This window comes from Magallana gigas, chromosome 4, assembly GCF_963853765.1.
Source record: "Magallana gigas chromosome 4, xbMagGiga1.1, whole genome shotgun sequence".
NCBI classification, from domain to species: domain Eukaryota; kingdom Metazoa; phylum Mollusca; class Bivalvia; order Ostreida; family Ostreidae; genus Magallana; species Magallana gigas.
Genome location: NC_088856.1, coordinates 10,782,569 through 10,926,747, shown reverse-complemented (window position 1 = coordinate 10,926,747; position 144,179 = coordinate 10,782,569). Strand labels below are relative to the sequence as shown.

At 33.7% G+C, this 144,179-nt stretch overlaps 3 protein-coding genes and 3 long non-coding RNA genes across 19 annotated transcripts; 3 read left to right on the top strand and 3 right to left on the bottom strand.

Annotated features, from left to right (window-relative positions):
* The first annotated feature begins 7,788 nt into the window (after positions 1-7,788).
* LOC109620981 (uncharacterized) lies at positions 7,789-14,297 on the top strand. Its single transcript, XM_034451643.2, has 3 exons — positions 7,789-7,882; positions 11,940-12,449; positions 13,642-14,297. The coding sequence occupies exons 2-3, from the start codon at positions 12,215-12,217 to the stop codon at positions 14,106-14,108; spliced, it is 702 nt and encodes a 233-aa protein (XP_034307534.2). The 5' UTR covers positions 7,789-7,882; positions 11,940-12,214; the 3' UTR covers positions 14,109-14,297.
* A 15,301-nt stretch (positions 14,298-29,598) lies between these two features.
* LOC105334092 (MAP7 domain-containing protein 2) lies at positions 29,599-31,158 on the top strand. The gene is made up of 3 exons (XM_011437414.4): positions 29,599-30,201; positions 30,417-30,589; positions 30,859-31,158. The coding sequence occupies exons 1-3, from the start codon at positions 29,978-29,980 to the stop codon at positions 31,101-31,103; spliced, it is 642 nt and encodes a 213-aa protein (XP_011435716.3). The 5' UTR covers positions 29,599-29,977; the 3' UTR covers positions 31,104-31,158.
* Positions 31,159-33,171: 2,013 nt separating this feature from the next.
* Positions 33,172-34,150, bottom strand: LOC109618416 (uncharacterized). The gene is made up of 2 exons (XR_002199314.3): positions 33,700-34,150; positions 33,172-33,470 (listed from the first exon to the last, which is right to left on the bottom strand). It is a non-coding gene; the product is annotated as an uncharacterized lncRNA (long non-coding RNA).
* A 43,521-nt stretch (positions 34,151-77,671) lies between these two features.
* On the bottom strand, positions 77,672-133,127 carry LOC105348068 (filamin-A). Of its 14 annotated transcripts, XM_066081259.1 has the most exons (42): positions 132,899-133,127; positions 128,789-129,279; positions 116,480-116,731; positions 114,278-114,375; positions 111,882-112,148; positions 111,458-111,535; positions 110,575-110,737; positions 110,230-110,262; positions 109,650-109,685; positions 108,313-108,519; positions 107,917-108,054; positions 107,436-107,699; positions 106,977-107,170; positions 106,384-106,641; positions 106,022-106,048; positions 105,098-105,443; positions 102,691-104,727; positions 101,496-101,669; positions 100,932-101,255; positions 100,452-100,746; positions 100,067-100,220; positions 98,722-98,911; positions 98,294-98,541; positions 93,922-93,951; positions 88,939-88,980; positions 88,533-88,662; positions 88,116-88,256; positions 87,026-87,154; positions 86,297-86,470; positions 85,728-85,889; positions 85,120-85,323; positions 84,656-84,808; positions 83,968-84,096; positions 82,737-82,790; positions 82,153-82,317; positions 81,888-81,989; positions 81,376-81,644; positions 81,145-81,265; positions 80,885-81,055; positions 80,369-80,584; positions 79,827-80,024; positions 77,672-79,220 (listed from the first exon to the last, which is right to left on the bottom strand). In XM_066081259.1, exons 2-42 carry the CDS (start codon positions 129,126-129,128, stop codon positions 79,033-79,035), a joined length of 8,901 nt encoding a protein of 2,966 aa, XP_065937331.1. In that variant the 5' UTR covers positions 129,129-129,279; positions 132,899-133,127; the 3' UTR covers positions 77,672-79,032. The 14 variants fall into 14 exon arrangements, with proteins under 14 accessions (XP_065937331.1, XP_065937336.1, XP_065937333.1 ...); XM_066081264.1 differs by lacking the exon at positions 88,939-88,980 and having other exon boundaries at positions 132,899-133,126; XM_066081261.1 differs by lacking the exon at positions 93,922-93,951 and having other exon boundaries at positions 132,899-133,126.
* LOC117682970 (uncharacterized) lies at positions 89,776-92,298 on the bottom strand. Its single transcript, XR_010712782.1, has 2 exons — positions 90,105-92,298; positions 89,776-89,829 (listed from the first exon to the last, which is right to left on the bottom strand). It is a non-coding gene; the product is annotated as an uncharacterized lncRNA (long non-coding RNA).
* Positions 133,128-140,136: 7,009 nt separating the features above from the next.
* Positions 140,137-142,595, top strand: LOC136274449 (uncharacterized). The gene is made up of 3 exons (XR_010712781.1): positions 140,137-140,264; positions 141,778-141,874; positions 142,481-142,595. It is a non-coding gene; the product is annotated as an uncharacterized lncRNA (long non-coding RNA).
* Positions 142,596-144,179: the final 1,584 nt, after the last annotated feature.

Genomic DNA, 144,179 nt, shown 5'->3' with positions numbered 1-144,179 from the left:
AGATTAGAGACTGTAAATAATACACACAGGTACATTTTACAATAATTGAATATTTACCATTAGTTTGGCAAAGAGAATTTAGAGAGTGACAGGGAAACACTTTCTGTAAGATTAAATGGTAAATGAGTAGCCCATAGTTCACCGAGTTCCACCTGTCCGCTACATACACCATTTTCGTTATTCTCATTATACGCATCTGTTTTAAAATATTGTGTTGTTTGGGGCAATTTTCAAATTTTGAAGCATATAATTTATTCATATATACAAACCTTAAAAAGGATGTAAATTCACGACGCGGCCATGTCACATATCTATCATGCTATAAACATCAATATCTTGTTAAGGATTACGTTTACTCAGGGTTTGAGATTTCAAAAAATATTTTTAAAAAGTTCAATATCTGTAGTCCAAAGTTGTTTTGAAAAACACAAAATAACAACGTTATTAACAAATATCGATATTGATATCCATGATTTGTTTATTTGAGGGAGATATGCTCCGACAACGGTAGATTAATATTAAAACAGAGGAAATTCGAACTAATTTTTTCATTTTCTCTTAAAAACTTTCTGTTGCAAGTAATTGCAAAAGTTAAGTTTATATATTTTTTTTCATATCATTTTACATATTTTATGGTTGTATTTTCTCGTCTATAAATTTATATCACTGGCTGGCACGTGATTGGAAAAATCTATTAAATACATAAAATCGATTCAAATTAAAATATCTCGAAATTTTGATCATTGACCTTATATAATGTTAATGTCAACAAAATACAGAAAACAAAAACAGTTTAAGGCAATCAATGGTTTGGAGCTCTTATTAGTCAGTTTTTTGTAAAACTCGGTCACAAATGGTTACAATTTTGGAAATTGATAGAGGAAATTCGGACTAAATGAGACTTAAAATATGATCTTAAAACGATTCAGTCAAATATGAAATAAGTAAAGCTACTCGTATTTTATCATTTCCTAACCTTCAAATTGTTTTATTATTTTTAATAATTACAAAATAAAGAAAACCTTGAAAATGGTGGACAATTTTGAAAAAAAAATTAAAAATATTCAGAGGTCACTAGCAGAAAAAGTATGTCATTGACCTAGTTATTTGAAAGTGAAAAAAGCACCACAATAGTGGGGCTCCAATGTAGAATAATTAGTTTTTCGTTCCTACTAGTGGATTTTTTTTTCGCCCCTGAGTAAACGTAATCCTTAAGTTTTTAACGAAATTTATTTAAAAAATTCATTCGAATAAAATTTTTGATAAGGAAAATTTTGATGTGTCATTTTCTACAATACAGGGTCAGTGAGAAGCGCGTTGGATAGTGTGACATTACTTTTGGATCAACCCTTGTACTATCATATTTTGTATAATTTTGTAATATCTAACTTCTGCATACAACTGTTTATTTTGCTTTGCTATACATGCATGTTATTTGAAAAATCTGATTGACTAATAAAAATGAGAATACATTAAATTTAGGTTTCTAAAAGACTGCTTTTGTATTGTAAAATATACAAACGATTCGGACAAAATGCTTTTTCTGTTACTCCATAGCTATTCGAAAAATCCAATTTCTTTTTTGCAAAGGGTGATGACATGTCCTACATTTTTTGCAATTTAATTCAGACTGGTAGATCAAATATTCACTGTATTTATTCTGTCAATAATCATGTTTACAGCAAACTGAATTTGATGACTAAAGATTTTAGAGTAAAAGTTATCCTTAACTGATTATAATTGTTGATACAAAAACAAGTTTATTCATATCTTTAATGTTTTCCGTTTTGTAGAAATGTATGAATGTAAATTTTAAACGATTATTATAATCGCACAATGAGTTTGGTTAAGAAGACTGGTTGGCTAATACTAGATCTGCGACCAAATTGTAATTAACTTATTACATGTATACCTTCTCATTTGGAGGAATTGATATCATAGCGCAGTAAAAGAATATTTTAAACCCTTTAAATTATCGAATTAATCCAACACGATATAGTTTTTATTCGTCTTTGATATTTGTCCATACAAAAAGCATTTGCGATAACCAGCGCCATCTAACATAGTATTTATAGACGCTTTTCTAATGGATGTGAGTGGAATAGATCTAATATCAAATACGAGACAGAAACTAACCCCAGAGGCTTGACCCAAGAGAACAGACACTACACAAAATCACATAATCTATCATAAATTCATCATTAATGTGAAAAACTATTTTGTTCTTTCATAATAGAAAACACTAAAGAGGGTTAACCCACTGACACAGTTTGCATTATATTTTTCTGAGCATACTAACATTTTCTGTCATAATTTCTCTCAAAATGATGTCATCACTTATACATTTATCTTTCTAGCAGCATTAAATTATGTCACCGTGATCTGGAAAATTTCAACTTTGTAAAATATCATTTACTTGATGTATTTTAAGATATATTTTGATAATTTGTCTTGTTACACCAATAACAGACAATATTTTTAAACGAACATATATTTCATCAAATTCATTGTTTATAAAAGAGAACTTGTTACGGACGTTGTTTACTCAGGGTTTGAGTTCTCAAATTCGTATTTTTATAACATTTAATGTCATGAGTAAAATGTTCCAAACACAAAAAAGTATTTATGAAATAAATTAGTATTGACACAACATTCAATTTTTTTTACTATGTTATGGAATAAGGCTTAAAGCATGATATGCTTTCTGCAAAACAAAGAATATTCGAATTAAATTTTCTCAGATTTTGTTTTTCACTGAATTTTTTTGGTAGTGCTTTACTATTTAAAGTAAAGATTTTATTTGTTAGTAAATACAATTTTGCATATTTTCTGTTGCTTTAATCTCACTTTTTCATTAAGATAATGGCACATACTACAAAACATTGAAAAATGCTTAAAAACGATAAAAAACAACATATTTCAAAATGTTATAATTGACCTTACATGTGTATATAAATTCTATACCAGCAGAGTAAGGTCAATATACCAAGTTTAAGAAGGTTGGCACCTGAAATAAAAGTAATGTCAATTATCCGAAAACCACTTGGATATAAAGTTGGGGACCTTAACTGTTTATTTATTTTTTGTGACCCATGTCAAATGCCATTTTTTGGAAATATAGGGCCCCAAACAGATTGATACATTTCTGAAAATATTTGCTAAAATTTGACACGAAAATTGATAATTTGTAGAAGTCAAACAAATATTTATGGTTTGAACTATTTTTTAGTTATGATTTTAATACAGTATGCGGTTGAACACATGTAGTGACTATAAAAGTAAAATCAAAGTCAACGTTTAAAAATTCTTGCTTTACTTGTGGCTTCAAAAGCCAGTACATAATGAACACAACAACAGATGATACAACATTTTGGAGTAACCAAATTTTAACGCAAATCAAAAAATTATAGTAATATCATCTTTCCTAAACTGTGCATGCAAATAGACATATATTTAAAGTGACTTGGACACGATTTGAGATCAAACGTTTTATTTTTTTCTGTATAAAATGGTGTACTGGTGCAATGTGAATGATTGACCAAAATATTGAATGTAAAAGTCAAGGTACAAGCGAGATACAGATGTAAACAAAGCTTTATAGTTGTTTGCAAAATATGTAATGTAGAGATTTATCATTTCTTAGCAAAATGACATGTAAAAACAATATAGACTAACTCAATATCTTCCTAAAGACTAGTATCAACAAAAGAAAGATACATTTGATTGAAACTTACACCAATACAACATATATGTAAGAAATGACAAAATCGAGCTTTGTTTACAAAACAAAGAATTATGAACTCTTTATCTTGCTTATAACTTGATATTTGACTTTCAAATTTTGACATAGCATTTAAAACTTCCTTATTTATCAGTATAAACATTGAAAATGGAAAAATAAGATTTGAAAATTTTAAGTCAAATCGTGTTCAAGTCCCTTTAATGTCTCATTTAAAAGTAAAACAAGTAGGGGTCACGTCTAAAACGTTTTTAGATATAGCATGAAATTAGCCGATTTTATGCCAAAATTGGAGTTAATGTTTTTATAACTTCTATGAAATATAAGTTAAATATGCCAAAATATTTCGACAGAGATATCAAAATATTTTTTAAATATATTTTTTTTAGAACATCATAAATATATCGTAATACTCAAACTATCTAGAAGTTTGGTCTGCGCTTAAAATTACGAAGCTACAGTAACAGTACTCTAAAACTTGTGAGTAATGAAAATTGTTCATTTACTTCTTGAAAACCTTCTGCCACAAAATATAGTCCTTACTAAACTCTGTAAAAATGTAATTTTTTAAAGACAATTTTATTCAATAAAGTTTATTTGGCATTGTAAGATATAAATATACTACTAGAATTAATATGTGATGCAGAATTTTTAGACTAGAGGTGACCCAAAATGGCTACCCAAAACTAAAGAGCGAACCTCTTTAAGGCAATATAAGCTGTAATTTTCATTGTAAATGTAGCTGGAGGTTTTTTTTTCGAAAATTTTATTTTCGTAATTTCTGTCAGGCTTATTTTTTGTGGGACAAGGTTTTAAGAAGTCTTAATTGAAGCAAAATGAAAGGGGGTGTGCGGCCATCTTTAACAATTGAGAAGAAAAATGTAAACATTTCTTGAACTAGCTTGTTTCTGTCTAAAACTTACTAAAACTGCTGTCAAAAGCAATGAATATGACGTTCAACATGTTGTTTTGTATGCAATTTAAGCATACAAGGGCATAACAATGCATTTTTAAATCAATTTGAACTGCGCAGCTACATAATTTAATTCAAAATTTAAAAATATAAAAAAATATAAAAGGAGGTCATTAGTGTTTACTCTACAACCATATGTTGAGAAAAATGTCAAAGTTTGCTTATTTAAGTTGGTACTTTGTCTCAAAGGAGGGAACCCCATTCTTGAAACGAGTCTTAAAAACCATTAATATGCACGAGATATTTTTGTCTGTTTCTATGGAGGTACATTAGATATCTTTATCGAAAAATATATGTGTATTTTTTCTTTACGGCAATTAATATTTTGGACCCCTATCCTACTTCTAAAAGAATTTAATTTAATTAAAACTCATAGAACTAAAAAAAAATGGAACTGGTATGGAGTTGTCTGTCACATTCAGTCCAGATTGTTTTGAATTGGCATTTTTTATCGATGAAAAAAAACGCCAATGTGTCTCCATACATAGACACGGGAGTTCTAAGTATAGCCTGGAATTTTCTTGTTCTTAAAAATAAAATAAGTCTCTAGCTGTGCAGTCCAACAGCTGTTTTAAGTGATTAAGAAGGCATTGTCCTGTTCTTGTATTCATAATTTGCATACAAAACAACATGTAGAATGTCATATTCATTGCTTTTATATCTTTTGGCAACGGTTTTGATCAGTTTCGGGCAGAGACAAGCCAGATCAAGAAATGTTTACATTCTTATCCTTAAATGTACAAGATAAATTTTATTTATCATAAAAGTTTAAGTTACATGCAATCTTAGCACACTAGCAGGTTTTTGCAGAAAAATCAAATTGCAAAATATTGATAAATATACAGCTCATATTGCTTTCATAGTATAAATGTTGTAGTATTATCATCATTTTTTTTTTGTAAAATTGATTCAAAAATGGGTAGGAATTTAAACACTGATACTGGAAATTCGGACTAAAATATTCATAACGATTGTGAATGAAAACTTAATGTGCCTCCGCCATTCATAAACTATATTTCATTTTTTTTAAGTTAAGCAATTTTGTTTATTTACACAATTAAGAAAATCTCAATCTTAGTGTAAAATATGTAGAGAGTTTTCGTAAAGGAGTATGTGCCGTTTTATGCATTTTTTGCCTCCCCCCCCCCCCCCCCACATTAAAGTTTTATAAAGAGCTTTAAAAATAAGGTGGAAGATAGTTAACTAGAATCATATTAGACATAAGAGAGTGCAAAAGATCATTACCACAATGACGTCATAATGTAGAAATAACGTCATGAAGATTGCCTAATTTTGATAAATTGATGTTTGTAGCAAAATATTGGTGTTTTCCGATGGTTTTTCGACTTGGAAACATCGAGCGCAGGCTTGCTAAAGTACCATTTTTAGTATAATGTGTATAATTATCAGAGGAAAAACATATGTCAAAATCGTACTTGAGCAGACCTGCGCTCTATACTTCCGAATGCAAAATATATAGCAAAAATGAAAATATTTTAAATGGTTTTCAAATTTGCCATAAGGTCATTTAGTTGGCGTCATAGATAAATAGCGGATGAGCAATGATGACTTAAATCATGATTTTAGTGATAGGCGTCACTGTACAATAAACTATGAATATTTGATTTTTATTCGACACTATTAAAAAAATTGTTAAAATTTGGGGCAAATACCATACCGCACATAGTCTTTTTAAAAAAATATTCAATGGCCATTTACTCAAAAAGTAAGTAATTGACCTACTTTTTTGAAAGTGAAAAAAAAACTAAAACCATTAAAAGTATATATTACACAATAGATGTTTTTTTTATCATCGTCTGTGGAATTTTTTTTTTTTGAGTAAACGTTAGTCTTAAGTTGCATAGCGGAAAATAAAATATGAATGTTGTTTTTTAAATTAACGGTGATTATTTGAGTAAAACATCTATATTATTGAAGACAACATAAGTTCACTGATATGTCATTAAAAATAATATTATTTTATATTCTAAGCAAAAAAATATTAAAGTTTAAGGTTTCTAAAATCCAGTGGTACTGTATGTGCCCCCCAATACATTATTTATCCCCTTTAATTGGACACTGACGCAAAAGACTGCATGTTTTGATAACGACTCAACTATGAAAAATAGCAATTTTACCTCTATTCAATAGATAGATTTCAACAGAAAATAATAATGTTTCTGTATTTGACATTATATTCTGTTGCCATACTGTCATTAACTCTTTACAGTGCACATTAATAGTATAGTATTACGCATTAATAATACTAAGTAAGTTTCGCACTGTATTAATGTTAACATTGATTTGGTAGCAGGAGATATATTTATTAGTCAAATATATACAATAAACCTCTGTGTATATTTTCTATGTAAAACTTCAACAAATAATCATGCTACTTTTTCTTACCATGGTATGTGTTCATTGTAAATATTCATCAAAACTATTTTTTATCAATTGTTATCAGAGTTGCAATGTTAAATTCAAGGTCCGATAACTCGAATTTGTTTACCATTAACAAACTCTGCAACACATACAATAATAAAAAAAAATTTCAGGCAATAAAAAATACATATTTACATGTACTAAAAAAAACAACTATGATGGCTAATATATATTATTTACTTTTTTGCAAGAAACACAACAAACGTTGAATTTTCTAAAATTAAATAAAAAAACCAATCTATCCTGTTCTCACAATAAATTGTTAGGTCGTCTGACAATGTCAACAGATTTTACTTTTTGTAATTATAACGTTGATTCTTTAATGAACCGTCGTCAAACTCTACTTGAATAACCAATAATCAAAGTTAATTATCTTTAAAACAATGGCATTTTGGAATATAAATGTGTATACATGTACTAGTACCAAATCTAGTCGAGACGAATAGGAACGTTTTATTGACAGTCAAGTTTGTAGAGAAAGCCTGAAGCAATTAAAATAAAACATTTTATTTGCATTCCGCTGAATTTTTTTGTCTTTTTTTCCAGAAACCTAGTCCTATTTCTGAGTTTTGGGGTGTTATGTGGCTTAATCGTCTTTTCCGTTTATCCGTCGTGGAAAATTGTGGAGAAGATATTCAGGGAAAAATCATGTGATATTGAAACGAACTTATACTATTTAAGAAAAAATAAAAGTATATTGGTCAATAACTATACCCATTTGGTTGCTAGTAAGTATATATATATTAATCATTAATTTTGTGTATGGATTGTGTGATTTATAATTTTTTTCAATGTTTTGTCAATGTATGTAGAAATACGAAAGAATTGCCTTTATAAAAATAAATTAAACATATTTTTGTAGAAAAAAAAAAGAAATTCGCTTTCATGTAAACTTTGTTTAACATTTCAAAGCTAACATTTTATACAGGTAGCATATCAGATATACAAATCTGGAAACACATACTAGTTGATATGCAACTAATACTTGTATATGAAGAACCTTGAAATAATGCATATTGATATTTTTCTTTCTTGTAATATACTTTATAAAAATAATGGACTTGAATTTTTGTACTTTAATAATCTGTATATCGGTAGATAACTGGTTTTTATGATAAAAACATGGTATAAAACTTAATTTACCAAATAGAAACTTAATTTTGAGAGTGAATTTAATTAACTCTCTTATGCAGTTACACTTGCATACCGAAATCAAAACATTGGTTGGACCCAATCATAAATAACGGTAACTCATCAGGGCTAACAAGTACTTGAAAATAATCGATAAATTCAATGAAAAGTATTTTGGAATTGTTTGAAAAGAAAACATGTTTTATGAATACCTTTAAAATATTTAAATGATATCGGGTACGAACAATTTATAGTTTTTGGTAGTTGTATATGATTCAATAATCTGGTTCCCCGATATTGAAAACAATAAAAAAAAAACTGGTGTGCTGTGATTACGAAAGCGCTCTTTCAGTATACAGCGGTTAAATTTGGAATCAAAGGCATAATATCTATACTTATAAATTAAGACATTTTGCAAATAAAATACAAAATGCCTGCACCAGAGTACTTGCTTACACCTTTGGTATTTCAACACATGTGAGATGATGTCCGTAAGGTATAGTTGAATTCTAACTGATTAGTTGTTATTGTGAAATTAATCACAAACCTACTTTTAATTTCAATAAACAAGCCCGAAATAGCAAAAATAACAATGAGGTGGTGGACACGCTTTGGCGGATCCAGGTCAGGGATAGTATCAATCAAAATATATACTTGCAATGAAATAATATTGAATAATTACGTATAGAGTGAATATATTTACTGTGAGCCTATTTAGAGAATAATATAAAAGTTAAGATTTGACAAATGTTGAATAAATAAAATAAGTCAATTCATTTCTTTTGTGTGCGATTTTAGTATTGTCACTCATTCGCTTGCAAAAAGCGACTTCTGGTGAGAGAATGGGATAGAGCATTCCAGAATTGGGTAACTAAAAACGCGAATTGACTACAAATTAACAAAACGTAGGAGAAGTTAATCATGCATCGCGGGCAGATACCTTGGATCGGACCTCTATGATTACAAAAAGTTAATAATGAAATGGAACAATTAATGCGATTTTAAGTAGTTTTTTAAAGAACTATCCAGAACGGAGTGCCCAGAAAAGGGTTGACTGATTGAGATCTGGCGGAAAGTGTAGGGCAAGTTAGCCATTAGCTTTCACCGGCTACTTTGATTCTGACAACTTTGGATTAAAATATGCATGCAAATGAATAATAATGCATAACCTAGCTAGCATGTTTTAATTTTTATACATTTTCATACCACGACGGATTGGTTGTAAACCTTAAACATTTACGAATAGATAATTGTATTCTACGTCTATATACTGTCCATAGCAACTTCTAGGGAAGTTGCGAATGCTATACTGTATGGATAAATAATGTATGAATAAAACGGGGAACTTCAATGGGGGTGCCCTCACCCCTTCAAGATTGTTTTTCTTTTATCTTAAATTCTTATTTGCGATAGTAATAGAAATTATATTGAAAATTGACCTAAAGGACCAAATTTATAGAGAGAGATACACTAAATACCTGTTCACTGGTTTGAAATAAATACATGTAGAATTAAAAAAAAAGTGGGTTTTTTTTCAAGTCAGTCGCAAAAACGGATTACGGTCACGTACATGTACATGTGTATATTATCAATTTCAGTTAAAATTTCTCACCCCTACCCGCTACCCTAAATATCCAACAATGCAGTTTGTTTTTTATTTCAATTTTAAAGGATTTTAAAGGTAAAATTTGGACAAAATATATACAAAAAATGAAAAAAAAAAATGGTTCAACATATTATGCATTATATTATAACAATGTGTAAAGTGTTAATTCCTGCGCTTACGAGGGGTATCATCTAGTACAATCTAGATATTGAACAGATACTGGCATAGACTCTGCTTCATCCTTTATATACAAAAGCGGTGTTTTCGTTTGTTAAAGAAATTTCCAAGATGCCAAATAATTCAATCTATAAACTTCCAATGAATTAATAACGATCATAGGGAAATATTATGACAACTGATGTACAATGCATAGTAAAGTTCAAAGACGCTTATTCTATTTTTTAAATACGCAACGTGATTGAATTTCATCGCGGGCTTTCCATCTATAGCTTGGAATTCTAGTCGGAAAGACCCGTAAGTCAAGATTGCAATTCGTATTATCAGAGTTCTGGGTGTGAAAACCACACAACCCAGTGGAGGAGTACTCCCAGAGTACCGGGTGTGAAAACCATCCAACCCTGGGGAGGAGCACTGTCAGAGTTCCGGGTGTAAAAACCTTCAAACACAGTGGAGGAGCACTCTCCGAGTTCCCGGTGTGAGAACTATTTCACCCAGTGGAGGAGCAGTCTCAAAGTTCCGGGTGTGAAAACCGTCCAACCCAGGGGAGAGCACTCTCAGAGTGCCACGATCTTTGCCTATAAAAGCTAATGGAAAAAATCTTTTCATGAGAAAGACTTGAAGAAAATGCATGATTATGGAAAAAAATATAAATTTCACCTTTTTCAAATTCTGTTTAAATCAATTAACCTGTGCTCGCACATGTGAAATCTAGTGTACATGATACAAATTGTGATATTGCTAACTATAAATAGCTAATATTTAATTCAAATTTACATGGAAATCATAATTACATGACTTTTTTTTCTTGATGTATATGTAGGGCTTATATGTATGACTTGTACATTTACTTACATTAAAAAATATGTACACCTGTACATTACTTTATTTTGAAAGTTTTATTGCCAAAAACAGTAGAGAAGGATACAAAGGATAGAAGTACACACACCTCACAAAGTAACAGATTGTCTCTTAAAGTATAAGAGTATACATGTAATGCAGGCCCAAGTCGCATACACTGTATATTACACATATAACGCGTTTACAAATGTACCTTTACACTACTTGAAAAGGGAAGTTAAAGCCAGTGAAAATGAGATGAAACTCTTGAGAGAAAAGTAAGTGTGTATGGGTGGGTGGGGGTGTTATTTATCATTTACCTAATAAATCTAACTAGTATGTCATAATAATAAGTCACATATTCTTTGTCAGTGTCTTTCAATCTCTGAGAATCTACAGTTTTTTTAATAAAAATGTATTTCTCTACAGATATTCTGTTTTTCAATATATTTTCAAGTGCACTGAAATTCAGTTTTGGAACTTCTTTATATCTCCTTACAAATATGTATTGTTTTATTATTAGAATTAAAAGATTATGTACTTTTTACAAATTTCTCTTTTTGTATTTTCCAAATAAAATTGAGTTTTTGTCAAATGTTACTTGCACTTTACCTGTACATTACTTTGTCAGTAATGAATTTATTTACAAATACACCGTCCGAATCCTCAACTGACATCATTTGTTATACCCAAGTAAAACCTTTTATTTTTCTAGGTGACTATTGATTAACAAATTGAAATTAGTCATTTTGTTTAATTGGACGATCAAATCTTAGGTCGAATAACTATTTTAATTTCTTTAAAGCTATTATCGTATCCATCAAAATAATAATATTAACAGCTTTTCGTGTTGTTCAATGGCTGCTTGGAATACAACCCTTTTTAATCGTTAGAGTGATGGCGCGACGACACGATGACGATAGCATTATAAATGCCTCAGTTGGAAAGAAATTGAACGTAACTCTCTTTACCGCTCTTTATGCTTTTATAAGTGTTTATTTCTATAATAAGTATGTCGATGTCTTTTTCAGATGCTGTGCCCATTGGTGGATATGATTGGACATTCACAAAAACGGTTCCCTGTGTTTTTAACTCCAGTTTATTTAATTTTACAAAAAGAGAACGATATCAGACCTTAATTTCTTGTTCCAATTATACGATATCTGTTAAAAAGAGTTTGGTGAATGAAAAATCAGTCGACCAGATTTTCGCTTTTCCAGATGTTTGCCTCGGAAAGGTCATTTCTTCCTTCTGTTGGGACGGAAAACCTGTACCCAACGTGATTCACTACATCTGGTTTGGAAACATGACCTTTGAATTTATTCACTTTGTTAGTATCTACAGTGCACACAAACATCAGAAACCATGTTTGATTTTTCTGTATTATGAGCTTCTACCCTCGGGTACGTGGTGGAATCTTTTACGAAAGATAGTGGATAATATAGTGCTGGTGAAAATGAGGCCACCAATGATGATTTCTGGTAAAATGATTAAGTTTGTTCAACACAAATCAGACATCGTAAGACTAAAGATATTAAAAGGTACGAAACTGATATTGTGCTGTTTAAAGAAAGTAAAAAATTACTTTACCAAAGTAAAGAATCTTTCTTTACATCGAACAAAAATATATTCAAAGTGTTTTAGCTCTGAGCCGTTTGTTTTAAAGCTTTCATTCAATATTTTTGTTAAATTGCTTTTGTTATCTTCTTTTCCGTAATAGGGCTCAATTGTCGTGGCCATTTTTAGACTATAGTGATCGCTTTTTGAAGAATAGCTCAATATAAACATGTAGACAAATACCCAAATTTATGTAGTAAAATATTTGGATTTTAATAACTTTAATAAATAATAGTTTAAAGCTAAACAAATCTTTACGCAACGTTTTACGCAGATCTGATGGTTAATTTGTTGACCCAAAGTTTAAACTTTTAGTATGGTCATGATGTTAATCAAATGACCAATTTAATAAAAACAAAATCTTAATGAATTTGATTTATTTTAAAAAAAATACTAAATAAAAATGTGCCTTTCAAATCCTAAGGACATACTATATGCGCAGGAAATGAAAATTTTTACTAAAATGTTTTAGTGATCTGTGAACACATGGTTCATGTACTTTTGTTTAAAAGTCTATGAATAAACCATGATACATGTACAATTCAGAAATCATAATTGTAACTTTTAAGTCATATCTCTTTATTCCCTATTTTTGTAACATTTCACTTTGAAAATTAAATATGATACCAAAACAAAGCACTTTAATACTTTTCATTTTAAACAGTCGATATTTAAAAACTTTATTAAAATTATGTGCAATGATACACTGGTAATTAACCGTTTAGTTTACCCCTCTCTGTTACCATTAAAGGTTAATCATAGTTATCTTTATTTACAAAGAATTGTGAACACTAAATCGTATTTCTTACTTATAAATAATTAATTGAATTTCAAAGTATTTGGATTTTGTCCCGAACTAAATGCACTTAAAAAAAAATTTGTTTTAATGTGCGTAAATTTTTGCGTTTTTGCGTTTCCATAATTGTTCCATTCTGCTTTAACCTGATACTTCTTGATAGTTAACATAATATTATATCATTAACAAATTAAAGGAATTTCGTATAAATATGTGCAAAATTACCGAAAGAAAGTAAATTTTTAAAAAATGCAAAAGATGATTGTTTTTAGATTTTTTTAATGATACATGTAACTCTACAAACGTAATATTAATTTCAGAATACGGGGGCATATATGTAGACACGGACCAGTATTTTTTGAGATCTGAAGATGAATTCAGGAACACAAACTGTACAATGGGGATGGCACATGATAAGGCTATGGGCAGTGCTTTGATATTTGCAAAAAAGGATGCCTCATTTATCAACAAATGGATTGATAGTTACAGTTTCTACGACCCGACCCAATGGGGACTCAACTCGGTACTCATGGCAACAAAGCTATCCCAGATGTATCCTACTCTGCTTCGTGTGATATCTCATCACTGTGTGTTCTTTCCACATGGATTGGTTTTGTTTAATCAGAACTATAAATGGTCACACAGCTATGGACTTCATTTATTCAAAACAGGCCGCATTCAAGAGCTTAGACATTATAACTTTTACACTATACGAAAAATAAACAACACAATTGGAGCCATGTTTAGATATATCTTATTTGACAATAAGGAATTGTGTTTCAATTAGTAGAAATTGTCAATTAGGAATTTTTAATGATGAATATACCTCGTGTGGTTTTTATGTGAGTTGGATTTTGTAGACTGATTCCCTGCAAAACAGTGAGTTCGATGAACTGATACACACTTGTTCTTGACACTTATTTTTGTTAGCTAAAGGAAAAGTTCCGAAATATTCCGAATAAAATCATAAATATCACGGATATTCATAATCAAATAATTCATTATCAAATAATTCAGTTCTAGTTGCAACGCTTTTGATTGGCTTTTCAAATTGATCTACCTATTGTATAGCATATCTTGCCTATGTCACAAAAAGATGCGCTTGCACATTAGCTTAGTTTATGTTGTTAAAACTTGTTTGGTACATGTAAAATAAGATTACATTAATTTAAACCTTTTTTTCATTTATTGTCTGTATCAGTATGATAAAAAAGTTAAAGTATTTCATTGAGGGAGTCAGCAAGATTCTATTGCTTTATTTCCCGAGGCGAAAGATTCCAGTTCTTCTCGAGCAAGCCTATTTAGAATCTTGCTGTCTCCCTCAAATGTTATACTTTGATATATTCATTTACATTGTAAATTTATTAGTCCCATATTTCTTAATATGTTGTGTCCTTTGTTTTTTATAATTCAAAATTCTAATCACTTGACACTTTTTGGAGATAATATTACAGCCGATTTTTTTTTCCCGAGACGGAAATTAAAACATGAGGACACATTTTTGTTATAACGGAAATCACTGTATATTTTAACAAAATATGTTTAAATAGCAATGTCTTTTTATGTCACTAAATCTTAATGATGCATGTTTGAGTTGAAGTTTGAAAAATAAACGTATAGAAAAAATAATAATGTTGTTTTTCTAAATTTTGAAATACGTATAATTTATAAAGTTTGCTGGGTATAGGTCATTTGCCACTAGGAAGTTAATCAACGACGGTTTTCTTCCTTTCCTTATTAAATCCATTTTTTGTAAACAATGAAAAACTTTGTCTATCCTTTTGCAACCTCGATCATGCAATAATTCTCTTTTAGGATGGTTCTTTTTCCAAAACATCAGAGTCCCATTCGACCTGATCAAAACAGTTTGTGCCCCGACTACTCCTCCAGCAACCCTCAGCCTCTGAAATTTATATTTTCCACACGAACATCACATTATCCATACTTTAACTGCCATGCAAGGGGTGATGTGCATTAGAATTTACATACCTAATGTTATCAAATTTATCTTAATTTGATCTTGACCGTTCTTTGCGACGTGGTTGAAACATTAAGTAAAAACTAGGAAACAATTCAACAACAAAAATTCCTTTCGATGTTTTTTTTTTGGTTTTGGTCAAGAAAATGGCAATATAAGAATTTAGAAACTCGTTCTGCGTTCTAAGTATAATTATCAATTAATATTATTGTGAAATAAAGTGTAGAATTAGATAAGCGTAGCTCGCTCTAGTGAATACCCCCCCCCCCCCGAAAAAAAAATATCTTTCTCTTTTATCTGTTGGACTGTATTTTTGCAAGACGGCTTGAGTTACCTTCATTTATATCACTCTTACTGTTTGGGTACTAGTAAATGTCCGCCTATCCATTTGTCTTCATCTCACTCTTCTCTCTTTCTCATTATCTATCAAATATTTAGTGCAAAATAAAACGTCAACGACGATAAATATTTTAGAGCTTTTTCTAATTTTTTAAAACTGTTTAAAAAAATCAAGCCTGTATTATGACCAAATGAATAAGAAATTATTCTTTGAGTATTATGAAGTGATAATTTTGGTCGGGGCGTAATCAAATCCAATAAAGCCCTGTCTAACAGAAATTTTCGCTTCTTTGTAGTATATACTTTTAAAGACTTGTTTGTTCAAAAATTTGACATTGACAGGGAGTACTGTATTGGATGTCTAATTTCAAAGCTTAAACTTTTCTATATTAAACACTTTCGACTATTTGTTGTTTCAATGATGTAATTAAATAAAAAGTGAAAGAATCGAAGTTGCACAATATTTTATTCATTTCTTTGCTTGCACAATATTTCACAAGATTTAATTCATCTCTTTGCCACAAAAATGTAATCAAGCAAGCTATACTACACTACACTATACTATACAGGCAAACTATACTACAATGACATTCTTGAAATTGGTTAATGAGAAGCATACAAAAACATTTCTGTTAGGAAGTGGCAATTTCTTATTAGGGAGTTCATGGCTTAAACTTTTTTAAATATTATTGAATGTTGAATTTGATAATGAAATATTTACAATTGTCAATATATATGCACCTAATGATATTAACAAAAGGGTTGATTTTTTTAAAAGAGTGCATACATTTATTACGAAAAATTGTTTAAATGAAAACATAATTTAACTGTCGTATCAATGATAAACAGGATAGAAATAAAAATTATTTGATAAACTTGTTAAAACAGCTTGATATGGTAGATGTTTGGGATAGAGAGCATCCTGAACTGAAAGGTGACACATGGTGTAATGCCCAAGATATTCCTTTTAGTAGAATTGACTATATCTTTATGAGTAACAATTTTTGTTTTCAAGTAGGTAATATTATAGTGAGAAAATTACCGGGTACTCATTCCCACGGCACAAGAATGAGTGATCATATATATTTAAAAATGTATTTTAATATATCTGAAAATTCCAGAGGTCCGAGTTATTGGAAATTAAATATTTCATATCTAGAAAATAAGGAATACAAAGATTATATTGCAAAATTAGTTGATGAAGTAGATCAAGTGCAAAAGCCAATAAATAAATGGGAACTTTTTAAACGTAAAGTTAAGGAATTTTCCATCTTTTATGCAAAAAATAAACGGAAAAATATGAGACAAAAAATCCTCTTAATTGAAAGAGAAATAGAAACGATTGAAAAAAGCCAGTGTAACAATATTGATTATGGTAAACTAAAAGCACTTTATACCACTTTGAATGAGCTTTATGACTAAACAATTAAGGGGGCACAGATACAATCAAAAGCAAAATGGATAGAAAGTGGCGAAAAAAAACACGAAATATTTCCTAAATCTTGAAAAACAAAATCAAACATCTAATATAATCAAAGAACTAAAAACATCAAATGGAGATATGATAAATACCACAAATTCAATAATCGGAGAAATGATTAATTACTATACGAATCTGTTTAAAACCACATATATTCCAACCGACAAGATTTTAACTTATCTAGACAATATAGAGGAACCAATGTTGAACGAGAAAGACAAATCTATGTTAGATGAATTCCCTACTTTCGAAGAATGCAAAAACGCCGTACTTGATATGAAAGGAGAAAAATCTCCTGGCTTAAATGGTATACCCTGTGAATTCTACCAATGTTTTTGGAACATTATTGGACCTATTTTCTACGCCGCCCTTAAAAAAGTTTTTAAACAAAAAGAAATGTCTGAATCTCAAAGACTCTCTGTGATATCACTAATATACAAGAAAGGCGAAAAACAATTGTTAAAAAATTATAGACCAATTAGCTTAACAAATACAGATTATAAAATTATAGCTTGTGTTTTAGCTAAAAGATTACAAAAAATATTAACAAATACGATTAATAAAAATCAAACGGCTTATGTTAAATGCAGATACATAGGTGAAAATGCTCGACAAATATTAGATTTATTTAAATATTGTGATTCGGAGAACAAAAACGGCATATTATTATTTCTTGACTTTGAAAAGGCTTTTGACTCTGTAGAATGGAACTTTCTTTTTGAAACACTGAAAAAATTTAATATTGGCGATCAATTTCTTAAATGGGTAGAGATATTATATAAAAACCCTAAATTTAAAATGAAAAATAATGGATGGTTATCTAAAACATGTAGTATGACAAGAGGGATCAGACAGGGATGTCCAATATCTGATTTATTATACTTATTTGTAGCCGAAATTTTGTCCATAAAAATTAAAAACGATCCATATATATCGGGGATCAGCATAAATGATAAAGTAATCATTAATATACAACATGCGGATGATTTAACACTTGCTCTTAAAGACAAGAATTCTTTAGATTTGAGTTTGAAAATTATAAACGAGTTTTGCAATCATGCCGGATCAAACATCAGCATAAACAAGACCGAATGTATTCTTTTAGGGGGCTTAAAGATATGTATGATGAAATCAATGGCATTAAAGCAACAAATAAAGCTGTCAGGTGTTTAGGTATTTATACAGGACATGATAAAGAAGAATGTTATCATAAAAATTGGATGAAAATATATCACGACATGGAAAAGTTATTTGAATCATGGAAACGTAGAAAACTAACGGTGTTTGGTAAATCATGTATAATCAAAACAATAGCAACTTTAAAACTCGTTTATATTGCATCTATATTGTGTATACCAGATAAAGAATATATCTGTAAGGTCCAAAGACTCTTATTTAATTTCATATGGGACAAATCTAAAAGAATCAAACGAAATACCTTGATAGGCGATATAACAGATGGAGGTTTATCAATTATAGATATTGAAAGTAAGTTCAAGGCTCTAAAAGCAGCGTGGATACCGCGATTGTTATCTTCTAAAGGCACTCTATTTGAAATCCTTGAGAGTTTTATGGAAAAAAGCTAATTTAAATCTTCATTACGTTTTACAGTTTTCTGAAACTAATTTAAATACACTGGATATAATAAGCAAACGATATTTTAAAACAACCCATTTGGAATAATAACAACATCAAAATAAAAGGAGAAACATTATTTTTTTAAAACTGGGTTAACAGTTATAAACTTTACATAAAGGACTTAATATATAATAACGGGAATATAAAAACACTACAAGTGCTTTCCACTATTATTAAGAGAAAGTCTAACTGGCTTTGTGAATATAAAACTTTATTATCAGTTATAAAACCATTGTGTAAAAAATATGATTTTACAAATGTCAAATATTTGAACATTAAAAATGAAATGAAATTTGATTTTGCAACAGGGGTGTCATGCTTAAATAATAAAAAATGCCAATTTCTTTTATAAAAACTTAATACACAAGAAATTTGTGAAACCGCGTTATCAAACTAAACTTTTTCAAGAGTTTGCAATACCGGTAAATGATTCAAATCTATGGAAAAATATATACACAAGAAAAGTCAAAGATGTAAATGACAATAAAATAGCTGAATTTAATTACAAAATGCTCCATAATATTCTATGCAACAATGCATATTTAAGTAAATGGTTAAGGGACAAGGGGGATAACTGTAATATATGCAAAACAATTGAAAACACGAAACATTTATTATTTGAATGTAAAAATGTTGAACATATTTGGAGAAAATTAGGTTCCTTTTTATTAATCGATATAAAATGGAAACATATTATTCTAGGCTTTTATTTAGAACAAAACGACAAGATTGAATCTTTGAATTTATTAATTTCTTTCATTGCTTATAAAATATATAAATAAAAAATGTACTGTAGAATTGAATCTCTACAAGAAACTGAAATAAATGTGTGTAAAAGTGTCCAAAATGCTCTTATTCAATATTCTTCTACATGTGTGTGTTACGTTTTATGAAATGTGAAAAACAACGTCTTTTCTCAAAATTTGCTGATACATTGTGATATATACATGTACTTACATGTTTTTTATTTGTAATTCTATAAAGTAGCTACTTTGAGAGAACAGTCTCTTGTAGCATCGTCCACTGGGGAGTGTTAAGACTTTTTGTGTTGTAAGGACCCTGGTGGACCATAATTGTCAAATAGTATCAGAGTAATTCTATATTATACATATACTTATACAATGGAATTGTTTGTTAAAATACAATTTATCCAATATATGTATATTCATTGTTTGAAAACAAAATATACTCGACTTAATCGTCAAATCTAGATTCATGTTTTCCTAACTTATTCCTGTATTGTTTATGAATTATTGTTATCTGTATAAAAACTGAATAAATTAATATTGACACCCCTCGATAACTATTGTCAACCTCCGCTTCGCGTCGGTTGACAATGGTTTTCTCTGGGTGTCAATTTCAACTGTTACCCTCCCAAACAGGCACTAATTATATATTGTCCCGACAAACATTAAAATGTTTTTATATCTATTCTACATAAAAAAAAGATGCGATTCATGGATTCAATACATAAGTAAAAGAAAATATAACAGAACATTCTGTTTATGTAATTATCGTATACAAATTATCAGTTCGTACTCAAAGAGAATTAAATTCCATTAACAACATTGATTAAAATGAGTTGTCCTTGGTGTTTGAACGAAAGCTCGCGCTTATAACTTTTCTTTAATACACTGAATTAGAACAAGAATCAGCGGATTACATGCTTATTAACTTCGAAGAACAGGGTATCTTTTAATGAACTCGTTTTGTAAATGCTCGTTTTATTTATTAGTAACTGGGAATCAGACTAGAGTCTATGCCCACCTTGAATGAATGTGCATTTAAGCATTGGATCATTATTTTTGAAAAATATAGTCTAATTCTTGCAGTAGTGTGTATACAAAATGATTAAAGCGCGTTAGCCGCTGCAGCGTTAAAGCTATACACGCTATAATTTGCGTCAATTTTGAATAAAGGGGAAAATGTATGTGTTTGATTACTAATAAAAGTTACCTTTATGCTGTTAATTATAATGCTCAATTCGAACACGTAACAAATATATCAAATATTAAACAATAAAAATATTTATTTTCCTGTCAGGAAAGTAATGCTTCCTCGTGAATATCAATCTATCACGTGATATCGACAGCTAAATTTAGTCTATCATACCAAAACTGGTGAAGGGTCAACATCTTCATAACTTTCACAAAGGAAAGGATATTTTCAGTAAAGCATAAATTTGTCCGATATACGAGTACAAACAAAAGAAAAAAATGCAAGCCTGTGAGTAGATATGAATACCTCCTTTAAAAAAATGACGTAGACCTGTGTTTTTCCCCTATGTGCTATTTATAGATCCTATAAGTGTTAATGCAGAAGTAAGGGTATCGTGAATGACAAACGTATTTTACTCATTATACATGTATGTATTTCAAATTAACAACTGTAAAGCATATTAAAAATCAAGTTAGATATTTAATTAGGCAAACAATAACGACCACCTAGTTCTCCGCGGACATGCGCAATGAGGTCGGTTTCGCTCTTCCTTCATCAATATTCATGAAAGGTATATTTTCCTGGCAGGAAAATAAACAATTAAAAATCTATATCTATGTAACGAGATGGAATTCATCATTGTAATTTACAGATTAAGGATAACTTTTATAAGTAGACAAACACATGCGTTTTTACTGTCATTTAAAATTGACATAAATTATAGCGTGTATAGCTTTAAGATTTTTCAAACAGTAATGATTTAATGCTTATATTTACATTTTTTTACTTCTTGCCTTCATAATGGTCGGATTATCTCCCCAAAAAAGGTTTAGTTCTTTTAAACAATTATGATTTCCCTTCTCATAAGGATGGTTTGTGTCATTCATTTTGGTCCAGTTGTTCTTGAGAAAAAGTAAAAAAAAAATGTGAGAAGCTTACGGACAAACGGGCGGACAGACGGACAGCTGCTCAGATAAGCCGACGAACTTTTGGTTCAGGTGAGCTCAAAAGAAAAAAACCCAAATATTTTAATCAACTTTCCAAAAACTGATCTAAAAGGCTCACATAAATTTCAATGCACTTGTTCATTGTATAACAACTAAAAAAAATCCACACTAGTTTTCAATACATGCAATTCTGTTTTTGCTGAATCCAAGGATACAATCATGATTATCCTGTACTCACAACGATACAAAAAATATTTTCTATTGTTTCTGATTTTTTAAAAGGCGCTTTAATATGTACAAAAGTACAGATGTCATTTATATAACCTATCAGATCTACATTTTCACTAATTCTTGAATAACATTATCTTATTTAACCAGACGTTCTATTTGAAAGAGCTTCAAAGAAAGCAGTAGACAATGCGTTTGGTTAAATGGTATAGGTTCATAATAATATCCAAATAGAAACACAGACTACTTAAAACTTTTAAAATGTCATAATATGTTTACATTCGGTGTATATTTCCCCATATGTTTGCATCGGAAATCTGTGACGTTTAATTTTCAATAGCACACGACAAATCTAATCACGGCGTGTGAGCACAGGTAAACGTCATCATGCGTTTTGAATATAATATTTATTGAAAGATTGCATAAAACGTTCAAACTTATACTTTACCAATTTGATATGTACTTTCGAAAAATAATCGTTAAATCGTATCTTTTTATCTCAAAAAAAGAGTTTTCCCGGCAAAGTTTCTAACACTATATTTAATGCCGCGGAAGCGCACTAATTACATATAACATGTTTAATGACTGTTCCATCTATTAATCATATTCTTGACAAAAAGTGTATATATTGGTTTCAAAGCAGCGATACAAAAATAGTTCATATAACTTAACATTAATATAAATATGAATAAAAGCACTGAGTAATCTACAAACATAAAGTCAAAATGACCTGCGAGAAATACAATCTAAAAAGTTTGATAGTCATTAAAATATCAGCCACCTCACGAGTTTAATAAAAGGCGTAAACGTACAGTACGTTGTTTGTCAGTTGATGAACTATTGAACGCCTGGCCGATCTTCACAGTTGCTATTGAAGAGAAGTATCTATCAAACGTTTTAAAGTTTAAAGTCATGCCCTTTTATCTGTTCTAAATGAAGCCATAAACGTTTCGATAAACTCTTATTTCGTTTATTTACTTAAGACGGCTCGATGGTCGTGTCAAGTTTTAGACTGTATTGATATACATAAAAAATGTAGGAAAATATAGGAAATAACCAAAATAAAAGGGTAAATATATGGAATTTTTCTTACCTAGCTAAAAGGTTTCATAGCTTGACAAATCATCTCCTAAATTTTAGGAACATTGTAGATCTAATGGTTAATTTGTTGACAACCAAAGTTTAAGTACATTATTGAGATAAAAAAAGATGTACAATGAACAGGATTGATGTTTGACCTACTGTCATACATTCTGTCAAGTATACAACATATTTAATAAACGAGTAAATTTGTTAAGACAATTAATTAGCGAGAAAAAATGTTACACTTGTATGTATCTAGAAATATTGATTTTGTTTTTACCAGAAAACAACAACGTATGAAGAAATGTCTTTTGTAACCCCCAGAAATTAAAAATCGATTTGATTTGTTAAAACGGAACTTTGATAACTTTCATTTAATATGTATTGTCAATTATAGTCGATAGGTGTTGTAGTGTCTAGAATTATCTCAGAGAAAAAAGTTGCTTTGTTTTAATATAAATTTCACTATGACGCAAATATGATTCTATTTGGAATAAGCTACAACAGCAATTATTTTATGGCAATCGAGTGTGCTCATATTCTTTAATGACTCATTCCATTTACAAAACAGCGGGCGGCACAAATCAGATCTCACCTGATCTGTCCCCTTTTCCCGCTAATAAAAAAAATATCCATATGGCACCAATTACATTTACCTTAAACATCACGGGAGGTAAATAAGACTAGAGTTCATTAATCGATTCATTTCTGTATGATCGCATTTTACTCGTCAAAATTAGATCAGTGATCTCAATCAATGGCTTTTCTTCACTTTAGATATTGTAGCTAGAAACGAATACCTTTAGCGTAATTTTACGAATTGTTTCGTCATATGCAATATAAATCTATTAACTTGAAGAAAAATAACCCCTGGGTCTTTTTTCTTCAGAAAAATCCAATTATTCTTCAGCTAGGGGGGTCATTATTCTACATTACACCTGCATTAAATTCTATGTAATCGACCGATACTTGCTGAATGCAATCAAAAAAGGCAAAGGCGAAAGTGCGAAGATGCGAAAGCCAGAGTGCGAAGTTGGGAAGGAGGGATAGTAGTATCGCTCCCTCGCCTTCGCACTTTAGGCATCACATCTTCGCGCTTCGTCGTCGCATCTTCGCAATTTTGCTCCTTTGCCTTGCCTTTGCCTTTGCAACTTTGCATCTTCGCCCTAAGGTCGATTTATGTTTTCATTATTTACAATGCTTACGGAAAGCATTTCTACTGATCAAATGTAATTTGAGGGTCAGTTGTAAAGTTAAAAGCAAGATACAGGGCTCACAATTCTTTGTCATGTAAACAAGGCTCGTGCGCTGTTGTGGTTTAAATAGGTTCAGCATACCAGTACAAAATCTTATTCAAGTTGATTTGTCTATCTTCTTATTCATTTTAAGCATAAATAAACAGTTCCTTACGTTTAACACATTCATTAGGTCTAAAATTGGAATTTTTATTTCAACATTCAAAATGTAAACAAAAGCTTTGTTTACATAGCAAAGAATTGCAAGTTCTGTAACTTGCTTATAACTCAACGAATGACACTCAAATTGTGGTTGCCTATTAAAATGCCTTACTGAAGCATTGTGAACATTAAAATAAAAAAAAAATGACTAAAATCGTGACCATGTTCCTTTAAGATGACAACCATACCCCGATGCAATACGTCAATGTCTTGTTATAACGGAAGGATTTTTATTTTCTAATATATACCCCTTCTTTCACTTAAAGTTTATTTGAATATGAATTATAATTTCTGTTACTTTCTGTAAACTGCAGCAGTAAAAATTACAATATTGTAAAGACTATTTCACAAATAATAAAAAATTTACTGAAAAACTTTAATCTACAAGGGGGTCATTATTCTACAGGGGTCACTCTTCTTTATGTGGAGTGTACTCATTTTTATGAAAATGACACTTATTTTTCAGACAAAAGGGTCATTTTTCTACGTAGAATAATGACCGGGGGGTCATTTTTCTGCGTCGAATAATGACCGGGAGGTCATTATTCTACGTCGAAAAATGACCCCCGGTCATATTCTACGGGGGTCATTATTCTTCATTACAGCGGCGATGAGACGAGCGTCTGAATTAAGCATACTGCTGACAGAAACGAGCTCTATATTTGAACTTAAAAAGCTGTTTTTATTTTTATCTATGATAAAAATAAAATGGAAAACAATAAAAACCATCGTTTTAAAGAAAAAATCGTTAAACAAAACAAAATTAGGGAAGAAAAAAATTATCGGCACTCCGGGACGGAACCCGGGTCGCCTGGGCACACGTCCAACTCTCTAACGACTGAGCTACGCGGACTCTCGCTTCAGAACTTTTGAGCTCAAAATCTCGGAAATCCTTGGATCGATTTTAAAACGAATTTCAAATTCTGAAGTGTTTCAAGCGTTTTTATCGAATAAAAACATAAATAAAATTCAAGTTTAAAAATTGAAAAATTAAGGTTTTTCATTTCCTCCCGGTGACGACCGGAAGTGACGTCGGACGTTCGGATATGCAAAAGAGCACTGCGGCCGTTCACTCTCTACCATCTCTGAAAATGTAAAGTTTCTATCTGAAATACTTTTTGAGAGAAATTGTGAACAAGCAAAAACGTAAAATCTTTATTATCTCGGTACCGGAAGTGACGATCAAAAAAAAGGTAGATTAATTTTCTTACAAATTTTGTCATGAATAAGATCTAAAAGTTTCATGAAAATCGCCTATAGCATTTTTGAGAAAACGTGACAGAAAAAAAAATTTAATAATAATAATAATAGGGAAAAAGAAACAAAGCAATAAAAATAAGGTCTTCCGTTTTCAACAAAAAGCTAAATTTTTTAGAAAGTTTTTGCCAAACAGATCGGACATCAATGGTTTATTCCACATGAATAGAATATAGACTCTAATCCAAATGATACCAACTTACTTATGGGTATGTTTTAAATATTGTTATTGTAATTCCTGTTACTTTGAGTGACGTGACAGAATCTTTGTCCTAAATTTATTAAAAACTCACCCGAACTCATCAACAAAGGATGAGTTAAAATTCTGTCTCCAAAATGGGTAAAATATATGTAATATTTCATGTAGATCCACCACAGATTATTAAAAAAGGACATATAAAATCTTACCAAAATCAATAGCATCAAAACGTACGTTTTTTTAACGCTTTATACAACCATTCCTCATGACAAATTAACATGTAGGCTTTTTGATATCAGTTGTTTCTTTAATAAAAATGGAAATCATAAAAATGCTTACCTTGTAATTGGAAATCTACAAAATCATTTTGTTAAAAACCTGAAAAAAGACGTATTGTCAATTAACAATTGTCATTTCTATACATAAGTCGACTCGATATGTCCCAGTGGACTTGAAATAAAAGATACCACTGAGTCTACGTCATCTGTTTCATATTTGGATATTTTACTAGAAATGGACATTGATGGTAACCTAACAACAAAACTTTATGATAAACGCGATGACTTCAATTTTTATATAGTCAACTTTCCTTACTTTTGTAGCAATATACCTTCATCGCCTGCATGTGGTGTTTTGTCTCTCAGTTAATTCGATACACAAGGGCTTGTTCTTCGTATGAACAGTTTCTGAGGCGAGGCAAGCTACTGACAAACAAGTTGATAAAACAGGATATCAACAGTCTCGTTTGAAGTCATCTTTTCGTAAGTTGTATGGTCGATACAACGACTTTGTCAGCAAATACAATCTTCCACTGGGTCGCATGTTGACTGACGTTCTTCATATTAATTGTTAGACCATAATTAAGGTCTTCCGTTTCCAACGGAAGACCTTATTGTTTTTCTTCGGTTTCTTCTTCCCTATTATTATTATTTTTGGGGTTTTTTTTTTTTACAAATTTTGTGCACGCGAGTTATCGGAAATGGCTTGGCCGATTTTCATGAAACTTTTAGATCTGATAGATATTGATCTGAACCTTATTGGAAATCTTTTTATTTTTAATGACGTTATTTCCGTTTCAGAGATTTTGACGTTTTAGCGATTTTTAGAGGGTCAGCTTGTCCGTCGTACTCCTTCTAAATGACAAAAGATATCAAATTCAAATTTTCATGAAATGTAGACAAATAATTGTAGTTTTGTCTAAAGTGAAATATTTATGTCTGGCACAAAAGGCGCCGAAGCTCGCATGGACCCGAACAATGAGATGTAAAAAATGTAGTGATTTTTCTTGGTTTTCTTTATGTTTCTTTTTATCGAAAATATTTTGTTAAGACATGTAGAACAATTAAAATTTATTTTTTAAAGATCTTTCAATGGACATCAAGAAAAAGGGGCTAGTCTCTCAATTTAGGGGCCAAAACGTCTCTGAAGTCTTTCTTCCATAGCACTTTACTGAGAAATATTTTGTAATATATTTAAGAAGCAAAAATGTTCATCTTACACATATAAAAGTAAACATTATAAAAATGTTATGATGCGTTACGTAATTAGGGGTTTTAAGGGGCCAGAAGTCCAAAACTTTGATCAATTATATCTAAAAAAGGACAAATATTTTAAGAAGCAATATAAAATAAAAGATGCTTAGAATGATGTTTTAAACAATATTCAATTATAAAAGTTTCGTTATCTGGCCCCAATAAGGAGATAAGGGGTCAGCCCTTAAAATGTCCCATCCCAGTAGCTCAAAACGGTAACGAATTTCTAAAGGTTTGTTGAATAAAATATGTTTAATATCAAAAGACCTTTCATATGATGTAAAAGGGGCTGGCCCTTTATTTAAGGGGCCAGAGGGGCTCTTAAGTCTTTCTTCCATAGCACTTTACTTAGAAATATTTTGTAATATGTTTAAGAAGTAAAAATGTTTATCTTACACATATTGAACTATACATTATAAAAACTTTATCATGCGTTACGTAATTAGGGGTTTTAAGGGGCCAGAAGTCCAAAACTTCGATAAATTATATCTCAAAAAGGACAAATATTTTGAAAAGCAATATGGAATAATAAATGGTTAGAATGATGCTCAAGTCAATATTCAACCATCGAAATTTTGTCATTTGGCCCCAATAAGGAGTCAAAGGGGTCAGCCCCTAAGACAGTCTTTACAAAAGACCGGTAACACATTTTTAAACACTTGTTGAACAAAATATATTTAATATCAAAAGACCTTTAATTCGATATCAAGAAAAAAGGGCTAGTCCCTCAAATTAGGGGCCAAAAGAGCTCTAAAGGATTTAATCTATAGAACTTTACTGAAAAATATTTTGTTATACATGTATGTTTAGGAAGCAAAAATGTTTTTTTCTCACATTTATTTAACAATAAATTATAATTATTTTATCATACGTTCTGTAATTAGGGGCTTTAAGGGACCAGATATCCAAAACCTTGATAACATATCTCAAACAGAACAAATATTTTAAATAGCATTATTTTGAATATCGATATAGAATAAAAAATGCTGAGAATGATATTCTTAACAATATTCAACCATCAACATTTTGTTATGTTGCCCCGATAAGGAGATAAAGGTTCAAATATCAAGGTCAAGGTCATATTACCTTAAAAAAATCGCACGGAAGACCTCCTCGTTGCTCGCAACGAGATCATGTCTAATTAATCACCTAATTGTCTACGGACTTTTTCGGGGTTTTTTCCCGATTACGACAAAGAGAACATGGTGGGTATCATGCTCACTCCTCCATGGCACCTGTTCCTACCTCTATATTTTTAGAGGTCCGTGTTGCTCTGCTTTGAATTTGTATTTCGTTTTACGGATTTTTGAGATGGTTGACGGTTTGTTATGTCATTTTTTCATGGTTAAAATAGATCAAGTACGTTTGCTTGCATTCAATACTGAACTCAATCGAGAAATTCTTTGTGCTTTGTGAGAAATGCTTTATTATCCATGTATTTGAATGAGAAATAATATCTGGCCCGGGGGCCATAAAAATTAAACGAGATCACTCTAGATATCAGTTTCACTTTTACCAAAGAACATATATTGGAAAAGTGAGACTGAGATCAAAAGTGAGCTCGTCTAAGTTGTATTGCCCAGGGGCCAGACACTTAGTACCTTGAGACCCTTAAGCACTGAAATATACTTCATATTTTTTCACACAGAATTGAATTGAATTAGCTTTTTTCTTCAATAATGTTCCGAAGCGTATATTCATGTTCAATAGAGAGGTCAAGCATTTGACCGTGTACGTGTACGCGTACGTGTGACAAGGGGAATCCCCTTATTTACTGCGTGTTACGTCATCAATTTTGCATACCGCGTAATTCTACAAGTTGTCAACATCGTGTAGATTCAAAAGTACACGGAGGTAAGAACTTCTAGCTTCTCACACTCAAAATGAATTTTTTTTGTATGAAAACTATATATTTTTTAAAAGAGGAGGATTCATTTCATACGATTGTTTTTCTAACTTGATTAAAATCAGAGAATTTTTTGATCAAATATGATTTTAAAATTACATTGGTAAAAGACGTTCATCCGTAGAGGAAATTTAGTTTTAAAAAACCTTTAATCGTATTTTTAGCAATTAGATTGACACCATAAATTAGCAATATACATTCGAGGTCATATATATCATAAACTGTGATGAATCTTTAAACACAGAACGGGATTGGGGGGGGGGGGGCACGAACACATTGCCGGCGGTCCAATATAACTGTACTCTACTACGTATGTTAAAATTTGATGTAAAAATGATCCGCTATACTGTTAGTTTAAAAATTGATAGACGATAGCAGATCAAAACCAGCTAATTTTTAATTGATTATCATTTTTTATGTGCCTGCATGTTCAGCTGTGCAGGCGCTTGTGAATTCCCTTAAATTCTTATTATTAATACTTTAACAGAGATTGAAAGAGCAATCACGAGCACCTGCTTCGCTAAACCGAAGCTAAACTCACATGTAATTGTATATGTACAATAAAACAAAGGCGTTGTCGGGGGAGGGCCAAGGTGATGCTTACCTCCCCCCTTTTTATAAATTTGATTTCATTGTAAAATTACATGTTTTATTATTTTAGGTGAGATTCGAATATGAACTTCGACAGGAAAAAACAAATAAGATTTAAGAATGATGATGACATCAGGCTTCTGAGGGAAGTTGTTGCGAGAAATCCAATAAAAAATAAAAACAAATGGACAGAAGTCGCTGCAGTTTTGTCAACGCCTATGTTTGTGCTTGATGCTAGGAGAGTAAGAGAACGTACAAACCTCCTCATTGAACAACATAAGCGAGAAAATAGAGAAAATCTTAAAAGGTATTTTAAAAGATGAATTTATTCCCCCCCCCCAAACATAGAGAGAGAGAGATAGACAGACAGACAGTCAGAATTATAGTATCTCTCTTTCTCTCTATCACACATGCACATATACACAATTCGCAAAATAAATCCTTGCTTTTTCTCATTTTATTTAGATCCATGAAGCGTGTTTGATCCACTTTTTATTGTTTTTATCACGTTTAATTTTTCAGATCTGGCGTTGATGAAGATGTTACTGAAAGAACAACTTTACTAGATGAAATCATGGAACTGAAAGAAGAAGAAGAGAGAGAAAAGAAAGAAGAAAAAGAGAAGAAGGAAAAATCTGAAAACTTGGGGAAAGAAATAAGAAAAAGAGCCCTGGAGTGTTTAACTCCAAAGAAAGGTATGAACACGTTATTTTTATTAATAAAAGATGTACTAGGTTTTTAGTAGAATAAGTATTTGCTATATATTACACTGTACTCAACTGTTGGCCAAATGAAAGGTACGATATCCTTAATCATAACCTCAAAAAATGTTTTAGAAACGTTTCTGAATGAAACTTTTTGAATATGAACAGACTCCCGTTACATGCATATCGCATGCGCCGCTCGATAATTTTTCGGGGGGGGGGGGGGCTAATGCATTGCTAATTTCTTTCCTTTTTTACAGATGATGAGAGTGACATTCCAAAAAGGAGAAATTCTCAAACCTACTTAGTTGATTATTTAAAGGAGAAATCAGAAATGGAGATGGCAACAAAGAGAACGGAGTTAGAATTGAGAAAAGAAGAACTAAGATTACAGAAGGCACAATTCGACCTCGACCGGGAGGAGAGACTCCAACGGATAGAAATAGAAAAACAGGAGAAAATTGCATTCATAGATTTGTTGAAGAAACTAACAAACAATAAATAAACACAAATAACAATACCCTTTGATATTGTTTTTTTCTTCAATTTAATAGATTGAAACACAAATTCATTTTTTTTTTCTGTTGGAAATAGTCCATTGTTTTCATTAAATAAGACAGCAACATAAGGTAGTTAAAGGTAAGCGGAACAAATAAAATACTTAGTTAGTTTTTTCAACCGATGACAAATGAGTTATTTTAGGCCAAATATTCGTGAAGAAATGGCGGGGAGACATCAAAGAATGAACCGGTTTCACTACCATACAAAATGGTGTGGCAGTTGGTTAGAATAGTTGCTACTCTGTAATATTTTCCGACAGGCTGTAAATACAATTTTTGATTTTTCTTATAGTCAAGAAAAGCAAACAAAGTTAGAATTTTGCCGAAAGTCCATTCTACGCATACTCTGAGAGCTGACATCTTTTTGTTAAAACGCATCTGATTCGCTGATAAAACAGCTCCTCGAAAGGGGGGAATTACGTATGGGGATAATGGATAGGCGGGGTCACCGTAGACTGAGTAGACTTCACCATTTGCTTTTGTCATATGATGTTGCATTTGTTGTTCAACACCGCTTTCTCTTAGCATACCTGCATCATGACGGCGGCCTTCAATTGGACCAAACATATGAGCAATCATTCCGTCAGGTGTCGTAATGCATTGGAATTTAAGACCATGTACTCTTTTATGTCCATTGAATACCAATTGCTGATGAGATTGTGGTCTGCATATGGGCCTCACGGTTCCGTCGATAAACCCCCAGCAATTTGCAAGGGGTGCCCCACATTGGTTGACAGCTGCAACCATCTCGTCAAGTTTCGCGTGGGACAACCACGGCTGATGCAAGTTTTCCAATTTATGTCCGTGGATTGAATCTATAAGGTCTAAAACCGTATTAAAGATATAGGATATTTCAGCTGTTGATCTTCCAAACACGTGTGAAAGATCTTGCAATCTATTCGGGTATGCTAATCTACGTATAAGGATGCGCAAACCTTCTATTCCCGTGCATACAGTTCTATTCTTGCAAACAATTTTGACAGGTATGCCTAAAGCATCGCACAAAGCACATATGTCTTCTTTCTTAAATCTGAATAATGTACGGAATTGTTCTTCGCTGAGTTCATCAATTCCTAACTTATGATAAATTGATGATTCTTTGTCGTCATCCGTACATGAAAGCAGTAAAAGGTCATCATCACCTTCCAGCGATGCAAGCAACATCATAGCTTGAGCCATTTTTATTTACGATCGTATTGATCAAACACTGATTTTGATTAGTTTATTTCAATTTTTCATCCAATCAAATATGACGTGACATCTTCCTCTACACGTAGGCGTACACGTGCAGTTTGCTTAACAGAACGCAACGTTAGATACGGGTACTTGTAATTTTACTTCTAACTCTACACGTACGCGTACACGTACACGGTCAAATGCTTAACCTCTCTAATATCAGGCGATTTTCTTAGAAAAAGAACGAATAGAATTAATTATGTTCTCATTCACCCGTTCAGAGGAACATGAAATATTTAATGAAACTCTTAACACCAATTTATAGGAACTGTTCGCCTATGCGAGTGCAAACCTTTTTATCATATCATATGCAGGTACTTCGTTTTCCTTCATTCAACATTCTATAATATTCAAAAAAACATTTTATTAATAGAGGATATCTATATTGTGATTTTATATTTGCTTTATCCAACGAGTTGAAATGGTGTATATATTCGCGAGGCTTGCCGAGATCTTCGAAATCTTCGAAAATAGGCCACTGAAGCGTTGAAGCGAGGGGCTGTGTCAAAAATAGTTCGGACCGGAAGTATTTGATAAAGCATTACCCGTTTGATATAGCAAATGTTTATCACACGGGTAATATACACCACACGTATGCGATAAACACCGATATCACCACGACAGCAAAATTCGGGGCTGGGGTTTGTTGTACGATAAGCAGCTAATACTAGAAAACATTCGACTACTTAGAGTATGTACTTTGATAACTTTTGATACGCCTGAGTAACTTAAACGGCCAATCAAAGATTGAATATAACAACAACATTTGAACACGAGTTACCTGTTTCTTTTATAAATATACATATATCTTCTTAAATTAGGATTAAAAGCAAAATATTACTTTACAGAGTTTCTTTAATGTTTTACACGAACACCCCACACAAGAACTTCTGCAGGAGTCAAGTAGTTGACATTTCCGCTGACGATCTGTAACTCTACATAACGTCCCACTGTGTTATGGGGACACAATGTTGCAATCCGCTGACCAGTGAACGCATGCCCCGTAAAATGTCCACAGAAATGCATGTTGTGAATGTTCTCTCCAACTCTGATATCAAAATCGTGTAACTGATTACCTGGGGAAAAAAGGCATTTCGACATGCAGTTAAATACTCACATACACACTACAAACAAGCAATGTTTTAAAAATACGAAGAGCTGTATTTTCTTTTTATAATGTAAGAATTAAATTACAAATACGGCATTTGGACTACAGATAGGAATTTTGCGTTTGTAAGAAATTTGACCCATAGGCCTAACATTTTATAATTTATAGTAGGAAAAAGTGTATATGTAAGTACTTACCACAACAACCAGATCTTGCAAACACTTCTATTAAACGTATTTTAAACCTTGCTCTCAGATCTATCCTAAGCCAAGGAAATTTCTCTGCCGAAGTGTGAGTATAGTCAGATAACAGACCGTTGACAATGTTTGATTCTGGGACATTTTTAAATCTAGAACTTAACGTTACTGGCTTTGAGTATGCCACATTTGTAAACACAGCGTGGGTTGAAATAGCATTTAAGTGAAAAACACAAATAAGTGCAGATACTAACAACGAACGCATAGCGTAGACGTGTAAAAGTGACATCAGTTGGAGTTTAGCAAGTGTTATATACCAGTCTCAGAAGTAGAATTAACTGATACTCTGCCCTGGTCACAGATGATCCAAAGTGTTCATTTATTTGTTATTTTTACTGCAATGTTTAATTTTGCCAGTTTTAATTATTGTTTATGGCGCAATTATTACTCTTGTGTTTATAATGCTGTAAAAATCTATAATAAATCAAACACATGTTACGCAGACTTTAAAAACTTGTGGTAAACGAATTTTGCTGTTTGTTTCTTGTTTCGTTTAATTTCCCCCAGAATAATTGTCATTAAAAATTGTAAAGCCTTCTCTATTTTTATGGTAGCCACCAGGAATGGAGACCTGGTGAAGCTCCGTCTATTTACAAGAAAGTATTGTTATTCTATTATATTGTCTTCCAAGATGACACGTATTGACACTTAATACGAAAATAGTAACAAATCTATATATTTGATCCATTTGATATTCTAGTTAAAAGCATAAGAATGTATGCAGTGTATTGAGACAAGAAGTTTATAGGTCTTTTGTAAACATTTATAATATACAGAATGTGAGCGTCATAGAAATGATGTAATGAATATACTAAAATGTATTTTATTTTGAAACTTAATACTTGTATATTTATTCCTTAGGCAGACAATAAGCATTACACAAACAGAGCCCTACGGATATCTTAAACAGACAGAAACCCTCCATTTGCGGGCGAAATGCAATGTAAATGGGTCATTATCAAAATATGCAGCCTTTTGCGTCAGTGTCAATTTCAAGGGGGAAAAATAATGTCCAGGGGAATATATACAGTACCATTGGATTTTAGAAACTTAAACCTATATTGTTGAACAAATAAATGGACAATTTTACTGCTTAAAGTAAAAAAAAAATATTATTTGTTAGGAGATTTCAGTGAATTTATGTTGTCATTAAATTTTTCCAACGTCTTTAACCTGCAATATCTTCACTAATATTGATGTTTTATTCCAAAAATCAACGTTAATTTTCAAAACAACATTCATATATTAATTTCTGCTATGCTCCTTAACAATTTCTCTTTTAAAAACAATGAATTTGATGAGATATATGCTTGTACAAAAAAATTTTGTCATTGGTGTTACAAGGCAAATTAAATAAAAATATCTTAAAATACATCAAGTAAATAATATTGTACTACAATTGGAATCCCTCAGATCATAGTGACATCATTCCCTGCTACTAAAAAGATAAATGTATCAGTGATGACATCATGGTAATAAAAAATATGGCAGAAAATGTTAGTATTCTCAGAAAAATACAATGTAAACTGTGTCAGTGGGATAACGTGCTATTTAATTAAGGTTTTCTATTATGAAAGAACAAAAAAGTTTTTCACATAAATGATGAATGTTTATCACATTAAAACATAGGCTATGTAGCTTTGTGTAGTATTTGTTCTCTTGGTTCATACTGCTACATTTACTATGGATACATCAGTGGTATAACGGTCAGTGGTGTAACCAAAAATTGTTGTTACACCACTGACAAAACTGTTACACCACATGACATTATTTAATTATTTTACGTTTTCTTCCATTTCATTTATATTTTGAGCATTTTGATCAATTGCTATTTATCAATTTTGCAAGTTAGACACTGTCACAATAAAGAAAGCTTGACTATTTAATTGCAATTGTGTTTTCTTAATCTGGAAAATGAGACTTGTTACACCATTGACATTATTTGAAACACCATTGACATTTTGTATGCTCTAATTATATTTTACCCATTTAAATACTTGATTAAAAAATAGAAGTATAAACAAATTTATTCTAATAAAGAAATGAAATAATCCACATTTTATTTTTTATTAAGAAATCAAATTTTTTATTGACTTATAGTGTATTATAAGATATGTTATTCCACTGACATTTCACGTTCCCTATTATGTTATACTAAAATCTTTCAAATGCTAAAAGGTAACAAATGCTAGCTGAGCTTCAAAAAACATATATAAACAAAGAGGAAGTGTATATGAGTTGTATGCATAGATTTTGGAGAAAATTGGAGAAATTTCAATTTTATAATCCAAAATGTATGATTGATATGAGCTGGTACAGTATTGACGATGTTGTTTGTGAGATTGATGAGCCAAAGAAAGTTCGAACTCGGTACAAGGTGGATAAAAGTGTGTGGATGCCAATAGTATGAAATATAACATCAAAGAATGAGTGAATTCATGTAAAAAAAAACATCTACACGCCATTTTTGTGTCAGTGGTGTAACACTGATTATAAGTGGTGTAACAGTGTGTCTATCTTCAGATTATGAAAGAATGAGGTACGAAAACTTTTATTTAAGATCAAATTTATCATGTTTTAAATGCAATCAAAAATAGAGATTAGTTTATTTTACAAAATTTAATACACTTATCTCTTATTTATTATCGCTAGGTCAGTGGTGTAACTTTAAGTCAGTGGTAAAACATAATAATCAGTGGTGTAACATGTACATTTTTCTCCAAATAAAGTTAACTGGCAATGATACATGTATATTTGAAAACACCAGTGCATTTATAGATAGTAATGTCTTTTTTATGCTCCATTAAAAGAAAAATCCAGTTGTGTTCTTTTTAATGCTCAAATTAAAAATTTGTTGAGTAACATCAAAACTTTGTCTCAAATGTTATGTTGGTCACTATGTAAATGTGTCAAATATTTTCTGTTATCTAATTCTGATAACTTTAAATGAAGTTTGTTGATATAAACATTATGTCCATCATTTCAAAAGAATTATTTTATTTTATTTAAGAATTTTTTCCTATACTATATGCCTGTTACACCACTGACAAAATTTTCACAGTTCATTATATTTTAGTCTAATTATCAACTAAATGGTAGATTCCAATGTTTGCAAATTTATACTTCATTGTTTGTTAAATGTGTTTTTTGCAATCAAAGTAATTTTTTCAGCAATAATTTTCTCATGTTTTACATTTTTCAAAAGTCTGCATATTTTGATAATGACCCAAATACGATTTTAAGATGAAAGGGAAAAAGGAAAATTGCATAACTCTAGATATCAAGTAGATATATGAATCATATATAAAACTAAACAGCAGATAGATAAAAAAAACCCAGAAAACATTGAAAGTCATATTTTATTTTACACAAGTAGATTAATGCATACAAACAAAAAGAAAAGAATAACAATAACGTGAAATAACGTTATTTTTAAAGCAATAATATTTGTATAAAAAGTACATTTGCAATGCCTTGTTACTTAACACCATCAAGTGTAGATTTTTATTAATTATGATCATCGTGTGGAAAGTGCTAGCCAGTCAACTTACGTACTTTATTTGGACCATCTTAAGTTGTTAAAAAAAACAAGCTGTGAAAGGTTATCCGAGACATGTTAAACGATACATCTGCAACGAAAAACAGAACGTAAATGACCTAAACCACATTAGCATTATAAAGTTACAGACTTGGTGGGAGGGTACCGTTTAATTTGTTGGACCTAAGGACACAAAAATGCAAAAGGCTGAGAGCAACTTGTCTGAAACTCCAACAAATTATATGTTGCCCAAATCCCAGCCAACAAATATTTTAGTATATCCTTCATTTTAGATAAAAGTATATTTTCAAGTGGACAATTTTGTCAAACCACCTCTCATCTATTTTCATTTTGCCAAGACCAAACAAGATCGAATTTATCGTATAAGCTGTGACATTGCGGTCCAAAATTTTGTCAACGTTACAGATATAGACGTTTGGGGTTTTTTTCGGCATATTGTTGATTAGATTTATATAGTAAAATATTCATATCGATACAACAAACATTGAAAAACGTAAACTATAATTGTTTTTCCGTTGATGTACTTTCCTCAACTTTTAGAAGACAAAGGTCATTTTGGTCAAATATTAAAATTGATTGGTCCGAGTCGGGTTAGCTCAAAGATAGTTAAAAATGTAATTCCTCTTTGAGTATTTAAGGCGCATAAGACCAGACTTTTCTTCCAATTTTCGTTGTGTTAAGCAATTGGGAATCATTGATTCTTCCTCGTCATTCACCAATCTATCATAGGTAAACACTCAGCGTATGTCTCTACTAAATTTCAGGTGGGTAGACTGGAACTTTGCTAGCCCAAACTATGCCAATTATCCGTCAAATGTAAAGTGGAGAGTCATGGGTAACCTATTGAAGAAGAGCTAGACAATTTTATCAACAGAGGATGTTTTTTTAAAACGTGTTGAGATTTAGCTCCTGTGCGTTCGCCTATTAATGTACGTATGTTGCATATTAAGAGTAATGCAAATTGCTTTTATTTGTGGTCCCTGTATTTGATCAATGCAGATTAGAGTGTTGTATTGAAATAAATATCTGATTTTGAAAAGTTTAAGTACGAAAAAGGACTGAAAACTACATGTTTGTTCTTGATTTTTTTTTTAGATAAAACGTTATTGAATTTGATATCTTCTTAATTCCAAACATCTTCAGAAGCGGTTTATATTTTCACGTTAAATATCATACTCTTAATTTAGAAGAAGAGCAAAGACACTTGAATAGTTTCTTTTATTGATTTGAATAAGAACCAAATAATTCATCGCAAAATAACTTTATCGTCCAACACGAACACCCCAGACAAGAACATCTGCTGGAGTCAAGACGTTTGAACTACCGCTGACGGTCTGTAACTCTGTATGACGTCCCACTGTGTTATGGGGACAAAACACTGCAATCCTCTGGCCGGTTGAGGTGTGCCCTGTAAAATGTCCGCAGAAGTGCATATTGTGTATGTTTTTTCCAACTGTAAAGTCAATATCGTGTAATTGATTACCTGAAAAAAGAAATTCATTTCAACAGTGAAATTCAGGAATTCATATAAAATAACAAATAAATGTTAAAGCGCTTTGCAATTAACTGATTAGCAGACTTTGTATTACGTCATTTAGTCGGTTTATCTTAATGAAATGGTGATTAAATCAACTCGTATATGATTATATTTATGTCCTTGTTGAGGAGAGAGAGAGAGAGAGAGAGAGAGAGAGAGAAAGAGAGAGAGAGAGAGAGAGAGAGAGAGTTTAATTATTTTAAAAGATATTAAATGGAACTACAATGGGATAGTCAAAGCAAATATGCAAGGATTTTATCTTGCAGATTATATATTAAAACATGTTTCCATATCTTTTTAAACATCATAAGGATTGCTTAAAAATATTGATTGTGAATAAAACAAAATAGTATATGGTATCAAGGAGTGGTATTGTTGCTCTGAATGCTCTAATGAGGTGGAAACTTCTTTTTTTTATTTTATCTTAAGTTAAGCGTTTGGTAAAATCAAAATCATGATACTTACCACAACAGTCAGATCTTGCAAACACTTCTATCTCATGGATTTGAAATTTTGCTCTCAGGTCTATCCTCAGCCAAGGAAATTTCTCTTCCGATGTATGGATATAGTCAGACAAAAGTCCATTTACGGCATTAGGTCCTGGAAAATACCCATATTTACCGGAATAAACAGAACTTAAATTTACTAGTTTTGAGTATGCTACATTTGTTAACATAGCCTGGCTTGAGACAACATTCATGTGAAAAACACAAATAAGTGCAGTTTCTAACACCGAGTGCATGGTGAAGATTTGTAAAAGTGATAATAGTTGGAGTTAAGCAAGAGTTATATACTATTTTGTCAATTATGATGTAGATATCTATATGTATCAATAATAAATACAAAAGGGGCACGTGAGGGGTTTCCTTATTATGCCGACTATACAATAAATCATTGTTTCACACTGTGAGCTGTAATCCCCACCATTTATACGCATTCGATTGACACGCACTTATTCCGTCCGATATTAGTTCAAAAACATAACGTTAAGTGAACGTTTTCAAATATAGAATGGTATTGAATTTGACTACAAGTATTTTCCCAATTCCATATATCTTCAGAATCGGTATATATTTTCATGTTTGATATCAGACACTTATTTTTAAAAAGAGCAAAGACACTTGCATATTTTTTTATTGTTTTAATACGAACCATATTATAGTTCACGACGCTACATTAACGTCTTACACGAACACCCCAGACAAGTACTTCTGCTGGAGTCATTTGATTGACACTTCCTCTGACGATCTTTAACTCTACATAACGTCCGACGGTTTTATGGGGACAATATACTGCAACCCGCTGCCCTGTGAACGCATGCCCAGTAAAATGTCCGCAAAACTCCATGTGGTGAATCGTGTTTCCAACTTTAAATTCAACATCGTGTAACTGATTACCTGAAAAAGAAAACAATATTATGATACAGTTCGTTTTATTTACAAAACAACTGTAAATCCAAATGTAGTTTAACACACAGTCTAAACAAGTATAAATTATTTTAAGAATCAAATTTAAAAAATGGTTTTCAATGGGTTTAAATTGCAATAATTTAATTGTATATTATTTAAGGGATGCGTTAGATAGGTAGTCCGTTACCATGTTAGAAAGAGAGATGGAAGGTCACTTGTATTACGCATTTATTAAAAATAGTTAAAGGGGCATGATCACGGTTTTGCCCAAATTTTATATTTTAATTCTTATTATTTAAAATGCTTTAGTAATACATTTCTAATAATCAACCAAAATTTGAGTGTTGATCGTAAAATTATAAACAAGAAACAAACTCGATTTTTTGTTATGTAAACAAGGCTCATGTTATGTTTTTGTTTACATTACTCTATTCGCTTTTTTTGTTTTGATACATAAAGAAACAGTTCCTAATTTTTGTCACATTTATTTTAGGTTAAAACATGGAATATTCAAAATGCAAACAAAAAAAACAACATTCGAGCTTTGTTTACATACCACATAATTGTGAGCCCTTTATCCGCTTAAAACTTTTGACCATAAGATTTTGGTTGGCTATCAAAATGATTTACTGAAGCATTGTAGTCATTAAAAACAAACAAAAACAACTAATTGTTTTCCAAAATCAAGGCCATGATCCGTTAAAAGTGAGAATGAAAACGTCTTGAATTTTTAAAGACTTCGTTTAGAATGCACGCTACAGCTCAGTTTGCGCTAATTCAATGAAATGGCGAGTTTTCCGTAATTTAAATATAAAAATTGTTATTGCAGTAAAAATCTTCAAACTTTCACTTCATGCACAACGTCTACTCTTTGTTTGGAACTGGGTAAAAAAAACACAAGATAAGGAAAAATTACCAGTAGTGTATCTTTAAAGATATAAATCAATCATATTTCTACATGGTGATTTCTATTATATCTAGTGTTATTGTTCATGAGCTCTTTAAGGGCCAAAAGGTTGTCTTTTTTACATACATTTATACCATAATAAGGACGTGCGTCTTCAGAACATTGTGTTTCTAAATATATTTTCATTATTTCTTTGATGTTATCGAAGAATTATTGATGCTAATATGTCTCCGATACACTGAATGATTTAAAGTTTACAATCAAGCAAGAAATAAACAGAGTTATATCTGTAATTTGTGCTGCAGTTATTCTGAATTTTAAAGTTTGCATTGAACTTGATTTAATGCAAAGAGGACGTCATATAAAACATGTCACGTAGAACAAAATATTTTTTATCAAATGTATCAGAAAACCTATAAATGCAAAACAAGAAAACATTTTTATTCGTTACAGTGAACTTCGTAAACATGTAAAGACCTAGTTCTTCTAAATAAATAATCTGATTAATTTTCAAACAATAAGTATCGGGAGCAGATATAAGGAAACACCTTATACCTACCACAACAGTCGGATCTGGCAAACAATTCTATTTCGTGGATTCGGTACCTTGCTCCCAAATCTATCCTCAACCAGGGGAATTTTTCATTAAATGTATGGACAAAGTCAGACAGGAGTCCGTTTACAGCGTTAGGTCCCGGAAAATAACCATGATGACCAGAATAAACAGAACTCAAAGTTACTGGTTTTGAGAATGCCACATTTGTGAACACCCTGTGGCATGAGATAACAATCACGTGAAAAACACAAATGAGTGCAGGTATTAACAACAAGCTCATGGCGAAGACTTGTTCTTGTGAAATCTTGTAGTGAAATCATCAGGATATAACAGTTGTTTTATACCAGTCTCAAAAATTGGTTAATTGATACATTCTCCCCGACCACAGTTGTTACGAAGTGTTCTTTTATTTGCTATTTTTACTGCCTATTTATTTTACCCAGTTTGGTTTAGTGTTTATGAAGTCTTCATCCCTCTTGTGTTTATAATGCTGTAAACGTTTGTTGAAAAATCGAGTACATGTTCATTTGTTATGCAAACATTGGGCACTGCTTGTTAACAAAATGATTCTGGGGTTTTTATTCCCCTAGATCAATAACTATAACAAATGCTTCGCCCACTCTATTTTAATAATAGCCACTATAAATAGGAACCTGATTCAGCTACATGAATTCTTCGTTACACCTGAAAGGCCCAAAAAGTGAAATCATCTAGTTACAAAAGGGGCTCAACAAAAGACCATGGGTAGGAAATTTTGAAAATCTTTTTATACAGAATCTGTTTTACTCATTCATTGTCCCAATATTTTGGATATGACTTCATGAAGCTGATCTTATTATGTCTAATGTTGCTCAGGGGAGCGATGTGGTCCATGGGAAAGGTCAATATCACGAACCAGGGCGGGGTTTCACAAAACTATCGTATGATCTATCATAAGACATATCTTAAAATTGTCATAAAATCTGATTTATGACAATCATAAGATATATCACTTCCGTAAGACAATTTTTTCGTCACACATCATGCTTGCATATCCTTATTTTTTGTTTGTGAATTATAAAAAAAACTTTTTTTTTTGCTTCTTTTTTTATTTTTTTTTTAAATGTTTAGATAATTTACCCCTTTTATACTCTGGAAGAATATTGTATTTTGCACCTGCTGAATTTCTATCGAAGGTGGGGTGTTTTTGTTGTTAAATTAAGCTGTCTAAATATGATAAAGGTTGGTCATAAAAACAAAATAAAATAAATAAAGTATATATTATATTACATTATAAATATCAAACTTAAGAAACAACATGTTTCTTGGAAGTAAATCACAGAGTCATAGTCTATAAAATCAATCGATTTGTTCGAATGCCTTCAGTTGTGACTATTTGCGGGTACAAACTTAGAAGTCCGTGCGGTCATCAAAATTGTACTAATGTAGTAAATGATCATAGATTTATGAACTTTATAAAGTAAAGACAAATGAAAAATTATCAAATGAATAGCTACATATCATAAATTTTGTAATATGCCTAATAGCATAGAGCTAAATTATGTAGTTACTGTATCTATTGATGTAACAAATTTATTCTATGGGATATAGTATATGCTACCGTAGACCTAGGTCACCTAGCTATGTAGGGTCACATGCCTATTTGAAGTGAAAGATTTCAAACTCATTGTAAACTAAAGGTATTAGAAATGCAATAATATATCTAAATGAACGTTGGCTATTTTATTAATTAAATAACCATGACTTGACTTGGAATACCTTATAATGCAAAAAATCATGGTTGCTTTAATACTGGAAGCAGAGGAAAGAAGAAAAATGTCTTCTTTTTTCTAAAGTGCGATAAGCGTTAAAGAAAGTAAATTAAAGATAATATATATCGCAACTTGAAAATGTGTTGTATTTACCAAAGAATGCCAGATTACTATCCAGTGATGAATTATCAAAAGATTAAGGCAGACGGGGAGAGCAATGGCCAGAATTTATTCCAGATTGAAGTTAAAAAAGCGATAAACTAGCATGCGTAAAAGAAGGACCCAAAATGTGCCCTGTGAAAATTTGGCGAGATTCTTATATTTGGGAGTTATCTTTCTTTGGATGTACAATTTTTTGCAATAATTGGTCTATTCATTTTAATAATATGACTTAACTCATATCGAATGCCGGATAAAATCGTTCAGTATTTGTTTGTTATAATTATAACTGTTCATTGAAAGAATTTTTATTTTGAAATACTGATTTGCTGATAAAAAGAGTAATAAATACACGATATGCAATAACTGACACGAAAACGCAAACGCGATAGGATAAACGGAATAACTGAAGAAAAGGTAACGATAAACCCGATAAGATATACGCATGATAAAACAGGATACTCACAGGATACGATATATCATATATGCAAGTTCAAGTATGCATTTCTGTCAATGCAGGTTTTATTATCAAGTTGATATTTTGGCAAATTCATTGTTATCGTATTCTCGTAACATTATTTGCTTCAATAACACAAAGTACTATCAGAGCGTTCAACAACTAAATGATTCACACGCAATTAATATTTGATAAGATAATAATATTTGTTCACATGAATTCGATCATCTGTTGCAAGTGCATTTTATCAGACCATTAAGAGAAACGTTTTATGTAAAGGAAATATGACACTGATAATAAATCTTTGTATCAAAATTGTTGCAGAGATTCTATTGTTGCTAGCATAGCTTTCGATTACGTTTAGCATGTCTATTTGGATTTAAGCAATTCAAATGAATTTTGTCAGAACGGGAGCTAAAGATCTGCAGTTTTTTTTTTTATTAAAAGTGTATTCTTAAAAAAAATATATCTGAAAATGCACCTGGTATCTTGCAGAAATGCCTGGTTAGGAATCCTAATTCTTTGCGAGAAAGTTTGTCAAAGTAGTGGTATATCAAAAACAAATTCCTGAAAAAAGTTAAATAATATTTTGAGGAACGATTCGTCTGACCTTTACTTACATTGTTTGTCGATTCGAGCCTCCTTTTCCATTGCATATTATGTATTAAAACCTATGTTCTATTTCTGTAAATGATAATGGGCTGTAAAGCCTAAAAGCAAAAAAGAATAGATAAATCTATTGAGATTATTAGATATGGGTGTCAACAAAAAACCTTAACGATAATAGAAGTTTCAATATTTTAAACGATAATAGAAGTTTCAATATCATCTCGGAGAGGGGGGCATTTTTATTTAACAATATGCAAATTGATGCATAGGTAACAAGTGTTGTTTAGCTATAAATTGTATATAAGATGAATATTTCTAAATCACTATAATTTGATAATAATAATTTTTGATAATAATTAGATAATTTCAATAATAATTAATAATTAATTAACAATAATGATTTATGACAAGTGTTGTTTAGCCATTTATTGTATATAGGATAGACTATTCCTTAATCACTGTAATTTAATGATTCAAATAGAACTTGGACATTCCTCATAAATGAAAAGACAACTGATAATTTTCGATACTTACTATATTAGATTAGGGTGTGTTTAGTGCCATAAATCACCAAATGCTTCAAGTCACGCAATTTTAAAAAAATATATATAATGGAAAATAGATCCAGTTTCCTAACATCAGCTATATGTACAATCTGATTTTACACAGCTTGTACTGATCAATTTTTTACACAGCTATCTACACCTATGACAGAAACAGGATATCATATACACAGCAATTCATTTAAGAAAGGTTTTGAGAAGAAAAAATATTAAGTAGGCAACAAAAGAATGTTTAGGTTTTTTATAACCTTTAACTTGTCAGACGATTGTCGTATTTTGTCCTTTTAACACCACAGTGCGATACGTTCAACTTCAGATCGTGATGGCATATTCAAATGTCTTAACTCTTGTAGAGGTCTGTGTTTTCGGAACGGATGTACATTAATCACATTTTATATTAAAAATCTAAACAAATGCAAGTCTTTACTTTGTTGTACTATTAAAACCAGCCATCATAAAAGTAAAAAAAAAAAGCACAGAAAATTCTGAACCAAGGTGAAAAATGCACTCAAAGGTAAGGTTGTATTTGGAAAATATCACCTGTTACTTCAATTGCCTAACATCTTTTATATATAACTGAGAAATTCACTTGATAAAATGCAGGTAAAGCATCATCTCGATCTCTAAATAAGACCCAATTGCAGCTACTAATACAACCTTAAATATAGTATACGTGACCTTCTGTACAATATTGCATAAAATAAAAATTAAACAAGTGCTTTTAAAGGGCATATACACAATTTTCCTTTTACCCCTTTAATCTTTAGTGTCAGGTGTATAAACTTTCCGGACAAATTGAACAAGAAACTACATGTAGCTGTAATCAAAAACAAAGAAACAACATGTAGCTGTAATCAAACACAAAGAACAAACTAAATACGACTATTTTCCAGTCCTCTCATTTTAGATTAAACGGTACAAAATGGCGGTTCGAATAATTATAATTGCACAAATTATAATTGCTCTGTGATTTTACTTGAACAATAATCTATTACGGATTGGAAAGAAACTTCTTTCTTATCACTTTTTATGCAAGGAAATTATTCGCATACATTTGAATTTAATTAAAAAGAAAATAAGGTATTTAATATGGGTATCTATTAGCTTATTGCCATTTTGAAAAACTTCGGATCTTAAGTGCATGCCTAGAATGCAGACTCAACGAGAAAACCTCATAAAGATAAGTGACACTTGATTCTTCGGTTTTATCTATTGTAAATTATGCATTCATTAAAATTCCTTTTATTCTTACACAATCATATGATTGCATTTCATTTGAACATTTATATATAGTTGACAAGACATGTCCCCTATCACTCTTTATGAAAGGGATTCATCTGCATATTAAATCGTATCTGTTTGTATAAATATGAAGTTTCCAAAATGACGAACTTTCATAAAATGTTATATTTTTGCACGAACAAAATGGTTGCCCAGGAAACTATTTGATATATTTTCTATTTATGTTGACAAGTACAGCAAACCTTAGATTTGAAAAAAGCTCTTTATATTTAAACTTTTAAGCTCAGAAAATGTAAAAGAAGTATAAACATATAAAAGGTTTGAATTGCGAAATGAATTTTCAATGAACTGAAATATTTTGTCGAATCGATCATTCTTTTCCATTAGCTTATTATGTATTAAACCGTATGATCTATTTATTTAAATATTGATGGGCTGTTAAGCCTAAAATGGATAAAGAATTATTAAATGTATTGAAATTAGTAGATATGTATGTCAACCAGAAAAACAATAATGATAATAGATATTTCAATATCATCTCGGTTGGGGGGGGGGGGATTTTTATTTTTATGCGTAGGTAGCAAGTGTTGTTTAACCATTTTTATTGTATATAAGATAAATATTCCTAAACCGCTGTATAATTTAAAAAATCAAATAGAAATTAGACATAGATGTTCTTCATAAATGAAATGACAACTAATAATTGTCAAAACTTACTACATTATATTGTGGTGTGTACACTGTCATAATCCACAGAATGCTTCAAGTCACGCACTTTTACAAAATAGCTATATAATGGAAAAATGATACATTTATCTGATATCAGCGATATGTACATTTTAATATTACACAGCTTGTACCGATCAATTGTGGTTTTTAAAAATATCTACACCTTTTTTTGAGAAAAGTTATGAAAAGGAAAAAAAATTGTAATGACACATTGTTGATAGTTTACATGTAAACATTTTTTAACTAAAAGCATCGCTCAGGCTTAATAGGTGATTCGTAAGCATGTGTGGCCATGAAAAAACATAGCCATGTTTTGAAATCTGTTATTTTATTTGCTTGTATATCTACACTGTTGTTGATATGTAACAACCGTTGCAATAATGCCGCTTAATAATATGAATATCATGAAACGTTGCAAAAGGAACACCAAATGCTATAAATTATTGCATTAAAAGATGACATCGCCAACGGCTAATGCAAAATCGCCACTTAATTAGTGATAGTATCGTATCATTTGGCGTCATAGATGCACAGCAGCCATAACGCTTAATGAAACAAGCAAATATCTACACTCTCAACCGCTAATGATGCAAACGTTTTAACATTTATCGTTGCAGGCGCACCCTTTAATGATACCAAATTGTGAAATTAAAAGCCGTATAACACCATTTCATTTCCTTGATTTGCTCATGTAAGTAATATGTTATTTTCATATATATTTATATTATATGTTATTTATACATATACCCGTACTGTTTTGTATAAGTTCTGCATGAATGAAAATACTTGATAAAGACAAACAGCTAGCTAGCTAGATAGCTAGATAGCTAGATAGATAGATAGATAGATTTAATTAGACAGCTTACTGCTAGATAAAAAAAGAACCCTTATGATATACCTCGGGCTACAGAAAACTAAAGACTTTAGTAGGGTTTTTTTTGTAGAACAAACTATACTGGCACAGTTTTAACCTCTGAACCATGTAAATGATCAAATACAAAATCTATTAACACTTTAGAGAGAATAAGGTGGAGTTTTTATATTTTAACTGGGATTTCCGTAAGAAAAATTGGGTAATTAAAATAGCGGGTGGGCGGCTGCCAGTGGGGTACCCAATTTGTTTTGCACCCCAATTGTACCTATATTTAAGGTGTGCATATAACTTGGAGTTTGATTTTTATGCCCCCTTCGAAGAAGGGAGGGAATATTGCTTTGCTGCTGTCCGTCGGTCGGTCGGTCTGTCGGTCTGTCGGTCGGTCGGTCCACCAACAGTTTCCATTCATTTTCTTCGCAGAGGATGAACATATTGAGATGAAATTTTGGTATACAGGTTTATCATGATAATATCTAGGTCAAGTTCGATATTCGGTACGATCGAGCAATTTTTTACAGAGTTATGGCCCTTGGACGTAGAAAAATTCCAGTTATCTGCAGTTTCCGCTCATTTTCCTCGCTGAGGATAAATTAATATATTGAAATGAAATTTAGTATACAGGTTTATCATGATAATATCTAGGTCAAGTTCGATATTGTGTACGATCGAGCAATTTTCGACATAGCTATGGCCCTTGGACGTAGAAAAGTTCCAGATATCTGTAGTTTCCACTCATTGTCTTCTCAGAGAATGAACATATTGAAATGAAATTTGGTATACAGGTTAATCATGATCATATCTAGGTCAAGTTCGATATTGGGTACGATCGAGCAATTTTCGACAAAGTAATGGCTCTTGGACATAAAAAAAATTCCAGTTATTTGCAGTTTCCGGTAATTTTCTTCACAGAGGTTGAACATATTGAAATGAAATTTGGTATACATGTTTATCATGATCATATCTAGGTCAAGTTCGATATTGGGTACGATCGAGCAATTTTCGACAGAGTAATGGCTCTTGGACATAGACAAATTGCAGTTAATTGCAGTTTCCGCTCATTTTCCTCGCAGAGGATGAACGTATTGATATGAAATTTCGTATACAGGTTTATCAAAATAATGTCTAGGTCAAGTTCTATTTTGGATATGATAGAGCAAGTGTATACTCCTTGGACTTAGGAAGATTTCAGTTATTTTCAGGGCATAAATGATCTCGTTTTAAATAATTTATGCAAAAAAAAATACCAGCTGTTAAAGTTAGTCATTTTTTTGCACAACATAACATATGGAGTACTTGTAGAAAATACCAATGTTGAACTCGGACAGTGTAGGGCATAATAATTATATTTTCGATAAAGAACAACATATAATTTGCGGAAAACGTAAAAAAGGATGTAGTCTGTTTGTAATCACGAACTGTTAAAATCAAAGTTCCATTTATGCTGTGATTCGTTCTCCATACACAGAAATATGACGTTCTAATGACACAAGTTGTGAAAATTTAGTTAAGAAATATATTTCTTAAAAACTGTTATAATGATTCACGTCACACAAATATTTTATATATATATATATATATATATATATATATATATATATATATATATATATATATATATATATATATATATATATATATATATATATATATATATATATATATATGGGTTTTCTGAGGGTCTCTTAATGTTTATTTGATGCTAGGTGAAAGTAAAATTAATAACATAAATTCAAACCAAGTAGGGAGACTCGTTAAATCAAAAAATCTTTCATTGTCCAATTTCAGATACTTGCCAGCAGATATACATTCGAAAAAATATTAAATGACAAATTTATAAAGCAGATATTCATTCAAAATCAAATTGTCTTACTGAGGTGGCAGCCGCCTTCATTTGCTTGGGGGGATCTAATGAGGTTTTTTTTTTTTGCATTCTATATGCATAAAAGGTAAAACAACTTTCATGGCAATTTTTGAAATCTGGTTTTGATTTCATTTTTTTTTTTAAGAATTTAAGAGAGGAAAAAAACCGTTATTTTAGATGATGTTCTATATTTGCATTATGATTTATAAAAATCAAAGTACAGGATAAAAAAAGGGCTGAATTCTCTATGACATATGGTATGTCCATTATAATACATGTGACTTACTAAACGGCAAAGTAAACGTGGTTATATTTCGTCAGAATGCCGAAAACATGTCGCATACTAGTAGTTTAGGAATCAGAATTAATAAAAAAAATGCCATGTCTAAAGAAACTGCCACTGTCACGGCTGACACTAATATTTTGGTTGATAATTTAGAATACCTTTGTTATGCATATTACTAGTATTCATTAAAATGGTAAAATAGAATTTAGCCCAAATCGTGACCAGCCCCTTTACAATTTACATGTTTCCAGACCTCCGCGTGATTTTGCGATAAAACCCTTTATTTTATCTCAAAATCCCTTCAATAGTTCTCAAAGTTTTTAAACCAGTTGCACATATTCAATCCGTTCACGGAAGTTCACATTAAAATTGAAAACCGTTAGAATTAATTCAGTTACACACTTAACGAGGCCGGGTCTAATTTGTTCTGCCCTAGATTTTTGGATGAAACTTTTTACATGAATTTCTAATGATATAATTATTATTTTAAGATTAAAAAATAAGACATTTACCACACCGTTTGTTTAGGGGGTCATCTCAAAGTTTGTTAATCTTTAACATAGGACCCTTTGGGATTTTGCTTGAAATGTATCAATTTTGCATATTTTTGTTTACATTTTTTCAAAACCTCTGCCCTGGGGATTTCTTTTTCTGTTCTACATATTAAAGTTATTGCTAAAAGGCATCAAATGGTCAAATAAAAAAAACCTTTTACCTCCTGGTTTGTTCCAGGGGTCTTATCAAAGTTGATTTTTGTAGGCGGAAAAGGTGATCTATATAGTATTATTAAAACATTCAGACATATTTAAGTAATAAAAAAAATATATAACATCACATATTAAGGGTCATTAATATAAAATACATGGTTACTGTCTTGAAATATATGAATTAAGCTATATTTAGGCGGGTTAAGAAAACTTGACAGAGGGCTAGGCTTGCTGAACCCTCTTCACGTTTTCGACCCGATCCCAAATATAGCTTATACTTCGAGACATTTATGTTTATTCCACAATATAACATTATTTTTACGCATCAAACGAAATATTTTCAACAATTTTCGCTGAATATCTGCAGTTGAAACTATCACGCCATGGCGTCAACCAAGCAAAAAGATAACGTCACAATCCAATTAAACGCTGTGCGAAAGCATGCGTACTCGTTCTGTACTCGGCCTCGTTAAGTGCGTTAGCTAAAAGAAACAGCCAAATCGTCTCCTAGGAAACTTCGAGTCTGACAACATCATGATTATTTCGTGCAGTCCGTGATTTTTCTTCGGTCGCTATAGATTTCGACCAATCGACAAACGGGTTGTTTAGATTTCAGTCTGGCAGTTTTTTTACACGTATGTAATGACTATAAGTTTCCGTAAAAAGTAGAATGAATCATACTTGGTAAATATAAACATAATAGATTGACAACCATTGGAATAATTCAGTTATGAAAATTTTCCAGATTTCCGCTGGGTTTTTTTAAAATGAAAACCCTACTTTTCACCCAAAAAATCCTTAAATATTGTCAACGTTTTAAAATCAGTGTTACATATTAAATCCTTTCATTTTAGATCAGAATAAATTGACACATATTTATTTGATGTAGAGTGACATGTATTTAATTTTTCCAGATTTTAGCGATTTTTCAATGATACATGTAACCCAGTTTTTAACCCCAAAAAACATATTTTCCTCAAATTTAGAAACGTATATTTTTAAAATACAATTTGTACATATACTTTTGTTTTAATGGTAATATGCTTTGTAGCAATTTTCTTGAGGTTTGGCTAAAATGTTGATAGAATGACTAGACTACTCTTCCTACGGTTTTCAAGATAAGAAGGCTTTGATTTGCAGATCAATTGTACATAAATCAGAGCTGTGCATATTACTTGAAATTTGGTTTTTGATGATTAATGCAAAAATACCAGCTGTGAACAAAATCATTTTGGCAAATAAAGGGTATCATTTTTGCCTAGAAGACACCTCCTACAGGTTTCAAATTAAGAAATGTTTGTTTTTCAGATCAAAATAAAAATATCAGGCGTGCATATTTAAAGATTTGATTTAGGTAATTTTTGCGAAATAAATAAACTGCTGCACTATATGTACGTCATTTTATTGCATAATATTGCAGATATGGTATCCCATTTTTCAAGAAAATTTCTGTTACATTTTTTAAGATAAGTCTTTTTATGTCAGTGATAGTTTAATATTCCAAACGTGTGCAGATATACATACAACTTCGAAATTACAGTATTTGTAGTAAAAAAAAAAAACAAGAATGGTACAATATTTTAGAATACTGATACTGATATTGTAAAACTTTTGTTTAGCACTTTTAGACTTCGTAGTGTAATTTTTTTTTTATAAATTGAACAACACTTTTATTACACTGTTAAAATACAAATATTTGCATATCTTCTATACCATATTACATCTGGCGAAAGTTGACACAGGATGAATCTCTGCCATTTAGTCAACTTAAATGTGACTGAAAGGTAACTGAAATGTGACTGAATGTTAACATTCAGTTGACTGGATGGCAATATCTTTGTTTCATAGGGTGTACGGGGGCTTAAATTTTTTGGTAAACACAATGAAAATTCATGTTTTAAACAACTATTTTCTATGAAATATGAAGGATAAAAGTAACAAATCTCAGAGTTTTGTGTATTTTTGACTAATGAAATATATCTAGATTGCCTACAGTCTTTCCAAAAACGGCATTAAACAAGCTCTTGACCACCTCTTTAAAATGATATCAAATTGAATATGGGTACCGGGATTACTTTTCCCGTTATTAAATGTAGAATGTCAAAATATTGTTTTACTTTCCACATAATTCCATAAGTCGTAAAATACGGGAAAGATTCATCAAATCAATTATGACGTCATAATGGTTCTAGCACAAAAATGACACTCAGGAATCATTTACTAGATCTTGACCTTAAAACGTTGAAAAGGATAATTACGGGGTTACTACGGTGCAAGTTGGCGACAATGAGGCCTGAAATACCTACAATGAAAATTCGTAATCAGTAATTTGCTCTACAAAACAATGGATGTATAATACATTGCTTTGTGTGTATATATATATATATATATATATATATATATATATATATATATATATATATATATATATATATATATATATATACACACACACACACACAAACTGTTGTATATGATCGTCGTAAATGGGCCGAAATAGTCAGAGCTGTCCATCATAAGTAAAATTTTATATATACCCATGAGAAATGAGGTTGAGCAGACTCTTTGATTTGGGCTGCTTTTAATTGTTGTAATTCTAACTGTACGATCACGATTGTTATTAAACTGTTAGTGAAAGAAGTACTGGACTTCGTAGTTTGAGTAGCATCTCGAGGAGATAACAAAGTTTGAAGGCTTACAGTTTGAAATCTCCGTGTAATAAAGAGTGAATCTTAGAAGGGTCTGGAAATCCTTAAACTAAAGATAGTACCATTATTAACTTAAGAATTTTTATCCCAAAAGGTAAGGTCATAGATGTTTCAAGCCCAGTGATAAAATTACCTTGTAATAAATGCTACTACTGTTGTATTTTAAGTGTGACCCGAATCTCTCTAACTAAATTGGAACAATAATACTTGATTTACATTAGCTGATAACTGATAATTTCAGCTTCAAAATACTACATATAATGATACATTTACAATTCCTTTTAAAAACTCACTTTTGAATTGCAAATTGTATTTAATTTTTTCCTGTAAATATATCTGTCTATCATCTATCTAATACATGTCTGCCTACCAGACTAAAGCTAGCAGCCACTAACAGGATCATTAAATGTATTAATTACGAGCTTTAGAGGGCATCTGTAAAATTCTAAAATGATAAAAAATTTACAAAGTTCGGGATAGCTCAATAACAGTTGTAGGTGTCACAGTCGCCTTCTAAAAATTGTAATGGATTACACCCATAGCAACCTTCCCAAGCAGGAAATACTTAAAAATCATAAATCGGTTATGGATATGTTTAACATCCCCAATAAAGAAAATCAATTTGATTAACCTAATTTGTACTGGATTTCAAAGCTTCACAAACGTCTTTACAAACAGAGATATATAGCAGGTTCCAGTAAATGTTCAATCAAACCTCTCTCTTTACTCCTTACTAAAATTCTTACAGTAGTGAAGGAGAAACTCTAAGAGTACTGTACAACAATCTACTTCAGAAGTGGTGTGAATCAGATGTGGATTCTAAAAAACTCTAAAGAATTATTAGAAATTTTGTGGTCACAAAATCTTTCCAAAATTTATTGCATCATTTAACGCTTTATACAACCATTTTTCATGACAAATTAAAATCAACGCTTTTTGATATCATCGACAGTTGTTTCTTCAATAAAATTGGAAGTCGTAAAAATGCTAGCTTGGAAATCTAAAAAATTATTTTGTTAAAAACCATTTTGATTGCACACACACGTACTCTGAAGTTGACATGAAAAAGGTGTTTGAGTTTCTGATAGACAATATCTATGTAGTTTGGAAATCAAGTCTTCCCACAATCTGTTTGAATTCCCACTGGTACCAAATGTGCCTCATTGTTAGCAGACCTATTTTTATATTCTTATGAAGCAAAATAATTCAAAAACTGGTACGTGAAAAAAATAAATCACTAGCTGTGTTTCCATACGAACGTCGACTCGATACATCCCAGTGAACTTGAAATAAAAGATACCACAGAGTCTGTGTCATCTGTTTCATATTTGGATATTTTATTGGAAATGGACATCGATGGTAACCTAACAACAAAACTTTATGATAAACGCGATGACTTCAACTTTTCTGTAGTCAACTTTCTTTACTTATGTATCAATATACCTTCATCACCTGCATACGGTGTTTTTGTCTCTCAGTTAATTCGATACGCAAGGGCATGATCTTCGTATGAACAGTTTTTAAGGCGAGGCAAGCAACTGACAAACAAGTTGATAAAACAGGACTATCAACACTTCGTTTGAAGTCATCTTTTCGTAAGTTTTATGGTCAATACAACGACCTTGTCAACAAATACAATCTTCCACTGGGTCGTATGCTGACTTTTTTCATACTAATTGTTAGACGATAATTAATCACCTAATTTTCTACGGACTTTTCCGATTTTTTCCCCGATTACGACAAAGAGCACACGGCGGGTGTGACTGCTCACTCCTCATAGGCACCTGATCCTGACTCTGAGGTTTTCCGGAGGTCCATGATTGCTCTGCTCTGGACTATTGAATGATTACCGAAAGGTTCACGGATTTTTCTCCATTTTTCCCGATCATAATATTTTCCCAAAATTACGACATTTCCCCCGATAATAACATTTTCACCTATATGACATTGGGTGCAAGTTGGGTGAGACCGGTCGGCAGAGGATACTTACTCCTTCTAGGCACCTGATCATACCTCTATCTTTTTTGAAGTCCGTGTTGCTCTGCTTTGAAATTGTATTTCTTTTTAAAGATTTTTTTTAGATAGTTGACGGTTTGATATTGTCATTTTTTTATGCATCTGATTAGAGTCCCTCTTTTGAAATTGTACTTTTTAAAGTTTGGTGCTATCGTTTCCTAAATAGGTAAAAAAGCACAGGCTTGATTTTCAGGCACATGCGCAGCCTTTTAAAAACTATCTGAGTCCTATTAAACTAGCAATTATAAACCATTAAATATCATTTAAAACCTTTTTTTTCGAAGTTACGTTCGGTTGCTTTCCGATCGAGGCATTCGGACTGCACGGGCTTCTGAATGCATAAACTTCACTTTATTGTAATACGTTTGAAAAAAGAAGCTATAATATTTGAAAGAATATTCCAGGTATCTGCATTATCGTAAACAGGTAGAGCTGCCTTCCTATGCATTCAAATTAAACACGTGTGTCGTTCATCCGGAGTATATAGCGCATGTGCGATGGTCTAACTGTACGACACAGGGAAACATTCTACAATGCAAGATAATTTTTGTAATATGTTTGTCTGGAGTTCAGTCTGGTTTGTTTCGTCTTTTATTTGATTTACTTAACCTGTCCAGTAGGTGTTGTTATATTTTTTTTTCAAAACGCTTTTCTAAAAACGTTTTCGTACAATGACTCTTGTTCGGGTAAATAAAATACCTGAATGCGATGAAGCGTGAATAGTGCTCTCGACCTTATTAGTGGAGTGACAATGATTGGAAAAGTGCCTGATTTTTTTAGTTCAATGGAATACCTCATGCACCCCTGCGAATGTGTTTGGAATGTTTCCTTTATCGTTGATTATTATTAATAAATTCAGAGGCGTTCAAATGAAAATTAACAAGACATCTCCGAGATTTGTGCACTTCCTGTGAAATATCGAGCAGAAGTATAAGTGTTCAAATTATATTCTCAAAATACGTAGGTACTATTCGTTTTTCATATCATATAAATCTTTGATTTATGTTAAAACACGAAAATCTATGAAGGTGTATGTCTTATTTCATCATCTAGCAGTTATTTAAATTAAACGATGATATTCAGAACAGACTTATCGTTCGTGTTCAACCACTCTACACGTGGTTGAAAATATAAACATTAGGTTACTTATTAAAATCATACCAATGCATGATGCCTGTGGTGTGCAGTACCATTATTTTTTTTAAAGAATGAGTGTTTGTTTTGTATTAAAACTTAGTATATCGAGCAATTTTTAAGGAACATTCTGCATAAAATAGTATAGACTGTTTCACTATTACTAGATCAGGCACGGATCAAAAATTAATCCTTAGCGGGGATAGCCACTAGACATGTTAGTTATTGCAACAGCAGAAAAAAAATTACTATCATCACATTTATTTCTAGAACTTATTTTATCCACCAATTAATGAATATAAAGTTTAAAATCAATAATCGTCTAGATTCCATATTTGATTACCTAGATTCTATAAAATAGACTATAAACACGAGGCACGATTTTTACTGCGAAACTGAAAAGGTCAAATTAAACAATGTGGTCTAAAATTTAAATGACACTAACATTCGCAGGGATGTCACAGCTGAAATTTAATTTTTCTTAAAGATATTACACTCTTTAAACATGTTTGTCCGGTTGCAGAATTTTCTCAAATCATTTTTTAAATGGGCGAAAAATTGGTGATTGTAGCTTTTTTAATTCTTTTTCAACCACTCCTGTTGTTCATTATCAAATCACTGACAAATATGTCAAAATACATACAAATCGAAAAAGTTTATCAAAAAATTAAAAACAAATATTCGACTCAAAAATACTAATCAATGTGTGCATTTTTTTTGTAAAAAATATAAAAGAGTTTAATATATCTAATTCTTCACAATTTAATATCCAAAATAGTATTTGTTTATCTTGCAAAATAGTAAAATGTTTTACTTATGATGGAATTAAATCAAATAGTTCCTCTCTTTCTTTTGTGAATTTGCTACATTGGATAAGAAAATGTTCTGCATCTTCAATTCTATTAAGTGTACAATTTTTATATATTCTTTATGTTCTAGGTATGTTATCATATCTGCCCAATTCTATGAGAAGTCTATGTGCTGATAAACGCAGTCTCAAGGTAGGTTTTCTGTATTAAGGTCTTAATAAAATTAAGTACTTTTCAAGTCTGAAGTTAGTTTTCAAAAAATACATTAGTAACAAGTTTGCTATCTTTAAGTGTTTCATTTGAGTACTGCCAATCTATTAAAAAAATTCAGCCTGAGATTGTTTTAAAGAAGAAACAAAGTCCTTTTAAGAATATGTCATAATGATTTGAATATTAAGAAATTTGGCAACTTTTCAATAGACGAATGTCAAGTTGTATTTTGGGCGAAATAAAGTTCTTTACTTCATAGAAATGCATCTTTTATAAAGGAAACTCTGTTGTTAAATTTTCTAATCTGTTGCAATATTCTAGTAATCTGTTGACAACATCAAAATGTTGAGAAAATCTTCCTAGTTCAGAAAGTAAAGCATGGTTCACACTTTTCTTATTCAAACCTTATACGGTTTTACAAAATTTGAGATGTAAGACTTCAGCTATTAAATTCTTATAACGCTGTTGTATCAATATTTCATTAGACTGTTTTATTTTTATGTTATTGACATTAAAGATTCCCCATTAGTAAAATAGGCTGTATAGGCCTAGTATGATCAAATACACTAATGCTAGTGGATATCGCGGGGTTTAGACTCAGAAAATCTTTCCGTAATTTGAAATAACCTTTCGATCCCTTTTTGTATAATTCAAACAGCCAATGAGAAAGTCTCTGAAGCTATAAAATGAATGCCTAAGTATTTATAACTTACAATCAATATTAAATTTTTTTTATCACAGAGTTTATGTTCAATTGTTCTTTCAGCTTTGTTAAATGTAACAACTCTTGTTTTATTGGAATTTACTTGCTTACCCAAGTCATCACAAAACCCTTAATCTGGAAATGTTTACCGTAGAAAATTTTTTAGCAAATTTTCGCTCCCTCTGGATTCGCCAAATAAAAATTTCCTAAAAATTAATCAACAATAAAAAAAAAAACTGGTCTCCACTCCCTTCTATATGAACAGGTGTCCGTAAGTAGTAGCCATTCAAAAAACCTGTTCATATAACCAGGTAATTACCTCCTAGCTATAACCAGGGTGTGGAGAAGAATTTAGCTCAAAACAATATCTTGTGAATGACTTGAAGCCTAATCGTCTATCTTAAGTGTACATATATAAGGAATAAGGAATCATTCTTTGAGTGTTATGAGGTGATAATTTCGGTCGGGGCGTGATCAAATCCAATAAAGCCCGAAGGGCTTTATGATAGACTTGATCACGCCCCGACCGAAATTATCACCTCATAATATTCAAAGAATGGTTCCTTATTACTTATATTTATATAATTTTAAGCCATCGTATGATTAAATATATAATTATAAATAAGCAAACCCTGCTGGTGCCTCAATTTGGCGTCATTTGTATTTTGGGTTATATAGTACAAAATCGATACGTAGTGCCATAACAGACAAAGACACTGGAAAATGTAAATATATACTAATGACACTGCATACATGAGCAACTTATTCATACATGTAATATGTACAGGCGTTACGCAGATTGTAGCGTTATTTTGTTTACCCCATTCAGTGTACCGCTGGGACACCAACACTCACGGAATATGAAAATTTGTACAATGTTTTGAATTTCTCGCTGAATGCTACCATTTTCGTCTCATTCTCGCTCGCTCGACTAGGGTAAACACCACCTGAATTTGACACGTGACCCTATGATACTTGTATAGTTAGTTAATCTGTAGTGTACACAAACCGTTGCATGTGAAGGTGTGAACTGCTAATTGGGATAATTATCTTCCTATAAATCCGTATCAAGATACCATTTGAGGTAGTTTTGTTGCACTTGCTCCTGTTTTTGTATATATCGGTAATTTAAGCAAGATATAAATTGCAGACATCAACTCTTACATGAAACTAAACAAGTACGATTCGTGAAAAAATTATAGGAGCGGTAATTAACGATGCTCAAAGATTACCTCACATTGTGAATTTCTATACGCACGTGTGACTTTAATATTAGAGTGCTTTATATTTTTTGCACCGATGACTATTCGCAAAAATTTAAAACCTTAAAAATTAATCTTTATGACTCGGATTCGCATAAATTAATCAACGTAAAATTTCAAGACTTACGGTATTTCTCTAAAGCATTAAATTTTTGCTGAAGCCCTGGTTATAATGAAACAATTACTATGTCATCAGCATGCATACATTAAACAGTATATTATTTTTAAAACATATAAGGAATAAGGAATCATTCTTTGAGTATTATGAGGTGATAATTCCGGTCGGGGCGTGATCAAATCCAATAAAGCCCGAAGGGCTTTATGATAGATTTGATCACGCCCCGACTGAAATTATCAACTCATAATATTCAAAGGATGATTCCTTATTACTTTTATTTATATAATTTTAAGTCATCGTACGATTAAATATTTAAATATAAATAAGTAAACCCCGCTGGTGCCTCAATAAGGCGTCATTTGTATTATGGATTATATAGTACAACATCGATACGCAGTGTTTTCACAGGCAAAGACACAGGAAAATGTAAATATAATGATATAGAGTCAATAAAACCTTGTATTATGATGGCAGTTCATTTCTAAACAGTTTAAATAATGTATGGGTCAAATAGCCTCCTTGACGCACACCTAATTTGATAGGAAATGAGACAGTAAGGAAATTGCCATTTTTATCACATGCTTCATTTTTTATATACACATTATTTATGATTCTATTAAAACTTGGTTTCCACAATATACTGTGATAGTTTTAGTTTCAGCCCATTGTGAACAACACAATCAAAAGTTTTATAAAAACCTATAAAACAGGCATATTATTTACCTTCTTTTGTATTTACAAAATTTATCAATTAAACATTTGACAATAAAACCATGATCAGAGGTTTTTTCCGGGTTTTTTTAATTAACCTGACAAAGGACTAAGTGCGGTTTTATTCAATTTTTGCCCCTCAAAATCAAAGTTTTAGAAAGAGCTTTAAAATAAGGTGAAAGATAGTTAAAGTCATATTGGAAATAAAGGTGTATAAGGTTATCACCACAGTGACGTCATAATGTAGAAATGACGTCATGAATATTGCATTATTTTGATAAATTGATGTTTTGTAGCAAAATAGGGGTGTTTTCCGATGGTTTTTCAACTGGGAAACATCGAGCGCAGGCTTGCTCAAGTACCATTTTTTAGTATACCATGTATAACTATCTGAAGAAAAACATATGTTAAAAATCTTACTTGAGCAGACCTGGCCCTGGGGCCATAAAACTTAGACGAGCTCACTTTTGATCTCAGTCTCACTTTTCCACTATATGTTTCTTTTGTAAAAGTGAGACTTAGATCAAAAGTAAGCTCGTCTAAGTTTTATGGCCCCGGGGCCTGCGCTCTATACTTCCGAATGCAAAATATAGAGCAAAAATGATAATATCTTCATTTGTTTGCAAGTTTGCGGGAATTAGGTCATTTAAGTGACGTCATAGATAAACAGCAAGTGAGCAATGATGACTAAAATCAAGATTAAAGTTATAGGCATCCTCTTTACAATGATTTGTGAAAATTTCATTTTTATACGATACTATTTAAAAATTTGTTGAAATCGGGGGCAGATATTTGACCATACCGCACATAGTCCTTTGTATTAGGTTGTATTCACTTAGGAAGTTATCTAATCTGGACTGCATTTTATAAAAGAGCTTACGAAAAGTTGTAAATATTTTTAGTCTCATGAAACGGTTTTAAGTGAACAAAATATATATCAAACCATTTATTTACAACTATTTTGATTTCCATAATTATATTTTACAGATTTTACAATAAAACATTGATCGTTTGTGATTAGTAAACATTTATTAATTTGATGTAAATCGTAAGTTCTTTTGTAAAGCGCAGCCCTTTTTATATATGTATCAAAATTTAAAACAGCGACAAATAAGTCCGATATACAGGCCGCATGTGACAATAATATATTATGAAAAAAATATTTCAAATTTCAATGCGTTTATGTTTGATTGAAACACGGGTCATTTTAGTAAATGATTTACTTACTACATTCATACACTACCATACTCAGCTATGAATTGCAATAGTTTGTTGCATAAGAAAATTTTATTGTGACTCCAGAAAATCTTTTAACATTTATTCTTATTATCTACCGAAGTTACATATCAAAAAAGGATTTTTGATTGAGCTTTCAGCAACAAAAATGTGTGTCTGAAAAAAAATAAACATAACTTACTGTATGCAATAAATGGGCAAATACACCTATCAATATACACTATCTTATTTCTACAGTATATTTATTCTTTAAAATGAAACATTCATTTTAACTCGTCTTATGCTTTTGAACATGTATAATTATACACACACAAATTCTTTTCTTTTTGTTTTTTCATTCATGTGGGTCTTCGTATTAATTAGAACCTTCTCAATAAAAATGTCTTTAAGACTATATGATTTTGTTAACCATAAATAAACATGTACCTTTTTTTAATTAGGTAAAATGCGCACTAATTATTTTTTGCGCACAAAATAACGTTTTGGTAAAAAAAAAATTGTCTTAAGTCATTTTCGAGATCCTTACCTTACCAAGGGTTTAGCACATAGAAGACACAGTAATGAATATAATGTATAGTAATCTGTTTTCACTTCAGATTATCAGCTGCACGACCTCGACGTTAGAGTCGGCCATTCTATCAACAACTTACGTTTGTGTGGTCACTTTACTGGGCATACTACAGTTGGCGGGCGGATCCCAGTGTGGTGTCCTCAAAATGTCACAGGACGATATGTACAAATACAGATTGTGGCCGGAACATCAAACGTGTTGAGTCCAGCGGAGGTCCTTGTTTGGGGTGTACATGTTAATTAAAATGACAAGCTCAAAAATAAATCTGTAGATAACTTAAGTGTATGCATGATTCTTTTTGATAACAATAGAAGTTTGAACAAGGTATAATTATATTTCATTTACATAATCACCGTTTAATCAAGAATTTACTACCCAATGAAATTTAACCGTTTTGTTATAATGTTAATGTGCATTAATCCATTTGATTGTCTATCGTCAAAGTTCAGTGGATTAAACATTATGAACAACGGTTCATGGGTTTGAACCGGCCTGGGACTTATGTTCATATTTACTGTACTATATTTTTGAAAATATACATTTTTTATCCAAAATTGTAAATGTTTCCGCCTATTTATACTGTCTATCATAATCAAGTGATTTTCTGATGATTTAAGAAGCTCTTTCATGGTGTATTGAGCCACCTAAAAATGTTAATACTCTCCTATACCTTTACACATTCTCTTTTCTGAAGGAGATCAGTACCTTCTAAAGATAGCAATGACCATCAGGAAACAAATGATATTTCTTAGATCAAATTAAGGGTCTTCCTTGACAAAATAATGATGAAACAAAATTCATATGTATTCACATCTTTTATACGCATAAAATCTTACGCTGTTTACATATTTGTAACACATTACTGGTGTGACCTTTTTCAATGTATATTTCAACAGAAATAACGCTAGATACCCAGTGCTAGCGCGGGAATTAATACTTTACACATTATTATCATATAATTCTTAATATCTTGTACCATTTTTTTTGTTCATTTTTGTACATACTTTAACCGATTTTTTTCCTTATCTTATTTTTTTTTAAATTGAAATAAAAAAACAAATTGCATTGTTGGATATCTAGATGAGCGGACAGGGAAGAAAAATCTGAAATGGATAATATAAACATGTGCGTGGCCTTAATCCTGTTTGTCGCAGCCGACTGAAAAAAATGAAAAAAATATTGTATTCATTTCTAATCCGTGAATGAGTATTTAGTGTATCTTTCTCTAAATTTGTTTGTTTTTCTTTTGGTCAATTTTTGATATAATTTGTATTACTCCCCAAAATAAGATTTTCAGATAAAAGACTGTTTTGAAACACAATCTTGAGGGAGGTGTATCCCCATTAAACTTATACACGTAGAACACAATAATCCTTTCATTAATGTCTGCAAATTAATATCTAAGGTTTACAATCAATATGTCGTGGTATAAAAAAGTATGAAATTAATACATGCGAAGTTATCCATTATTATCCATTTGCACGCATATTTTTAACCAAAGTTGTCAGATCTAAAGTGTCTGTCCGATGGTTAACTCGCCCTACACTTTCCGCCATGATGTCAATAAGTCAACCAGTTTCTGGGCACCATGTTCTGGAAAATTATTTCCATTAATACTAAAATTGCATTTAGGTGGTATTGGACATCTGTCAATATTAATGCGGATTAAAGTACATTATAATTATAATACTTTCACCGGTTTGGAAATTTCAGATCTTACAACATTTAACCAAAATTTGGCTTTTAAAAATATTTGGATAGGTAAAAGTTGTGAAACCCCTAGCGGGATTAGAACTCATGTTCTACAGATCTGCAGTAAACCCTCTAGACCCACTGCAGTATGCTGTCAGGTGACAATAATAAGAAAGAAGGTATTTACACATAATTACACTTCATTTTTTGTTTATTTCGATAAATAATACGTCACAACATGGAAGTGTCCAATACTATCTTAATTGTTCCATGTTATTAAGGTGTTCCGTTCCAACGGAAGACCTTACTATTGTTGTGCTGGTTAAGATTATTAAGGTCTTCCATTCTAACGGAAGACTTTACTATTATTGGGCTGGTATATATGGGAAAATAATAGATTAATTTATGATCAGATGAACTATACAGAAAATAATTATATTCCAGGGGTATTAGTTATGATTGATTTTGAGAAAGCTTTTGATTCTGTAGCTTGGGAATTAATACAAAATACGTTCAATTATTTAAATTTTGGCCCATTTATCTGTAACTGGATTAAAACTTTTCAATGTAATGCTATGTCCCGTGTGTCCCAGGCAGGCAGTTTATCGAACTTTTTTAAACTTGGGCGAGGCTGTAGACAAAGTGATCCAATATCGCCTTATATTTTTTTACTATGTGCGGAAATATTGTCAATTAAAATTAAAAATAATGAAGATATGACAGGAATCAAAATTAATAACACCCAATATTTATTATCACAATATGCAGATAATACATCAATAATCCTTGATGGGTCTGAAAAATCATTAAGAGCAACCATGAAAGAAAGAAATTACTATTATAAATTATCTTGTCTTAAAATAAACCAAGAAAAAACTCAAATTGTGTGGATAGGGAGTAAGAAATATTCTGAAGAAAAAATCTGTTCTAAAAAAGAATTTTCAATGGACCACTCAATTCAAACTTTTGGGCATATATTATGATGTACATGTAGATTAAGATAAAATTATAAAACTTAATTATGACAGAACTTGTTAGGATAAAATCTGTAATAGAACAATGGAGCAACTAACAATTGACTCCATTTAGAAGGATAACGCTGGTTAAGTCTCTTATAATTTCACAATTAAACCACTTATTTATAGCCTTACCAAACCCTAAGAGTAAAACATTAAAAGAATTAAACAGTATTATATTCAATTTTATTTGGAATTCAAAATGTGATAAAATTAAAAGACAAATATGTACTTAGAAGTATGAACATGATGGATTAAGTATGGTTGAAATTCCTATAGTAAAGGATTAAAGTCTACTTGGATTAGGAGACTAATTAAGGATAATAATTCAAGATGGAAAACACTACTGGAGAAGACTATTACGAAAAGCTTTTAAATACAGGTTCAGATTATATTTTGCAAATGCAGGAATTGTTAAGAAATGATTTTATGAAGGAAGTTAACATAGCTTTTAAAGAAATCCAAGATAACTCAAATGTAAAATATTGGCAGGATTAATGTTCCCAGCCATTGTGGAACAATAATGAATTTAAGATAGGAAATCAGTCTTTTTTTATTAATCATGGTATATTAAATGAGTAAGATGTGTAATTGACTTGTTTGATGAATATGAAAACTTTTTAGATTTTGAAATGTTAAATAGAAAATTTAATATTCATACAAATTATTTATCATATATGGGAGTAAGACAAGCTGTACTTTCAGATCTAAGGAAATACAACTTCAATAGAAATGAAGTTTTCAAACCTTTTACACCATTTTATTATAACATTTGTATTAACAAAAAAAAGGTTCAAAACCAATGTATGATATATTAAATCAGACAAATGTAATACCAGTGGGAAAGGAAAAATGGAGTAGCCATTTTGTTTTTACCAATAAAAATGGGTTTCAATATTTCATTTACCTTTTACTATTACCTCGGACTCTAAACTTAAATGGTTGCAGTACAGAATAAACCATTATATATTAACTACTAACAGTTTTATGTATAAAATTGGTAACATGGATACTAATCTAAGTACCTTTTGTGAAGATGCTGAGGAAATTATATATCACTTATTATGGGAATGTCCAAGGGTACAGCATTTACTACATAAGCATACTAGCATAAAAAAATACATATACAGAAGTAGATGCCAGAAAAACCAATTAACAGTAATGCCCTTCTGAATGATTTTAAACAGTTATATAAGTATTCCAATTCTGTGCAAAAGAAAGAAGTGAAATGGAAAAGTTCAATACAGACTGGGAAATTTGGACCCCTGTGACTAACTCGCTATAGAGTGCTCTCTCTCTCTCTCTCTCTCTCTCTCTCTCTCTCTCTCTCTCTCTAAAAATGTGCTAAAATGTATTTCGTTTTTTTTCTTAGTAAACGTTCTTTATATATTTAGCAATTTTGATGATAATTGTTCCGTTGCATTCTTAAACATATTTTGTGTCCTTGAAAATTTATGATGTATGTAGAAGCAGTTGGCTTATTGATATGTTTTTTGTATCATATAATTTGAATTTTAAAAAAAATTATTGGGCTGGTTAAGATTATTTCTATTTTTCTTTCTTTTTTTCTTCCTAGACGCGAACTTTGAGGCTTCATATCTTGCTCATTTCTTAAAGGTTTTTGCTCAATTTTTTTGGCTTAGGAGTTTAGCAAGTGTTAGATACCATCCTCAAAAATTGGTTAACTGATTCTCTGTCCCGGTCACAGAACTTTGTTACGAAGTGTTCTTTTATTTGCTTTTTTTACTGCCATATTTATTTTACCCAGTTTGTATTAATGTTTATGGAGTCATCCTAACTCTTGTTTAATTATGATGCTGTAAAAAAAACTTTTGTTAAAAAATCGAGTACATGTAACGCAAACATTGGGCACTGCTTGTTTAACAAAATGTCTCTGGTTATTTTCATTTAATGGTAGCCACTATGATAAGGGACCTGACTTAGCTCCGTGAATTCGTTACACCGGAAAAGCTCAAAAAGTTGCTATTGTTACTTTTATTGTACTTAGGCCCGCACGTTCTATTCATTTTTATTCACGGAAATGTCAGGATCACAAACCAGGGCTGGGTTTCACAAAACTATCGTATGATCTATAATAAGACATATCATAAGATTGTCATAAGATCTAACTTTTGACAATCATAAGATCTATCACTTCCGTAAGGCAATTCTTTGTCACACATCATGCTTGTGTATATTTATTTTTTGTTTTTGAACTGTAAAAAAAAAATTAAGAACTTTTTTGGGCTTCAATTATTTTTTTTAATTTTTAGCCGGGCTTTGTTTAAAGCAGAGTCCTGGCTGTAGGCAGGCAAATCGCCAGTGATACTATAAAAAGCACAACTTTAAAAGTAAAAAAAAACAACGAGCTATACCAAATAGTTACACAGAGAGCCATGTTTTGTCAAATCTATTTGTTTGCGAATAAATTTAGCGTTGAATTTTTTCCTTTCTTATTAATTACGTGTTGTTAAACGAGACTTTGCAAGTTTTTACATGTACTACAAAATATGCATAATGACACATTGAAAGAGCCCGGATCTCAGTACTGCTTCAGTACTTTGATTTATACAGGATCTGTTATAGTACATATTGTATAGTACAAATATTTTGTATAATTTTATATACACGTAACTCCTTCATGCTGATTTTATTATGACTATTGTTGCTAAGGTAAACGATGTCACACATGGGCCTTTTGGTTTAAATTTTTATTGCACCATCATAATAGTGGGTAAAAATTATTGGCATTCTAATTGCAAACTGAATTTTAAAAAAACTCTTGAAACTGTTAAGTTACCATGAAAACACTGTTGTATGCGTATTTTTATGATTTTTTTTCTTTCGAAAAAATACAATCTTTTTTTCATTATTGTTCTACTCTGGAAATCATAATTTGACTGTTCGGTAATTGATTTTGATTTACACGATATATACAGTAGAGTTAATTGTACAAAATTAAAGCAAATATTTCCATATGATATATAATGCAAACTAATTAACTCTTTTAATACTTTACAATGTATTTCTTTTTACAACATCGCGCTACTGTTAATCCAATTAAATCGATTTCACAAGGATTCAACTTCTGTCCACCTGTGACTAACTACATGTATATGTATATAAAGTGCCTATATGAAGTTATATAAGGCTAAACTACAATTAAATCAACGGTTGAACAGCCTATACTGGATTTCAAATGCAAATGAAAATGAGAAGGTTTTTTACATTAATTTTCTTCTGTTTGGGGCGTGCCAATGTTATTTTAAGCAATGCAGATCTAAATAACGTGGCATATGCTAAGTCGGTGACTTTAAGTTCCGAGTATAATACTGATCGAACCTACCCTGGGTCAAAAGCAGTCAACGGTCTTCTCTCTGACTTTGCTCACACAGCACATGAAAAAACTCCGTGGCTGAGAATAGATCTTGGAGCAAATTACCAGATTCATGAAATTGAAGTATTCGCCAGATCTGACTGTTGTGGTATGTAATTTTTAGTATGCAGCTTAAAGTTTGCCATACCATGAAATTCTTAAATTAAATTAGTAAATCTGAAGAATTTAAAGAAAATGAATAAGTAAACAAGGCTATTCACTAATCTTATCAAACATTTTTAAAATGCTTTACTGTTGTCAAATTAATTCTATAATTAAACTTAATTTATTCACTCGATACACAACACTTCTCTGTGTGGATGACCTAATAGTTTGTTGCATGCTAAAATGGTATCGTGTCTCCAGAAAATCTTTTAACGTTTGTTCTTATTACGTTATGAAGTTGCAAATAAAAAAAGATCTATCAAGTGGGTTTTCAGCTAAAACAAGCCTATTCGTTATAATTATATGTCTGAAAAATGAAAACATAACTTACTGTACGAAATGAATGAGCGAGTACCTCTATCAACATAAACTATATCACAGAATTCTTTATTTACTATGGCATGGTTATTCTTAAAAATGAAACGTTCATTTTTACTCATCTTATGCCTGATATTATATACACAGAATTCTTTTCCTTTACTTTTACATTCATATATAGTTTAACATTTTTGTTTATATTTAAACTAGAACCTTTTCGATACAAATTTCTTTTAGACAAAATTATCTCGTTTAACAGAAATGTACATGTATCTTTACATCTTTTAAAATTAGGTAAAATCCGTCAATTATTTTTTGTGATCAAAATAATACACGTTTTGGTAAAAAGCTGTCTAAAGTCATTTTCTAGATCCTAGCCTTACCAAGGGTAATAACCATATATAAATAGTGCCTGTTTGGGAGGGTAACAGTTGAAATTGACACCCCGAGAAAACCATTGTCAACCGACGCGAAGCGGAGGTTGACAATGGTTTTCGAGGGGTGTCAATTTCAACTGTTATCCTCCCAAACAGGCACTATTTATTTTGTTATACTGAATGTCTTTTTTAAAAATTTTAAGAAAATTTTACTGCTTTTATATAGGAATAACGTGAATTCTACAGCGAACCGTACGCGCATAATTTTCGCGCATGTAACATTTTTTAATGTTACCCGTTGCCAAGTGCGTTGCTAACGCTGAGGGTAATAGTAAATATTATTAACTGCGTCTTAACCAATCAGATTTCAGTATTTAACATGAAAGTATAACAAAGAAGAATAATGTATAATTGATCTGTTTTCACTGTAGGAAATCAGCTGCACGACCTTGATGTTAGAGTCGGCCATACCATTAACCATTTACGTTTGTGTGGTCACTTTACTGGGTACACTACAGTTGGCGGGCGGATCCCAGTGTGGTGTCCTCAAAATACTACAGGAAGATACGTACAGATACAGATTGTGGTCGGAACATCAAACGTGTTGAGTCCGGCGGAGGTCCTTGTTTGGGGTGTACATGTTAATTGAAACTAAAAAATAAATCTGTAAATCAAAAAGTTCTTTCTTATTACAATAGAAATCTGTTTTTCCATTTCTTTTACCATTTGTGATATAAATAAGGAATAAGTAATCATTCTTTGAGTATAATGAGGTGATAATTTCGGTCGGGCGTGATCAAATCCAATAAAGTCCGAAGGGCTGTATGATAGATTTGATCACGCCCCGACCGAAATTATCACCTCATAATATTCAAAGAATGATTCCTTATTACTTATATTTATATAATTTTAAGCCATCGTACGATTACATATTTAAATATCAATAAGCAAACCCCGCTGGCGCCTCAATTTGGCGTCATTTGTATTATGGGTTATATAGTACAAAATCGATACGTTGTGTTATCACAGGCAAAGACACTGGAACATGTAAATATATGGCAATAATGTCCTTTATAAAAACATTAACATCTAAAAGAGGTTTGAATTGTCAATACATCATCTTTTAGATTTTTACTTGTAAACTACTATTTAGTCAACAAAGATTCCATAAATTTAGCTTTGAATTTTGAATTGTTTACGATATCTTTGTAAAAAGCTGATTTTATTTTAAAGAGATCAATACAGTCTATAAATAGCAACCACCACCCGACCCTCTAGAATTAAACAATATTTACTAACACTAAATTCAGTTGTATTTTTTTTATTTTGTCTTTCTACACAAAATCATATTGAAACAAAAACCATACATATTCACTTCCAAATGTCGTATGAAGTCTGACGCGCTATCCATATAAATAACATGAAATTGAAATTGTACGGTTTTCGCGTCAAACGTCAAACTAACACGGTATGGGTGGTGTTAAGGGTATTTAGCCAACTCTCAATTCAATATGTCTCGTCATTAAGTGTCTCTTCAGGTCATAAATTACAAAAACGGGCCGTGTATTCAGCATCAACAGCATGCAGCATATGTCTCACTTTTTAAAAATAAAAGTCAAAAGTCTCTTGTTATGTGGTAATGCATTTCAAGTATAATTTTTTTTCAGCAACATTATATTAACTGTTGTTCTTTTTATCCAATGAAGGATAATGTAGACATATTTTAACATGAATCTCATGCAGGCAATTGGTATCAGTATATTAACAAAAACAAAATTCCATCCGAAATTTTTTTCAGACGAAATTTGGATTCTTATTAGAATTAATATTAATTTATTTTTACAGTGGGGGTTTAAATGACTTTTCATCTGTTCCTCACGTTAACGCCTATATAGTTGTAAATACTTTCGAAAGATGAATCTTAAAAATTTTAAATAACTATAATCTGGAATTTTTTAAAAAGTAGTATAACTATACTCATCGTCTGTTATAATTTATGCAGAGTGATCAGATTGACGATAAAACAAAGAAGATGGGCGAATAAGATGACCCAAAGCCTTTTGGTGTTATATATATATATATATATATATATATATATATATATATATATATATATATATATATATATATATATATATATATATATATATATATATATATATTTTTTTTTTTTTTTTTTTTTTTTTTTTTTATTTTTTTTTGCAGTTCAAAGGTGGAATGTCCCTCTGATAAGAGAGATAACTTCTGTAGAAAATATTCTCACTTTGTTTCCATAAACTCCATTTTATGCTGGAAGGCGACATTTGTTTGAACTCAAATATAAAAAAAGGAAACTTGAACGGAACGAACTAAACCCCAACTTTTAGCAGGGGGCAAAGTTAGTTAACCTTTACAAAAAATTACAAGAAACTAGTCATATTGATCAAATTTTTATGAGGTAATATCTATATCCCTTCCCCTTCTCCCCTCCCCCAATGCATTATTTTTTCTCAAATAAAACTAAAATTTATGAACTAGTACAGTACTTGAACAATACGTGTTTGATGTTTTAGTCCAGAGAATCTTTAGATGGATTTTTTTTTATTTCTCTCGTAATAGTTCGTTCACAAAGGTTAATGGATTATGACTGGGAAACACGTAACTTAGACAACTACAAAATGTAGATTTATTCATCATCATTTGAAACTTTTTTAACATTTCAAATGAAAATTGAATGAGGGTTTTCTATTCTGGGAGAACAGATAAGAGAAACAATGTTAAAAAAGAATAATATCACATTTTATTCAAGATAATATATCCCTATATTGAGATTAAACCATGGCCAATTACTGGAAGATCATTCATTTGATCCCCTTTTTGTGTTGTAGCAAAATGCTCTGGTTTTCATTTTTTGCATTCTAAAACATATGGATCCATTTACTATTATCTTATCCAAAAATGAAAAACTTTTCTGAAAAAATTAGAAACTTTGGCAATTTACCATGTACTGCATGTATAACCTGTATGTAAAACCTTCAATAGCTTATAAGATAACTCTTGCTGATTGAAGCAGCTTTTGTTACAAACCTGTGCAACAAAGTGCTATTCTGATCTAAAAAGTATAGCGCTTCGTTTGGTTTTGTAACATGAATTGACGTTGTATATAACTACATGTATATATTATTTTCATATACATTTGATATTTTTAATTTTATGCTGCGATGGTAAATTATTGATTTTTTTTAATCACTGTCTTATTTTCTTCATAATATGATTACATACATTATCAATTTTTGAAAAATCTAGCAGCGCTTCATCACTTCAACTTTGTTTCATTTGAATCTCTTAGTACTGACTTTGATGAAAATCTTTTAAAAAATATATGGTAAAATCAATAGCAGAGGGATAACACACCTTTAATCTATTCAAATTTATTTTTTAATATTATAATGCAATTTTGCAAATAAACTATTCATTACTTTAGTCAGTTAGAGTATTCCAAAAAACTCGAAGATAAACAAAACAAAATTGCCTAAGTTTTGGTGATATCGAACCCACAACCTAAAAAGACCGATCCGATACGGGAATCGACGGACTGTTGCTCTAACCATTGATCCATTTTAGTCACAACAAAGTGCTTCTTTTAAAACGCTATGTGCTACTTTGGCCACGAACTTGTATTATTTTTTCTAAAATGTTCAAATAATGGGTTACAAAATCATATTTTAATGTATATTGGGTCATCACTCCACGTTTTTGTTGATTAAGATTGATTTGATTTCCATGCATCCTTAATTAGACTATGACAAAAATATAGATCCAAGATCAACTTTATGAAATGAAAGGCATTGAACATATCCCAAGTATTCAACGTAAGGCTTACAAATCGATGTTCTGTTAAAGGGTACCTGCAGTGCCGGTCAATTTTTGATATAATGAAGATCTATGTGTAAAAACATCATCCTGAAAATTTTACAGCGATCGCATAAGCAGTTTTCGAGATATTTGGGGAAAACCCGATTTCACACCTGAACGAGTTTTGAATCAAGCCGATTTGGCGCGAGATGAACTGTGACGTCACGGGGTCAACGCGACTGTATGAGAAACAGGAATATCGTATGAAAACTGTTCGTTTTCTTGCATTGTTTTATCGATATATGAACATTTTTTTCTGTTGTTTTATTTCTTTATAAACCCTCGATGACTAAATATACCGTTGTTTGAGTTTAAACCCGTTTTTTATCGAACAAAAATGCCGAATTCGGAAAATTGTTTACTTCATGAATTTAGTCAAATGTGTAACACATTTTGCATTTAAATGCACGGCATATGTAGCAAAATGGCAATTAATCAAACTTTTGTTTTAAGAATCATATTTTGTTAATATTGTCATTCTTTCGAATGATCTTTCCGTGACATTATTAACTGGTTAATAATATTGATAATACATATTTCGTAAAAGGTAACGCGGGGTCTATTCCTCGTATAAGGCATAAAATTACAAATGATTTCGCCCGATTATTCAATAATAATGATATAGGACTAATAACAATCAAAATAGTATGCATTCTTTAACAAACAAACACGGGATTATAAACAGATCAAGGCGAAAGTCCAAGATGGCTGCATGATTAAGTCTGTCTAGATCTCGTATTCCTTTAAAAATACGATAATGGAATTTCATTTTACATTTATTTACATCCTTTGTCAAAATGTTCAAGTTTATTCAGATTTCATAATTATTCGCTGTCAGTGTAACAATTTAAGTAATGTGGAGTTAAAGCGTTAATTAAATTGCTGACCATAGCGCTCCAAAGAAAGTTGCACTTGATTAAATAAGAAATTTAGACCAACGTAAATGTAATTACTTCCGAAATAATTACTTGATCATATAAAAAAAGGTTTAAATTGCTGAATTGTAAATTTGGCCATTATTTCAGTGATTAGATAAGTAACAATAAAGGCAATTACTTCGAACATTAGTTTTACTATTTGATACTCTTTAATCACTGATTGACGGACTATATACAGGTATTAGCTTGCGAATGCTTGATTCACACAGTCTAATTCATTTTTCTTTTTTATTGTTTAACAATCGAGTAGCTAATTATACACAATTCAATTAACCAGTCCAGAGGTGTGAAACCCTCTCTTTGTTCACCAGACTCGTGTACCATGTGTATACATACCCCATATACACGTGTGTCTGGAGCAATGGCTTCGTTAGTTTACCTGTTTACCTGTGTCATTGTCTCGGATCACTCGTGTGTGAAAGGATAATATGTAATCAAAGAATGAATAATGAACATAAATCTGCCCATGCAAGCGTTTTAAGATATCGTATTCATCGGTAAAAGGGCGACGAGAATAGCAAATTTTAAAATCCTTTAAAAATAAATTTGACTGTAATAAAATAATTACGGATACAAATTTCTAAATCTACAATACTTAAAATAACTAGATACGTCAAAACATCAGACCTATATTAATCATTTTGGCTGAAAAATCGAATTTAATTTGTATAGCTTTGTAAAGAAATTTCCCCCTGTTGACCTCGTGACGTCACTTCCGCTGAAGCCTCGTTATCGCCTGATTCTGTTTTCTCTTGATTAGATTTCCCAAAGCAGGTAAAAATAGCCGCTTTGAAGCGGCGTAACTCCGTTATTTTTGCATCGATTTCGATGCGGTTTTTTGCATTAAATTTTGGTAATTAAACTCTTTGACATATGTTTTACATCGGCTTGGCTGCAGGTACTCTTTAAAATATACATTGTTTGGAACGAATGTTTGGGAAAATTATCAGATATGTTAATGTTTTTGTCAAAGACAAAATGTATACAGGTGCAGACACTTTTGTTTCACTCTGCACTTAAAGTTAGTTATTTCATAAACAAAAAATATAGTTTGATTTTAAATATAGTCTTTGTGAATATCGATGTTCCATATTTTCGTAAGAGGTATAGCGCACTTAATACACGATTTCGCCTCCTTTGTAACGCAAACATAAGGCTTTTTGATATATATTTTTAAAACACACAATTTACGCAATAATACCATGCTGAATGAGTCTTAATTCCATTTAAATTTAGTTTAAATGCCCACAGGGAGAGTTTCTGTCAGCCCCTTGGCATGGGGGATGGGAGGCTATTTTAAACATGTATACTAGCAACCTTGTTTTAGTTTATTTATGAAAACATTTACACATGAAACCTATCTTGAAAGTTAACAAATGTGGGAAAATTATTTTCTATCAGAGCATTTTACCTTTTCAATATCAGGTCATGCACTCTATTATGATCTTTTTCTCGCTATAAGTATAGGTTTCATAGTCCTTTTTGAAAGATTTCAGGCAAGAAAATGGTCGCCATTACAATATTATAATTTTTCTACCCCAGAACGAAACTTAATTAAATGCATATACTCCTCGACAAGTTTGTGTATGGGCTATGGTACTCAGATGACCGTTAAGGCCTATTAGCCTCTCTTTTTCCTTCAAATCTCTCTTGTTTAATTCTGAGTATTAGCACATCCAATATAGACAGATCCATTTCTTAACCAAAACTATGCTCAACTTACACTTAATTCGTTGCATTTTGCTGAAAATTATCACGGTTCAGAATATCAACTGACTGTATATGCAGAGTTATATATATATACATGTATATATTCATTTCTCGATGCTGGTTTCCTAAATTTATGAAAAACCAGTGGTTAAGACACCATTATAAAATCGGTACCTAGGTTTCTAAAATCATTTTGCGACAGGTATATATCTGTATCTATTTTTAGTAACAGGTACTTTGCTGTTCAAACAAGGGTGTAGTCGAAATTATGGGAAACACGGTATACCTATATATAATCTAAGGTAGAAGTCGAATAGGGTTAATGGTGTCTATTATAAAAAATCGGGGGTGTCCAAAGATATTGAGAGGGGTTCTCATGCTTGTTATTGAAAGTGATAAAATAACGGTTGTCAAAAAGTAATTACCACGCCTTAAATGGATTCAATGCCGTTTACAAATGTAATGTATACCGGTATTTATGCAAAAACATATTTTAATAATTGAAATCAATTTTATTTTATTTTTCATTGTTTAATGTGTTTGAGTGAAAATAATTTTATGACCATATTTGCGTTAACGTTTTGTTAATTAATATATTTAATTCAACAATTTGTTTTATTTTCCAATCACATGTACACCCCAAACAAGGACTTCTGCGGGACTCATGAAGTTTGAATTTCCTGCCACGATCTGAAGCTGTACATATCGCCCTGTGGTGTTAGAAGGACAAAACACTGCAATCCGCTGACCGGTTGAAGCGTGTCCTGTGAAATGTCCACAGAACTCCATATGCATGTTAAGAATGGTCTCTCCAACTCTGATAGCAACATCGTGTAACTGATTACCTAAAGATGAATATGTGTATATGTATATATTCAACAAGCAACATTTTAACAAGAAACTCCTTTCTTTGGTGATGTCCTTGACATTTTTCTATCATTTTATGTTTGAAATTGTTGTGCAATCCGGATTTTGTCTATTCCGAAAACCGACCACGATAAAATAATTAAAAGAACCGCTTTTATATAATAAGTGAGAATTATCTCCAGTAATCTTGACATTATAAATGAATACCCCCAGAGGATCCCAGAGGATAAACAATCCTGTAAATATCATCTTAATTGAATATATGTTGGGGTTTAAGGAGCTTTAAGGAGCTTCATTTACAAGAAATCATTGGCCAATCTCATCAAAAGCAGTTTAATCTTGTTACACAAAAGTAAAAGATAAATGTCTCGTCACATCAAAATTGACAGTTTCGTCATTTTAAAATTCATAAAATGTCGAGGAAGAGAGCTTTGTAGCAACCTCTAATGATACACGAGCTTGCTTTAGTTTTCCACTGGCTTGAAATAAACTTCGAGATCAACTGTGATGTTGTGGATATTGATTTCATCGCAAAAATCAAAAAAGCACTTAGAGACGTAGACAAAACTTGATGTCTAAAATCCTCAATATAGTTACTAAGTTACTCCTCAGTATTTATAAATCTCACTCTCTCTCTCTCTCTATGACTGAAGTCATGAGCGATACATAGTCTCTTTAAACTTTAACTATGGTTTATAGTGAATTACTGTACGACCAAGTCTTAAAAAGGCAGTAACTCTAAAAAAGTTTTAGAATAGAATTTTACGCAAAATATCACGGGTTGTGTTTCACTCCGCTGAAAGATATAAAAGTACTGATTTGTACTATAGAGAAGTTGTTCAATCTCTTGTTAAACCAATAAAAAATAAGATAAGTTTTGTACTTTTTCCTTAGATTTATTTTTTTATAATTCAGCATACACAAATAACATTAGCAACATAGTAGAAGTTCTTTTTCATATAAAGCATGCAACATCTAGTGTTTAAAAAAGTGTAAAGGGCAGGTAACTCTGATCAACTGTCGATCATGCGAAATAGGGTGGGGATAAGCCTATGAACTATAAGAGTTATTGAATATGCAGGACAAAATATGTACCCTTTAATATATAAATGCCATGGGTCATAAAAAGTTGTAAGAACAATTTCATCATATTTTTAAATGTAAAGCTGTATCAAAATAAACCAGTACATAATGATTTCGTAGAATCTACCTACTCTGTAAGATTGGGTCACTACCAACAATATTTTAAACTACTTTTTACACTAAATATCAAAAGTCTTAAAGAGAAATAAAATGTGTGTATACATAACATAACAAAAAGCAACATAGGATTACACTTCAGTAACAATTCAAATGAATAAAAAAAAAACAATAAAGATTGGGAAATTTGTTTATATCTCTGGCTATGTGTAATAATTGCACATAGATTTAAGGTAACAATCCATAAAAACCACGTAATATTGCATTCGTTAACATTTCAAAGTACATATATGACAATGATTACAAAGCATTTATTCTTTATTTTATATTATTATAATATATATACTCAACATACAAAATTCAACCATTTAAATCTTTGTACGCATATATAGTTTTAAGGAAGCACATGAATTCATTTCCATAGAAAATAATTGTAAATGAGTCCTACCCCCTACACAGTGACCTTGAGAGAGAGTTCTCTGACCTCTTGTTGTTATGGTAACTCTCTGGGTCACTCTGTGGGTCCCTAATGGCAAGATGGGTACATAGCACATCTATCAAAAGTGCACTTGAAACTCTTGCAATGCCCTCGATTCCAGAAAATATCACTTTTTTTTATCTTGACCAATTTCTGCCTCTCTGAAGATATTTTGAGCATTTGATCAAATGGACAAGTGTTAAGTAATATAACATGTATGTGCCTGCAAGCAGGGGATTCAATCTACTCAGGGATATAAGTACATTTGTTCTCACTTACTCAGATGATACAGTGTATTGCATACCTATTAAGCTATTTCAACAATTGCATAAAAGACTGAACATTTACTGTTTCCATGGAAACGTATCTACATTTGTTTCAGCACCATTTTGAAATAAGAACTTGTTCTGTGGCTTTCAGATCTTTTAAGTCTCGGTAATGACAATGCTACGTGTGACAGGAAACACAAAATGTCCATCGAAATGATGAAAAAATGAATATAAATATTACGCCACACATTAATTTGAAAAAAGAAAACACCTAGAGAAATGCTGTCATTTAGTCGACATGTACACAGAAGGGGCTGCCAGGGATTTGCTGATCGCCCCACTTGACCACGAGCATGTAGTCGCCGCGTTCACGGACAATATAGTTAATTTTATACACGTAACCTCCCTGGTTTTTGACACACAGTTCCTCACACGGTCCTTTGGGGCCCATCATTCCCACAAACATCATGTTGTTACCTGTAAATAGAGGTCAAAGGATCAGTCATCACTTCAAGTGGACATGAGTTGGACTGTAGAAGTACAAATTTTCGTTGGGTCAAAATTTCGTTGTTTTTAAATCAAAGATAATTTCGTTGGCATTTAATTTCGTCATATCATAATCCATTTATATTTACTAATTCCTGGGTTAAAATTTCGTAATGGACTTAGTTTCGTTGATTTATACTGCCAACGAAAATAACGAAATTAAATCCTCAACGAATATTTCTGCTTCTACAGTATCATGAGTATATAATTATACTTCATTAAAATATGTAGTCTTGTAAGTTTTGTCAACTGCAAGGCAAATAATAAAACATTGTTCATAACCATCCGAAACAAAAATCTTTAAAAAAGAAAATAAATATAACTCAAAATCTTTAAAAAAGAAAATAAATATAACTCATGTATGATTTCTTCCTGTTTTACATGTTCTAGAAAATTGATGTTAACACAACACATTGGTATCTATTCCTGTATTAAGCATGAACTATTTTAAATGATTATTTTCTATGAAGCTTCAATATTAAGTGTAACAAGCCCCCGACATTTACACTGGTTGACTGGTTGCCACTTCACACTTACCGGCCTGTGATGTGTCCACACTGAATGTGGCCTGCTTTCCACGGAAGGCTTTCTTCAGCCCATTTCCCTCGGCGGTACACCGGCTGGCGTCTGACTGGAACTTCTGAAGTCCGCTGAACTTGCTCATCACGCTGGTCTTGGTGACAGTTTCCACAACAACCGATGCTTGCTCATGGTATCCACTGGGTTTTCCTTGACCTTTAAAACACGATTCAGTATATTTACATGTCTTAATTTCTTATCTTTATAAACGAAGAAAAACATTAAGATCTTGTACGTCTTTTTTAACAAGTACTGTGGTTTCACCAATATTTGTTGATTATCAATCTTTGTAGATTTCATGGTTAAACTGGTCCACAAATTCAAACGTCTTTGAAGAGCAATTTCTAATAACGCTTTGTATTGATAAGATTCTTGTCCACAAATTTAGTCATCATTGAACTTGATTTTCATTAAATCCATGAAAACTGACACCATCATATATTGACAAAACCAGAGTTATGCAGGTAAAAAAAGATAATATAGTGTTTGAAGATGAATACCTTCAATCTTTGCCTTGAATGGGCTACCAGCGATATTGACTCCAGCATATCTAATGGTGATCATGTAGTCCCCAGGGGCGGTGGGACTGTAGGTAAACTCATAGCCCTCGTCCACCTCCTTACACTCTAGTTTGACCTTGGAGGGACCTTCAACAGTGACAGCCAGGGCACCTGCTCCAGCGTTGCAGGTATTGACCACAAACTTACAGGTCTGACCTACAAATGAATAAAAACTACTATACTGTGAGGTTCCAAGATTTTGTTCCAAAAAATTGTTTGAAACAACGGCCACAGAGTACATGTAATTAAACATAAGACAAAATAATATGCTTACTTAAAGTTATAAAAGATTGTTGGGTCAAAGATTTTTTTCAAATTGTTTAAACCAAAGGGCACAGAGTAATTGCACAAAAGTTGCTTTTTTGAAGTTACAGCAAATGGAGGTAGAGTAAAATTCAGCATCATTTATAGAATATATGTATACAAATTACAGATATGTGTATCAAGACCCCCTACCTGTCTGTCCGGTACGAAGTCCGTCTCCTGAGGCCGTCACCATTCCTGGGTCAGCGTCCACCTTACCCACCAGCACCCTGAATGGACTGTCTGGGATGTCACAGCCATCAAAGGTCACAAACACATTGTGTACTCCGTTCTCTCTGGGGATGAACCTCACTGCGTACTCTCCTGTAAAACAACAGTACATCATTGTGAAACTCTTACATTAACACATTATCTAATGGTTATTCTCACTAAATGTAAATGCTGACACCTACCATCATCAATTTCTTGAATAAGAGCCTCTTCTTCAGTTCCAGATGGGGAGATAACTCTAGCCCTAAGTTTTCCTTTGGAAGCACCATTGTAATTGACCACAAAAGCTGCTGGTTTTCCAACCTGAAAATATCAACATCATTCAATACAGAGTTCTAACATAGACCACAGTACTTGCAAAACAATTGTGTGTCAATACATGTTTCTCCATTTTTTCTCATTCCAACACTGACCTGTAGTCCCTTCTGTTGAAGTGCTGCCACGGACAGTTTACGAGCATCCCCAATGCTGGGGGTGATGTACACCTTGAAGGGGGATTCTGGGATATGCTCATCGTTGAATTTGACAGAGACCAGGTACTCGCCGGGCTCAGTTACGACATATTTAACACCACACGATCCGTCCTTACGATCGTCAAAGTCCAGCTCGGCCTTAGAGGGACCCTCCACAGCAATAGACAGACCCCCGGCTCCAGCTTCCCTGGTGTAGATGTTGAACTCACCTACAAATGTAAAGGATTTTTTTCGGTACAGTCAAAACCAAAACAATATAAAACAGGAGAATAAATAAGGCAAGAATTTCATGATTTTTCAAATGACAACTTCAAACTGACAAAACATTGCTTGGAATAAAATAAAACAGTTACATAGCTTATAAAGAAGACCAATCAATGGGCAATGCATGCTGCCTTATTTTATAATGTTTTATGCATAAAGAAATATGTCTGGGTTAGAATAAGACATACATGGCTGGTTGATTTCTCCCTTCTCCAGACCTGGCCCGGCAGCATGGACTTTGTGTGATCCACCTCCAGTGATAGGGCCAACGGTGAACTCAAATGGACTGCCTGTTATATAAACAGACCTTTATTAGCATTTAACAAAGTACATGTTAAACATTTCTTCTCAAAAGTTGTATAAAATCACTTTTCTTTTGTTTCCTAATGTCAGCTTCTACCAGAAAGTCAATACATGTAGTAAGCATGTTTTTGCTAATGACCTTGACCTTACCTGGGATGTGCATGTCCTTGTGCTTGACACTAACTGTGTGGACACCCATTTCCTTGGGGACGAACTTAATGCTGTAGTGGTTGTCATCCAGACTGACAATGTCACAGAGTTCTGTCAGGCCCGAGGGACTGGTGACTGAAGCGGTCATGTCGAAAGGACTGGTTCCTATAGACACAGAAACAGAGAACAAATTAGAGACCTTGTGATCACTGCCATGCAAAAATTTAAAAGACAATTTTGGGATAATCTATTTCAAGAATGTACACCAGGGTAGAATTCAAACACTGTTGGAATTGAAACTGAAACTAAAGGTCAAAAGTCACAACTGGGAAGACTAAAAACTAAACTAAAATTGGGTGGGGTGTTCTGTGTTTTAAAATGCATTCGTGATACACACAGATTCAATTCAAAAGCTTGGTTCAAGAAGACTTTATTGTTCAAAATGTTTTCTATATATAGGTCTGTCATCAATTGTGGTGATCTTGAAAACTGGAATTTTGCAGGATGACATAATAGGAAGGAGAAATCCACAAACATCTCCATGGTAACCACAACAAACAAATTACCATGGCAACTAGTTTTACCTGATGTTGTCTGAGTTTCTTCTTGATAATGAGCAAATCTCGCAAAGAATGCGACTAAAAATAAATAATGCACCACAGACTTTGAGACAAACATAAATACAACAATATCATCTTCAAAATTGATAAGAAAAGTACTGCGAGATGAAACAGTCATTAATCTTTCCGAAGTGTTCTACAAGCTACATTAGAGATTTCAATCCCGATTAACAGGCTTTGTATGATTATCAGGCACTGCATCAGAGCCTGCACCTACATCAGATATCTTAAGAATGCAGCGCAAAATGAAAGTTCATCTGGAGGGGGGGTTGAGTTCTGATCGCCTGCCAACATTCTACATAGAGCATCTTGTAGGGGATCACTGTAACAGACGGACAGATAGGAGAAGGTTCACTAGCAGATGAGCCTGCTATCGTAGCGGGGATTATGCAGCACACTTCAGGAATTTCACCAATTTCCTGAGGAGCACGTTCTTAGTTCTTAATTAGTTTGAGATTGTGTGATTGGTATTTATACATCTCACTCTTCAGCTCCTGGAAGTTTGCATATGTTGTAATCTGCCAATATGGAGTTTGTAAACATGGGACTTAGTGATAACTGTTTCCAATAAAATCCAACTTACATCAATCAATCTGTTCATCGACATAAATCTATTGAACAGTCACAACAAATGTTTTACACTGCAGGTAAATCTTCAACTTTTGGCCAGATTTCCTATGGCCTATCAAACATTTATACATTCTGAGACTATTGATGTAGTAGAAATCCTCTTGAGTTCTTGTGATGATTAAAGTGGCTGTTTGCTTTCCTTACCTCTTTCTTTTTCAATTATCATGTGCTTTTCTTTGAAGATCAATTAATTTTTTTCACAGAAGGCGGACTTATATTCCCAGAATAAATTGATCGAAGTCTTCTAATAAAGTGGGTTAATTAAGAATTGTACAAGATCTAATTTACTTTCTAACATTATTTTTAATTACTCCTATCTTTTAAATTAGAGTAACAACATATTTTGCATCATAATTAATAGATACCTCATCAGAAATTATTTTCCTGCATCAGAAGTGAAAAGTACAAACTCTTCTCCACTTGATAGATACTTATAAAATGCTTCAGCTTCTAAACTAATGATCGAAAATCAAAAATCTTTAAAGCTGTATGTAGTCTTGAAGTCCATTTTTTTAGTTATTTGTTGGAAGTATTTTCCAAGAACTCCAACTCGCATAGTACTGACCTGGAATTTTGAGACTGAGCTCGCACTGACTGCCAATGTGGGTAATGTCAGCCGCCTCACGGTGACGCGTAATTCTCTCCGTCATTCTTGAAGAGGGCTCACCTCCGACGGAAACATTGAATGGGGAACCTGAGAAAAACAAACAAAAAATCAGACTTCACTTAAAAAGAAAACCTTCAGCTCAAATAAACACCCTTAAAAGGAAGTTTTGATTAATTTGAAATAATGACAAACATGTAGGTAAAAAGAAAAACACATTGATGAATGTTAATTAACAAGTGTGACAGTTTGCATCAAATGATAAGGTCAGTAGAGTGCAGTCAAATTAAATAGAAAATCTACTGGGTAATTTATCCTTAAATGATAACATGTTAAGTCTTTTGTCTGTTAGTTCTTAAGTTGGACTGTTGGCAAATTATATGGCATTGGGCATAGATGTAGATAAATTTTATTTACTAGTATCTACATTTCAGGGGCAGTTTAGGGAGATTATTAAATTTTCATGTACAAAAGCTACTCCATATGATGAACTAGGCCTGGAATTATCTTTGTCCGTAATAGTTTGTGTCTTTTCAAAATGTAATTATATTTTTTTGTAGACTTTTTCAACTTAAATAGAAAATTTGATATTGATAATTTCAAATTGGTTAATGTTCACTAAAGAGAATCTTATGCTTAAGATTTTTACCTGGTACGTGTTCGTCGGAGAACTTGATGTTGATGATGTAGTTTCCGGGCTCGGTGGGTTTGTATGTGACGCGACATGACCCGTCCTCATTATCCAGGCACTCAATGTCTGCCTTGCTGGGACCCTCAATGGAGAGGCTCAGACCGCCGTAGCCTGTCAGGGTAAAAAACAAACAATTACATCATAGTCTCATATCTCCTATCAAGCAAATCGAATAAACTTTTTCATAGAAATAAGCGACATAAAATTTTTAATACAGTGAACCCACTTTTTATCCATGTCAATAGTCCTAAATATTCCTCACAATGAACCAGACAATACATGTTTAAATTTGTTACAAAATTTCATAATTACTGACTTGATATTAAAAAAATGTTGTCGCAATCCATTTTTTCAATTCATAATGAAAAAATAATCCTGAATAAAAAGTTGGTTTATGGTTGGCAGTTCATCTGGTCTCGTACCTGCATCTCTGGTGTCGACCATGAACTCGTTGATTTCGTTGGCCATGCCGTTCTGTAGACCCTCACCGGCCACTCGGACCTTGCTGGCATTGCCGAGTTCGCTCTCACCGACGATGATCTTGAATGGACTACCGTTAATGTGTTGTCCATTTCTGAAGACATTCACCAAGTGTTCTCCAACCTCACGAGGAGTGAAAGAAATTCCTGAAATCAAACATACAATCATAAAAAATTTTCTTGATAATTTTTCAAATTATTGCCAAATATGACAGTACTACCGGGTAAATTTAAGTCATAAAACAAAAAAAAAAATGGCCATTACAAAGCGAATAAGACAAATGCAAAACATGGCCAAAGCAAACACTCTAAACTTAATTCACATGTAATTTTATTCCCTTACTTCTCTGAATTCACTATAAACTGATCAGTTATATATACTAATATATATATATACATGTACACGAATAACAAATCAAAATAGTTTGTACCTGACACTTCACTTTAAATGTGTCTCCCTGTATGTAATCTACAGTTTTACAGCCCCACTGGACATTTCAGAATAAATCCTTACTTGATCTACAGTGTTACAACCCCCCTGTGACCCCTACCTAGATGTCCGTTGGCCAGGCGTTTGAGCAGACAGGGCTCCTCGCGGCCCGAAGGTGAGCGGATACTAGCGGTCAGATTGTTGATGTCCTGCTCCATGACCTTCAGCGACACCTCACTGCTTCGACCAATCTGTGCCTTTCTACGGGGCTCGCCGGCGGTTGCTGAGTAAACAGGAAGTGTGGCATCGTTAATTGAAAACATGTGAGAGCGATGACAGGAAAATGTTCTTATATATTATTAATTACATCATCACAGCTATCAACTCAACAATTGGAAGAAAAAAATGTCAGACCAATATTTTCTGAAAAATACAGTCATATAGATATTTCCCCACTAAGATACTCTTAGTGGGGAAAGAGTCAGTAGAGCTTTTCCCAATTTTGAAAAGAATGTCAATCTTTTAATGCTAAACACCTTAATATATAAATGGGAAAGACTGAAATCACAAACATCCCATACAAGGAGATGTTACAACTGATTTTGGCATTGAATGGATTTTTTTATAAAAAAACACCTTTTTAAATGGCGTAGAGCTAGCTAAAATCTCGTTCTAAATAAAAGGACTTACGACTGATCTTGGCGGTGAAGGGAGAGCCTGCGATGTGACTGTCAGCGAACTTGACCGAGACGTTGTATTCTCCCGGGGCGGTGGGGACGTAACCCACAGTACAGGTTCCATCACCGTTGTCCACACATTTGATCTCTGTCTTAGAGGGACCCTCAATAGCCAGAGAAAGTCCACCTAAAACAAGAAATCACACACTTGAGTTAGTACCTCATGGAACGGCTCCTTATTGCTACACAAGTATGTTGGTTTTTATGATGAGTTATTTAATGAATTCCTGTGCATTTCCATCTACCAGAAGTTGGTTTTTATCCTCTTTTATGACTTATATCAATCAGGAGAACTTTTCCTCCACAGAGATATCTCTAACTTAAAATAATTAATACATGTTTACCTTTCTGCCTTAATCCACTTTATTCCAAGAAAAAATATACAGAATCTCTTTCTCACACAAAAGGTTAACGTACAGTTGTACACACACAATTATTGTAATACTCTGAAGAAAATCTGAACGTGTTTATCTATAACATGCCGCTATCTGATAAGTTAAAATGTCAGTGTAATTATGGAAAATATCTATTTTCTTTCTTACAGAAAGCTTGATTACCTAATGAATGATATTAACAGAGAATAAGAGATAGTTGTTAATTGAATGACATTGTCTTTTCTTTCGTCTACCTCATTTAGCTGTCATTGGGTTTCTATGGTAACAATTCATAAACAAGTCCTTACCTGCACCAGCATCTTTGGTTACTATGGTGAATTCTGCCGGTTCGTTGACGATTCCGTGACAGAGGCCTGGACCGTAAGCAGTCACATGACCACTGTTGATGGCATCAACATGGAATTTGAATGGACTTCCTAAAAATACACACACAAAAATAATTATTATCCTTTATCTTTCAATGACAACGACCTGAATCAAAGTGTCAAATCCAATATTCTACTCTACAAAGGAAGTTTTTTGTCATCCATGGAATTCAAACGATTTCAAAGATTTGAGGCACTAGAACCTCCGAAGCATGCATAATTGTAAAAATAAAATGTATGATATCTTCACAAAACAATCACAAATAAACCCCCCTCCCTCCCCTAGAGTCCAAATAATGAAAGAAGCTGTGAAACACTGGACCTGGTTGGTGATCGAGTGTGAAGCTAAACCTCTGTCTTCTCCTGTGGGTCTCCATTTCCTAGCCACTCTCCCTCTCAGTGATGCCTTTAACAGGCTCCAGTAACATTCGCTATCAGTTCAATACAATTTGGCAACAAGCTCTCCCCTTTTCCCTTTCTACCATTTCTGCAGTTAGCCAGCAACCATTCCACAGAGATAAGCAGGAGAACTCTACATTGTCAGAATGCTGGGCCTCCTATCAGATACCTGCTTTATCTATCTATTTCCATAGATCAATCTCCCCAGGGTAGGGTTTTTAATCTCTTTCTGCATGTGTTAATTGTATAAACCCCCCATACCTTGCATATCTACCTTTGATACGAAAATTTCTAAGAAGGAAAACTATAAACATATACACCTGATAATAACTTTAACAGAAACATAATCCGTAATGAAATATCATTAGATTTTACAAAGTTATCTTTGCCTATACTGGGCAGCAATATGTCGAAGATTGCAGGGCTCATAATGGCTACATAAAACTGAGAGTATTAATACCTCTTAAAATGCTCAAGTGAAACATCATGCTTGCTTCTTAAAAACTCTGTAAAATTTCCCTTTTTGTTGGAGATACAAGTAACACCCACACACAATAAGCAGACCACCGCCAAAGAAACTACTGGATCCCTACTATAGACTTTCTTTTCTCACCTTCAATGTCGTCGTTGTTGTATTTGACATAGAGTTCGTGAAGCCCAATCTCGGTGGGCTGGTATCTAACGGTAACGGTGCCATCTTTGTTGTCCTGGATTTTGGGATAGGCTTTCTTGCCTGAAGGCATGACTACATATGCTGCAGAACAAACAAGGTGCATTGAAAATAATCAGAAATAATGAAATATGACTTGTTTTAAGATTACTTCTCTCATTAAAAAAGTGCTTAACTCAAAAAATGCAATTGATTGAAAAGTAATTAAGAGGTCCTTGCAGTAACATTTTGTTTGAAGCACTTATACTTAACAAAGAAATGAGAAATCACAGCATATAATGTGGAACTATGATTTGAATTTTAATGAACAATGATTCCTGTGAAACCAAGGGAAGCACCACTTTTTATTTTCTGACTTACCAGACACAAAGTTGAAAATGGGTCCGACAGGAATACGGATATCCACGGGTTGGAAGAGGCCTGCTCCGGGGGCACCTGCGTGTACAGCGTCCACAGTGTCAGGGCTGATCAGATCCTCTGTGGCCCCCACCTGTAAACAAGGGAAACAACTCTGTAACACCCAGCAAATCCATAGTAGACATATATACGTTTAGTTACCTCCCTTTCAAAGATGGCTGTCATGCTTTCATGTGCAACATGAGGATCCATGATTCGTTTTAATCCTTATAGATATTATTTTTGTCACTATTTTATACTGAGAAGTAAAGAAATGACATGCTACTATCACAGAATTGCTCGAGTCATGCTGTTATGGGGTGGCTTGAGTCGACTCGAGCCCCCTTTGTTAGTGTGGATTAGAACTTACCTGATCCTCTAGGTATTTCTCATACTCCTCTGGACTAACAGCCTAAATAACAAACAAATGCCAGTCAGCAATCTCATGCAATAGAACTTACATGCAGCCCAGCAGTACACAGTTTGGAAGCACTCTAGTCTAAGAATAGGTTTTCTTTCTTTTTTTGTTCACTCTTACAGGGACTAATACTGAAATTTTTTTATGAAAACCTTACCTGCCTTTCCCAGAAATTTTCTGCCAAATTATTTTCATGATTTCTAAAAGATCAAGCCTTAAGGACCCAAAATTCTAGATTTAAGACCTCATTCCCATATATTCTCCCAAAATGACATTCCACCCCCTCCCCCGTTCTATTTGTACTGCCGAGCTATCAAAGTGAATAAAGCGTATCAAAAAATCAAGTGAAGTCGTAAGTAAAGCATTAAGATACATACATTAACTATAATTATATATAATATCTAGTCTGCTGCAAAACAAAGCAATGGTTAACAGATGCCACAGACTGGAAATGTTCTAGTTCACATCCAGTACTACCTCATCATAGTTTGTGTTAAAACATTGAGTATACATTATTATGATTTAAAGTAACACTGTCGTATTAAAACATCAGTTTGCCATAGCAATAACCATATATGAACAAAGTTTACAATATCAAATATGCTTGTACAGTACTGCACAAATACCAGCTAGTTGGTAAAAAAAATTTATTTAATCATCATGACATCTTCATAAACTACACATCACAATGCATGGATTCCCTCCTCCCAATTTACAATAATTTTTGGGTTCCATTATACAATGTACCAAGCTATGATTTTTATAATCACAGTATGCTTTTTTTAAAAAAAATATAGTGAATTGCCAAAGCCAAAATCCTCGCCATCACAAAAATATTTTTGCCTAGAAACAAATAAAAGTAAAAATTAGCAGGAGAGCATTTTGGCAAAGGTCCTGCTGGTGAAATCATATTTCTAAAATATACAATAAACATAGTTCATCTGCAGGAATATTTTCCAGACCAGAATATTATTGCATTGCCAGATGCACAGTTAAAGAATTCAATGTGAATCAATTTTATCTTCTGTTTTAAGATTTTAAGTAAATGCATTTTCTCAGGATGAAAATGTACAAAAACCTTCATAACGAGGTTCAAAACAACTGCAGAAGAGTCACACCTTTGTAAAACAGAGATATCGATGGTATCACCATCGAGTGTGTATTGAATATCACAACATCAGCAGGCAGACAAAACAGCATACCAGAGCCTCAAGATAACCTCGTTATGTGGAGTCATGATACCCTGATGATCCATTTAGTACAGGACTCGTAACATAAAATCTCAACATCTCGAAGACCACCGAGCATCTGGATTTAACCCAAAGCTTTTCTCTTGACCCCTTTTTTTGCTTTTGAATTTTTTTTAACTTATTCAGGAAAAGATGTACACGGGTCTGCAAAAGATAAAGGGGAAACAACTCCAAGGCTTTAAATTACTTCACAAAAATTTTGATTGCACAGGCAGACCTGATGTAGATGAGATACTTATCCAAGCTTATTACCATCACTTTTCATCTTTTTTATGTATATTCAATGCTTTGGAGATAGCAGATCATCAAAAAAAAAATGAAATGCAAGTGTTAGATGTAGATGGGGGGGGGGGGGGGGGGGCCTACTGGGAATCACTCGGTAGCAATGCAAAGCTTATCAGACCATGGAAAAAGTGAAGCATTTATGAAAATCAGAGCTGAAATTACTTTCCTATCTTAACGGCTTTCAAAAGTAGTTTACAAAGATAAGAATGACCAACTAGGAAGGAATATGAGGAGAGATAAGACAGACACACAGACTGTAAATGTTGTTAGGAAAAAGAGCCTCAAAATATAAAAAATAAAATCTTTGGCTGCATCAATCAGACACCACTTCATGAAGTTGCAAAACATTAAAAGTAAATATATCAATCGAGTCACTCTCACCTTCAATCCCCTCATTTTGAATTCTCTCTCTCTCTCTCTCTCTCTCTCTCTCTCTCTCTCAAAAATCAAAAAATTTTAACCAAATAATATACAATTACACAAATAATCATAATTTGTGGAGCCATCTTCTACAGTATTTAAAGCAGCACCCTGCTGTATTTAATGGCCTAATAAACTACCTTTTATTAAGAAGAGTCTGACAAGGGGAGATAATTCAATACCCCGTGGTCTTTCAGACCCAGATTGGACAGATATAGGCCCCTTGAAGTCATACTGAACTACAAGGAAGGAATTATCAATCAATCAAGCCCTATAAACATCAACCCAGTTAGATAACTTAATATGACCTAAAAGTACAATATACTTCAAAATGATTCAAACATATTCATATGTAGGTTCAACAAATTAAGGTATTTAAGGCTATCATAGAGTTAATAAAACAAACCAAGTATATCAAAATACATGTATCTTAATCAAAATGTTTTGGAAATTTTCTAACACAGTACACCAAAAAAAAAAACCCAGTAATTAATAGTTAAGAGGCAAAAAAGCTAAAACTGCCAGCTTGAAAACCACTGAGTTGGTGCCATTGTGCATTGATGTTTTGGGGTACCTTCATTGAAATTATCTATTAAATGAAATTTTTGCTATTCCTACTAATAAAATTCCTGATAGGCTTGTTTCCATGGATGTACATCAAATACAGACATGTTTGAAACATCATCTATAATCCATCACTATCAAGTGACTTTCATTAGGAGTTCTAAGTGATTTTATGCATGTGCGAAACTGATAAGTTCTTCTGAATCAACCATCAAAATGATTTCCATCTTGATTCAAGGGGTCTGTATCTATTATCAAGTGAGATAAACTATAAACATCTCTCTCTCTCTCTCTCTCTCTCTCTCTCTCTCTCTCTCTCTCTCTCTCTCTCTCTCTCTCGCTCGCTCTCTCTCTCTCTCTCTCTCTCTCTCTCATGAATGCTTTTCCAGAGATTCTATGAAATAGTTTTAAAATTCTACTAAATAGACCTCTTACCTTTCTTTAGTTTGGAGACATTGGAGACAAGATCAAAATCGTGAATAAATTAATTCCAATACGCTCCTATCTTCTTGAAAAAATTCAACTTTCCAAATGAAAGTTAAATTTAAAAATGGATATCTCCAAATTGAATATTTAATGGAACAAAAAAATTCCAAGGAATTCTGACTTTAAGATTCATCACTGAAGCAATTGATCAGCTGAATGTCTAAAACTTCATTGTGCCTAAAAACTATATAAAGGATATATCCATTTGAACTGGAATTCAAACACCCAGTATTTTTAATAATTATAAAAATCTTCCTAACACATCCATCAAATTTTCAAGGGACATAATCCAAGCAACGATGGGGCTACTTACAACAACAATATTCTCCAACTTCCACTGCAGAAAATCCGTGGTATCTCGGAGGCAAACGCTATGATACACCAACCTTGAATTTTACAAATTGAGTAAAATGGTTGAAATGCTTTGGCTGGGAATTCAAGCCTGTCAGTCAATTATCCTAGGGGGCTGTGTACTTGCCAAATCTCGGGCCTTTTAAAGCCAGCCTGTGATTGGCTACATTACTCATGACATCACCCAGCCACTAGAGGGCGCTAACAGCTGCCGGTCAGCTTCTGTATCAGTGTAGACCCCTGCCCCACAGGCTCCCATGCTCCTGTCATCAGCATTTTAATTGTGTTTGCCTCTATCACTCCCCTCCTCTTAATCACAAACGAATCGCCCCCCCCCCCCCATTTCTTTTATTTCTGACCGATATTAACGGAACTCACTTTATTAAAGAGAATACTTAAGAGAAATGTTCTTGAACAATTATATCTTTAGTACATGATATAATATGCTCTAGTTTCAAAGTGAAACATGTGGAGAAGGGAATATCGTATAATATGAAAACATTTTGAAAATCATAACTTAAAAACAAGAACTTGGCACCATTATTAAACTTTCTTGTTCCTTCAGAGGTTTACTCATAAGTTATATAATAAGTTAAACAAATTCCATGAAAAATTAGAACATCTAGATGGAACTAATTAAAGCTAGTCAAAAGAGATATCACCAATAATCGTAAAAATTATGTAATACCTGCATCGCATTAAAGGAAACTGATTACTTGAAATTATTACATCACTATCACCTCGTTCTGTAATGACTAAATTCACAGGAAACGGATTGGAGAATTTGATTTTCTGCTGTGAATTTCTGTCCCTAATTCCAAGCTTGCTGAGATAGGCATTTAGCAATTGTGAGATGCCCTAGCTTCTACATGTTCTACCAGGTGTTTTCTGTTTGTTTTGAATCTAATGTTTGGGTCCAAAAATGAAGGGAAAAAATTACCTCTATAGTAATTTAAAATCTTAATTTATACCTAATTAATACATGTCTTTTATTTTCATTCCTGCATAATTTTTTCTTTTATCTTGGTGGAGGTGATATCATATAATTGATATACACACACACACATATACATATATACATTTCCAGACATTTACAAACGGCAAAACCACTGTTAGCATAGAATAGGGGCCTGCATAACAGCGCACAAGTATGAGAGCATTATCCAGTTGTGTGGTGTTAGACCAATGAACAATATGTCATGGCATTATAGGTACAGATGCACTTAACAAGTGAAATCAGTAAAAGCAGATAATAGAAGAAATTTGTTAGCGGGATATTCTTATGGCAAATTCATTCATCATCAGAAACTGTGGAGAGTTCAAATTGATTATACATGTATACACTTTAATGAAATTTGGGATGCTCAAACTTCATGGGGGATATTTGTCTTTCTCTCTCCATGAGTTTCTTTGCATTTAAAGTATTTTCACTTTTCTTGTAGACATTACAGTCTTTTTTTGTCCATTTTTTGTATATGTAGAAAGTTTTGTTCCCATGCAAGTGGCAGCCATATTTTGGATGCATATAATATGAATACATACAATAAAAAAACTTGTGAAAATACTCTGAACATCTTACCGAAATGGACCAATCATTACTAGTAAGAACCTAATTGAAAAATACAAAAGTAATAAAATGATAATGAAATATAAAAGTTGAATATATATATTACAAAATACATGAATTTTTTTCTTTTAATGAGTGGTGATAAATGAATTATTTTCCACATCTCAAAAAATATAAATATATCTGATACATCACAGGGTCCAGCAAGCAAATTTATTTCCTCTATATAACAGGTATAAGTGTCCTATAAAGATTTTTGCCCTCAACATTCTTTTATTATCATAACCATACCTACACCACAAATGAATATAATATCAGAAACAAGTCATGATATTTCAAATGACACAAAAAAAGAAAAAGCTCCTCCAACAACCTAGCTAAATTTGGGTAGGCTGATGCGATCTAAACCAGACAAGATTTTACCCACAGTACCAAACAATATTTCTATGCAAAGGACCAAAACAACAAGACAACATTTGCCTAGGCCAAACAACAGTACCCCAACAGGTGTGACAGACAACTAGACAACATATGCCTAGGCTAAACAACAGTACCCCAACAGGTGTGACAGACAACTAGACAACTGGGACACTGAATGGACCAACAATAACAGTGGGAACAGTGACACAGGTCACAGTCCCTGCTGTACATGTACTGCAGCAAACTGTCCATTCTTATCAGAACTTAACATTTATCTCAATGAACAAGACTCATTTTTCAAGAAAGAGAACACATGAATGCCAGAATCATTCCTCCCTGTTGTCTGTTAACAGATTAACCTCTAGACAGTTAATTCTCTCTTGTCCAAATTTTTTTCATAATCTTAACAAGTTTCAATTACTGCAAGACCAAACTGACAGCATGACAAAGGGGCCAAGAAGCCAAAGAAACTGGGTGACCTTAACAAATATGTACATGTAAGAAGACATGCTTTTAGTTTTTTAGTCTTAAAGAATCCTTTTCTCGAGATAAAAAGTTATCTAGTATAAAGTCATTGAGATCAGAGTATGTAGCACTGCAGAACAGCCTAACTGATACCCTTACAGATTTGACTTGCTGCAAACTCAAATGAACCAATGAAGAACAATGAAGTCTCTAATTGAATCAAGTGATAATTACTGAAATGAACCCTGAGTGTCATTGGGTTTAATATCTGAGGTATATTTAATCTCTATTCAGAGAGAGACAGAGACAGAGACAAAGAGAAATATCAATCAAATATTAATTTAGAGAACTACAGTTAGAATATTTATTTGCTAATATTTGAAAAGTTTTCAGTTTACCCCAGTTCCTTTTTTATTCTGTACATGTTCTATAAAATTGTGGATATGCAGCTGCCATCCATTTCATAACACAATGTAAATGCAGTTGGTGGTTGAGGAAATCAGGCAGACGGCATGTTTTAGACATTAAAACCAAATCTGCTTCATTTGAGATATCATAACGCCCATCATCCATGCCAGTCACAACATGGACGTATATCACTCACTTCTCTTTACTTTCTCACAAATGTCAAAAAAAAGATGGATAAAAAGCAACCCTCCAAAACATTTCACACCCAAAAACTACAAAGATATAAATACACATAGTAGAGGGACATTAATTTTGTGCAATGTCTGAGTTAGTGTGATTCACTCCAGCTTAAGAATGGCAGTGAATCGAACCTTATCAACATGGAGCCATGCAATTCCCTATCTTTGGCAGGAGTTTCTTACTGATGAAACAAAAGGCAGACCCATAGACAACAATTAGTCTGTAATTGACAGAGAATTAAGACAACAGAGACTTCAGGGCAGGAACAAGACTGCTTATGCTGCCTCTTTGACCCAGGAACGTTTGAGATGAACAATATTAAGTTCTTGCCCTCCCTAAACAAGCCGGAACTCTACAATGAGCAGATGAATTCCATTTCCTCCGCTACAGAAAAAAATCTCTCCTACATTACAACCCTTTCATTCCTTGCCTTAAACATGAATTACAACAACTTATGATTTTATTTATATGAAACTAATGCATGTACATGAAATCATGTAGCGTGGGATCTATTAGAAACTGTGGAGGGCCAAGAATATGTGTTCCTCATAGTCACTGGAAAGTAACTTATTTATCTTTAATACTGGTATTTACCAATGTTGTTTTTCTTTGTTTTTGTAAACTTTTTCAAAACATGGCATTGCTTTTTCTGTGAGAAAACAGTGCTTACATCTATTTGAACAAACACAGATGAAAGTCTCCTAATTAGATGGCTATTCTGTAGAACAGTAGCACCTGAACAAATTTAAACTTGTTGTTTCTAAGAAAAACTGAATTTAAGCTATCTTAAAGCTCCCTTTAGCTTTGTAGAAATAAATTGCCTCTACTACGGAACTCTTGCAAATGTCTATCAACGATCTCGGTCGGACAGAGAGAAGAAAGCCTGCCCTTGTCTGCAACAGAACTGTATCAAATACCTACATTTATCTTCATCTAATAGATCATTTACCAGCCTCCCCAAAATAAGTCATTGCTGCTATTTATAGGTACACATTTTTGGAACCTATCCTAAGCATATGCTTCACAAATAACAAATATTTCTGCTTTCTTCTTCATCATCTAACATACTTAATTCAATTAGGTGCTTGTTTCATATTGCTTCCAAGAACATGAAAATCTGTTTAATACCACAAATTACTGAGTATCTCTGTGTAATATTCTCAGGCTACAAAGAAACAACATGGACCATAACCTAGCTACCGTAGTTTCAAGTTTGTTTTCATTCATTAATTGGGTATATGAAAATTATCGGTTGTGCATAAAATGTTTATTTTAGGGAGATTCATTAATTTGAAACTCTTCATATCTGATATTTGACGGTGAATGTTCTGGAAAACAGGAAATATTTAAATGTCAACAAAGCATGCTGGGAATTCTTTTGACTAAACTTCATCCCTTCCTCTCCATCAAAAAATCCCAGCATCTTAACAAGCCAATCAATTACCTAAGAACAAAATTTGGCTGGCCCTGCAAATACTACAACATTTTTAAGCCCAGCTTTCAAAGCAATGTATTTCCGTGCAATCCTACATAAAGCTATGACATGGAGGTTTGCCGATTCTTCACATTTTGTAAGTCTTGCTCATACACATACAGTCACTACTTAGCTATGACTGACTAAAGGCCATCATCTTTGATTTTAATGTTTATCTGCCCTTTAACTGATGAATCGTGAATGTATACGGATAATCTTGACTTGTTCACAAATGAGCACAGCTCAATGATGATGGGAGTTTTCACTCAATCACTTTGTCTGCACTGTAAATTGATCACTTTAAGCAGTAGAAGTAAGGTACTACAATATTGTTTAGACTACCAACTCCACTTTCCAATGTTTGTGCTTGTAAATTCTCACATAAACAAGAACCCTTAGAACCATGTCTTCACATTCCGGCGGCTTGTTAGTCCAATTTACTTGGAATTTTCATCAGCAATCACAAATTTTGAGATTATACATTTTATCTTAACAAAACACACAAACCACCCAAAGAACTGCCTCAACTCGTCTTAAATGGAGAGAAATGGCCTTCAACACATAGCGTTAAGTAGGAAATTGTTTTTGAAGTAAAGACTGAACATTTTGTTATCTCATGCAGAGGGTTCAACCTCCTCATCACATGCAATACAACATGCAGACAGTCCAGCTCATGGCCACTGGATTGTTATCCTAGAAATGTGGCCGCAACAAGACCACCCTAAAATCTGTTTCAAACCCTGTCTCTAAGATACAATGCAAGCTACAATGACAACAGAAATCTGTCGACACTACAGCAATTTGTGAGCATTAACTCACTGCCAATGTTGATGCAAGATCATTAGAATTTTAAAAATTTCATTGTTTGTGCCAACATAGCAAAAATTTAGACCTTGAGAAATAGTTCTTGACTAGCTGCTCATCATGTGCAGGAAAGCTTTCCATTTGTTCTACTTGTTTTTGGTGTCTGGTTAACAACTTGGGGATTTAATCATTAATCAGTTCAAGAATATTTTATAATGATTTAGAGATTTCTAGACAAATCGGCTAATTGGATATAAAAATTCACATATCATTCATGATAAGACCATGATATATCTACTGAAAGTGACAAAATAACAACTGCTTGTTTTGAAATTTGAACTAAAAATTAATGAACCCTTTGGACATCCAACTTCGTATCTCTAAAAGCTAACATACATTTCAAATGTCATGCATTTTGGCATCACAAAAAATCCCATTTCATTCAAACCTCACACTCTTTATCTTTCAATAATAAACAAAGCATTACAAAATTATACAAGAGGCAGTGGCTCCGGAAGATAAAAGCCACCGTCCTTGACCCACTTTGTGGTCATGACCTTGACCCCATCTTACCTGGACGTCGTACTCTCCGCCGGGCACGCTCTGTCCACCAAACTTGATGTTGATGGTGTAGGCTCCCATCATCTGGGGGGTGAACAGGATGCTGAATGTTCCGTCTGGATTCTCCACGATGTCAATATCGATGTCGTTGCCGCTGGGGCTGCGGATGCGACAGGTGACCTTACCATCACCGGCCTGGGAGGCGTCCACACAAATTACAGTCTCCTTGTTGACAGGGACAGTTGTGTTCTCCAGACCATCTGTTAAAAAATAGAAAACACAAATTTGACGCTATGAGCTTGTAACCTTTAACTATTTTACACCCCTCTACAATCAACAAGAGTGCCTTTGGTCTTTCAACAATATTAAACAGACACTAGGGAGTTTTATCCAATGATACTGGATATTTGTATCTGGTTTATAAGAGAGCATGAATTTACCTGTAATTCTACATTTGGTGGCGTCACCCACGGGATAGGCATTGACCTTGAGTGGGGTGTTGGGCACCACTTGACCTCCAAAGCGGATCAGGATCTCGTAAGTTCCAAGGTCATCTGGGACGTAGGACACAGTGAATGTGCCATCTCCATTGTCCACAATGTGTGGGTGGGCATAAGTACCGTCTGGTCTCTGTACAGAAAATTCAGAGAATATGATTTGTTAATGCAATACAGCTTTATAAATCAAATCTCATACATCTGATAAAACAAATCCAAGAATTTTTAGTTTTGTTAAATGTAGGTACATGTACATGTATTTTTAAAAATGATAATGAAATTTGTCCATTGAATATCTAATACAGATCTAATTTATTTCTGTATTGAATAGATCTGCCCGTTTCACATTAGCAACAGTCAATGAACTCTTGGAATGGGTGGGAGCTTGTAACATTGAGTGGCTCTAATTGATGTAAACTGTAATGGCTTCCCTTAACTCCAGTGAAATTCTTACATCTATTTTTATTGGTTTCTTAACACAACAATTGTAGACATTTTTCAAAAGGCATTTTAGTTTGCTACTTTGCTGAGTTCCCATAAATCAACTCATTGAATCTCTTATACTGCATATTTTTAGATTCATTCATAGTTGTTGAATAAAAAAATTTTCCAAGAGAAAGGCTACTTATTTCAAGCACTCTGCTTGCTATCCTTGAATACAAATAATTTTCAATGGTGCATGTTCACTGAATTTAAAAATAAATATTGAAAAAATCAATAGACAGCTTAAGTGAACTATGAACCAGTCTCTGTGTCAAACTTTCCAAAGTTCCTGTAAGAATATCTACGTCATTTTACATTACACATGACTATCAGGTGTCAGTGTGTATATTCCCTATGTTTATGGATGAACAGCTGAATGTGATGTTCATTCTGTCATGAACTGCAAATTCCCAGACTCTGACAATAACCACAGGTGTTTAACAGCAAGTCTTGGTGAGTCGCCTCCCTTCTATCAGAGCAGAGTGTGTACTTTTAGAGGATGTTCAGAATGCACTCTAAGGGACCTGTTCACATTCTCGCCTCTCTGTACACGGACTAATTAAGTGCGCACTTTTCTACCGCTCCATTGTAGAGAGAGAAACTTCTGATTATGCAATACCTAACAAGAATTGTCAGAATTAGCTTTTCTAGTCATTAGGAACATATGTGGAGGTTTCTGCGGTTTTGATGATTCTATTCTCGTAATATTTAGTTCCTTGCACAAAGGAGTGGAATGAAGGCAAGGAAACTCCATAATGATGCTCAGCCTCTCTCTGATTCACGTCAGATGAACTTTAACCCTTACCTTGATGAGAACTTCCAGATCAGCAATACCGGCCTCCCTGGTGTCGATGAGGAAGGTGACAGGTAAACTGGCAGGAATACTATCCTGGACACCGGCACCAGATAGACGGACACGACTGGCATCCACTCCTGGTTCAACATTGGTGGTGAAAGGACTAGAGGAAAGAAACACTCAAAAATGAGTATAATATAAGAAAATTAAGGCACTTGATGATATTAATATGCAAGGAAAAGTCTTTGCTTCCTTTCCCTACATCTGTTACTGTATCATTTTCATCCATCTTTGAATATCTTACTAACTCGATGTGCAGTAGGCAAGGGTTCATATTAATTTGTTTAAAAACAATGTAAAAAATCATAAGTTGGTCACAAGAAATGTAACTGACCTTCCTGGTACATGCTGGTTGGCGTATTTGACATCAACTTTGCAAGGTCCTTCTTCCACTGGGTAGTAAGTGGCATCGACCACCCCTTCAGCTACGGGGGTCAGCTGAGCTGGTTGGACACGTCCTCTCTGGTCAGTGCATGTGACCTCTAATGGAGCCTCTCCGGCCTCGGTGGTATCCACGGTGAAGGTTGCTGGTGCACCAGTCTTAACTCCCATTGGCTCAATGCCAGGTCCATAGCATTTGACCTTCTTAGCATCTACTGGGTTCTTTACTCCGACACGGAAAGGAGAGTCTGAAATATCCACATGGCTGAATGTTAAAATCCTATCTGGACTAGCTAGTTTATTTCGGATAGAATATTTGCTCATGTTCAGAATATTTTTTAATTATCTTGTCTATGGAAAGAATTTATTATTGATAATAATTTCATCCTTGATATTTGTGGTCATTATATTTTGATGTTTAATGCTAACTTACTGGGAATTTCCTGGTCAGCAAATTTGACGGAGACATCGTACTCTCCAGGTTTGCTTGGCAGGTACTCAACAGTACAAGTACCATCCCTGTTGTCCTTACAGTTGATGGGAACCTCCGAGGGTCCGTCAATGGACAGTCCCAGACCGCCCTGCCCCGCCCCCTTGATGTCGATGGTGAAGACTTGGGGCTGGTTGGTGAAGCCACCCTGGAGTCCTGGTCCGTAGGCCTTGACACGGCTAGCGTCACAGCCAGGTACAGCTGCTACCTTGAATGGACTGTTGGGAATTGCCATGTTGTCATAAGTGACATCCACATCAATGTTTCCTGGAAAGGTTTAAATGTTTATTTTGAATACATGTATTGGTTACACGTGTCAGAATTCCAATACTTTGTACTCAATAATGCAAGTTCTGCATCTGATTTTATGCGTGATTGAAATATTCTTTGTTAAACTTGTCTTCAACTGTTAAAGTGAAGATCATTGAAACCCATTTCTAAAGTGTGTCTAGTATCTACTATAGGAACCGATTTTAAAGAACATGCAACAGGAAAAATATATCATACCTTCCTCCACTGGGGTGTAGAGTACGTCATAGGTACCGTCCCCTTTGTTGGTGACCGTGGTGTCGTTCTTGACCCCTGAGGGGTTGTTGACGACAGCGCGGACGGTTCCTTCCCCAGAGGGAGACACAGTCTTGGCATCCACAGTGAATTCTGTGGGAGAATCCAGGTAAACTCCTGCAAAAAAGAATGGAACGACATGAAAACAATGTTATAGATTCATGCAAGCATTCATTTTTTCTGACAGGTTATAATAGAGGAGATTGCTATAGGTTTACGGAATATTCAGTCTATACTTTTAAGAAATATGCAGAGGTAAATGCATAGAAGTTAGAATATATATTTGGTAATTAAATATAGGGTAAAATTATATAAATACTGGATTGTTACTAAAAAATAAATATTAAAATAACTTATAAAAATTTATATAAAATATTAACTGGTCTTATTAAACTACTGACATACAATTAGTAAATGTTTCATTTCAATTCAAACTATTTAAAACAAAAATATCTAATCATGAAGCTATGACAAAATGAACTGTTCCTTTCATTAAAGAATGAAAGCAGCTATGAGGGGGGATCATAATCAGTGCTTTTAATATTCATCATGCTAACTGCTGCGTTGTTTAGTTTAGTCATTCATAATGATAGGTGCTAAATGTTCATCAAAAAATACTTACAATATACATGAAGGGGAAATAATACTGTACATAGTTGGGATACTATACATTAAAATGCACTTCTATATGTTTGAGTATGAATATGTTTGGTTCTATATTTTGGATCAATCAGTATAACTCTAAATCATACAAATGCATATATATTCTTCAGAATAACATTTATGTGTCAAAATCGAAAATAAAATGAAAATGCAGAAGCATATGTGACAAGTAAAATTAAAATATAAGCATGACCTGCTCAACAGAAGAAAAGTTATATTAAGCTAAAGAAGAAAATAAAAAGATTAAAAAAAAAAAAAAAAAAACATCCACAGAGAGAGAGTTAAAGTTCTAAGATCATGCCCACACAGACACAGTCATATTTCAAGCCTGCTGAAAGTTTGCGTTAATAATAAGCCATCAGTCCTGTCAAGCGCCACCTGTTAACAGAAAGAATCAGGGGATGACAACTCTTGCTTTGTTCAGCCACTGTTCAGTCATTCACCATGCTGAGAGAGAGAGTTGTATATAATTTACCCTCGGGGTTCAGGCCTGGTCCATAAACCTTGACTCCACTAAGGTCAGCCTCAGCCAATGGTTTCTTCTCGTAAGCGGAGGGCCTGACTTTACATTTGAATGGCGACTCTTTGATTGGCTTGTCATCATAAGTAACACTGATGGTGTATTCTCCCTGTTCTGTTGGGTAGTATGTCACAGCAACAGTACCGTCTGGGTTCTGCTTGGTATCAATAGTTGCCTCCTTGGGCCCTTCAATTCCGACACCAATAGCACCAGGGTATTTGGCATTTCTAGCATCAACAGTGAAGACAGCAGGCTTATCTGCAATGCCATTCTTTAGACCTGGACCATAAGCCTTGACTCCACTGTCAGTAGTGTCAATAGGCTCACCTGATGGGGGTCCAATCTTAACCTTGAATGGGGACTCCTCCAGAGGCTTGTCACAGTGGGTCACCTCAACCGTGTATTCACCAGGCATTGTGGGAACATATGTAGCTCCAAAGGTTCCGTCTGGGTTCTGTTTCATGTCAATCTTTGCCTCCTTGGGTCCATGAACCTTGACCCCAACAGGCCCTGGTACAGCTGCCTTTCTAGAATCGATAGTGAAGGTGCATGGTGCCTGTGCATTTCCTTTCTCCAGGCCTGGACCATAGGCACGGACACGGGTGTCTGCCACATCCTTGCTTATCTTGGCCTTGAACGGAGAATCCTTGATGGGCTTGTCTCCATAGGTGACATCTATGGTGTAATCACCAGGAGCCGTGGCAGTGTAGTCCACATCAATGGTGCCATCTGCCTTTGGCTTCAGGTTTGGTTTCACTGGAGCTGGTCCTTTCACTTTGACATCCACATTCTGTCCCTTTGAAGGAGCATTTCTGGTGTCCACAGTGAAAGTGGCTGGGGCATTAGCATTTCCATTGGTGAGTCCAGGACCATAGGCAATGACCTTGGAGGCAGACTCATCAGGCACAATCTTGGCCTTAAATGGAGAATCTTTGATGGGCTTATCTCCATAGGTGACATCAATGGTGTAATCACCAGGTTTAGTGGCAGTGTAGTCCACATCCACTGTTCCATCTGGTTTCTTGGTCAATTTGGGCTGAACTGGTGCTGGTCCTTTCACTTGGACATCCACATTCTGTTTAGGAGCAGGTGCTTCTTTAGTATCCACAGTAAATGTGGCAGCTACATTAGCATTGCCTCCAGTGAGTCCTGGACCATATGCTTTGACCTTGCTTGCTGCATCCTCTGGTTTGATAGTAGCCTTGAATGGCGAATCCTTGACCTGTTTGCCATCATAGGTCACATCAATGGTGTAGTCCCCTGGTTTGGTGGGGTGATAGGTCACCTCAGTGGTAGTGTCTGGTTTCTTCTTCATTTCGACCTTAGCATGACCTGGTCCTTTGACCTTCACATCAATCTTCTTCTCGGGCTTAGGGGCCTCTCTGGTGTCAACAGTGAATGTTGCTGGCTGCATAGCAAGCCCAGTGGTCAAACCCTCTCCATAGCATTTCACCTTGTTGGCAGCATCTTCTGGTAAGATCTTGGCTTTGAATGGTGAGTCCTTGATGTGTGCATTGGCGTAGGTCACATTGATCTTGTACTCTCCTGGTACTTCGGGGTAGTAAGTGACACCAACAGTACCGTCAGGGTTCTGCTTGGTCTCAATCTTAGCCTCCTTGGGTCCCTCAATGGTGACCCCAAGTTCTCCTGGGGAGGTAGCAGCACGAGAATCAATGGTGAATTCAGCTGGGGAGTTGGCATTACCTCCCTTGAGACCTGGGCCATAAGCCTTAACTTTACTGGCAGAGTCGGGCAAAACATCCACAGTGAATGGAGACTTGGGAACTGGGCTACCTCCGTAGGTGACCTCCACTTTATGGGGTCCCACCTCAGTGGGAGTGAAGAAGGTCTGGTAACCTTCAGGGGTTGGTTTTTCCTTTAGCTCCACCTTCTTTTTACTGGGCATTGTGACTGTGACCTTGGCTGGTGTGGTGGATTTACCAGCAGATTTTGTGATAATCTGAATTTCTCTCTCTTTATTTACTGTCATTGCTACAGAAAAACAGTTGCTATGACAACACAAAATTCATATGTGAAGTATATATGAACACAAAATATAGCAAGAATTTAAAATATAATCATAAAAATTCAAAAAAGAGAAGCACACAACTTATAAAAAGTATTGTTAAATTTTCTGAAGGGCTGCTTTGAGAAAAGGATTGGATATCGAAGACTTGGATGTTAACAGGAGCAGAGATTTTGATTTCAAAAGGATGTTAAACTGAGTCTATCAATTTCTTAGGTATGCATATCAAGTTTTCGAGAGAGAAAATCAAAAGGTTAGATACCGTCATATAAAAAAGAAAAGCCTCCTCCAATTGATTCCCGAAGAATTTCGAAAAAATTTTGTGGTAAAACTTACGTTTATCAAGTCCTACGACCTTGACCTTGCTGAGGTCAATGCTGGCCTCAACGGGGACCTTGATGGGACTGCTGGGAATCTCCTTGCCAGCGAAGTACACCGCCACAACATAAGTTCCAGGATTAACGGGTTCATACTCCACACGGAAGGTTCCGTTTTTCTGGTCAGTGGTCTTTACAGGAACGTCACGACCATTTCCGTCAGTGAGGGCGATGCCGATATCTCCTGGCCCTGCAGATGTGCAATCCACAATGAAGTAAGTCTTGACCATGGTCTTGACCCCTTTCTCAACTCCTGGTCCATAGACCTTGACATTGGCTGGTTTACTGGGCTCTCCAACTTGCACCTGTCAGAAGAAATCAATTTGTTTCTTTAATACTCCAAACTTTCTTTGTATTATTCTCCTTGAAAGCATAATTCACACATTTTGAACAAAACATTGAAAAGATAATTGTGGTGGTGTTTATATATCTTAATAAGTCAGGGTGCAGGAGTTCTTGGAAATCAAGCAGAAGATAAAATGACTATATACTAACTATAGGTAGATATGAAAATTGAAATATATCTCCTAAAATGTCATGGAAAGGTTGTTTAATTTTACACATTATGATAGAAAAAATGTGTAATGTCTATATGGTTGTTTGGTTGTACATGAAAGAAATTAGATACGAATGATGAGTTGATAGGTAAGAAATATAATTGCTGTACAAGTGATCGTAAACATGTTCATTTATGAGACAAGTGCATAATTGGATGATTCACACTGAATTCATAAACACTATTTCTTGGAATAGAACCAGTTTCTTCAATCTTAAGAGAATAAAAGGATTATATAAGGTGGTAAGTATACTGGTATAAGTGAATGCATTAAATATAACTGAACAATGCATTATAAAAAGTTCTTTGTCAAAATCCGATACAAACCTCATCTACATCTGACTCGATATCATTCTGTACAAGAAAGTATCATAAATCTGAAGAACTTACTCAAAATAATGGCAGTTGACTTTTTAGCTGTTTTTTTTTCTATCAAAATTACTCTTTTTAAAATGTGAATAAAAGGAATCTAAATCAGAGATGTCAATCAGTTTGGAAGATGACCTATCAAATACTATGTGACGATATGGTGAGTTTGGGACAACCTCTCATTCACTCCACCCACACAATACGAAAATAAGATATTACCCTGAATAGTATGTTTTGGGAGTTGGACCCCATCAAACCCCACCACTGAAACCCCACCTAATCATGCAAACCTCATCACCAATGTAATGATGAGAACTTACCCTGAAGGGTGAGTTGGGTATCTGTACCCCTCCCCAGGTGATGGTGATCGTGTGTTTACAGGACTTCTTGGGCATGTATTTACACTGGAAGGTCCCGTCCTTCTTGTCCAGGACCTCTATCGGGACTGGCTTCAGGTCCACATCCAGACAGCTCACGCTCAGTGAGGCCTTACCAGCCTTCTTGGCGTCCACTGTGAATTCTGTCCATTTGTTCTGGACCACTCCTGACTTCTCCAGACCGGGGCCAAAGGCTGTGACCTATATACCAAATATAAACAATAGTTGCATTTGAAATCACCACTTTTCATTATTAATTAAGCTTGAACAAGACATGATCAATATAGTGGTTATATTAAGATTTGGTGGCATCAATTTTTGAGATTTTGAAAAAATGACTGTTTTGAGGATATGTAATTTCATTGACAATGGTCCAATTCTGTTGTGGGTTTTTTTTTTTTTTTTACCGTACTTCAATCAACATCTGATCTTATAGATGGACAAAATAAAGTTATCCACAAAAATAATGTTCATTGAAAAATGATGAAAACACAGAACATAAGTACAAACACATGTAGTTGCTGCTTAAATCTGACCTTTGATGCATTGAATGCTTTGGTTTCTGGTTGGATTTGGACCATGTAGGGAGACTTGGGAATGTCGTCTTCGTTACAGAGGATGTGGACAGCATACTCCCCTGGGGCGGTTGGGAAGTAGGTCACATCGGCCGAACCGTCCCCATTGTCCTTACAGTCTATCTTAGCCTGGGAGGGTCCCTCAATAGAAAATCCTGTAAACAACAAACATACAACACTGCAGAATCAAGCAAACAAAGCATATAACTTGAGATGGAGGGTCCCTTAATAGAAAATCCTGCAATCTATCAATCATACATGTAGTATAGAAACTTCAAATCAACTCAAATCATTTACATACAGATAGTTTTTTGCTTCTTCCAAACCAAACTTTTTCATCTCTTACCAATACAAAATATATGGCTAATAATCGGATTCTATCTTGGATTTCTAGAATAGACAATTATATCGGTCCCTTACCGAGAGCTCCAGTCTCTCCCTGGGTCTCCACGGTGAAGCGGGCAGGTTGGTTGACCACACCCCCCTCCAGACCTGGGCCATAGGCACGGATCTTTGATGTTTTAGCGGGGCCAACTTCGACCTTGAACGGACTCTTGGCAATGTGCTGCTCACCGAATGTGATATTGATGATGTACTGACCCTGTTTCAGGGGGATATACACACACTCATACACACCCTCCTCAGTCTTACTCTTGGTACATGTGCACTTAATTTCAACTCCACCTATTGAAAACAAGATATATTACATGTATTTAAAATCTAGAATCAAACCTTAAAACAAATAGATTCAGATAATTTTGTAAAAAGTTATAATATTATCAGAAAATCCCATTACATATTGTTACTTTTATCACAGAGTACAGTTCAGCAGAAGAGCTGCCTTATAATATTATGCTACACTACAACAGAACTACATGTTGTTCTAACTGTAATATCTCACCTGGACCAATGATGTGAACTTTGACCTCAGCTGACCCTGCTCCTTTGGTGTGAACCTTAAAGTCAGCATTTTCATTGACCCTAACTCCTTTAGGCTGAATGCCTCTACCAGTAGCATAGCACATCTTGGCGTTGGATGCTGTAAAAAATGTACAATTGTTAGGTGACAAAATACATGCTGAAAGTTCATTTCTGTTTATGTAAGACTTCTTTGATTTGAATTTGCAAAAACTAATACACATACAGCAATGTTGTTTTTTTTGTTTGATAAGGTACAGATTTCAATCAACGATGGGATGATTTAATATCAAATAAAATTCAGTTGAAACCTTTATCAATAATAGGACAACATGTACAATTGCTACTGGTGTAACTGATTGTCAGCAGTGTCTCTTACCTGGGGATACGTTGACGCCATAGGGACTTTTGGGGATCTGCTGTCCAGCAAACATGATGTTGATGGAGTGGAGGCCCTGCTCCATGGCAATGTATTCCACCAGATAAGTGCCCTCCTTACCGGGGACAGGGGAGATGCTGGGGCGGATTGTGTCCTTCCTACCGTGGGGGTCAAGGATGACCACATCAATGCTGCCTTTGCCTGCTTCTGTCAAGGTAAAGGGCAAATCGTTCAACCAAAGATCAAGGTGAAATGATGTTTTTTTGTAAACATTGTACATGCAAGTTTGTTTTCTAATATATGAATGGGTTTAATTTTATGCTATTAGATGAAAATGCTGAGCAAATTCTAGACTGATGAATTGACATTCACTAAATTTGGATTCGTTGTTAAGAAACTAACGGATCTGAGTTTTAATACAACTTAGTATTGTCTACAAATAAAATGAAATGGCCATTGCTACAGCTGTACAATAGATAAATTTCTATGAAGCACATTCCCAATTTCTAATAACTAAATGGTCTTGTATAAATATATACTTCTAGTTCTATATATTTGTATATCTCTGCATATTTTAAACAACTGCCTCTATTTCATGAATACACATTACTCCGACTATTTCATTCAATATTATTCTTACTTTCTACATGTGCAAATACATGTATTACGTACAACACCAAATTGAGGATAACATGCATGTCTCCGTTTCCAAATTCTAGTCACATATGACTAGTACCACAAAACTCAAGATTTTTTTTAAAGCTGTTAAGAATTTGAAAAATAAAACTTTTTTGCTGTTATCATACAAAAAAGGAAGTTTTATTGAAACAAGAATTTTAGCAAGGCAAAAAAAAAAATAAAATGACATAGTTAAGCTTCGGAGTAAAAATGAACAAAATGACATTCGGGTTAGTGATTGACTTTTGTATTTCATGCAAATTTTTAAACTTTAGAACAAAGACATTACCAATCCAATTTTTCTATGTCAAATGCCAATAAAAAATAGATTTCCATTGATGAATTATTCAGAATTATGAATGAATGAGGAATTTAGAGTTATTTTGGTAAGCCTTTGTTTGAAAAATGATGAAATGTGATCAAAATCACGGGAACTGTTGCACTGGAAAGGCATTTTGTGTACTGGTAATTGTATCCCTAAAAAAAAGGAGTGCAAAAAGGTCAGGAGCTTCAGTGGAAGGTTAATCCCCATTCCTTGTGAAAGCCTAAAAAAAAAATAATCTCATGTCTGAAAACTACATGAGAGTATTTCTTTTCTTGATGCCATGAACCAGATAGGAGTTGCCTTGGTTACACAGGTGCATTGTGGGTAGACTTACCTTTCTTTCCCGAAGCTACTACTATTTTAACTGCATCTATAGTAATGTGAAGTAGGGTAAATTGCTGAGGAGTGGTTATATATATATTTATATCAAAGATTCTGATATATCAATTCAGAGAGTACATCAAGAGAAAGAATTGTATACAAGATTGTGATATATCAATCAATAAATCTCAAAGTTCAGAAAATAATATATATGAGATTATAAAAGTTCAGAAAATTTTTTAAAAGATAAAGACAGACTTCTCTTTTAAAAATTAAAAAAAAAACATATTTTGTTTCATATTTTCTTATTACCCCTACAGTACATAATACAGCTAAAAAGTGCAAACTATAAAGCTTAATAAAATGTCCCAATTCCTTTATACCACTCCCTTATCATAAATCAATCACCAAATGCATTACATATAATGTCCTTATAAACTTTATTTAATCAAGTGTAATTGTCTTCATTTAACCATTGATGGAATGTAGAAGCAGAAGTTAAGGCAGTGAGAGGCAGTATACATGTAATATAGTGTAGAGTAAGGTGTGTATATTCCTGGTCTATATACCAATACTACAGAGGAGAAAGTTACCTATGTCACTTAATAATTCTGCTGGTACTGCATCTATCAAAACAAGTCAGCACACACTCACAACACTAGTCTACCAACTCATTGTACATATGTATCACATTCCATGAATAGATATATATAGAGAGAGATGCACATGATTCATGATTGAGTTAACTCCCTTCGACTGGCATTATTTTTCTTATTGAAAATTCACACAAGAAGTATAACCATGAAACTTGATGAATCAATCGTAAAATTGCATAACATGACATATTTTCACTACAATGGTCTTTAAAATCTTTAACTAAAACTTTATTTTTATTAAAAAAAAAAAGAGATAAAAAGCCAAACAGAAGATAAACTCACTCTTTGTGAAGACCTCGAAGTAAGTTCTCTTGGTTGCTATGACGCCGGTCTTCTCCAGACCTGGTCCAGAGGCTGTGACCTTGGTGGGGTCACCAGCCGCTCCCTCGACCTTGACTGAAAATGGAGACTTGTTGATTTCTCTGTCACCAAATTTGATGATAACCTGTCAAAAAAAAATGTAATGATCAGCTGCTAATTATTTTTTTTTACTTGAAATAATATCTTAATATGTAAAAGCAATAGCATTCAAAAATTACAAGATACATGAATTACAAGTAAAATTAAAGGTAAGCTAATAAATTTTCTGTGTTCCCATATACAGAATAAAGAAAAAGACTTGGTCACTATCCCTGTATAAACAAAATTTTATATTTCAAAGAAAAATGAGTAAAATACCTTGTCCTTTTTACTTCTCTTCATTTTTAGCTAGGTTGTTCACAACAGCTATCTGACCAGAGCTTACTAACACTATAGCCATGTCAACATGTTTGTGCTTTGCTTTTATTTACATATCATAAACTGGACCACTTCATATCTGCTCAGTTTATGATTTACAGGTGATTTTATAGCAACAAACAAATTGTTCTCAAAACTGTGTAGGTGTTCTGTATGTATACCAGGTCAGAGTCTATTGCCACTGACATCAAAAGGTAATTCAGGTTAAGGTAATTTGGTCATTTTCCTTTGAACATTATCTTAAAATTTGTCAAACTTCAACCTCACCCATCAGATTTTTCATGAGGATTTTTTCCTTCTATGCAATCTTTAGATTGACACTTCATTGCATAAGCCAATTTATGATGAACAAAATTGGACACTATCTAAGGACAGTATCATATAATTTAGATTTTGTTGATGTCCTGACAGAGTTGTGTGCCCTTACCTTGTATTCTCCCTCCATACTGGGTACGTACACACAGGAGTAAGTCAGATTCCTGTCGTTGTTAAACACGCACTCGCACTGAAAAATAAAACAATGAAAGAGATAGAAATATCAAATGTTGTAAATTATTTCAAAGACTTCGCAAAAATATCCAAATCAGTGAATATTACTGGTCACTTCTTTTGATAAGAAAGTTTTCTTGTTGTAGGCTTGTGAACAACTAATTAATTACATCTTGCTACCGATACTACATTTCTTGTGCAAGTAATGCTCATCATATCTGATTCAATGCTTATCATATCAAAAGAAAACTATATTACACATATTAAGTTCCCTGTGATTTATTTTGTGGTTTTTAAATGCTTTACACCACATCCTCATCCTCTCTAAAACCCCTCCACAATGCCCCCTCCCATGGACTTACAGTTTCTTTCTTTCCTTTGGGGTTCAGTACAGTGACCTCCAGGGATCCCTTGCCAGCACTGAAGGTTTCCACGGTGAAGCGGGCAGGTGCTCCGACCTGGTTGCCCTTGGGCTCCAGACCCGGTCCGTAGGCACGGACACGGTTTGGGTTGAGGCGTGGTCTGACGGGAGCCCCGGGCTTCAGTTTGGCCTTGGGGAACTGGGACAGGTAGGTCATCATGGACAGCTCGTCCACCTTGGGATTGGTGATTTCCTCGGGCTTAATGAGCTGTTACAAACAAAAACATACCAAATTAGGAATCAAAAAAAATAACCCAAAAGTATTGCATTCATTAGTAAGGACTAGGAGATGCACAGCTAAGCCTATCAACCTACTTTGATTTCATTTGAGCTGGCCATATTTAATTTCACTAATATGCAAAGAACCGCAACTTACATATGCATCAAAAGACACGACTATAAATTTCATATACCGGTACTTACTTTCTTTTCATCTGAGCTGGCCATATTTTGATTTTACTTCCAAAATTTTCAAGAAAAACAAATCATGTATGTTTCACACCCAACCAAAATACACACAACTAACACAGACATCTGTTGTTGTCCTGTGTAATCAGAGTCCACCAATAAGGGAGGATATTTGTATGGGGTATTCAAAGCCATAGACTTTTAAAGACATCAAGCTTGTAATATAATAGCATCATTTCACAAAATTTCTAAAGCACATCCCACAAGCCCAAAAATTGTTTATCTATGTCTATATAGACCCCTAATGGAATGCATTTAACCGAGGCACACAGTTATCAATTATTTCACAGCTAGGTCATCAATGGTAGATAATTAAGAACGAAATATTTTTTCATTAATTAACGTTACTTTTCTAAGAGTAAGAGTTATTCCCCTTTTCACACACCAGAATGTACCCTATGACCAAGAATTAATGCAAAAACATGTTTTAATTAAAAAAAAAAAGATTGTACTTGTAGAACTAAAAACATGAAAACTTTTGTCATGCCAATCGATATCTACAGTGGTGTATCAAGTTGTCAAAAAATTAAAAAATTTTATAAGTATCTCATCGTCAAAAAATCTTTAAATCTAACTTTCCAACAAACTTGAAATAAGGACTGACCAAAATACGATATCTGAACTGGAAAAAAAAACATACAGAGGCCTCACAAATGTGATAAAGAGAAGGGCAAGATTAATAACTGTCAAGAAAATACAGTTTTTTAATTTTTTGTTTCTAGCTATCGTTAAACTGTCAAATGCATATTTGATACCAGAGGGCATTTGAAAATTGTGTTATCCATTTCAGCTAGTGCATGAGCCATTTTAACAACGAAGACTGGAGCAGACAGACAGTATATATATTTATTTCTGTCATGTATATCTAGTCTCTGATCAGACACATGCCTCAAGATAACCCTGTCTGTGTATATACACACAAATCATATCTGCTTCAAAACTCATCGCAAAACATGAAAAGTTACTTCAATTAGGTCTGAAGTTTTCTTTTATCACTTAAGGTTTAAACATTTCTGTGAAGAAAATTTTTTTTAGTCTTTTTTGTAGAGAAGTCACTTTTTATCTATCACTGTTAATGGTGTGTCAATTGCTTTCAGCAACTTTCCTTGTCGTTTGTGAAATTAACATATCTGTTTCCTTGTCGATGAATAAAAGTAATAAAGATGACTTCATCCATTATCATATGCTTGGTCTAACTTGCTTTAGTTTGGATGTTTTACTCTACATGTAATAACCCTAAGTTTTACTTCATTTTCCACAATTTCCTTCTTCTTTCATAAAACCTTTCATCAAAAAGCTGCTATATAATATATATAATTAAGAAAAATTCTCTGGTTTTTTCGCCTGTTAGTAAAATTTTATTTTATACACATTGTCAATGTACTTTGCGTGTGCATGTGCATGTACCTTACCATTATTTCAGTATTGCTATTGATTGTATGTAATAACCTATGCCATAAGATGTAAGTCTTGTGCAAATAAAGAATGTTATATCACGTGAAGATTATTAACAGATAATTACCCATATGAACCTGAAATTGGTAATTTACCCGTAATCACTGCCCCCAAACCACCTGGACAAGTGACTTCAATTACCAATTATAGCCTCGTCTTAGTGGAATGCTTTAATTTTACATCATGAAATTCCTACATGTTGTTTCAATGATAAAAACCTTGTTTTACTCATGTTAGAGATAAACTTGTTGTGATGCAAAATGTTCAATTCCCTTCCTTTTCCCTATTTTTAACTTCACTTATCCGTCCACTAGCCACTCATTTGCTTTCCTAACCCTCCATCTCAGTGCAATATCAGCAGCAACCAAGATACAGAGAACCATTTTTTCAGCCAGTATCCCACAGACGTTATACCTGAGGAATATCCAGCCATTTCTCAGCATTGTCCATGGCCTCCTTGGCATTTTTCTTGGCGTTCTTGGGATTCCAGTCCTCCCAGTCAGGGCAGAGACCTGGGGAGAGAGAAAACAAAAATCAATCAAAGAGAGATAACTCCACCACACCTATTGCACTACACGGTGACAAGAATTTTGTAGTAATTGCAAGGGGCTGGTGTCTGAGGTTTTTTGAGTGGTGCATGCATTCATTTAGGATCTCCGTAACGACTAGCATCCTTGAGCACTACATCCACTCCCGAGATCAAAGGGGTATATAAGTCAAACATCATGCATTGTTTATAAATACGGTACTTGACTGCGAGACCAGCCTGCTCTTACAGTACATTGTAACCGACAAATCTATACAGAGAGAGACCTACTTTTGTCAGCTGTATTATTCATTTATTTAAAAAACCAGTTAGTGAATTACGGCGCCCATACAAATCTTATCTCTACCGTAGCTCTCGTTTGACAGGACCACAATTGTCACATAATCTCGCCTTAAAAGGGGGCATTTCTACAAAGGCGATACTGACACCATGACATGGGGGGTTCAGAATCAAAGACTTAATTAACGACCGCAGGTTAATTTACCTGTCGGTTACAGGTATCGAACAAAAGCTCACTGCTTTCTTTGAAATAAATGGAGTTTAAATGGATGGCATGTTATTAATATAACGAAAACTATTGTTCATTAATATAGAAGCAAGAATTAGTCATGGATTCAGCTGTCACGCAATACCTATATTAATACAATATAGCCTAGAACTTCTACTTCATAAAAATGCAATTTACATTTTCGATTGGAAGCAAATAAAGATTGGGGGGGGGGGGGTTGGGGGTTGAAATCATAAAAAAACTCTAAAATCTACAAAATCTTCACAAAAATGCAAAGGACATGATTAACCCTGCACTCTAGTTGTTATCTGAAAAAATTTGAGTTATTTATGTTTTATTTATCAAAATACGCCCACTGAGAGATTAAAAGCTTTGATACATAGATTCCATCAAACTGCCGAAAATCCATCTTACAGGTTCATTTGTATGCAATAGGTTTTTAGGAGCTTTTTTTTTAACAATCTGAAAACCTAGGTGTGTAAGGCCAACAACTGTCGAAAGAGAAATAGCTGACTAAGAAATGTTAATGCTTTATGAAGGCATTCTGAAGGGAAGCATCAAGATTCATTTTTATTATTTTTAGGTATACTGCCATTTATATAGCCTTGATCTTTGGCAGACATAAAATGACAACAGCTATATTTGAGCTGACAAATTATTTAATTCTGGGGCTGAGTTAGCATTGTTATATAGATCCAAGGCTACTGATGTTATATAGATCCAAGGCTATACAGAAAAACTGTGCAGAAACACCTTATGTTACCAGGGTAGCTGATGAAAGTATAGGCTTAGAGTGCATTTCCAAAAGACTCTTATCAGAAAAATGCACCCACCCAATACAAACATCCACCCACCTAGGTATCCAAAAAATAAACTAAAAACCAGTCCATCCGGTGACAGGGCTATCAAATAATATATTGAAATGCAGACTGGTTTGATAGCAAAAATGGCTGACAATTAAGTTCAACTTGTAACTAGGCCGGCAATCGTTGTCAACCAAAACAGGTTCACAATAGCCAGAGAAGTGGTCCAAGGTCAGTGTGATATGATGCAAATTACTATCTCTGAAGTCTAAATTTTGCAAACACCAACCATTGAGACAGTAATTCAAAATTAGTACAACTTCCATTTAATCAAGTCTTCTTATTTTCAATTTGAATCAATTATCCATGCGTTTTAGGAGGTATATATGGGACACCTTGATATTGTTCTTTCTTTCTTTATAAAGAAAATTCTACAGAATCTGTTATAAATGGGTTTTTTTCCACAGCTTTGATGTCTAACAATGAAGCGCAATAAGATATAGTAAAGGGCTTTTGATCTCCCAGTCACAGTTTTGAAATCTGCCAAATCTTTTACAATTTTTATCTTCTCATCTTAAATTTTGAAATGTAAATTTTTGGTCAGAAATTACTAGTATACAATTTAAAAAACTTTAAAATGCTGATTATATTTTGAATATACCGTTTATATCAATACTGTTATTCACATTAACATCACAAGATGTCCCATACAACTTAAAGAATTTAAAATTTCAGCACCAAATCAGTGAAATCATTACCAGGTCCGACAGCATCGACAAGGGCTCCGATGGCCCGGCCGTCGTTCCAGTCTGTGGTGAAGTTTTTGATTGGCTGGTCGGGAACCTTGCTCTGGACCCAGTTGAGCAGCCTCTGTTTGGGGGTGGGGCCACCCTCGGATGGGGTGGGCTCCTCTCCCTCCCACATGGGCATAGAGATTGAGTAGTGTAAAATGAGGGTCCATATCAGACCCAGGATCAGCTTCAACTTACAGTCCACAATGTCCGAACTGTCTGTAAGATAAAGCAAGGAAATTCAGGTTAGATTACTAGGCTTACATGTATATATATCAAAGGTAATCAAATCTACTCAGATAATGTAAAAAAATCTAATATCAAAACACATAAATATAAAGTTTCTAAGGATAATGATATTGATTAGGATAATGTGATTCCAGGTGCATTTTCCAAGTTTAAAATAGGTTTTTATCCAACATATATGTACTGAATTATTGATTTCATCTGTTTATACATGTATATCAGCATATACATGTATATGCAGTCAGCAATCTAGCTGACTGATGTCTTTTTCACATTTACTTAAAAATTTTATTAGCTGGCTTTACAATTTTTGACCACTTTCTCAACTCCCTTCCAATTTTTTTATTTTTGTGTAATCTCTAAATCTCCTTCATGCATGTGTTTGCTGACTTGTGAGAATGTATCTCTCCATTATTTATAAACAATTCTGATACGGATCTTCAATAAGCTGCAGTGAGCGGCCAGTCTACAGTCTGCTTACTCTCCTTGTTGATAACTTATAGAGATAATTACAAAATCTTCACATCTCAAAACAACCCCACAAAACAACTGCCAACTTTAATGTACCTCTGTTGAAGCATTTCACTGCTTTTTGATATCCAACATCTTGAGATAATTACAACAACACAACAGACTCAAATATAATGAAGTTGTTTTTTACTCTCGGCTATGCTTCTTACTAAACCCTTACCCAAAGCTTCTCATATCTTTTACACTTTGAGAGTACTTAGTAAGCATTTAAAAAGCTCATATCCCAATATTTGTCAAGACATTTAAGTCTTTTAATAAGGCCATCTGCTTAAATATTCGACCTGTTATTTATATATTTTCTTTAGAAAGGAAGAACCCCTGGTAAAGTTTAAAATGATTCACTGATGATTGAAAAGATAAACATTTAAATAAGTTTTTTACAATTAATTCATTACATGGAGTAAACACTCGACCCTTTCACTTGTTCAATAGGTTATTTAAAAACATGTTTTCTTCTCTACTGCGTCTGCATTCCACAGACATATTTTAAATGCAGATTGTGTGGTTAAGTCGTAAGCGGCACCTTTCCCCCAAACCCAAATAAGGCAAGAAATCAAATAAGCGTAAAACATCGTAAACACTGCCATCAAGAATATTTATGTTATCGCAGGTTCTCTAACACAGGCCACTTCCGATTGGGCTTAAATTTACCGGCAAACACATTGTTCATTCCTTAATTCGGACACTCAAAACATGTAAAATAATTCGCAACGGTAGGTGAAACTACTTGTAAACACTCAACATACTGTTGGAGTGAGTCAAATATCGCAGATGGACTTAACCTTAGAAGCAGGGTAAAATCTCATTACTCAGCAAACAGCGGACGCGAATTACTGATAATTTGGTATATAACCCCGTATTTGTTAAATCAGCAGATATTACCTAGATACCTGTGTCGTTACTCAGGTGTCAAGATTTACCTGTTGGTGTCACTTTTCCAGGTTTGTTTGAGGTGGCGCGGTTGTATAGGAATCTTATTAACAAAGTGATGGCAAAGCGTAATTAAATGCCTGAAAGGGTACGACATTTCCATGCTCCCTAAAAACTTTAACTGGGTCAAATACAGTTTTGGGGTGGAGATGTGGGGTAGGATATCAGTCAGATCCTTATAATACCCAGGGACATCCAGAGAGATTAACACTTCATCCTATACATTGTTTGCACCAGGACCAATTTTAATTTAATAATTTTGCAAATACAACAGTCAGTGTGTATACACAATCACCTTTTCTTTACCATATCTTACAATATATTGAGATGGTCTCAGTTTCATGCCTTAGCTGGTGGTTTTCGCATTCTAAGTCTACAGGGTCAACAGGTGTGTTACACCCTCTCAGTCAACTGAACACCAAATCTGACCAGTCCGACATGCGAAAAATAATAAGTTACCTTAAGATACACACACATTTAGCCTGGATTCGTAAGCTGAATAAGACAATTGGCCGATCAGCACTTTTTCTTGATGAATTTTCGGTTCATTACAATTCAGCAACTTGCAAAATCATCAAGAATTGACTTTATAAATAATTTTTTTATAGTAGGTACATTTGTCCCTGCATGTGTATCTGTTTGCATCTGTAATATATTCATCACCTTTTTTTCATTCAGCATATCATATTGAAACCTGTCACAGATACCAATGACTCATCATGTGTACTATAAGTCTGTTATAAGCATACGTTAAACAGGGGCATCATTGCATTTCACTATTAGACGACAATCAAAACAGTTGAATGAAATTCTTGCATGATGCTTCACCAAATAAAAATTCTACAACCTGAACTATTTAATGCGCAACCATTAAAAAATAAACTACACACGAAATTACAATATTTGACGTAGGCGTAAAGGTATGCATTAGGTGTTCTGTTGGTATCAGCACTATACACAGAATTCTTACGTGGGCCGAAGGAGAAATTTATCTCTGCATAAGTCTGAGAGAATCTCATATCCTACCCAATAAATTTAAAGAAAATAACATCAAAGTTTTGTGAATCATCGGCATAGTGTATCAACAGGTTTACAATCTATTGGCTTGAAATTTTCAGCTTCACTCTGACAAGTTGTCTGAAGGCATTTTGATCCCCGAGTACTTAAGCATGTGGGCTGAATTAAACAGTTTGAATCAACTTTAAAATTGTAAGAAAACAGCCAGATAATTCATCAGACAGCAACAGTATTTGTCGTGTCAATTATAAACCAATTATTTGTAAAAGATGCAAAACTTTGCCTGTCAGACTCAAAAACTAGAATCACCTGTTCTCTCTCGCGCTCTCTCTCGCGCTCTCTCTCTCTCTCTGTCTCTCTCTCTCTCTCCCCAATCTTATATATTTCTTATGCAATACATTTAACACTTAAAACAGTAGGAAATTACAAATTCTCCTTTCCACCCACCAGTTGCATAATCCTATAAATGTCGTAACACCAAACTTGCTTTGCCCACTTAAACAAAAGTGTTTCCTCGCTGATAAAGGAGAGAGAGAGAGAGAACAGACTGCTGAGAGTTGCGGGTGTCAACACATTCCTCGATTGCTCCACTGGAGGAAGTGGTCGCGCTTTGAGGGCGAGACTTCTCCTCTTCAGCTACTATTCAGAGCACTACCAGGAAACCTGCCTATATCAATGTGAAGCATTCGAGACTTCAGAGATATTACAGGAATGTTGTGACTATTAAATAGCTACCATAATACTGAATCTTTTTTCACACATTCTCTGTGGTTTTACATAGGGAGACTGGTGTAGCTACCATAATAATACATTTCCTACATTAGTTTCATATAGGCGGGGCTGCAGACATAGCCTTATCCATGTACTAAATGGCTGACTAATGAACATCAGAGTTGATACACTAACAACTCCGACCTTGCGTGGTAAACATTGTCTTAATCATTAACCTCTCAGATTCCTCAGGTGCATACAAATTCTTTTTAAGTTAATACAGATAAAACCCAATTTGTCCCCTCCCGCTTTTCACCCCCCTTTCCCAATCGCCTCTAATTTCCCTGTGTTTATGGTCTATGCAAGTACATGTACAGGAGGTGAAAGTTCTTGCCTAACATTGCAGGGCCATTTTTTACCTGTATAATAACTGAACACACCTCTACTCCAATAATGAAATGAGAAGCAGTGACATTGATTTGTGTACCAGCAGATTACAATTATAAGCATGTTACAGATGAGAAATGGTCTCCTTTTTAACATCATAGTCTATGAGTAATAACATTCATTGGCTGTATTACATAATTCTACCTATACAGTCTTTCTGGGAATGACAGTAGTTTACCTGTACACCTGTATGATCAACATTTATGAGCAAACCTTAGGCTAAAAGAGAGCATCGTTTTTGCAAATGCAATTAAATTTTATTTTTTTTAGTATGGTTCCGAATAAGGTTTCGTTTTAATATGAAGGATATGCTACAAATCAGAATCTATGACCATCCTTATAAACTGAGTGAGCTCTACTAATTCATTCAATTACCTTTAACCCTTGCAGGTATAAAAATGCCAGACAATCTACGATTGCCCTTCTGGTTTTATTTGGCCATTCTCTGCCCATCAGTTTACATAGAACCTCACCCCAATCAGCATGTATTGGACAATTCCGCTGATAAGATCTCCAGATCTAAGCTGTTCTATTCAATCACCTCTATGGGTGGTTGTTCTAAACTATCTGTTGATACGGGTCACTGCTATATTTTTCAGGTAGTTTACTGCCTTTATTATCACTTGCCAAGTGAAATAAAGGCGAGACATTGCTGACAATAAAACCAAACTGCAGTTTAACTGTGGATTTCTGTAGTTTCAAAGAGGAGACGATGCCAAGTTTCCCTTCAATACTGCTAAATAATGTCGGTGCACCCTTTCTTCACATCTATTTTTATTACAATGTTCTACCTAGATGCATGGACACAAACTAAATCTCCATCTAACATTCAATTTTACAGCCGAATTATTTCAAGTCCATGAACTTCTGAAAGCTTTCAAGTATTTTCTTTCTTGTTTTGGCATGTGCACAAGAAATGCATTGTTTGCTGGAGTTAGATTTGCTAAGCATGTAGGATTTTTCTTTCCATTTCTTCCCTGCCAGTCAATAATGAGAAACAAGGCTAAACTCTTCAAAACTGATTTACCATTCTGCCGAAAAACATATGAGAATTCACATAACAGAGATCCTATTGTTTTTTTCTTTCACAGTGGAGAAGTCTAAAAAGCTGCTAAATACAGAGAAAGCCTGTTGAGAAATCAGGATAACTAGGGTACTTAATCAAGGGCAAAAAGGCAGAAACCTTTTGTTACTTAATAGTTTGAGTCCCTTCCTCCCCTTTAATACCCCTTTAATACCCATACACCTGAATATTGCTGACAAATGCAATTGATGAAAAAAAAAAATTCTTAATATCTTTTTATTCTTCAATATCAAATATTCCGTGGGCATATCATATATTCTATGAATGACCCAACCCTCAACAAATAACTTGTCTGTCGCCAGATGTCTTAAAGATGTCATATGATTTGTTTGCATGTCTATCGCAGAAGGTGAAGTAAAAAAGAAACATTTGCAGACACAAGGGTCTCCAGATTAAACGCATGTATTTAGTGAGAGTCATTACAGTTTCTAGGACTTGAGGGTGGGAGGAATTGGGTGTGGGGGCATCACCTGGCAGTGTCCTTATCATGTCAGTTGACCTTATTTACCATTCTAGACTAATAAATTACCCACAATTCATAGCCAATACATTAAACGAAAGTCTACTTGAGACAACTTCATCCCTGTTTAAACACTTGAAGGAGGCATCTGTTTGAGTTTGGAGAAATGGACAAGAAGATTGACCTTATTTCTGGTGAACACCTTAATTCACCTTTCTGAGTGCCCTAGGTATAAGGAGTCAGCTCACCTGATCCTGCTGTCACAAGATGTTACCATCAGTTTATTTCAGTTTGTCTGACGAAGTATGTACTTCTATTGCTAATGGACCAGACTAGGTAATATGCAAATTCCATCAAACCATCATTAAATTGGTCAAGTACAGACACCTGTATATCTGATATCCAAATTTACCCTACTTACCAGGTATAATAAGATACAGATTATAATTTGGTCAATGTTGAATATTTGGGATATACAAGAACTTGATGATCACATGAAAACATAAATTAAAGTGCATCTGATGTCCACTAGAAACTGTCATCTAAATTGAATGCATATAAGAATTGCATAATAAATGCGACTGCATGCATATCAGTGAAGGTTGTACATTGCATAATGTGTTTATTGTACTTCAACTAATTCCTACCATTGAATAATTGAATGGGGCACATTGACTGCATTTACATTGATCATTAAACTGTGCCAGTAAGCAGGATATGAAACTATTACAACAATTCCTTTCCTAATGAGAATTCTGTAGAAATATTGGCTTAATAAAAGACCATGAAATTTATTCAAAACATTGGTGTATATCCATTTCTTTTATATGGCCAGTAGTCAATCATTTCTAAGCTAGAGTATTAGAGATTGAATATCTAGACAATATCAGCAAAATTCCTACATATCCACACATATCTTACACACATTTTTGCCTTGCCTCATTTATTCAGATCGACACTTGTACCTGCCTTACCACTAATGGGCCTCTGGCTAACAGCCTCGTGTAAACAAAGTCGTGCACAAAGTCTGCAGTGCACCTCATCACCGACATAACCAGTGCATTTATAAAGGACCCAGACTTATGCACACTCTTAGTGTGTCTTTGATCCTTCAAAATCACTCCATGTTTACAGCAGAACTTTACATGCAGAGCTCAGAATAAACATAGAATATGATTTTTTGGTTTCACATCGGGGATTCTAAGATTTAATGTGGATAAATTCTCCAGTGATTTTTTTGTTTAAACATTGAGATTTCAAGATTTAATGTGGATAAATTCTTGTATGAGATAACAACATTAAATGCATTTAAATCTCTGTCTTTAATCTTCCCATCAGCACTGTGTAATACCTGCACTTCTGATTCTTGCAGACCTATCAAATGTCCTACTTCTTCTTGAAATGTTTGAGCAAGCTCTTTCACAAATTGCTAAATTTTATCTGCAAAGAAGGAAATAACAACTAGGCCACATTGTATTTGCTTACAAATTACACAGAACAGGTTTCCGAAATGGCTCATCTTCAAAGTGCAATGTAATTTGTCTGGCAATTTGTTTCAATGCTGTTCTGTTGCATTCCTGGCCTAGGTAACTGCACAGAATTAGCCCTCTAAGTGCCCCAATGTTAATGCTTCTGCAGAATGCAGGTAAATGAAGAAGAGTACCAGGTATAAAGCCACTGTCTGCATCAAAAACAGATGGACAGCCAGAAAGACAAAATGAATAATAAATGGGAAGAGTAATTAGGGTGAGGGTTGCTCAGTAACCAGGAATTCCCCATTCACTGCCCCTCTGGGGATAACCCAAGTCTGAGCTTGGGTAGAGCTCAGCATCAGGACAGGGCACCAGTCAATGCGTTCCTTGATTGATGACCAGACAGGGTAATTAGTCACTGGTAATCACAACACGGATCATCTGTTGGCCCTCAGCAGCCAAAAGATTCCCATTGTTTGAGGTAAATTCCTCCCTGCAGGCTTCAGTGATATGGTTCACCGCTGTTTTCCGATTGATCATTGAAACAGTGTGACTAATTGAAGCTTGAGGAAGTGAAACACCAAAAACCTTCCCCACTAACTATCATATCTGCAACTGTTGAGATAGATTTTGAACTCCTTTGTGGTTCCCCTCCCTATAAATTGGCCAGGCCTTTTTCCATTCACCTTATCCTCCCAGTGCTTCCACATACTTGTGGGTCTCCAAGGCATTCAAACATGCTGATGATGCATTTACTAATCATCAACATGATAAGTTTTTAAGAGGCTGCAGACATTCAAAACACATGTTTGAGCAGGCCCTCCAATCCTTAGACACTTGACTGATTCTGACAGACCCAGACGTTCATGACAAGGTCCCTAAAAAAATGGTTCCCTTAAATGACACCCATTCTTTATTGTTTTTTCTCTAAAATAATGAGAAACACCTTCATTTCATTAAAACTTCACAATACATGTTCTTATTTTCACCAATGACACACTGTTCTTTTTTTTTGGTATCAGGTACCCCCTAACAATGAACTAATAATGATATTCCATGCTCAACTTGATCATAATAATTCAAGCAAGTCCTGCGTCCTGCATCAGATGTTGTCAGACTAAACAGTCCTCCACTATTCCGCGCTTGGTTTATTGAATAAACACTCTCAAATCACTCAAGTGTTTGTTTAATGCCTGTGATTTTTTTAGCAGATTAAGTTTCATTGACATGCACCAAGGATGCTTATACTTCCACCAGACCCACCAAGATGTAGAACTTCAAATGAATCATTCTTTCCAGCTTCTATATACAACTACACCCAAGGGAGGGTCCCTGGCAAAAAAAAATTCTTTCTAAATTTTGATATATTTTTTTAATGCGAAAAGGAGCTTTCTGTTCATATACATATATGTAACTCTAAACTGTATGGAAGGAACAATTTATCAACTCTCACCTCCTCCTAATCTTAAATCACTCAACCACCCCCTCCCCCCTAAATACACACATATTGCAAGTAGAACCTAAGGTGTTTGCATATTAGGAATATACTGATTAAAAGTTTGTTTATGCAGGCTGAATCAACTATCTTTTTTATTGAAATTCAATTTCATCAGTATAGGATTAAGTCTGCCTTGGACGTCATTGAGTGATCTCACGGAGCTAATCAGCAAAAAAACAAAATTCTTCACCGGCCCATTTAGCCATCAATCATTTCTGTTTTTTGTGCATGCTATGCATTATCAAACTCTGTGTATAAACAACAACTTGATTTTCCTTCCTGAACTTCTCTGGTTTCGGTGACTCCAACTGCACCAAGGGTGTGGGTAGCCACTCTACTTCTGGTGAGTCAGAATAATATCTGAATCAACACCGAAAAAAAACAACCCAAAAAACATAGCCCTAACACGCTGGACACAGTTTATTTGGTACAGCTACCCACGCAATGGCAAACCGGGGTATAGATACCCGATTCTTGTGTAAACAACCACCGGGTATAGATTATTTAACCTGCCGATTTTACTCTACCCTAATAAATCTGTCCTCTGTCCATTTGATATCTGAAGAAAAGACGGCTTTATCAAATTTCAATGTGAAACTTTAATGCAGATTATTTTCTGGTTGGTCTCTAACAGAAAGGTGTGACTTTAATGGGCTTCAAAGTGCTGACCATTTATCTTCTTTTGAATTTAAATGACTCTCCTCTAGATTTAGGAAGAAATACTTCATTCATTTCCGACTTCACTCTACATAAACACCAGTTATTTACAGATTCCATACACAAACAAACTATTGAAATATTTACCACTTGTGAATTATATTTTATGACAATGTTTCCATAAAACCTGACTAGTATTACATTTCACACATTAAAAAAATAGACTAAATGCATTATGATTCAAATTGGGACTAAACATAAAACCTTATCCCTCTTGCCTCACACCTACTATCTTCTAGTGATAAACTGACAATATAAAGTCAACAAGTCACCTTATGAAAAATATTTTGAAGGCATATTATATCAGATGAGTCATCCATGTTTTCACTCCTTTGAGTGGCCTGTTCAGAAAGCCTTGACCAAAACACCACCAGCTTACAAGACCACAGAGCAGCATGTTACTCAGACATGATCTTTTTTAGCAGGCTTTTCAACCCAAGAAGTCAATCCTCTTACAAAGCCCTTAATCTGTGGTACACGGCCTTTGAAGACTATTGTAAAGAGTCCCGTCCTGGACAGAGAATTTACATAGGAAGGGTTTTCATTGGCAAACAAGTTGGAAGCCAGAGTTTTTGTTTTTTTTTGGGGGGGGGGGGGATCTATTATTGGGGTCTGATATTCTTAACCTCAAAAATCCCCATCAATGTCATATCTCTGAGATTTGGACATTGAGCTAATAATAGTATTTGGAAAGGGGTCATCTCTATTACCAAGCAGATTAAAGGAATCGCAGGTGATCTTGTTCATGAAAATAAATAATGGTGCTAGGTGAAGGCTTTAGCAATCAGTGGAAATTGTATCAGTTAAAACCTTAACGGAACAGTACATTATTTTTATGATTTGCTCAGCGAAACCTTGTTGCATACAGTGGTCACTGGTGTTTGTTCATGTTTGTGTATACCCTTTGTACTGTTGTATTGTGATGTATTTTGTATTTATAAAACTCAAAAGAGACTAGTTCAGTAGCTTTGGACATCAACAGTCTGAGGAACTTCAGAAGGGGGAAATTAAAATGGTAATGTTTCTTATTATGTGTTTGTTATTATGTAAATTACAGACATTAATCCTTGGTGGTCTTTTAATTCAATGGCCATTAACATTAACCCTGGTGTCATTGAAAGACCAATTTATTGGACAATGAATCCCTTTTCACACATCCGTGAGCTCCACAAAATAATGCAAGGCAAATATGTTGTCAATAACTGCAGGTTCCCTGACTTCTTAATCTTATCTGCGTTGTATCATGTACCTCAAAACATGGAAGCTGAACATGATCTTTTTCCTAGATCTGATTTAAATTGGAGTCAGTACTCTTAAAAATCATTTCTACCCATCCTGTTTGAAAGTTGATTCACAGAGGGATTTAAACTTCCAACGCGCAGTAAACACCTTCCATTTTTTTTTTCAAAAGGTGAATAAAAATGTTATGTAGATTTTTTTTTAAGCCTTGAAGAAATCTCCTATGCATATGAAAATAGCTGACGATACATTTATTTACGACTAACTTCTAATAGCACCCCCAGGATATGTTCAGTAAAACATCTGATGGAATGAGAATTACTGTGTTGGAGCACTCAGCAAATTAGGTAAATAAAAAACCTATCGACTCGCACAACCATATAAGGTAACAAACATAGTCCGTTTATTTGCCTGATTTCCCACAATTTGTTTTTTTTGGTGGAGAGAGACAAAGAGACAACCTGAACTTAACAAACGATCTATATGTTTTATCACTTTCTAAGATACAGTTTTATATGCTAAGAAAATTGATGTAATCACCTGATCAAACAATTCATTTCCTTTCATTGCTCCCACATATCAATCAAACTCCTGTGCTTTAATGTATTCTACTATTATTTGATGAATCTTGCCTTAGCTCTCCCCATAGTCTGTGTGTTACCCTGTAACTGTTCTTAAAACATGTACTCTAGCATTGTGAAAGTCTTGAGGATTTAGCTTTGGGTGGGAAACTTGATGCCATGTATGTGGTTTGGGGGTGAGGAAGGTGGGTGGGGGGTAATGGTCTGGGATTCCTTTAGAACTTCACTGCCATTAATTGATAATCAATCCCAGGTTGAATTCCCCTGTGATCTTGCATAAATTACCACTGTCCCATTGTTTCTCCCCTGCTGAGCAAGCAGCTGTTAAGTAAACTAACAAGTACTTATCAGTAACCCCATCCCCCCCCCCCCTACAAAACATTTTTTCCAGATGGTTTTTACAGCACATGAGTAAGTGGACATCAATATTCACATTGGTAAATTACCCCCCACCCCCACCCCACCCCCCTCAGAAGACCAAGCATTTGGTAAACACATGCATGGTTTAAGGCATGCCGTTTTTCTGCAGCTTATCACCTACTATTTATCTCTAAGCCATTGTCACACTATCTATTAGCTACCTAACAAGTCACAAGAACTGTTTGCTAATTAATAAGAGACCTGAGCATTATAACGTCTGTGACCTATATCTGTCACCTGTCCCTCTATTGGTGTGGTACCACACACTAACAGTGTTTGAACCATACAGAATCAAGTTATCTCAGTTGATAGGGGTATACAAAAAATAACTTTCCCCAGTCATTTTTGTGTAGCCAAGAACTCCACCCCCTTCTAAATCATGTGAATGTATTCAAATGCTAAAATGAATAATAAACTGACTCGAGGAAGGGAAACGCCCATTTTCCACTATATGTATCTTTAAAACAGAAATCCAGTTGTGATTATAATTAATGTAATCAGGTAAAATCTTAGGAAAATAATAGTTAAGCGTGTTATCAAGTCTAAATATAGCATTTATAGGGGTTTAACCAGGCCACAAGTAGCTCAGCCGGTTCTACAACTGCACGTAATCTACAGGTGTGTATTGGACTCGTAATCGCCATGTTTGTTTACATTTTTATTTTCCCGGGTTGGGTCTTGTCCACGTGCATTCGTAGATTGTACTATGTCTGTCACGGATTCCTAGTTTCTATGATGCACACTGTATAATAAATGACAGGGCATACCAAGCCGACACATAACTTTTAGCACCTGAAAACACACGTGTATCATTCACCATCTTTCGCTTTCATTTTTACCACTCACCGGTGTTTGCCTTTCACTGACCTATATTTGGACAAAATGCATGTCTGTCTTCACACCTTGTTAATTAATCAACTTACCAATGTTGACAATTCGGATCCCCTCATCTCTCTCCAGAAACTCCAGCACCATGGTAACATTTTCCAATTTCTGGGTTCTAAAATTGGGTCTTTTGTTGACATGTTTAAATTTTTTGCCGGATAAAACCTCCACTAAAGCAATAAGTCGTAATCCATCGGATAAATCAGAATCCAAGTTATTAATATTCTTGTTGGCAGTTTTCAGGTGCTCGTTGGCCCACCTGGTGAAGGTATTTTTCTGAATTACCTTCCATTGCGCGTCGTCTGCTAGATCTCGTTCAGTCATTGGCATTTCCTCGTCCTCGTCCTCACCATACAAATGTGACTCGCTATCGGCCATGGTGTCGCTTTATATACCGCTGTCACGCTCGAGTGAATATTAGCGTCAATGAATTTGAGAATTGTTTTATTTACTAGACCTTTCTCCTTTTCGTGTGGGCCCCAACTCTGGGTTTGTTGTGTCCTTTTTACTCAAATCCAACTTGATGACCCTGTTGATATAAAATGAAAACAGTGAGTACATTGTGAATCGAATATGACACTGTTTAAAAATGTGATATAATGGTATAATATACGATGACATGTTGCAAAAAAAACAATGAGAATGATTATATTTCGCATAAATAGAGTATTTTATTATAAGATTTTCAAAATCAGTAAATATCACAATCATATGTACCCTTTAAAAATTTCAATTTTTTTTAAATTACTCAATCTCTAGAGTGATACGTACTATTAAAATTGAAGTTTATTAGCTTTATCAACTTTTTATATAATGAAAGTAATCTTTTTGGAGATAAAGAAAATTAAACATCAAATTGAATTTTCTGTCATTAATAAATATAAAAGCGTGAGAAACTTGAGCTGTAGCCGCAGGATCATAGATATAGAACGATTGCTGACTAAAGAAACGAAACTCCAAGGAAAGAATTAGAAATTATTAGCAAAAATATCTTCGGGAAAATCAAAATTGTTACACAAGAAAAGAATATCAGATGTATTATTCGCGTGTTTAAAATATGTTTGGACTTTACATTGAACTTCTATAATATCAAATCATTTGATGCATGACTTAAAACTTAGCCATGTATTCTTGGTTTGCATAGTTTTTCTCTTCATTTATAATTTACTCTCTTTTTTTTTTTTTGGGGGGGGGGGGGTGTCGCTTTTGTGTTATGCTGTAGAATTGGACATTCCAAGCAGTTCCTACACATAAGACCATATAACATCTCTGCTATATTTTTTTAAAAAGCACATCGCTTCCTTCTCCCATTTCTCTGACAGTTATAACTCTTTATATATAATGTTTTGGTCTATTAGAAATATTCCAAGACCATTCAGAGTTATGGAGTTTATAGGGAGCCGTGGAGGGGTACTACATGTAAGTATGTAATTATCCATCCTCTAAATGTCTGGGGCCCTGAGTCCACTCCCCGAAAGATGTCGCTGTAGTCAGCCCGCCAAATTTCAATTAAGTTTATCGGGGGCCCAACGGCTGCGAGTGGACTCGAGCTCAAGACCCCTGACATTGTGAGGATCGAAAATATCAAAAACTACATTTATATTAAATAAGGGCGTTGATTCCTGCCTGACCTTTTAAACGTTTCTTGGTTGTAAACGCCATCAAAGTATTGATTTAAACATGTTAAAAGTGTTAATTTTTTGTATAAAAGTAAGACCTGTATCGAAACTTGTAATTCATATGTATTAGGGTGACAGTCCAGGAAGACGTGCCAAGAACGCTAACTCTTCTGGTGCTATGAATGGCTATTTAATAGACATTCCTACTCACATCTCTCTCTCTCTCTCTCTCTCTCTCTCTCTCTCTCTCTCTCTCTCTCTCTCTCTCTCTCTCTCAAAAGCAACGCACAGCTTTCGGCACAGGGGCCAAGCCCGTTCTAACATTAATTTCAATGTAACCATAAATAAAGAAAGTCTTTATTTATGGTTACATTGAAATTAATGTTAAAACGGGCTTGGCCCCTGTGGCTTTCGGTATAACGATATACATGAACTAAATAAGAAATGAAAAGAACAAGTCTCCCTATAAAGGAGTTATTTCATAATTATTAAGAATATATAATTATTTATTGAAAATTAGCTCCAATTGCATAAATGTTTTATTGCTTGACCATCAAGATTTAAAAAAAACACGCTGCCTTTATTCTTTCTTCCGGCTCAAATACATTCACATGTGTTACTTTATCACAATATATAAAATTCATTAAATTTTCCAATTGATCTTTACCACGACATGCAAACCATTTAACGTTAGTGTATTGCGATGACCAGTAAACGAATTCCTTACTTCCAGCGGTCCTACAAGAACGTTATGTTATCTTTCTGCCGTTAGAGAGAGAGAGAGAGAGAGAGAGAGAGAGAGAGAGAGGCTATTTGTTTCCCCCTTAACATTCCAAATGCAAAAAGGAGAGCATTGATGATAGTTCCACAACCTTTAGAACAGCTTTTAGTTAAATTTGTGACGTCATGAAGCACCTGGCACCCACTGTGCTTCAACAAGTAAGTAAAACGTCTGTATATGAAACCACCAATATTAACCAAACAGCGATGAAAGATTCCTCCGCTGTGAAACAGTCTCATTATTTTAATAAACCGTCCTTGAAGAAAGAGATAAGTCTATAAATATAAATTCTGATTTTCCCAGTTGCTTTACATTATATATATTGGATGTGCACGCTATGGTCACAAAATGGAGTAAGATCCCGGATGTTTTCTGATGCTGTCAGTATGTGTTACTCTGCCGTGTTGCTCCTGGCAATGGTTAACTCTAACATACCAGACAGGGTGGAAAAATGTGCAGAGTAGCTCCGATATTTTGTCGTGCCTCTGTGCTTGTTATAGTCGTTCATAGCTTCCGTAATATCGCCTACGTCACCAAGGTGTCACGTGGTTCCAGAATTTTAAAAGTTCGGTGGTTGAGTTTTGAGAAATTCTCTTCCAAATTACCCTGACCATAACCTATATAGTTCAACAACCGAACCAAACATAAAAACAATGGTCCATTCTTCACCTTACTTCAATCATTTAGAGGTGATTGAAAGAAAACAGTTTAGAAATCTAATGTGAACATACCGGTACATGTATACAGGGTATTTCAAAAACATGTTCGAGAACATTATCTCTAAATTCTTAAGATTGCCGTTTTTTTAATACGCATGTCAAATTCTAGAACTGAGTATGTTTTTTTATTCCTGTCTCGATTTTGATGCTCTCTAATCTCCTAAACAATCAAGTGTACCACCCACTTTTCATGCGATTTGCTTATTTCATAACAACAAGAAGATTATTCGAGTTCTCGAATATTGCGACGATGTGCAATGATGCATGACAAATAAGGAATGGCACAGAGAGAGGGAAAGCAGCTTGCATGTGCTTCCGATACACCATACGTTGTTACTTTCTTGTTTATCTAGCGATTTTCATGTGTTGTCGACAAAGACTGTCAGGTTTGACTAACTCTGAAATGCTTGGCAACTTTGTGCCGGTACAGGGTTTCCTTCCAAGACACGCCAAAGACGGTTGTCGTAAAACGCCTGATCGAGGAACTCCAAAGTCATTACGTCAAAACATTTCATGAAATTTTTTACCAAGAAATATGATAAAAAAAAAAACTCACACATCTTTCATGTATTACCGGGTCGTATTTGTGTGGTTTTCTTTTCATTTAACTTTTTGATTGCAATTTTTAAAAATTGACGATTCCTGATTCCGTATTCCGAATCATAGCAATGACATTCCCGTTCAAGTCATGACATAACTTTTGCAATAACACTAAAGAAAGAGACAATACACTATACACAGTACATAAAAAGTGTTGCGAGGATAACAGTTTTGTTGACCACTATACATATGACAAATTCCGACGGTTAAAAGGATGACTTTTCTGGTCTGACCGTGAACTTAAATCATACTTGAAGCCTCTTGAAAATACTTCAAGCAACTATTTCACACACCAGCAACAATTTCACGCGCCGTCGGGTTAAACAGTGCAGCGATATTTGTCTAACATTAACATCTTGAGAAAAACATGATGTTCAAAACTGTCTGAAATCTGGACGAAATTAAAAGCTTGTAAATAAATGTGCTTACAGATACGGTCCTGGTCTACTTCAGCCACGGAAAATCCCAAGTGAACCAAAAATCTCCCAGCGTCCTCAAAACTAGTCTTACGGTTCCCAGCAAAAGAAGGAACTACTTGTGTTTCGCGAAACTTTTTTTTATCACTCGTGCCAAACTGGATCGGGTTTATAAATATTCAGAGACAGATTATGGAGGATGAGTCTTGAGGAGTTCCTGAGAGCCCCCGTTTGATTTTCATGATAAACTCGCGAATCTTCCCCTGCGAGCCGGTGTTTCCATATTTGGGGGATGCTCGTAAGATGAGACGCTTGATGCGCTTACACCGGGGAATTACGTAGAAGAAACCATATTGTTCGGATACCCTCGTTTGTTTTCTTCGACTGTTTATCATAGAACGGTGTTTTCTGAGAGATTGATAAATATATTTTATGTGAGTGTGTATTTTCTACATAGTAAACAGATGAATGCTGCGTTAAGGTATGCACGGCAACCGTGGTCATTGGGATTCGTACATATCTTTTGATAAGTGTTGAATTTTTGCGAGATATTATCACGCCAGGAAGGGGGATTGAACAGATTTCTGCGGATTATGACACAGAAATTACATACCGCTTTAAGAAACCAAAGAAATGGCGACGCTACGATCACCAAGATACGGCCCCATCTGCTGGCGCCCGCCACCCCCTACCGCGCGTGCGCTACTGCGCCTTCCGCACGAGACGGGGAATTATTTATCATCGAACGACGATTACGTTGATGATATCATTAATGTACAAGATAGAAAACAGATGACCTTCTGTAATACCCCAGCTGTTAAAAGTCTCCGTGAGCGACCATACATCTGGGAAACATGTAAATGATCGTCCCGATCTTCTGCTATCTCATACCGGTATTGCACATGCGTTCTTCATTTATTTAACTCTTATTTACAGTTCAAATATGTTGCATAACGATAAGGAAAAATACTGGGAATTAGTTGAGGTTTTGCCCGCGTTTAGAATACGTTTGAACAAACTCTAAGTTTGTTTCAAAATTTATACATCAACGTAACAGGTTAATTTGGACACATAAATATGTTTGGGTGTGTTTTTCTATTCTCTTTTGAGAAGTGGATAAAAGCTATGCCTGTCCACTTCATAAAACAGAAAAAGTTTTTACCTGGTGTGAGAAACAATTCAGAGAGAGAAAAAAGAGGAGCGGCTAATAGTTATGTTATAATAATATTAGTCTATATTTTTGGAAGTTATAGTTTTTTTTACGAATTATTATAAGGTGGATGGGTATGCCACGGTTAGCTTCATTATTACATGTATATCGTAAAATATTCTTACATGTAATAAAGCATTTTACAAAGAGATGTCTCCCAAAAGTTACTAAGTTCGTTCTTCAGGTCAATCTGAACATTACTTGACCTATTCCTTCAAGTCGAGGAAAAATATGTTCCGATTGCTCTCTGGCAAAGGAAATATTAAATGGATTGATTTGTATGGTGACAATTTGTTCGCGTTTGAGAAGATGTTAAACTGACCTTTTTGTCATGTTGTTAACTTTGAATTCACCGGGTAAAAGTAAATACAAAATTTCAACATGAAAAAATAACTTGTAAATTTTGTATTTACTATCACCCGGCAAATTAAAAATTTTCAACACGACACTTTTATCGAGGGCAGGGAATTATTCCAAATAAGTGACCGTAAGGTTACATCTCTTTCCTTTTCGTAATTGTATATATCAATGGCGGATTGCCCAAAATGAATTATTGTACTGCGCCTGTACTGTGTTGATGTGTGACATCGATGGTAGATGGCGCGCGGAATTATATTATTATTATTATATTATTATAACATATATATAGCGCTAAATATAATAAAATTACTCTAAAGCGCTTTACATAATAAGTTAAAACTACACAATGAGCATACACAAATAAAATTGAGTTATTATAGGCATATAAATCTATAAAAAGAGGTTTACATATAGAAAATAGGCTAAACAGTTTTTAAAATATTCATAAAACATTTTTAGCACAGATTAACTGATTAAAGACTGACGATCTATTTAAACTGATAAAAGGGTCAATTATAAAACGCTAATTTAAAAAGATGTGTCTTGAGTGACTTTTTAAAACTGGTCAGATTTTCTTCGAGTCTTAAAACTGCGGGAAGACTGTTCCAGAGTTCAGCTGCACTGACATCGAAACGCCGATTTCCATAAAATTTGGTACGTGCCTGGGCTTAACCAGAAATCTCGAGTTCTCTGATCGAAGTGATCTTGATGGAAAATATACATCAATAAGGTTCTGAATGTATGCCTTGAAAACAGTCAAAATGTTGCGCCGCTATATGCTGTTATATGATGTCATTAGACAAAGAAGCAGACGATGGCACGTTTTTGTCTTTCACTCTCTCACTCAAGTAACTTCGTGTTAATAATGAAGGAAACCTAACAATACACAAGTTGTACAACTATTCCTGTAGGTCTGATTCTGTCTCCCCCAATAAAGTTGTTTCTGGAGCAAAAGGTCACGGCGAAATTGTACTTCTGTCCATGACATTGCTGCACTGATGTCACAATTTCCAGCGTAAACTGAGTTATGAACAGTTTTTACCATTGCATATCCATTTACCGACATTGTCTTTTATAGATGATAACATACATGTTCATATAGAAAAACATATTACTCTTCTCTTTTTCTCTCTCCTTCATTTGATACGTTAAAAAAATCTTTCCTATTTCTAATGATTGTTTCCGATTGTTTCATTACAGTTACAGTGTTAAGGTTGTAGCAAAGCGTGGTGTTTTGTGGTTTTTTTTGGTCACTTGAAATTCGGTATAACCGAGTTTTGCATAAAATTTATGTTCCATGTGTGGAAGAAATGACCCTTCCTTCTATGCTCCTACTGTATGACAACTGATAACGATTATTATCTACTTTTGCATACACACCTTTGAGAGAGAGAGAGAGAGAGAGAGAGAGAGAGAGAGAGAGAGAGAGAGAGAGAGAGAGAGAGAAATAGAGAGAGAGAGAGGAAAGATGCATACACACCTTTGAGAGAGAGAGAGAGAAAAACGGACGGACGGACGGACAGACATACGGGCTATGAAGGTACAGCTTGATGATGGTTTATTTTTAAACCGGTACATTATATAAATATAAATTATATAAATAATGCCTGTTTGGGAGGGTAACTCTCCTAAACAGGCACTATTTATTTTATTATACTGAATGCCTTAATTTTAAAGAAAATTTTACTGCTTTTATACAGAAATAAAGTTAATTCTACGGCGAACCGTACGCGCATAATTTACGCGCATGTAACAATTCGTTTTATTATAATTTCATGTTAAATACTGAAATCTGATTGGTTTATACGCAGTTGATAATCCGTTCTATTACCCTCAGCGTTAGCAACACACTTGGCAACGGGTTACACAACAAATTGTTACATGCGCATAAATAATGCGCGTACGGTTCGCCGTAGAATTCACGTCGTTTCTATATAAAAGCAGTCATAATTTCCCTATAATTAAGACATTCAGTATAATAAATGTTTCGACGAGAGACGCTTCGCGTCGGTTGACAATGGTTTTCTCGGGGTGTCAATTTCAACTGTTACCCTCCCAAACAGGCACTATTTATATAGTGTTACCCGTTGCCAAGTGTGTTGCTAATGCTGAGGGTAATAGAACGGATTACCAACTGCGTCTAAACCAATCAGATTTCATTATTTAACATGAAAGTATAATAAGAAATTAAAATGCATGTAGATATATATTTCAAATTAGTTGAACAAAGAGATGATCTGTAGAAAACTTAAATGGATCAAAATACCCGGCCAAACATAGAGAATATGCACTAATGTGGATATATTACAGGCTTATTACATGTACATGTATATGTATATAGAGTTCTGCAGGAATCCCCACCCTACAACATGTACGGATAGATATATCGTTTCACCGTGAGCCGGTATGACATTACAAAGAAAGCAGGAAGGAAAGTATTTGGTACTACTACATGTACGTGTACAGCATACCAGTACGTAGTATATTACATGTACATGTAATAAGTTGGTTGTGATCAACACACAACGTACAGTTATTGAAATTATTTGATATATGAGTTTAGTTTTCTTTAAATACTACCAGTATATAAAACTATAATATAAATACAATTTAAATATATTTTCTTGTTTGTTCAAATATTTTTATCGCTAAACAATGGTTACAAATCTATTTCGTGTACACACGTCTGTGGGTTATGTAATTTTCTTGCCGTGCCAGCAACAATACCATTTATATAAACGAAAAAACCACATTTAATTGTGTAGTAGAAAGTGAATAAGTTCCAAAGAAAAACATTTTTTCGTTTCAACAATTTTGCAAGTAACATGAGTGAAATTTTGAGAACGTTAAAGAAACAAAAACATTTCCGGAATGAAAAAGTTAACTCTTCCTTTTTATTTCTTTTACGTAAAGAGGTGGTTTTGGTTTAGATACACGTATGTGTGAGAGGCCAAACAAATTATGTAAGGAAAACCACAAATTACATCATCATCAAGAAAAAAAAAAAGAATTGCCGTCCTTTAAGGTGTGTGAAACGTATTCCGCTGAACATTGTCTTACTTGATAAATATGCTATAAAATGGTCTTAGATCTTCTAAAAAGACAATTTGGATTTCTATCAAGAGGCCCACAGCCTTTAAACTGACATTTCAGAGGGTGTCATGTTTACATTTTAAGCTTCATTTTGAAGTCTAAACCCTTGTCTGAGACTCCTCTGACCGTATTAATTTTTTTCATTCATTCACAAAAATGGTGTTGGTAGTGGTGGGTGTGGGGGTCAAGAATCAGAGGAATCTCGAATTATCTTAACTTTTGGTAATTAGAGACCAGGAGGCGTGTCAATATTTGATAATAGAACCATTTTAACAAGCCCTTGGACTTTCAGTTGGACGTAGCTATCTATTTAATGCGTCAAAGCACGTTAAAAATGACGTGGTGTCAAGTGAAATATGCATCGATTGTGTAGTCTTTGCTCAAAAGCCAGACAAATCTTGTTGATTTCAAAGAGCCATGGCGGAATGGCCAGCAATGAAATAGACGGGCCTTCGTCACATTGCTGTTTGACACATCTACCCAAAGTCCAAGCTCTTGTTTAAACTGTTTCAATTACAGTTTAATTCATTTATAATGCACACAAAACGTGTAAAACGTGTACAGCTTTTTTCTACAACTATATAATGCACGGTATATTAAAGTAGATTTCCTAAAATAGAACACATTATTAATTCAATATTGCCAAGTGACAACTTACCATGTAGTTTTCGAGATAAAGTTAAATTTGTTCATGGATAACACACAGCAATTACCATAAGTAAAATACTTGTTCATATATAGCCATATTTATTACCCCCTCCCTCAATGAAAAGCCTCAACTTCTGCCCCATGGCTTGGACAGTGAATTTCATGATTTAACATCAGGGCATTATGAACATAATAGCCATGCATTACTGTGATCATGGTGAAAATACAGATAAAAAATTATTAAATCAATACATTATCACTATGTAGCCAAATTGGCCCCGCCCTAGGGCCTGAACCCGAATTTTACAATGTAGGTAGAGGACATCATGGACATAATAATCATGCATTTAGTTTTTCTCATATTTACTAGTATTTGAAAGTAGTGAAGAAGATTTTTTAAGATTTAGCACCTTTTTACTATTATGGCCATATAGGCCCAGCCCTAGGGCCTGAATCCATGTCCCAGAGGTAATGAATTCCACAATTTAGATGAAGGGCTTCATAGGCATTATAAACATGCATTTAGTTTTTCTGAAATATATATGGGAGTAAAGAAGCAAAATTTTTAAGACTTAATACACTTTACTAAATGGCCATATTGGCCCCACCCTAGGGTCTGAACCCATGACCAAAGGGCCATGAATTTCACAATTTTAGTAGAGGGCTTCATGGACATTATAATCATGCATTCAGTTTTGTCCCTACGTGTGGGAGTAAAATATGATTTTTGAAAAATTAACGCCTAATGGGGCCTCGGGGTGGTATATAGAGCCACGAATTTCACTTAGATTTCTCTTACCTAAAATTGCTTCACAAAAAAGGCAACAATTGGCCTTGTTTTTTTTAAGAAAAAGTTAAAAATGTAAAATTAATAACGCACGACAGACGCACGACGACAGACGAAGACCAATTGTAATAGGTCACATGAGTGACGCAATCAAGTGACCTAAAAAGACATTCTATGTACGTTTACAAACAATTAACAACTTTCTGCCTACACCCCTGTTACTCAATCTTAGCCAACTGGTCCATGGACAACAATGCTTTCCTGAACAACCATATTTTTTTCGGTTGTTGTTGACTTTAGCAGCTGCAGATACATGTATATGTTTATTCAAAAAGTACAACTTTGGGCGGTACAGATATTATATTATAATTCGCCTGATCATTTACTACCTTGCTTGAATGTTCATTTAACAAATCAAAGCATCCTATTTATAAAAAAACCCAATAAAACAGCAACAACAACTAAAAAAACCCACTAATATGTTGTGAGATTTGGCCCCTCCCTCCTTAGTTTAGAACCATACTTAACCCAAGCAAAGGATAAAGAAAAAAACAAATCTTCCTTATATTATCTTGCTTTCAAACAAATTTCAGAAGTTTTAGCCTCTAAGTTTTTTTAAATGGTCTATGAATTTACATATGTCAAGATCGCGCGAATAAAGAACCTCAAGTTGAAAAAAAAGATCGCGTTAAAATTGACCAGTTTGCAGCTCGTTTTTACGTGCAATGAATTTCCCTGTTGGGTTTAGAGATCGTGAGCCCAACGTTCACCACTACTGCTATGCTACATACTATAAATACATATTATACATGTGTATGGGACGCCATAGCAGCTGCCGTAAGGTCAATTTGATATTACATGTATATGAATTGGTATATATTTAATATGCAATAGTAAAATCATTATATGCAGTGGTGACATCATTATATGCGGTGGAAGATATAAAGATTTATTCACAGCATATAATGAATAAACCACTGTACATAATGATCTAACGACGTGACGTAATGACATTACCTCTTCATATAAAGATTTTATCCCTGAGTATATAATGATGTTACCACCGCATTTAGAGATTTCACCACTGCATATATTGATATTTCTATTGCATATTATAAATGATTTATTTATATTCATATAATACGGAATTGACCTTCAGGCAGCTATGGCGTTCCATACATGTGTAAGGTGTAACTTCCTATTCGCCCTCGACCGATTTTCTTCATCTGCTTTCAGCTGACGTGAACTTTTCGTCGCGGAAGCAGCTCAACATCGTTTATGGTATGCACATATACATGCATATACGGTATCCTCATACCTGCTAGTATACATGTATACATACATGTATCTGTGTCTTACGTATATGATTTTAATTATTGACACTCTCATATGTACTAAACAATGAACAGAAAAAATATCAAAAGTCAATGCATATACATGCTAACTTCAAAATTATCATCTTTAATTTTGAATTTTTCGATGAAGAGGGATGGTTGTAGGGCATTTGGCCGCACGTGTTTGATCTTTTAAAACGAAGCAGGCGTTATTTGTCTTCAGTCAAAACAAGATCTCAGATATTTTCTTAAAACCCCTCTTGGCAAAATTCAACAAAATTGCACTTGCAAATGTGCCGTTTTTAACATTATAGTTAATCCCATTTTCTCTGTGGAATTTCAATAGTTAAACACAGAGATGAATGCTAACTACATATCGCCCTAGAGTGGGTTTTTAAGCTTTTTTTCCAATCATATATCTTTATCAGTTTCCAGAAAACAAACGCACATACTTTTTTTTTATCATCTTTCGTTAAAATTGTTCTATAGATGAGGATTATCTTGATGATTGTTGATAATTCTCCGATTCTAAACCCTCCATATTATTTAAAGAAAACCTATTTTTTTAAAATTACAAATTGTAACATTATTGAATTTTTAAACTGCTAAATGGAAAATGAACACAAACGCTTTATTGTAAATTAAATATAATAAAGATATTAATGAAGTACTTACTTTATACGTGCATTTAGAACCCTCTTCAAAGACAAACTGGGAGACTTAATAAATTACTCTTAATATATACATATATATCCGACTTTTTAAAGCAATTACACATTCCTAATTACCTATTATTTTCCGGTCGCGGAGCCAAGGTCTCATAATTTTACCACATTTAATCGTACATGTACATGTACATGCGCAAGGGCATGTTCAGATAATACAAAGAACGATAACTCTTCACGGTTTTAGGATTTTTGCACATCATGTCGAGAGAAACAATGTGGTCAAAAATATGTACGTTATTAATATAATATGTTATTATTGTTACGCGCAATAGGCTTAATAGGCCTCGGGTATGTAATAAAAATTACTTATTTCTCCAATTCTCAAGGTAATGTATACTTTAAGGAGGCTGGCTGGTTAACAAGTCTACCTAAATTTTTAAGCTAAGTTTGTTGAGCTATTAACTACATGTATTGTTTAGCGAAGAAAAAATCCATACATTTTACTTTTTAAATTTGGGTATTTTCCTGTTTTTAAATTGAGCTCTCCTTCCAAAGGAGACCAATACAGTCTAGAAATGGCCGCAACCATCGAGCCCTCTTAATTGAAAATGCAATTTCTCCTTTTCATTACTGTTGTTGTTTCGCTTATAACCAGACAGAATGTGTTTGAATATTGCAGGTTATCACTGCATGTCTGTAAGATGAGCTTAACTCGCTCATACGCCCAGAGTAGTAAAAATCTTGCTGCGCTTTTAAATACAAATGCTAATTACCACAGAATTTGAATTCCAGATCTCTGTAACATTCCGTATCTCGAGGAGCAAGAATTTCCTGGGTGTTTACTTCTACATTATACTGCATTCATACCAATAGAAATTACATAAAACAGGTAAGATTAGATTATAGACATGCATTACTGTACATGAAACCAACAAAGTTCTCTTTCATACAGGCACCCCCCTCCCCCTGCAATGCAAAGTATCGGTTTCAGAGGTCCGTCAATGGCGTCATTGTAACTTTAAATGAAATAAGCCGGTCAAGCATAAGTAAGAGAATGTAGCACCTAATGTTTTAATTTGATATAAACTTTTGTAAGTACTATAAGCAAAACTATGCACAAACAATTTAAATTTAAACAAAAGATATTAAACAGCATGCACGTACCTACATTATAAATTCAAAGTTCTTTCAGTCTGGCCACTTGTACCTATATACCATAGACACCTTCTCCCATTGAAAATCGAAACCTACTCACAATAATATTGATGAGATGTTACTCTTTTTATTTAAAAATTTAATTTCCCGAGTTCCAATCAAACGCCCCCTAGATTCTATTTCGTCGGTCTCTCGCCGCATGCTTTTAAGAAATATGCAATAGATACATGTTCAATATTCTGGTGGGCGGGGCTTTGTTCATTCATGGGAGCACGGTGACTCAGAATAGAGCGGACGTACATTATTGTGTAGGAACTGACATGTCATTGTCTAATTACAGGATTCAGAAATACACCTTGATAACCCAGAAATTCCATCAGCTCGAATCAGCGTCATGCATGCACTGGTCCCGCCATAACATCTCGCCAGAGTAAACTCAAAACATTACAAATAGCTAAGCACGCGTATATACTTGTACTTGCACATGAATCGCTTGGATAGTAACTTTTTTAGATTGATTTTGAAAAATACATTTTGTTTATAAACGCATTATTTCTGATTACTTCTGATGCTTACTGAGAGAGAGAGAGAGAGAGAGAGAGAGAGAGAGAGAGAGAGAGAGAGAGAGAGAATTATCAAAAGCTTAGAACGGAGAAATAAGAATTATACTAAATGCTTTTGAAATATATTCAAATACAAAATTAACACTAATATAGTTTATAATAAATGACAATCGCTTAGTATACGCATAAAATGGATGTAACTCTAGTTCTTACCTTCAGTTTGCAGACGGTGTTATGTCATGATAAACCTGGTCAAAGTGGCGTGTACAGAACCAACATGCAATTTGTCAATGTATAGTCGAATTAAAATCACCGGTAAAGGGTTGAATTTAATAAGTTTTTCATTACAAGTGCGCTATTAACAGCGATCCTTGCGCGCGCTTCATTCCCTTCTATCTCACCGGTCCCCACGTAAAGGTACATGTATCTGCGTAGATTCACGAGGTGTATCGAGAAACAGAAAAGGTAGATTTTTCCCCAAGCCTGTAAATATTTTTTGTAAGAATTTAAAATAAGGATCCTCTCCAGAAAATAATATGTAATCTTTGTTGGTAATCTAAAATAAATATTTAAGAGTTATACCCTAACTGGGTCTCAAGCACGACCTTTCGTTTTTACACGCTGATCCGGGAATTTCTGACCCTAGGGGCGCACAGTTTTTAAGTGACATTTCAGATTTCCTTTGGCCAGGAGACTGTAAGTGTTAATATTGGAGTAGGATGTGGGACCGGGGGCACGAAGGACTCCAGTGTGATTTTATGGATATTGGACATGCTCTGCTGTGTGGTTGAAATCTTTATCAAGAGAGAGAGAGAGAGAGAGAGAGAGAGAGAGAGAGAGAGAGAGAGAGAGAGAGAGAGAGAGAGAGAGAGAGAGAGAGAGAGTAAGTATTCTGAAACTCCTTGCAGACAGACAGCTGAGAGAATCAGAGAGCGAGAGACAGACGGACAACTAAGAGAAACACAGAGAGACCAAAACACAGAAGCAGAAAGAGAGAGAGAGAGAGAGAGAGAGAGAGAGAGAGAGAGAGAGAGAGCAAGCATGTCCTATTGTCCTCTTTAAACATTCACTCCCTGGCTAAATGCAGATGACCAGTTCAGGCAAAATGGCTCATTCTTGCTTTGCAAAGTAGAGGAAAATCTGGGAGGAACGTAGAACTATCCTACTTTTCTTTATAAATTTCGTACATGATTTAGTATCTGTACAGTTAACAGAATGATATACGTACACGTACATGCATGTAGTCAAAGCAAGCTTGTCAGCAATGCCAATTATAGCCCTATACACGTAATATGTATAATTGCTTGCATGGTCAAATGTAAGGTATAGAGACAGAAAAAGACACTATTTCCGCTAAAAAAAAAACAACCAGTTAATAGGTACCCGTATAAAATTTTGTGAGTACGGGGCGAGGAGGAAGGAGTGTCAGTAACATGCACGTGCTCTGAGAGTGATTTTAAAATGGTGTCTTTTTAT

Coding starts and splice junctions, on each gene's coding strand:
- LOC105334092 (XM_011437414.4), top strand. CDS start 29,978: ATGAACTTCGACAGGAAAAAACAAATAAGATTTAAGAATGATGATGAC. Junction 30,202..30,416: donor AATAGAGAAAATCTTAAAAG/GTATTTTAAAAG, acceptor TTAATTTTTCAG/ATCTGGCGTTGATGAAGATG. Junction 30,590..30,858: donor GTGTTTAACTCCAAAGAAAG/GTATGAACACGT, acceptor CCTTTTTTACAG/ATGATGAGAGTGACATTCCA.
- LOC105348068 (XM_066081259.1), bottom strand. CDS start 129,128: ATGGCCGATAGCGAGTCACATTTGTATGGTGAGGACGAGGACGAGGAA. Junction 105,444..106,021: donor TCGAGTCAGATGTAGATGAG/GTTTGTATCGGA, acceptor TTCTTCTGACAG/GTGCAAGTTGGAGAGCCCAG. Junction 80,025..80,368: donor ATTCAAGGCAAAGATTGAAG/GTATTCATCTTC, acceptor CGTGTTTTAAAG/GTCAAGGAAAACCCAGTGGA.
- LOC109620981 (XM_034451643.2), top strand. CDS start 12,215: ATGACCTTTGAATTTATTCACTTTGTTAGTATCTACAGTGCACACAAA. Junction 12,450..13,641: donor AAGACTAAAGATATTAAAAG/GTACGAAACTGA, acceptor TATTAATTTCAG/AATACGGGGGCATATATGTA.